This window comes from Pan troglodytes, chromosome 1 (genome assembly GCF_028858775.2).
Source record: "Pan troglodytes isolate AG18354 chromosome 1, NHGRI_mPanTro3-v2.0_pri, whole genome shotgun sequence".
NCBI lineage: Eukaryota > Metazoa > Chordata > Mammalia > Primates > Hominidae > Pan > Pan troglodytes.
The window spans coordinates 27,187,143-27,331,321 of NC_072398.2; the positions used below are offsets into that span (position 1 = coordinate 27,187,143).

The window sequence follows — 144,179 nt, forward strand, 5'->3', positions numbered from 1 at the left end:
GACTCGGTGCTTCACACATGTGATCTCATTTAAATATTTTATAAAGTGATCGGGCAGGTATTATTATTTCCTCTCTCAAGGATGAAGTGATGAAGTCTCAAAGAAGGATTCCAAGGTCATCATTTGGGTAAATGGGGAAGCCATGTCTCAAGCCCAGGTATGTCATCCCTTAAATCCCAGGGTTTTCCCAACATCCCCCACTGTTCAGGAGAGAGAGAGCTGGGTAAAAAACTCACCTTATATGTTTGAAGGCCAGCATCGATTGGAACCCAGGGAGGAGGCAGAAATGTTTTTTCTGAGTTTAAAAAATGTTGACATATGGGGGAGGATGAAAAAGGGCATTTAGGAAATTCAGGTAGTATGATTTGTGTGACAGTGGATTTTCTTCAGCTGCAGACAGAATCTGAGGGTGTGAAATTGCAAAGGTAACCTTCTCATCCTATATAGCCTTTCCCACTAAGGAGTCTGGGCACTTGCAAGCTGTGTGCAAAAGCATCATCTATCCCTGGGGAGATGAAAGGTTGGCCTTAATGGGACAGGAGGAAAATCAATAATGTATCACTTTGGAGCAAGGAGCTGGGTGACCAAGCACAAAATGTCAGCAGCCTGACAAGGCAAAGGCAGCCTTGGCCTGGGGCAACTGATATTGATTGTAATAAGCCCAAAACAATTAGCTTATGAATCTGCCTCCCAACTACTTTGCCTTCCTTCTCAAAATATGTACTTTTAGATCCACAATGAACCATTGCCCCCTGGAAGGCTGGTTCTGCTATTTGGAAGGACATGAAGAGTCATGCCACATGGCTGTTAGCTCCTCATCACACAGGGTTTGGCAAAAGGAAGAAGGGGTTTTAGAATGTCTGAGGCCTACAGGATCACAGGCAGGGTCATACAAATGACAAACAACATCGTACTGGCATTGAACTTAAATTCTAGAGTCCTGAGTGTTAGTTCTAGAGAAGTCATTAATTTGACGTGTAACTTTGAGAAAGTCACTTTACCTCTCTGGGCCTGTTTCCTTGCCTTTAAAATGAAAGGAATAAGCTAAAAATGTTCTTTATATGGCTTGTTTTGGTAGATGCATACTTTTGGGGTGTGTTTGTGTGTCTGTGTGTTTGCATGTGTGTTCTCTCTGAGGGATCACAACTAAGAATCGTTGACTCTACCCTCCTTGGCTCATAGAATGTCCCTTGCACAATTTTGTGCGTAGGAATGTGCTGGATGCCTGAGATACAATATACACGTGATAGTTAATGTTATGTGCCAATTTGGTTGGGTGACAAGTGTGCAGATATTTGGTCAAACATTATTCTAAGTGTGTCTGTGAGGGTGTTTCTGGATGAGATTAGCACTGGAATCAGTAGATTGAGTGAAGTAGATGGGCTCCCTGTGTGGGTGGGCCACATCCAATCACTTTAAGGCCTGATGAGAACATAAAAGTTGACCCCTTTTTGAGTAAAAGGGAACTCCTACTTGACTGCCTTCTGGCTGGGACGTTATTTTTTTTTTCAGCCTTCGTACTGGCACTGCAACATTGAACATTCTAATTCTCAGACCTTCAAACTCAGACTGAAACTATACCATTGGCTTTTCTCCAGCTTGCTAACTGCAGATTTGGGGACTTTTCAGCCTCCAAAATCATGTGAGCCAACTGGTTATAGTAAATCACCTCTCTCTTTCTATGTGTATATAGATACACACACGTATATGTGTGTGTGTGTATGTGTCTGTATGTGCACATGTGTATTTTATTGGTTCTATTCCTCTGGAGAACGCTGTTTAATACAATAAATAAGGCAACATGTCAAGAAGTGTGTTCCCTACTTGCTTCTTGGTCTGCTGCTCTCAGAAACTTCTGTGGAACAGGAGATGGAATTTTGCCATAAACAGTGGTTCCTAAACTTTGTTGCGCATAAGCGTCAGCTGGGGCGTTTAAAAAATCTCAATGCCAAGATTACACCCCAGATCAACGCAGTCAGAACGTCTGGGGTGGGGCCCAGGCATCAGTATAGTTTAAAGATTCCCAGGTCATTCAAATGTTCAACAAAGCTTGGGCACCACTGCCTTGAAATAAAATTTGAAGGTCTGATGCAACTTTTAATGATTTCAGATATACAATTGAACTTTGACTAAAATATCACGGGAAAAGCTTCATCCTTCCATATATTGAAGTGACTTCAAATAATGATAATTACCATGGATTGAGCACCTGTTATATGCCAGGCTTTAATGTAAGACTTTGAACACATTAGGCCCTTAGTACCATTTCATAGATGACTTAACCGGGACTCAAGGAGATTAAATGACTTTTCTGAATCTACAAACATAGGAAGAATTGGGATTGGAACCAGGTCTGTCAGGAGTAAAAGGGTATGACCATAATCACCCACTGTGTCATAGTGTGCTAACCCTCCAGGTCAGGGACCCAGGCTTCACTTCACAGTTTCAGGAATAGAAATGCGGTATTGGGATCAGCTTAGTCCAGTTCCTCCATGAAGCATACCATTACTGCTGTGAAACTTAGATTTCTCCCTTCTCATCTTGAATCTACAAATTAGGTCTGATTCATATGTTTTATAATATTGGGTAATTATGTGATGTTGTCTTTACAGCAAGCTTGGGTCTTCCTTGGGATAGGGGACTGTCTCATTTTTCTCTGATATCCTCCTTTGATTCCTGGAATAGTGACGAATACATAGTAGGTGCTCACTAAATACTTGCGAATTAATTTATATATAAGCATATGGCGGGGAGTCTTCTCAACATTTAGCCATGGAGGGCAGGTAAAGTAGGCTTATGGGATTGGAAAAGGGAGGTGTAATGTGGTTGGGAAGAACAGTAGTATTTGTGGACATGTTACTGCCTATTGCTGAGTTCCACTTTGCCATAGGCCTTCCAAGGTACCATCACTTGGGCTTTTTCCTAGCCCAACAGGGTCTCCATCCTCAGCTCTCCTGCAACTGAGGTATGTGTCCAGTTGTTGCAGTCTCTCTCTCTCTCTCTCTCTCTCTCTCTCTCTCTCTCTCTCTCTCTCTCTCTCGAGATGAGGTCTTGCTCTCTAAACTAGGCTGGAGTGCTATGGCATGATCATATCTCACTGTTCCCCAGTTGTTGCTCTTAAGTATTTAGGGTGAATGACATTTAGGTTTGGCACCATAAAGATTTTCATACTTGGAGAACTGGTGACAGCCAGAAATATGTCATTGGGATGACAGATATTCCACCATTCTTTTTTAAAGGCAAAAATTCAGCATCATCTGATCATGGTTGGGACTCTTGTTTAGATCATTGTTCACCTGTTTTGCTTTTTACTTTTTTGGTAGGTGCATATATGGGGTACATGAAATATTTTGATACAGGCATACAAAGCATAAGAATTTCATCAGGGAAAATGGGGTATCCATACCTTAAGCATTTATCCTTTCCTTATGTTACAGACATACCAGTTATACTCTTTTAGTTATTTTAAAATGTACAACAAATTATTGCTGGGTGTAGTCACCCTGTTGTGCTATCACAATGTAGATAATGTTTATACTATCTATATACTATACTATTTATTTATACTATACTATTTATACTATCTAACTATATACTATATTATATTTACACTACCTAACTATATTTTTGTACCCATTAACCATCCCCACTTTACCACCCTTTCACCCTTCCCAGCCTCTGGTAGCCATCATTCCCCTCTCTAGCTCCATGAGTTCAACTGTTTTAATTTTTAACTCCTACAAATGAGTGAGAACTTGTGAAGTTTGTCTTTCTGTGCCTGGCTTATTTCACTTAACATAATGACCTCCAATTCCAATCATGTTGTTGCAAATGACAGGACCTCATTCTTTTTCATGGCTGAATAGTAAGTACTCTGTTCTGTATATGTACCACATTTTTTAATCCATTCATCAGTTGATGGACACTTAGGTTGCTTCCAAATCTTGGCTACTGTGAATAGTGCTGCAATAAACATGAGACTGCAGATATCTCTTTGGAATACTGATTTCCTTTCTTTTGGGTATATACCTAGCAGTGGATTGTATGGTAGTTTTAGTTTTAGTTTTTTGGGGAACCTCCATACTGTTCTCCATAGTGGCTGTACTAATTTACATTCCCACCAGCAGTGTACAAGAGTTCTCTTTTCTATACATCCTTGCCAGCATTCTTTATTGCCTATCTTTTGGTTAAAAGCCAGTTTAATTGGGGTGAGGTGATATCTTATTATAGTTCTGCTTTGCATTTTTCCAATGATCAATAATGTTGAGCACACCTTTATATACCTGTTTGACATTTATGTCTTCTTTTAAGAGATATCCATTCAGATATTTTGCCCATTTAAAAAATGTTTTCCTATTGAGTTGTTTAAGCTCCTCATATACACTGGTTATTAGTCTTTTGTCAGATGGATAGCTTGCAAATATTTTCTCCTAATTTGTAGGTTGTCTCTTCACTTTATTAATTGTTTTCCTTTGCTGTGCAGAAGCTTTTTAACTTGTGGTGAATCCATTTGTCCGTTTTTGCTTTGTCTGCCTGTGCTTGTGGGGTATTACTCAAGAAATCTTTGCCCAGACTAATATCCTGGAGAATTTCCCTAAGTTTTCTTTTAGTAGTTTTATAGTTCTAGATCTTAGATCTAAGTATTTAATTCATTTTGATTTGATTTTTGTATATGACAAGAGATAGGAATCTAGTTTCATTTTTCTGCATACGGATATCCAGTTTTCCCAAAACCATTTATTAAAGAGGCTTTTTTCCCAGTGTATGTTCTTGACACCTTTGTCAAAAATGAGTTCACTGTGGGTATGTGGATTTGTTTCTGGGTTCTCTATTGTGTTCCAGTGTTCTATGTATCTGTTTTTATGCTAGTACCATGCTGTTTTGGTTAGTATAGCTCTGTAGTATAATTTAAAGCCAGGTAATGTGATTTCTCCAGTATTTATTTATTTATTTATTTATGCTCAGAATGGCTTTGGCTTTTTTTGGGTCTGTTATGGTTTTATATAAATTTTAGGATTATTTTCTGTTTCTGTGGAGAATGTCATTGGTATTTTGAACAGGAATTGCATTGATTCTGTAGGTTGCTTTGGGTGGCACAGATATTTCCATCCATAACCGTGGAATACCTTTCCTTTTTTGTGTGTGTCCTCTCAATTTCTTGCCTCAATGTTTCATAGTTTTTATGTAGAGATCTTTCACTTCTTTGGTTAAGTTTATTTCTAGGTATCTCCTTTTATTTTATTTGTAGCTATTATAAATGGGATTACTTCATTGATTTCTTTTTCAGACTGCTTGCTGTTGCCACATGGAAATACACCGGATTTTTGTATGTTGATTTTGTATCCTGCAATACTACTAAATTTCTTTATCAGTTCTAATATTTTTTGGGTGGAGTCCAAATAAATGAGCATATCATCTGCAAACAAAGATAATTTGACTTCTTCCTTTTAAATTTGGTTGACCTCTATTTCTTTCTCTTGTCTGATAGCTCCAGCTAGGACTTCCAGTACTATGTTGAATAACAGTGTGAAAGCGGACATCCTTGTTGTGTTCCAGATCTTAGAAGAAAGGATTTTAGTTTTACCTATTCAGTATGCTACTAACTGTGGGTCTGTAGTATATGACTTTTATTGTGTTAAGGCATGTTTCTTCTATACTCAGTTTTTGTTTTAGGGTTTTTATCATGTAGGGATGTAGAATTTTATCAGATACTTTTTCAGCATCAATTGAAATGATCATATGGTTTTTGTCTTTCATTCTTTTGGTATAATGCCTCACCTTGATTCACTTGCATAAATTGAATCATCCTTGCATTCCTAGGATAAATCTTACTTGGTCATGATGGAATGATCTTTTTCATGTATTGCTGTATTCAGTTTGATAGTATTTTGTTGAGAATTTTTGCATCAATACTCATCAGAGATATTGACCTGTAGTTTTCTTTTTTTTTATGTTTTTATCTGGTTTTTGTATCAGGGCAATACTGAACTCGTAGAATGAGTTTGGAAGTATTCCCTCCTTCTCTTATTTTCAGAATAGTTCAAGTAGGATTGGTATTAGTTTTTCTTTAAATATTTGGTAAAATTCATCAGGTCCCCAGCTTTTCTTTTACTTATAATTGGCCTATTCAAGTTTTGGATTTCTTCATGGTTCATTCTTGGTAGTTTTACATGTCTAGGAATTTATTCATTTCTTCTACAGGTTTTCCAGAGTCATGGCATATAGTTGTTCACATTAGCCTCTAATGAGCCTTTGAATTTCTGCAGTATCAGTTGTCGTGTCTTCTTTTTCATCTCTGATTTATTTGGGTCTTCTCTCTTTTTTCCTTAGACTTGCTAAAGATTTGTCAATTTTGCTTATCTTCTCAAAAACTAACTTTTCATTTTATTGATCTTTTGTATTTTTTGTTTCAGTCTCATTTCTGCTCTGATTTTTATTATTACCTTTCATCTAGTAATTTTGGATTTGGCTTGCTATTGCTTTTCTAGTTTTTTAAGATGCATCATTAGGTTGTTTACTTTTTTATTGTAAAATATTGTTTTTACTTTTTTATTGTAGGCACTTATTGTTATAAACTTTCCTCTTAGTACTGCTTTTCCTGCATCCTATAGATTTTGGTATTATATATATTATATATTGTGTTTCCATTTCCATTTGATTCAATAAAATTTTCTTTAATTATGAAAATCTATTTTTGAAAATTGTGACTAGAAGGTAAGGTACAATTGGGGATTTAAAAAAATATATTTTACTTTAAGTTCCAGGATACATGTGCCGAATGTGCAGGTTTGTTACGTAAGTATACATGCGCCATGGTGGTTTGCTGTACCTATTGACCTGTCCTCTAAGTTCTGTCCCTTCGACCCCACCCCCCAACAAGCCCTGGTGTGTGTTGTTCCCCTCCCTGTGTCTATGTGTTCTCATTGTTCAACTCCCAATTATGGATGAGAACATGCAGTGTTTGGTTTTATGTTCCTGAGTTAGTTTGCTGAGGATGATGGCTTCCAGTTTCATCCATGTCCCTCAAAGGACATGACCTCATTCCTTTTTATGTCTGCATAGTATTCCATGGTGTATATGTACCACATTTTCTTTATCCAGTCTATCATTGATGGGCATTGTTTCAATAAAATTTTCAATTTCTTTCTTAATGACTTCTTGACCCACTGGTCATTCAGGATCATATTGTGTAATTTCCATGTGTTACTATAGTTTCCAAAGTTTCTCTTGATATTGATTTCTAGTTTTACTTCATTGTGGTCACAGAAAGTATTTAATATAATTAATTTTTTTTTTGTTTTAAGGCTAGTTTTGTGGCCTAACATATGGTTTATCCTTTGCAGTGATTCATGTGCTGAGGAGAAGAATGTGTATTCTGCAGCTCTTGGATGAAATATTCTGTAAATATCTGATAGGTCCATTTGGTCTATAGTACAGATTAAGTCTGATGTTTCTTTGTTGATTTTCTTTTTTTTTTTTTTTTTTTTGGAAACGGAGTTTCACTCTTGTAGCCTAGGCTGGAGTGCAATGGCATGATCTCGGCTCACTGCAACCTCCGCCTCCCGGGTTCAACCTCCACCTCCTGGGTTCAAGCGATTCTCCTGCCTCAGCCTCCCGAATAGCTGGGATTACAGGCTTGCGCCACCATGCCCGGCTAATTTTTGTATTTTTAGTACAGACGGGGTTTCACCATGTTGGCCAGGCTAGCCTCGAACTCCTGACCTCAGGCAATCCACCCGCCTCGGCCTCTCAAAGTGCTGGGATTACAGGCATGAGCCACCGCACCCGGCCTGTTGATTTTCTTTCAGAATGATCTGTCCAATACTGGAAGTAGAGTGTTGAAGTCTCTAGCTATTATTGTATTAGGGTCTATTTCTCTCTTTAGCTCTAATAACATTTGTTTTATATATCTGAGTGCTCCACTGTTGAGTGCATATATATTTACAATTATTATATCCTATTGCTGAATCGACCCTTTTACCACTATAAAATGACCTTTGTCTCTTTTTATGGGTTTTGTCCTGAAATCTGTTTTGTCTGACATAAGCAGAGCTAGTCTTGCTCCTTTTTGGTTTTCCATGGAATATCTTTCTCTATCTTTTTATTTTCACTCTATGTGTGCCTTTATAGTTGAAGTGTGTTTCTTGTAATTAACAGATCATCAATCCATTCTATGTCTTTTTATTGGAGAGTTTAGTCCCTTTACATTCAATGTTATTATTGATAAGTAGGGATTTACTCCTGCCCTTTGTTATTTGTTTTCTCATTGTCTTTCTCTTCCTTCTTTTCTTTCTTCTTGTCTTTTTTTAGTGCAGGTAATTTTATCTGGTGCTAAGTTTTAATTTTTTGCTTTTCGTTTTTTATATATTTGTAACAGGTTTTTTTTAAATTTGAGTTTTCCATGAGGATGGCAAATAACATCTTATCTTGCAAATAACAACATTATTTCAAATTGATGACAAGTTAACACTGATTGCAAAAGTGAAATAATAAGCAAAGGGAAAACTAACACAAACTCTACACTTTACTTTTTTCTCTCTGCTTTTTAACTTTTTGTTATTTCCATCTATATCTCGCTATACTATCTATTCCTTGAAAATTTGTTGTAGTTATTATTTTCAATAGGTTCATCTTTTAGTTTTTCTACTCAAGATATAAGTAGTTTGTACACCACAATTCTGGTGTTATAATAGTCTGTACTTGTCTCTGTACTTACAATTACCAATGAGTTTTGTACCTTCAGATAATTTCTTGTTGGTCATTAATGTCCTTTCCTTTCAGATTGAAGAACTCCCTTTGGCATTTCCTGTAGGACAGGTCTGGTATTGATGAAATTCCTCGGTTTTTGTTTGTCTGGGAAAGTATTTCTCCTTGATGTTTGAAGAATATTTTTGCTGGATATACTATTCTAGGATAAAAGTTTTATTCTTTCAGCACTTTAAATGTGTCACGCCACTCTCTTCTGGCCTGTAAAATTTCCACTGAGAAGTCTGCTGTTAGATGTATTGGAGCTCCATTTTGTGTTGCTTTTTCTCTCTTGCTGCTTTTTCAGATCCTTTCTTTATTCTTGACCTTTGAGAGTTTGATTATTGGATGTCTTGAGGTAGTCCTATTTGGATTAAGTCTGCTTGGTTTTCTATAGCCTTCGTGTAGCTGGATATTGATATCTTTCTCTAGGTTTGGGAAGTTATCTGTTATTATCCCTCCAAATAAAATTTCTACCCTTACTTCTCTCTTTACTTCTTCTTTATTGCCAATAACTCTTAGATTTGCCTTTCTGAGACTGTTTTCTAGATCATGTAAGCATGCTTCATTCTTTGTTTTGCTATTGTCTTCTCTGACTGTATTTTTTAATGGTGTGTCTTCATGTTCATTATTTCTTTTCTTTCATTAATTCTGCTGTTGAGAGACTCTGATGCATTCTCCTCATGTCAATTGAATTTTTCAGCTCCACAATTTCTGATTAATTTTTAAAAATCACTTCAATCTCTTTGTTAAATTTATCTCATAGGATTCTGAATTCCTTCTCTGTGGTATCTTGAATTTCTCTGAGCTTCCTCAAAACAGCTATTTTGAATTCCCTGTCTGAAAGGTCACATATTTCTGTCATTCTGGGATTGGTTGCTAGTGCCTTATTTAGTACATTTTGTGAGGTCATGTTTTCCTGGATGGTCTTGATGCTTGTGGATGTTTGTCCATGTCTAGGCATTGAAGAGTTGGGTTTTTATTGTAGTCTTTACACTTCAGGCTTGTTTGTATCTGTCCTTTTTGGTAAAGCTTCCTAGGTATTCAAGGGGAATTGAGTGTTGTGATCTAAATCTTTGGTCATTGCTGCCCTATCTGCATTATGAGGCACCCCAAGCCTAGCAATGCTGTGACTCTTGCACACTTGTAGAGGTACCACCTTGGTGGTCTTGAGTAAGATCTGGAATAATTCTCTGGATTACTAGGCAAAGACTCTTGTTCTCCTCTTTTACTTTCCCCCAAATCAACAGAGTCTCTGACTCCATACTAAGCTGCCTGGAGATGGCAGGGAGGATAACCAAGCACTTGTGTGGCCATCGCCACTGGGATTGTGCTGTGTCAAACCTGAAGTCAGCACAACACTGAGTCTCACCCAAGGCCTGTGGCAACCACTGCCTGGCTACTGCCAATGTTCATGCAAGGTCCAAGTGCTCTTCAGTCAGCAGGTGGCAAATCCATCCAATGTTGTGTCCTTCCCTTCAGGGTAGTATGCTCCCCTGTGGCCCAGGGCAGGTCCAGAAATGCTGCCCAGGAGCCTGGTCCTGGAGTGGGGAAACATGGGAGTCTATCTGGTGTTCTATTTTACTGTGACTTAGCTGGCACCCAAGACACAAGACAAAGTTGTTCCCACTCTTTCCTCACCTTTCCTCATGCAGAAGGAGTCTTTCCCCCAGGCCACCACCACCTCAGGCCCATGGCAAGTACTGTTTGGCACTGCCAATATTCACTCAATACCCGTGGGCTCTTCAGTCAGCTTGTGGTGAATGCTGTAAGTCTTGGGTCTTTTCCATCAGGGCAATGTGCTCCCTTCTGTCCCAGAGAAGGTCCATAAATGCCATCTAAAATGCACGGCTTGGAATCATGGACTCCAGGAGCCCACTTGGTGCACTACCTCACTGTAGCTGCACTGGCGCCCAAGCTGCAAGACAAAGTCCCCTTTGCTCTTCCCTCTCCTTTTCTCAAGCAAAAGGAGTCTCTCCCTATGGCCACCACAGTGTAAAATGCACTGGATCACACCTGAAGCCTGCATGCCCCTGGGTCTCACCCAAGGCCTGACGCAAGTACTGCCTGGGTACCACTTATTCAAGGTACCCACTTATTCTTTAGTTAGCAGGTGATAAATCCTGCCAAAACTGGGTTCTTCCCTTCAATGCAGTAGGTTCCTTTCTGGCCCAGGGTATGTCTACAGGTGTTGTCTAGTGCCTGGAATAGGGACCCCAGGACTCTGCCTGGTACCCTATTCTGCCGTGGCTGAGCTGACATTCAAATTACAAGACAAAGTCTTCTTTACCCTCTCCTCTCCTCAGCAGAAGGAAGGAGTCTCTCTGGGGCAGAAGCTCTGCTGCCTGGGGTTGGAGAAGGGGTGACAAAAGCACTCGCTTGGCCACTCCAGCTTGTGTTTCACTAGGTCATGTGCACCCCAGGTCCACTGCTTCCAGTCCAGCACAACACCAGGACTTGCCCAGAAATTGTAGCCCATGTGGCCTAGACTGCTTTTTAAGTTTATTTAGGACCCCAGAGTGCTTTAACACCCAGAGGTGGGGCTAGCCAGAACTCAGGTTCTTATCCCTGGGATGGATGATTCCTTTCTGGGTAGGGCTGGTCTAAATGCTCCCTCTTTGAGCACTGGCTAAATTTTGCCCTGTGTTGCTTTCTGCTGTGACAGGAAAGCATGAAGTTCCAAAGCAAAATTCCATAATCACTGCATTCTCTCTCCCCTAAGTACACAGATTATCTCACTGCACTGTGCAGCGGCTGCTGGGGGATGGGAAAGGAGGGGTGTCAGCAATTCAAGACTTTCTTTCCTATATCGTTCAGTGCCTCTTTCAGGGATATAAAGTTAAAACCATGTACTGTGATCACTCACCTGATTTTTGGTTCTTATGAAGGTGCTTCCTTGTGTGGATAGTTGTTCGATTTGGTGTTCCTGCAGTGGGGGATGATCACTGGAGGGTTCTATTTTCCCATCTTGCTTCACCTCCTCTATTGCATTCTCTTTTTTTATTGAGTGGTCCTTGGCTATATTCACAGTACCATTTGGCAAAAGGAGCCCCAGCACCTGGGAGACCAGAGGCCACTGCTCTTCTCTATCATCTGCATATGGCACTTGGCAGGGACCATTTTAGTGTTCACTGTCATAGCATCTGTACCTATAAAAGTCAAACAATCATGCTACATTGTATTAAGAAACCAACCAGTGTGATATCCCTGATTTTTCCAAACACATGTGTTATAGAAATCAAAGATGACATTAATATCTCTGTCAGAACAAGGTTTAGTTGTGCAGGCAAAGAAAGTGATCATCCTGGAGCAAGTGAATGCAAACCTGCTGCCCACCCACCCACTGCTGCAGCCTCCTTGGGGATCTTTTCCATTTTTGTTTCTATGAATCTTTAGGATGGTTGAGAAGATTTGCAGTAGAAAGAAAAAGGCTTTCAGGATTTGCAGTTCCAGCACTGAAACTCTTTCCCCACATTTAGATGTCTTCGATATTTCTTTTGTCAGGTAGGGAGTGTGTGAGGCTGTGTGTATTGGTGTGTATATATGAATTGGTGTGTGAGTGTGTGTGATGTGACGATGTGCATGATTGGGTGTGTGTGTCTATGTCCTGTGTGTGTATGTGTTTATGGATTTAGTTAAACATTCATGCCTCGTAACAAAGTGTCTCTTCCTTCACTTTCCACTTACTTGCTTCAGGCATGATGGGTTATTTAATAGATTAAATGATTTTACTTTGATTCTTATAAATGTATTCGATTATGTTTCAGCCCCCATGGGTTCAGAGTCCTTTCTTCATTCTAGTCATTTGCACCATTCCTGCATTTTTGGCTCACTTTACTGGAAAGAGCAGAGATATAATCACGGTAGTCAAGTTTAACTGCAAATTTGTTTCCCCTTGTACTTTGAGAGGAAAAGAGAGATAAAGATCCCTTGAGAGTGAGGGTCGGATTTACTAATCTTCATCTGTACTCTGCCTGTATCATGGAGAGCATCCATCTTGGCAGTAATAATGCATGCTGTTGTTCTTATTTGTCTAAATGCTGATGGGCCCCAAGGAAACAAGAACTCTGTACCATTGACTGGGCCAAGTTTAGCTGATACACGGTGAATACTCAGTAAATGTTGGCTAAATGAATGGAGTGGAGTGGAAGAGAGAGGGCTCCTTTGAAACAGTTTTATATATAATGTAAAAAATAAGCTCAAGAACCATTGTTTCATTCAACAAAAATGAAGACATTAAAACTAAAATATGGTCATTGTTATTTTTTCTAAAACTCCATTTTCTTTATATATTCCAAACTTCTTTAACAAAGAAGCTATAAAATAGCTTTGTCATGATACCATCATCTCATAAAAATAAAAACATGATTAGGTTAAATGGCATTTTTTTCTTTTTTTTCTTTTATGTTTTAAGCAAAACAAATGGCCTCGGCTCTGAAGGAGGGGGAGCTGCTCAGGGTCCACACTGTGTTGACAAACCTTCCTTCCTGGGCTTTGGAAACAGGAAGAGATGTGCTCTGTGCTCCTTCGGGTGCTGAGACTGGATCTTATACCAGCTTACCTAACCATCAGCTCTCAGTGCTAGAGAAAGGACAGTCAATGAGATTTGAAATAGTAGCAACAAGCACTCTTTTTTTTTTTTTTTTTTCCGAGACAGGGTGACATCCTGTCACTCGGGATGCAATACAGTGGCACAATCAGAGCTCACTGCTACCTCCAACTTCTGGGCTCAAGAGATTCTCCCACCTCAGACTCCTGAGTAGCTAGACTACAGACATGTACCACCATGCCTGGATAATTTTTTAAACTTTTTGTAGAGATGAGGTCTCGCTATGTTGCTTAGGTTGGTCTTGGACTCCTGAACTCAAGCAATCCTTCTGTCTCAGCCTCTCAAAATGCTGGGATTACAGGAATGAGTCGCTTGCCCAGCCAATAACAAGCACTCTTGAGTGGGGCAGATCTATTCGCCCCAACTCAATTCATTGAGTGATTAATTTGTTGAATTAGGTCTTTGAGAGGAAATGAGAGATAAAGATTATTATTATTCATTGACTTACTGATTATGTTGTTTCTATTAACTACTTTATAATTCACAGTAGTTTTTTTGTTTTATCAGCATACAGTATATTTTAGGTTTTCCTGTTCTTTGGGCCTGCTGAGAATAACAATTTCCTGTGCCTTTTGAATTTTGAGCTGAATTCTATCATGAGATATATGATTAGGTGTTTTACAAATGGTAGAGTGGGTTTATTTCTTCTGTTGCATTTTCAACATACCTAACTGCCCTTTTAAATTTCCCTTAATTCACATAACTGCTTTTTTGAATGGGAAAAGAAAGAATGAAGTCACAGAGAATTTGTGGGGAGTTGTGTTTGGTTTGGGCCACATGTAGGTGTCTGTTGCCCATGGTATGTGTTGTGGTTCTCTGCCCACCCCCACCATACCCATGTGTGCACACACACAAACACATATACTCATATCCATGTATGTCAGTCCCTTCTCTATTCACATGTAAGTCCCTTCCAAAAAGCACATGATTTTCTTTGTGAATCCTGGAAATCAAACAATCTCAGCTTCTGGTTGATTTTCATGTGACAACTTAAATTTTTTTAAAAAAAGAAAGCCCATATATCTGCTTATAAGACATGGAACATTCAAAAATGGCTCAGATGTTAAAATTAAAACAAAACATAAGTAAAATTGACCTTCAACTTGGCTAGACTGGCAAAAACATGAATAAAAAAGAAGTGGTAGCAAAGAGCTAACTGGACTGAGAATGGTGAGTGTATTTTGGATTTGGTAGACAAGCCCTGAGATTCTTTATATACGACATTAATACCTCTGAATACTTGCATTTCCATTCTGAGGTTTTGAATGGATTTACCTTGTGCTGTAATTCAGATTTGAGGGGTACATGCCTAGAGCCTCACCATGTGCAAATGGCTAAGGTAGGCTAAGTTTGGAAATTGCTAAGCAAGTAGAAGTAGCAGCTTCTTCCTTCAGGGAGCCAGAAGCCAGTCACCTGCTTAAAGGGTGCAGTGGCTACTCTCATATTCAGAGTAAAAGGTAACGCTGGCTTAGGAAGGTGTGCATGATCCACAGCCTGCACCAATTCCTCGGTCTCTTCCTGTATGACACTCCCTTCTGCCTTGCATTCTCTGGCTGCCTGGCTTTTTCTCATCTCTCCAACAGGCCAGGTTCTTCCTACCTCATGACCTTACACTGGCTATTTCCCCCACTTGGAAAGCACTCACCCCAGATCTCTGCCAGGCTGCTCTTTCTTATCCTTCTGGCCTTAGGTTAACAGTCGCCTCTTCAAAACGAACTTCTTTGACCTCCAGCTCCTCACGAGCCCCTAACACTCTCTTTATTTTCATCATAGTACTCCTCCATGACATTAAAAATGGTTTTTAAGCTCAGTGACATCAGGGACCTCATCTCCCTGCTTAGCTGTATCCTTGCCACGTAGAAGAGTTCCTGACTCAGAGCAGCTCAATAAATGTTTCTTGCATGAATTATTGAAACCACACTTTATTCCTCAGAAGCACGGACATCTCATTTTTCTCAGCACTCTGTCAAAAGAGGCCGTGTTATATGTTTTATTAATTTATTTCTCTTTTAATTTGGGTTATAGTGAGTTTGCCACATAAACGTTTTGAATTCTTATGTATTCAAATTTAGCCTTCATGGTTTCTTGTTTTGGTGGCATGATGAGAAAATATTTCCATTTCAGAATTATAAAAATATCCACTTAAATTTTCTTCTAGTGTTTTCCTGTGCTTGATTTATATTTAAATATTTAATCCATCTGAATTTATTTTAGAATAAGATACATGGTAAGAATCTAAATTACATTTTATTCAAACTGCTAGCCAGTTGACCCAACATGATTTATTGTATAATTTAGCATTTTCCTACTGATTTAAAATCACAACTTAACCATACGCTAAATTCTTCTGTCTGTGTCTGTCTCATGGATCTGCCAGTCTCGTTCTGCCCCAGAACCAGATTTCAGTTATTGTAGCTTCATTATAGCCCAGCTTCTTACGTGATAGAATAAGTGTCTCTTCTTCTAATCTCCACCATTATTGTCTTTTTATATATTTTTCCTGAGATTAACTTTAGAATTATTTTGTCATTTTAAAACAAAGTGTTAGTGAGATTTATCGGGATTGCCTTAATGGAATGTGTTATTATATATTATTATTTTTAGACTTGCTCATCTAAGAATTTGGCATGTTTCTTAATTTTTTTCAAACTTTTTGTGTGTTCATTATTTTTATTTTCTTCTTGTATTTGATGATCTCTGGAGAATAAAACACCTTTAAAATTTTCCACTCAGTCCTAGTTCCATATGTTTTCCATGGTTTGCTTTACAGTGTGTCTCTCTTTCTAACCTACCCATTTTCTTTTGGAGTCAGGTAAAGTGAGAGTCACAGATAATGTTCTGAAGGTGTTGAGAGACTTCCTGTTTGAAAAAAATTACAAGAGTCTTCCATGATTGTCAACGTTGTGGAAAGCAAAGATGAGCTTGCCGTGACCCAGCCCTCAGGTCAACAATAATCCACAGAAGGTCAAGTGTTTATCATCTCCTCTCATTTTATTTAAATTTTTTTTTTTTTATAGAGACAGGGTCTTGCTATGTTGCCTAGGCTGATCTTAAACTCCTGGCATCAAGTGATCCACCTTGGCCTCCCAAAGCATTGGGATTACAAGCTTATGTTAATTTTCTTGAAGCAGGTGATTTCTTTGTCACTCTTGAGTTTGCTAACATAAGAAAAACATTCATTTTGAACTCACCTTTCAGGCCAGGGCACGGTGGCTCATGCCTGTAATCCCAACACTTTGGGAGGCAGAGGCAGGTGGATCACTTGAGGTCAGGAGTTCAAGATCAGCCTGGCCAACATTTCTCTACTAAAAATACAAAACATAAAAAATAAAAATTAGCTGGGCCTGGTGGTATGCACCTATAATCTAAGCTACTCAGGAGGCTGAGGCAGGAGAATCTCCTGAACCTGGGAGATGGAGGTTGCAGTGAGCTGAGATCGTGCCACTGCACTCCAGCCTGGGCTATAGAGTAAGACTCTGTCAAAAAACAAAAAAAAAAAATGAATTCACTTTTCAGATGCACCAAAGGCTTGACTCTGGGGGACATAAATGATGTTGACACCTCATCAGAAAAGAGACATTTCAGTGAAAATATGGCATGGGGATAAACAAAAGCAAATGAGGTTAAGCTCTGTGGGTAAGAGCTCAGGCTCTGGACTTGTGGCCTGTCTTGTTGTTATTTCTGGCTCTGTCACTTACCAGCTTGTCCTGGGCCAGGTGCTTTACCTTTCTATCCCTCAGTGGCTTCACCTGTCAAAGGGGAACAATAATTGTCCTTCCTGCATGGTGTGCTGGGAAGATTACACGGGATATTCCCTGTAGGTGCTTAGAACCATGTCTCATTCCATACATGATGATCAGCATTTGAGTCACTCATTCAGTTGTTATGCTAGCCTGGGAGATCCTTATGATCAAGGAGTATTCTCCTGCGTCTTATCAATGCCAATTTGGTTGGTGAGAAAACAAAATTGGTTCCTAGCCAGGGCCACTGTTTGTGTGGAGTTTGCACATTTTCCTGTGGCTTTGTGAGTTTCTTTGGGTACTCTGATTTCCTCCCACATCTCAGCACTGTGCCTGCTAAGTTCCTTGGGGTATCTCAGTGGTCCCAGTGTGAGTGAGCGTGGTTGCATGTGTGCCTGTGTTCTGTGATGGAATGGTGGCCTGGCCATGGTGGGTTTTTGCCTTGCATCCTGAGTGCTGGGATAGGCTCCAACCACCTGCAACCCTGAGCTGAAATAAGTGCGTAAATGATTATCTTGTTTTCATTAATCTCTCTTTAATGTATGTATAGCTCACATTTATTTCAATGTTTAATATTAGAAGTGTTTTGGCCTTTATTTAGAAGTTTGGTGATGTTTTTGTGACAAGAAATATGCCTTAAGAACTGAACTCTTGTTTATATTAATTCTCCTATGGTAAAATTGGTTGTATTTTATGTTGTTCTATTTAAAGTAGCAGTTTCTAGGAGCCTATCTATGACATTAGTTGAGGATTTATTGTATTTACTCATGCATTGTTTGTCAGTGACAGATCACTTTGTATCTTCTTCCTTTGGTCTTTAGTTTCTGTCTCTGCTGGCTCTTCCTACCTTCCTCCCTTGAATATTCTCCATAGCCATCACCCACTATGGACTGCACATTGTCCAGCTACCACCCTGTCTCGTTACTTCCCAGCTCCATGGACTCATAAACCCACTCCTGTCTGCTGTTATCCCTCTACACCATTGAATTTCCTTTTACTGAAGTCCCTAATAATTAATAAATGGTCAAACCCAATGGATCACTTTCAGTCCTTTCTTATCTTACTTCGTCTGTGTGAATTTACACTAGATCACAAACTCCATGAGGGAAAAGATATTGTCTTATTCACTGTTGAATTGCCAGTGCTTAGAATAGTCTCTGCCTATAATAGATACTCAATAAATATTTGTTGAATGAGTAAGATTATAAATATTATTTACACTCGGTCAGCCATTCCCTTCTTAAAACATTCTTTCTGTCTTCGTCCATAGAAACATCATATTCTTACTTTCTTCTGGAAATTTCTTAGTTTCCTTCCTTTCTTTGTATATCCCTCAAATGTTAGTATTCTTCAGAGTTCAGCTCTTACCCCCCTCTCTTCTCTTAAAAGCTTCTTGGGGGACTTCTTATATCTATGTCTTCAAACATCATATATATACGTGTGTGTGTGTGTGAGTGTGTGTGTGCATTCTGATTACTTCCACATCTTCATCTCTACTCAAATTAATTTTAATATCTTTAGACAATGTAGTCAATTACCTGTAGAATGATTTGATATTTCTCTGGCGTTTAAAAATATATATCCAGGGCTGGGAGCGGTGGCTCACGCCTGTAATCCCAGCACTTGGGGAAGCCAAGGCAGGCAGATCACCTGAGGTCGGGAGTTCGAGACCAGCCTGACCAACATGGAGAAACCCCATCTCTACTAAAAATACAAAATTAGCTGGGCGTGGTGGTGCATGCCTGTAGTCTCAACTGCTCAGGAGGCTGAGGCAGAAGAATCGCTTGAACCCGGGAGGCAGAGGTTGTGGTGAGCCGAGATCACGCCATTGTACTCCAGCCTGGGCAACAAGAGCAAAACTCTGACTCAAAAAAAAAAAAAAAAAAATATATATATATATATATATATATATATATATGTATATATATATATATATATGTATCTCCAAAACGAAACTTTTATTTTTCTCAGAGCTTTATGTAGAAAATGTGAAATGAAAAATAATTAGTTGGAAGCCAAAATATCACCATAATTGCTTAGAAATGCTAAATTGGAGGGCACTATTTTGTGTGAGTGACAGATGAGCCCCAGAATTATACAGACCTACTTCTTCAGTTCTGAACCGAACAAGTTGAGCATGGAATATATTTAGTTGCAGAGAAACCACATTCTCTTTTTTACAGGTGTTATACAATCCTACACCAATATGACTGTGGAGCTGCTGAAGGTTAAGAAGCTGTCTCCACCGTGTGTTCTTAAGTAATCATGAACTAGCTTGAGAACATTTGGTGGTGGCTCATTCTTGAGTTTGAGAGCAAAACAACTAAACCCCAAGATTAGTTATGCCATCATTCTCTTCTTAAGGATATACAATGGAGTTTGGGGCAGCTAATACACTGTTGACAATTTTGACATTAACAATTTACTTCCCTAGTTTTCTGAGATACACGTGGATCTCAACTCTTTTGAAGTTTAAAAACAGCAAATATTGTACCTTCCCTGAAGTCTAAAACAATGGCAGAAAGAAAATTTTATTTTTTCTATAATAGAATCCTTACCACAGCTGTGCTTACTAAGGACTCTGTGGCCTGCCAGCATCTGCTTAGTCTCTGCATGGGTCACACATGTGTACTTAGGCCATTTGCTAATTTAATGTCAAGCTATAGCCACCAGCACCTCAAAAATCCTCTCCTGAGATGCCCATGCCTTTGCAGAGACCCTGTTCTTCTACACCTGTCCCTAGGAGCAGCCTCTGCTAATGCAGACAGAGCTGGAGGCTGAGAATTGTCTTTATGAATGATAAAGAATAATTTGGATAATATGACTTTTGTGTCAAAGGAGCTTGCAGGCACAACCTCAGAACTAGGAGAATTTACCTTGTGGATCAAGGCAGTGCCAGGCCACGGCAGGCCTTCCCACATGAAGGGGGTACCCAAGAGGAGAAGCACAGGTCCCTTGTTTACCACGTCAGGCTGGCTTTTTAAAGGAGAAGGATGGAGTTGCTGAGTTGGACACGCCTGGCTTATTTTCCCAAAACTATCCATAGGAAATTCACTCTACTTTTCTAGGCGAGGAGTAAGGGGTAAAGCAAGAGGCTTGGTATGTTTAGAATAAATCTCTCTGAAGCAAAATTAGGAGAGTGGGGAACAAGCATTTCCCTCTAACGCTGTGCTTCTTCTAAGACGTGGTTAAAGTATGACCATCCACTCAATCACCTGTGACCATCCACCTCAGCACTATAGCTGTGTCACTAAGCACTATAGCCATTAGGCACATGTGGCTACTGAGGTCTTAAAATGTGGCTACTACAAATTTAGCTATGTTATAATTGCAAAATATACCCTGGATTTTTATTACAAAAATGCAATATATCTCATATATATATATATATATATTTTTTTTTAGGTGGAGTCTGGCACTGTTGTCCTGGCTGGAATGCAGTGGTGCAAGCCGACTCGCTGCAACCTCTGCCTCTTGGGTTCAAGTGATTCTCCTGCTTCAGCCTCCTGATTTGCTGGGATTGCAGGTACCCACCACCATGCTCGGCTAATTTTTTGTATTTTTAGTAGAGACTGGGTTTCACTCTGTTGGCTAGGCTGGTCTCGAACTCCTGATCTCACGATCTGGCTGTCTTGGCCTCCCAAAGTGTTGGGATTACAGGCGTGAGTCACTGCACCTGGCCTCATTAATATTTTTATATTGATTGCATGTTGAAATGTGTATTAGCCAGGGTTCTCTAGAGGAACAGAACTGATAGGATACATGTACATATGAAATGGAGTTTATTAAGGGTTATTGACTCACATGGTCACAAGGTGAAGTCCCACAATAGGCTTCTGCAAGCTGAGGAGCAAGGAAGCCAGTCTGAGTCCCAAAACCTCGAAAGTAGGGAAGCCAACAGTGCAGCCTTCAGTCTGCAGCCGAAGGCCTGAGAGCCTCTGGCAAACCACTTGTGTAAGTCCAAGAGTCCAAAAACTGAAGAACTTGGAGTCTGATGTTCAAGGGCAGGAAGCATCCAGCATGTGAGATAGATGAAGGCTGGAAGATTCGGTCAGTCTGGTCTTTCCACGTTCTTCTGCCTGCTTTTATCCTACTGCACTGGCAGCTCATTATATTGTGCCCACCCAGTTGAAGGTGGATCTGCCTCTCCCAGCCCACTGACTCAAATGTTCATCTCCTTTGGCAACACCGTCACAGACACACCCAGGAACAATACTTTGCATCCTTCAATCCAATCAAGTTGACACTCAATATTAACCATCACAAAATGAAAATACTTTGGATATATAAGGTTAAATAAAAAATAATATTAACATAAATGTCACCTATTACATACGTGGCTTGCATTGGACAGCACTGTAGTAAACCAATGGTTCTTCAACTAAAATGAGGAATCTATTGCAGATTGATACTTTCATAAAATTCAAATTAAAATATCTTTCTATAAAACATTGTAAACCTTTACTCTGGATCCTGTACTTATTTTATTGCCCGCTGTTAAAAAAGAGTTTGGTTCTGACTCTCATCTGAAGAGCTTACTAAGAAGTATGAGTAGAAATAGTTCTAGATGTTTCTTCCTTTCATAGGACCCATAAGTAATAAAGTCCTATCAGTTCTTCCTCCTGTGTATCCTATGTGCATCCTCTCCTCTTCATTCCCCTTGCATCTTCCTTGGAGAGACCTTTATTTCCTTCCAGGATTATTGTGAGTGACTACTAAAAAGTCTCATTGCCTGCACTCTCATAATCCCTTTATTTGAAACCCTGCAACTCCTCCTCATGCCTCCTGGTCAAAGTACAAAATTCTCCTGGGACCCTCAAGCCACAGATGAATTGACCCCTGCCTGCTGGTTCAGGCCACCTTTCCCCGATTCCACACTAGAGTAGCAGCCAGCAATTCCTGATCTCAACCATGTCATCCTCTATAGAAAACACGATCTCATGTAATCCTTGGAAGAACCTGAAATGCTGGCAATATTTTTCCTATGTTACCGATTTTTAAAACCAAAGATCAGTCTAGCAGAGTAAATTGTTCAAAAATACTCAGGTAGTAAGGAGCAGCGTTAGAATTTGAACTTGGGTCTGTCTAATTCAAAAGGCTATGTCCCTTCCACATGACGTGGTGCTGCTTGGAGTTCCTCTAGCCCCCTCTTGTTTCTGGCTTTAGCACATGCTATTCTCTCAGTTCTCCATCTTCTACTTCTGATCCATTTAGGCTTTTCTTGTAATACCTGAGCTAATCTTCAACCACCACCTGGTGCGTTTCTTGAGACCTCCTGACCCCCAAAGCCTAGCTTCTTCTGGGACCCTTTCAGCTCCTTCATAACACTAAACACACCACTTGGTAGTTGAAGGTCTTATTTATTTCCCCTTGTGATTCCTCCTGATGCAGAAACCATCCTCTATGCTTAGCACTATGTCTATTACGGGAGATGCTTAATAATTAATTCATTCATCTTTTCATGTATCCAACTAATAATTATTAAGACAAAGGCCCTGTCTTCATGGAGCCTACCTTGTAGTGAAGGGAAATTGAAAGAATAAACTGAAAATTTAAAAATGCGCGTGTGTGTGTGTGTGTGTGTGTGTGTGTGTGTGTTCTGCTTGCTTGTTCTTCCTCTAGGTGTTTTAGTGCACCACTTACCCTAATGATATTCACCAAGGGTGCTCAATTTGTACTGCTCCAGCCAGCTGCTGTGTGCCAGCGCAGCCATCTGCTTTCTCCCGTTGCCATCCCCAGGCGGGCAGCCTGTCAGACAGGGGCATGGTCGTTCCTTCTTTTCCCATTTGTTCAGTGTCTCTGGATTCAATTTTCTCCTTTTCATTTGGGGAATGTCTCAGGCGTGCCCAGGAAATGTCCTTCCAGCTCCTCTCCATCACCCTGTCATATGTCAGATGTGCTCAGCAAAATTGTCTGTGCTCTTGAGGACAGGCTGCTCAGTGGACCATGGAGCCTCAGCCTCATTCTCTGCATCAGCCAGACTTGGCATAAACCATGACCTGTTTCAGCCTCAGTTTTCTTGTCTGTAAAACGAGATTAGACTATTCTAAAGTTGATGCTTGGCATGCTTTTCTCTTCCCAGGAGTCTTGTGTAAAAACTAAACAGATACAACGGATTTACTCATCCGTCAGCAATATTTACTGAACACCACTATGTTCCAGGCATTGTCTTGGGTGCTGATTATGAAGCAATGAACACAGCAGTCTTGATTCTCTTGAGGCTTATGCCCTGGCTGGAGGAAGCAGATGGACAAGTGAATGCATGGTTATGTCTGGTGGTGATGAGAATGTCAGAGTACTATACCCAAGGTAAAGTGGGTGGGGAGTGTCAATGGAGAAGTGGATGGAGGCTATTTCATGTAAAACAGATAAGGTGACCTTTGAGCAGAGACCTGAAGGAAATTAGCACTACTTGGAAATCTACCCCACTAGTCGTATAGAGTCCCCAACCATATGCCCTGCTACTCATGCCATACATCTCTCCCCTGTCAGTCTATTATTTCAAGCTTATGATATACATGGACATTCTTTTTCTCAGGAAGGCTCTCAGAATGACAGAAAAGTCCATCAGTTATGCTCAACACTCTTCAACATCCCCAACTCCACTGCACACCTGCTCTTTCTTTGTTCCTTGTCTTGCACAGAGAGGAGAATGACTGGTAACCAGGAGTAGCCCAAACTCATGTCACAGCCTGCTGGGACCAGGGGAAGGAGGTGCCTTCACACAGAACAACCCTTCTTGTAAACATTCTCCCCCACCATGAAGAACATTTGAGCAGTTGTTTTTAGGAGATAAATATTGACACAGAAGACTGCAGAGAAGATTTGCAACGTGCTTCATGGGGCAAATGGGTATGGTGGGCTGTCTGTCCCCTCAACCCTTCTCAGCTAAGCCCACCTACTCGGGGTGCTGTCTACTTCAGGAAAATCACTAAGTGACTCATGTGTCCTCATACTTACCTTTCAGACCATGTCCCACCCCTGAGGAGTTTTTCAGAGAAGAATGGTAAAGTGAATGGAACTTCTTATCATTGACTGTTTTCACTACTCCTTCTCATTAACCTATATGGAGCTTCACTGACATTCATAATGTTCATGATGATCTTAGCACAGCCTTTCATTTGGTGAGGCTACTAGATATAGTTACCTTTTAATTCCTCAGTAGTTCAATGGCAGAGAGTTAAGCTTTGACAGGTTCCCCATCTGCTTCCTCTGTGTGCCCCCACACTAAGAACCCCAAATAAAACTGAGCAAGATAGAGCCATGTTAGGTAGAAAGAAACAGCCCGGAGTCTTTCATTCTTTTTGACAACTCTTTGACTAAACTAGTACTAGATCAATTTATTAGTTTAGCCACTAGTGGGCTTGGGGCACACAATTTACCTGCATTGAAGAGAAGCCACAGACTTAAGGCATTTTGGTCTCCCATAGGTAAAAAAAAACCATACACACACACACACACACACACACACACACACACACACACAAATATTGAATGAGATTCTTTTGCCCACCCCCAACTCATTTTTCAGAGTAATTGTTTCAGGTCCATTTTATTTTCCTCTGCAGAGCAAACCAGTGAAAAAATGGCCTTCGCACTCCTGAGAGACCTTTCACCCGGCTTTCTACTTTTGAATTCTCTCCATAGCTGGTTTCCTCTTAGGCCCCGATAGAGCAGGTGAATATAAATGATTGTTCAGCTGAGGAGGGAGGGGACATTTCATTTTCCTGTTGTAACTGAGGAGAGGAGAGAAGAGGTGATGTGCAATGTAAAGAATCGGGTTTAAGCTAAGGTCCTTGAAAACAGTGGGAGCTAGAAATCAATTAAAGAAAGAAGCAAATAGTGACATTAGCTAATATTCGTTGGGTCCTTAGTGCATGCTGGGTATGCAGTAAGGATACTACATTTTAAATGTAAAATAGTGCACGTAAACCATGACCCATTCACAGGATACTGTGAACACTGTGCATGCAATATTCAATTTGCCCTCATCACAATTCTCTGAAGTAAAGACAACTGTTACCCCCAGTTTATAGATGAAGAAATGGAGACAGCAAGAGATTAAACACCTTGCACACAGTCATGTGCTTAGCAAGCAGAGCAGCTGGGGAGGAACCTAGCTGGTTCCAGGGCTCCTGTACCTCACCTCTGTATAGTACCTCTTTGCTGAATGATTTGCTATGTTTTGGGGATGCCTGCCAAAAAAGAACAGTTCCTGATGGCTCAATTTTCATTGCAGTCCCTGAATCACACAGGTATGCTGACTACGTCCTTTCCTGGTACAAACCATCATGTGGGAAACACACAGCAAGAAGCATCTTCAGGTCACAAGATAGGTAACACCATCTACCTGAATTTTTTCAAAAGCAGCAGAATATTTAGTTTTCTATTTCAGTGGCTTCTAACAGAGATCATTGTTTGCACAAGATTAAATGTCTGCAGTCGTTGTCTTATCTCAGTGTGTGATATGGGAAGATGGTATATGTGGCAAGCTTTGCTTAGGTCACCCTTGTAGAAAGTGGCCTCAGTATGATACAGAGGTGATTGGAATCTGGGAAGGATCTTAGAGTAGGAGATGGATTTGTCTCCCCAGGTTTTATGGCTACAATGAGGCAATAAGTATATTTTGTTGGGGAGAGAAATAAAACAAGAAAACTTCCGGATTTATACATTAAAGCTGTGGGTTTTCAAAAATTCACTGTAAGCTCTGACATGAGGTTGACAATTTCCTGTTCTCTGTTGTTGGCTTTTTCTGTGATAAAAATTCAGGATTGGAAAAGGTATTACTAAATATTGGAGAGAGATATTAAAGAAATATCTTTAATAAAGATATAATATCTTTAATAAAGAAATAATATCTTTAATAAAGAAACCGATACACGGTTGATACTTTCTGCAAGACTTGAAGAGATATTTTTTAAAAGCACAGATTTAACAAGAAGGTGAGCACCTAAGTACTGGGCATGTGTAGAAATAATGTGTGTCTTGGTTAAAAATCAAAGCCAGAGATTTCTGTAACCGTGATGGGTAAGAACTATAAAACCTACCATTTAAACTTAAAATCTATTTGATATATAATTAAAATTAAAAATGTTAATATTTATTTAGGGAAGATAGTCCCTTTGTTCTAGGACCAGTTGAAATACACCAGTTGGTTACCAATTGTTCCTCAAGTTTTGAGGCAAAGTTCAAGTGTCATTAATCTAAATCAAAATATTTAAGATTGAAAAATAAATGTCCTGCTTGGTAACATAGGTAGTGTAAATTATTGTGCATGGCTGGGTCAAAACTGTATTGATTTTCTTTCATGTTCTAGAATTTTTAAGAGGAAAGGAAATGGGGAGCATACAGTTTTGGGGGACTCTATGTGAGTTTAGAGTACCCTGTGCTGAAAACTATGGTGTGTCCTTACAGAGTCAGTTCTTACAGGTATTTTGGCTCGAGTAGTTACTTACAGGAACTGAGTATTGACACAGAAGACTTTAGAAAGGACTCACCAACATGCTGTTCTCCATTCACTGGTGTAGAGAACTGTCCTGAGTTCATCACAGCTATTCCCAATGGAACGGTTTTTGTCCTAATGGTAGGGTTATATCAGATAGAATGACCAAGCTTTTGGAAAGTGTACTGATGTTGTGATATCATATTCTGATATGATTGTTCTTCTGAGGCCAAAGAATGAGGCCACGCTTCTTGGGGGATTCCCTAGAAGGGTGTGTAGGGGTGGGAGACTCATCATCACTCATCCTGGGTGGAGGCAGATATCAAGGAAATAAGAACTTGAATGATGAAAATTACACAGTGAAGTGGACATTTTTCCTGCCTGGTGTAGGGGGGTCTCAAGAGGTAATGTGAAGCTGAGACACAGATATATTTAGTGGCCCTGTAAAAAGAGGATGATCTAGTCCTGCCATGCACTCATTTATCTTATTTTCAAGAGGTACACATGGAGTGATTACTACATGCCAGGTACAGGAAAACAACACTGAAAAAGTAGACACAGCTTCTATCCTTGGAAAGCTTATTGTCTAGGAGAGGGAGATAAGTATTAAATGGCTTTTTAAAAATCAATTTTATTTGTCTATTTATTATTTCTAATTGTGGTCAAATACACATAAGTTTTTACCATCTTAACCATTTTTACACGTCCAGAGTGGCATTAAGTACATTCACATGGTTGTGCAATCATCACCACCATCCATCTCCAGAGCTCTTTTCAGCTTGCTGAACTGAAACTCCATACCTGTCAAACAAGAACCCCCATCTTCCTGTCTTCACAGCACCTGACAGCCAGCATTCTACTTCCTATCTCTATGAATTTGACTACTCTACATATCTCATACAAGTAGAACTTCTATTTGTCCTGTTGTCATGAGCTTATTTCACTTAGCATAATGTCTTCAAAGTTAATCCAGGCTGTGCATGTGTCAAAATCCCCTTCCTTTCTAAGGCTGAGTAATATTCTGTTGTATGAATCCACCACATGTTATTTATTCATTTATTTGTTGATGGACACTTGGGTTGCTTCCACCTTCTGGCTATTGTGAATCATGCTGCTATGAACATACAGGTGTTCAAAGGTGTTTGAGTCCCTGATTCTACTTCTTTAGGGTGACAAATCGCTTTTTAAACATGAAAAATAAAAGCACAACTATGAAATGTGAAATGAAAGATCACTGAGCAGTGACGGTAACACAGGGTGCCTTGACCTGATTAGGCAGTGAGAGGCTTATTGGGGTACATTCCTGGAGGAAATGACACTTGAGACAAGGCCAAGATTGGTGTCGTGTGAACCAGGGGAAGGGGAAGAAGCAAGAGCCTTCTAGGTTTCTGCAGGAGCAAGCCAGAGACCTAAAAGAGCACATGACTCAGAACCTCGAGGAATTCTATGTGTGGATGGATCAGGAGGAAGGTTAAGACTCCTTAGGACCCGTGTCTGTGGGCTTTAGGAAAAGTAAAGAGTGCGAATATTTGTAAGTCTCAATTTGCCAGTCTATTTTCATTTCTTTATCTTTGACATTCAAAACAAAATCTTTTTTAAAAAGTGGACCTTGTCCCAGGTTTGCTGTGGAGAGCATTAAGGAAAGCACTTGCAGGGAGACAACAGCCTCCAAATGAGCAGAGATGGAGACCAGACCAGTGGCAGTCCCACAGGGACCTTGGTGATGGAGGGGTAATGTGGTGCTTGACCTTGATGAAGGAGCCACTGCAGAAGAATCCTGAGGCCCCTGGGGGCCTCTGGGAATAACTTGAGTAGCCCTGGAAAAGCGCCCTCATTTTCCGTCATGGATTGATAACACTTGGCAAGTTGGTACATATGCACATTGCATCCCTTTCCAGGTTTATTCATTTATTATAGGGTGAGGTACATGCTTTTGTGGCCAACAGAAGGTGGAATTGCTCACATTCCATAATCTATAGCACTTAATACCAAAGGAAAACATATGTAACAGTTTGCTTCTCTTATTACAAATTTCAAGGCTATCAGTCCGTATATTCTAAATAGTGGAAATATTCTCTTGGTTCTTAGCCCCAAGCAATTGACTTTTGGACCAATATGTTTTAAAAATCATTGGTTTGCAGCCTTAAAACACTGCCTCAGTAACAAAGCATGAGCCCCTTTGGCTTTGGCCACTGAGAAACTCAGAATCAAATTCAGTGACCATTTGCGGAAATCAGCCCCTCTCAGTTACAGGGGCTTTCTTTGCTTCTGTTTCCTTTCGGTTTCAGCTCTAACTTACAACTAACTCCTCGGATTTACATACATTGTGGACGTTTCAAGTACTGTGGAAACAGATCAGGCTCACATAGCAAAATAATTCTTATCATCTGTACTAATAGAAAATTTCAGCTACTGACACTCATTGGATAGCCTAATATTTTCCCTAAATGTTTCAATTCTTCTCTTTAATTGGAAGCAGAAAATCTTAGCTGAGCCCTGGATGCCTGCAGGAGGTAAGTAGGACATTTTTAGTAAAATTGGTATGCTAAGATTATAAACATAGAGAGAGAACATTTCTAGATTACCTCAAGAATCACAAAAACCAAGTTAATAGTATACCACCTTATAGATGGGAAAACACGGATCATATTTAAGTTTGGGGCTGTCAGAGGAGTCAACTATAGTGGTAGATCTATGGGTTTAACAGTCATATATGTTCATAGGAACGATGAGCTTAATTTTCTGCTGTTGGTAGTGTGTGTGTGTGTGTGTGTGTTATAGGTGCACAACATGCTCACACCCACATAATCAGTTATCACTTAATTAACTATTGGGGCAAGCTAGTCAAATTTAGTGGTATGCTGGAAGCAGCAGTAGTGGCAGCTGCATTTTGATCTGTGCATCCTCGCCCAAGGAAAGGAATTTACAGCCAATATTGGTGCATTAAAATCATCAGACACTGTAACATTAGTTGGCTTTGTGGTAACCTTATAAAGGAAAGGCAACCAGCACTAAAAAGGTTTTTAAAGTATCTATTTGCAGTCCCCCTCCACTTTCTTAACCATTACCTGGTAAAATCCCTTTTTCTGCTGACACTGTTTATCAGATTATGTATCCTATAAAAGTAAAACACTGCCCTTGCCTGGTGAGAATATATTCTGTTCATAATCCTGGTAAGTTTACATAAGTGGATGCATAAACTATGTTCTGCACACTACAAGTGATTTGAATGCATACGGGATGAGGTAAAGAAAGGCTTCGTTTTCCTACTTAACATACTATTGGGAATCTTGGAGTGGAGAGCAATGAAGCAAATTATTACATCCATGAATCTCAGAGAGGTCATGGGGACTCAAGGGAGTGAATCATCTCATTTATTCAGCAGTGCGGAGTTACAAACATCTCGATATCGCGATTGTTCACGTAACTGAAGGTCGTTTCTGTGAATGCCAAAACTTTCAAATTTCTTACCTTTCTGAAATAATTTCTAAAGGTATGCATTGCAGACCTCCTTATCTTCTTAAGTGTTTGCAGACATTTGTGACATTTTAGAAACTTATGATTATTGTTTGGGGTAAATGCCTACTGATATCACTTTTACGTATAGCAGCTGCTTCAGGGATGGACATGGGCTGCCGTATTTGCCCTGGGGTGCCATTTTCTCCAGTCACAACTGGTGGAACTAGAAATGTGTACCTGAATCAGTCCAATCCAACAAATTTTTTTTTTTTTTTTTTGAGAATTCAGATTTGAGGTACAAAGACACTTAGGTAAGGAGATGCAAGGTGAAAACTGTGTTAACTCTTTCAAGGCTGCAGTCACACCAGGGCCAGACAATGCCATATGCAAGCTGAACAGAAAGCACGGGTAAGCAGAAGAGCAGATTATGTAGACAAGAGATGGTGCACAAACAAAGAGGCCGCCTTCAGGCAGGGTAACAGGGCCACATGACACAAAACTGAAGGACTTCCGTACAAAGAACTGCCTCTAGGGTTTTGTCTTGTTTTGTTTACCATCGAAGAGAATTGATGAAATTGTCAGGCACTTGGGAACTCCCTGACATCCACTTCATCTGCTACTTTATTTCAGGCTCCTTTCCTTCCCTGAAACTATTCACTGGGTTCCTAACACAGTCCCCACGTTCTCTAACTTGGCCTTTGTGTATGCTTGCTATTCCTTCTGCCTGAACATTTCTTTTCTTCCTCTTAGCATGTACCCTGTGTGCAATTCTACTAATGCTTCAAGACCCAGATAAAATAACATTTTCTTCAACAAGTCTTCCTTGGATCATCAAGCCAAGGGAAACTCTCCCTCTCTTGAAACAATAGCATTCTAGGTCAACCTCTGCCATCATTGCTGCCGCCCTCTATCTGGTATTAGAACAATCCACACACATTCATTTCCTCTGTTAATTCATTACTCTCCTCTGTGAACAAGATCTCTTTCTGATTGTCAATGGACTCTCCAATACTAGTGCCTTGCACAGAACACAGCACAAAGTAGCTGTCCATTAAATTATGTATTTTTTTAGGAGACAGGGTCTCACTATATTGCCCACACTAGACTCAAACTCCTGGGCTCTGGGGACCCTCCGGCCTCAGCCTCCAAGGTAGCTGGCACTATGGGCTCCTGCCACTATTTCTATTACAATGAATGAAAGAATGAAGATCTAATCAGCTACAAGAATTCAGGATTGGTGTTTTTGATTTATACTAAATCTTGCCATAATTGGATAAAATCATGTGCTCAGATATTCCTTTCTTTCCCACAGCTACCCATTTTTGAAATAAACTATATGTGTTTGTCAAGCCATAGGGGTAACCATTTTCCCTTTAATCTTATAATAAAAAATGAAAAAATCCTAGCATCATCTGATTTTTGAGCTGGAGCTGTCTTGCTGTTTCCAGGGTAATCAAGTGGGTCCCGAAGGAGCTGAACGCATGGTTTAGAAGCTCCCCAGGGCTGGGGCTGAGTCCAGAGCAGGAACAGGTAATGACGAAAATCTGTGCTGGGTGACTTAGCAGTTATTTCCCATTGATCATTCAGAGCTCTGTTGATGAAAGGAGCCAAATAAAACACTTTTGAAGTGGTAGCATTGCAAAGAGGGGGTGAAGACTGAATAACTTTGATTTGCCCTGTCTCTTATTTGATTAAAAAAGCTGGAAAGGAGGGAACAGGAAAAAAGGAAAAAAAATAATTATCCCAAGCTCCCGAGCCAGTGACGTCCTTGCTCTCCCTGTGCACTAAGTGCAGCAAAGTGCATAGCGAATGCATAAGCAGAAATTTTTAATATGCGTGATATAATTAAGTGGTGTTGGTTCACTGATTTCCTAGCATTATTCTGCACATCTCTCTCAAAGGAGCTATCCCAGTGAAATGAGATTTTAATAAAAAGAATCTGTATGGTATATTGTTGAACATTCAGGACACTTCTGCCTTTCCTGGTGATGCTGGGCTGAGAACACAATCCTATTTGAAAATATGATGTTTACATACAAATATAATATGCCAGAGCAAAATAATATAATTTCTCCCCACAATCAACTGAACACATGTACTTTATTAAGCTGCCCTTTTGGAGGACATTTTTTCCCCTAGATGGGCCCTGTTTATTTGTTTGGGTTATTTTCTCCAGCTGTTGTATCGGAGCTTTGTGTAATTACCTTGTGACCCCAAGGTGAATTGTTCTTGAAAACTTAGCATCAATAATTTAGTTGGTGCTATGGTTTGGATAGAGTTTGTATGGTCCCACCAAGTCTCATGTTGAAATTTATCCCCAGTGTTGGCGATGGGGCCTGGTGGGAGGTGTTGGGATCATGGGGGTAGATCCCTCATGACGGGCTTGGTGCTATCCTCAAGGTAATGAGTGAGTTCTCAGTCTATTCCCATGAGAGTGTTCCCTCAGTTGCTGGCTGTTAAAATGAGCCTGGATCCTTTCCTCTCTCTTGCTTCCTCTCTTGTCATGTGATCTATACACACCAGCTTCTCTTTGCCTTCTGCCATGAATGGAAGCAGCCTGAGGCCCTTACCAGAAGCAGATGCTAGCACCATGGTTCTTGTACAGCCTGCAAGCCTGCAAAACAAATCTCTTTTCTTTTCTTTTTTTTTTTTTTTTTTCTTTTTGAGACAATGTCTTGCCCTGTAACCCAGGTTGGAGTGTAGTGGTGTGATCATGGCTCACTGCAGCCTCAACTTTCCAGCCTCAAGTTATCCTCCCACCCCAGCCAACTGAGTAGGTGGGACCACAGGTTTGTGCCATCACACCTGGCTAATTAAAAAAAATATTTTTTTGTGGAGACAGGGTCTCACTATGTTGCCCAGGATGGTCTTGAGCTTCTGGGCTCAAGCAACCCTCCCACCTTGGTCCCTAAAAGCACTGGGATTACAGGTGCAAGTGACCACGCCCAGCTAAACCTCTTTTTTTGATAAATTACCCATCCTCAAGTAATCTCTTATAGTAACATAAATGGACTAAGACAGCTGGATTCAGGGTAGTTCCCCGCAGCCTGCTCTTTGATGCTTGCAAATCTCCATGGATGCAGTTTTCACAAATTTAACTCACATAGACTGCTATTGAAACCAATCTTATTCATTTGACATTAATATGGATCCTTACAGTGAGGCAGATATCAGAATGATTTTCAATTTCCACTCTCTTCCTTTCCTGACTAAAGGCCAAGGCTAGAAATTCCTTGGCTGTAAGGATGTAAGCTGTTGCTAGTCTCCTTGTTAAGTAACACTGTGCAGTGTAATGCTGGTCTTTGAATAGCTCAGCAGTCTTTATAGATGTTATGTAGATTGATGCTCACCTAGATATTTGAGAGGGGCAAAAAAGCCAAATATCTTTCTGTTAAGCGAAAGTGCACTTGCTCCTCCCTCCAGCAGCCTCACCAAGATATGGAGGCCTTTGATGCATCAACTTCCATATGCCCAGCCCTCCCCATCCTAAACCAAGTCAAGAAACTCTGTGTATCTCTCTCTCTCTCTCTCTCTCTCTCTCTCTGTGTGGGTGTGTATTGAGAGAGAGATCGTAAAGACAAAGAGAGTGAATGACGTTTTTGCTTGAGAGCTCCAAAACAAGGAGGTTAGGTCACTGGTAAATTCTTACAAGCCATAAGCCATGTAGACTACTAAAAAGAGCTCAGAGCCTGGAGATTTGAATTTTAGTTCTTTTCTGTTTTCAATGCATTTAACTGTCAGGATTTTCCTTTACCTCTTTTTTACCTGTCCATGGGAATAAAGAGAGGATTTTTGTTGTTGTTATATATGGATGTGCTGGGTAGTAACAGGGAAAAGCTGGTTTAGGGAGAAAGAATACCTTCAGAGTGTGCTAAGCAGGGAAGTGGAAGCTTGGGAGGTGAGAGGGAGCACATTGGCGAGCACAGAGAGTGGGGCTAGGGGAGACACAGGAGACAAGAAGAATGAGGGTGGACTCTGACGAGGGTGGAAACTGAAGCCAAGCGATGCTGAGTGATGAAAGAACACTGCCCAATATGTGTAGTAGATTTCAAAAGGGAATTGTTGGTCCTACCATGGAATTGTACATCCTTCCCTTGGGTTATGAATCTCCTTCTGAATGACTATTGTATTGGAGATGCTCCCGTCTCAGATCCCTAAAGACTGATAGGATCCAGAACCAGACCAAAGAGGGAGTGGAGCAGGGAGCTGTGATTAGAGCTAGTCAGGCCCCCTGGACTTGATAGTAGCTGTCTCTACTCACAGTGCAGGGAACAGCTAATGGGAGAGGATGATGGACATCCCAGCACAATTCCCAACATGTCTCATTGAGTGCATGGGTGAGGGATTTCACGTAACGAGATTCAGGGTAGGGCTCCAGCTGTCAGAAGTGGCTGAGGGTGATGGTGGCCAAAACACCAAGGCAGGCTCAGTGTTTGGAGGTGAGTGGTGAATATTAGAAATCAAGACCCGGGCAGAAATATAGTCTAGAAACTAGAGCCCCAGAGAGGCATGAAGGTGTGATTTGGAGAAATATAGTAGGTGAGTTTATTTAAATATTTTAGTATTATTATTATTGTGTTTATCATCTAAATCTCCCCACTAGAATATAAGTGCCACAAAGGCAGGGTTTTTTTGTGTGTTGTTAATTGCTATATTCCCAGTGACGGTGGCGGTGGGCCGTTTGGAGTGGCCACTGCCATTGCACCAGCTGCAGCAGGGAGGTGTGGGTGGTGGTGGCAGGAGTGACTGCAGGGGCAGCAATGACAGCAGTGGGTCCCCTGTGCCCTGCATCCCTGAGGCAGCCAACTGTGCCACCTGCTAGCAGGGGAGCACTGTGATTGGGCATGAAGGGGTGGGCAGAAAAGGGCCCAGTAAGGACCTAGAGCCCCCACTCCAGGCTATGAGGAAGTGTGGCCGGAGTGCACACTCCACAGAGCAGGTGGGACCCCTGCCCTCTCAGGTGCAGGACCCAGGCGTTCACTGCCCTCTGCACCCTCAGGGACTGAGGAAGGCCCCCTTACTTGCCCAACAGACTCAGGGGTGTCTGCTTCCACTTCTTGGCCTCTCCCAGCTCCCAGCACCTGCTCTGATCTTGGAGCAGGGTTGGAGTTGAGCCTGGGTGCTGTCACAGCCTGGCCAGATATGCGCACACGTGGGGCAGCACTGACACACCAGCCCCCTGTCGCCTTGGTCCCCTCCAGACTTTGGGTGCTAACAAGCTCAGTGGGGAAGCTGAGGGGGTGCTGACGGCAGCTCATCACTGGGCTGCAGGTGCCCCTTGGTACAAACAGCCTGGGCACCATGGGTGGTGGCAGGAGGCAGAGAGGCTCCTGGGCAGAAGGGGGAGGGTCCTCAGTGAGTCTCCACCTTCAGGCCACGGAGGGCCTGAAGGTTGGGGGCTGGGCTGCCAGTCCCATGGACCAGAGTGGGAACTTGTGGTGCCTTTTCTGGGCCCACCCATGGCTGCCTATTGACCAATCGGCACTCACTTCCTCCCAACTGAGGCCCATAAAAGCCCCAGGTTGAGCCAGAACTCGACAGAGGACAGGAAGACCAGCTGCAGAGAGGAGCCACCTTCTCTGCTAGGAGCTGAACACCTGATGGGACATCCTGGCTGCAGAAAGGAGCTGCCCCATGTGGGTCTTCTCTGAGCTGTTCTATCACTCAATAAAGCTCCTTTTCATCATGCTCACCCTCCTCTGTCTGTGTGCCTCATTCTTCTTGGTCATAAGACAAGAATTTGGGACCTGCAGAATGGTGAGGCTAAAAGAGCTGTAACCGAAACAGGGCTGAAACATGCTCCTTGCTCACCACATTGAAGGTGAGGAGAAGGGGAGATGAGCTGTGGCCCTTCAGGAAGCCCAGACCTGGGAGCTCCCCGAGCCAGGGCTGTGACTCCCTCATTGGGGCCCTGTGGTTCCTGGCATCTCCAAGCTTCCAGGTGTCACTGCATTCCCCAGAGTCAGCCAAGGAAGCTGCTTGCAGTGCACCTGGTATAGCCACAGCCTCACAGAGAGCCGGTGCTCATGCCGGCACCTGGAGCTGCCTGCCCCCAGCAGCAGCCAGCATGTCTGACTGTGCAGTGGCCAGACCCCACAGTTGCTCATACACCCCTCACTGCTCCATGCCTGACTTGCAGTCTCCCTTGGAGGCATGGGATCCAGGCTGGTAGCATGAGCTGAGCACAGCCTGCCAGGCCAAGTAGGTGGAATGAGCCCAGTGGGCCCAAGCAAAACTTGGGCAAAGGTACCATTGACCACAGGTTTCCGGCCAGAAAAGCAGCACCCCAAAGATCCCATAATACCAATACATGGAATGTGCCTGGCACCTAGGAGGTCCTCTATAAATATTTGTTGAATAACTGAATCCAGATTGTCCTGGGAGATGGGCATGGGTGTGTGGTATGTGGCAGGGGGGTGTCTGAGTGTTTTCATGAAGAACCATGGGCCTCTGTGGTGTGGGGTCCCTCAGTGGCTGGCACGCCATGTTGGGGTCATTCACACAACATTTTCAGCCATGGCATTACCCTTCATTAAATCAGTATCATTGGCCAGACGGAGGGTTGATGCATGGTCACTGTGGCTTACAGACAGGCCTTTGAATCAGTAACTGCTAAGCAAAAGCAGCCAAAATTCAAGTTAGAGGTCAAAGGAGTAATTTAGGGCCAAAAAGTTTTCATTTTAGTTTGCTTCCAGTTTTCTATCAGTGAGTAACATGGTAGCTTAATGTCAATAACCAGGAGGGAGAAGGGAGAGATGTAACTACAGCCTGGTGGTTTCCCACTCTGGATAATCTGCTTCTTAAATAGACCAGGAGATGAATGTGACGTACCCAGTTCCATTTTGTCTGTCTCCTCTTTAAGAGTGGGTGAAGGGTACTCATAGGGACAGCTTTGGGGCTAAGCTAATTAATTTTCTAGGTTTCAAAATCTTAAGACTCAAAAAGACCTTAGCAGACACTTAAGAGGAGGGTGGTTGCAGGAACCCTGGACCTAGACCCTGTCCTGACTCTTATTCCTAATCTACCCTGGGAGAGATCAGCTAAACTTGCCAGTCCTCCATTTTGTTGTCTTTAGAGTGGGGATAACCAGTTTCTCTTACAGTTTGTTGTGAGGATCAGAGGGGACAACTCCTGTGGAATTCTTATGGGATTGTGAAGGATTATCAATACTTATACATCCCAAGTTGAATTAATCAGCAGCAAATGTATTTAAATCAATATTTTTCTGGCTTTAGTATTGGGACTATGTATGCATGTGATGTAGATGAAGTAAACCCCCAAACTCTTTCACCTGAAACATTCAGATAATTGCATTATTAGCATTATGACTTGGTAGTGGGGTGAGGAAGGGGGAGGCGGTTTCGTGGACTGTATGTAGCCCCAGTGTGAGTACTGTATTCTGAGGCAGTGTCATGGATTCCTGAGGGAGGTCAGGGAGTTGTTCCTGGCCATCTCTTAAAGTTAGAATAACAGTGACTGTCACCTTCACAATATCAGTAATTGTTATTTCTATTTACTATTGAAGGCACTTTATGACTTTATTTTTAGTTTTGAGACAGGGTCTTGCTGTGTCAGCCAGGCTGGAGTACTGTGGTACAATCATGGCTCACTGCAGCCTCAGCCTCCCAGGCTCAAGCCATCCTCCTCTCTTGGCCTCCTGGCCTGCCTTGACCTACCAATGAGTGCCACCACACCTGGCTAGTTTTTAACTTTTTTGTAGAGATGAGGTCTCACTGTGTTGCCCAGGTGGGTCTCAAACTTCTGGTCTCAACTCATCTTCCTGCCTCAGCCTCCCAAAGTGCTGGGATTGGGTATGAGCCACTGTGCTTGGCCCAGCACTTTATTATTTATTTATTTATTTGAGATGGAGTTTCACTCTTGTTGCCCAGGCTGGAGTGCAATGGCTTGATCTAGGCTCACCACAACCTCCACCTCCTTGGTTCAAGCGATTCTCCTGCCTCAGCCTCCCGAGTAGCTGGGATTACAGGCGTGCACCACCATACCCAGCTAATTTTGTATTTTTAGTAGAGACGGGGTTTCTCCATGTTGGTCAGGCTGGTCTCAAACTCCTGACCTCAAGTGATCCACCTGCCTCGGCCTCCCAAAGTGCTGGGATTACAGGTGTGAACCACCGTGCCCGGCCCAACACTTTATTTTTTAAAGCAAAACTTACACCCTGAAGTTACTCTGGTAGATTCCCCAGAGAGAGATTTTCTCCTTACTGTGCAGTGAGACTCCCAAGGGGCCATGGAGCTCCCGCTTAAAAGAAATCCACTTAATAGAGGCCCACAGTGATCAATTTATGAATGATCACCAACTCACCCTCCTCACACAAGAGGTTGGGCATGTCTCTGCTCCCAGCTGTTCTGCTGTGGCTATGAGCTGGAGTTCCCCACTCCTCCTGTGTCACACTATTTTTAAAGTTGTTACTATTTTGGGTAAGACTGTTGATATTTTCTTAGAAAAGTTACCATTTTTTTTTCTTTCCTTAAGTAAGGAAATACAGTACTCACAGTAGGGGTACACACTGTCCACAAAACCACCTCCCCTTTCCTCACTCCACTATCAAGTAATAATGCTAATAATGCAACTATCTGAATGTTTCAGGTGAAAGAGTTTGGCAGCATAATTTCTTTCCTTAAATAAGTGCCATTTAATTACAGTCAGGGTCCAGAACTTTCCCCAGGGTAACCTCTCCCTGAGAGTCACAAAGGAAATCAGTGGATAAACAAGATTTGTTTCTGTACTGTCCAAATGCCCCGAAGATGGATTCTTGCATCTTTTCTAATCTCTGTCCTGTGGCACATATTTAAAACCTAAATTTCTCCCTCTGCTTTCCTGTCACACACAAACATGTATGATCTCATGACAAGTTTTAGAGACAGGACAGGTATAGTCATAACCACTGGACACATGAGGGAACTGAGTCTCTAAGTGTCGAATGAACTTTTCCAAGTTACACAGCTAGTAAGCAAAGTGGGGGATTGAACTTCAGGTGTTACGGTTTGGTGGTGGTCATTGCGGCCTTTGCAGTGTGTATTTTGACTGCACCACATGATATCAGGAGGCGGCATAGCTAAGAAGTTACAACTGCAGGAATCTGGAGATGGCCTAGTTGTGACTTAGGGCATGTAATCAATCTCTCTGCCTCAGTTTCCTCACCTGTATGTGAGGATAATAATAGTCTAAAACAGGACACAACATGTAAAATGCCTAAAACAGGGTAGAACACATTTAAAGCATGCAGCAATTATTAGTATTTCAATGTTTTCTCAATCTTTTCTCCCATTTAAATGTCTTTACTTTTAAATTAAATTTTTTATTTTATTTCATTTATATCTATTAAAGTTTTGATTTTGATTTTCTAAATTGTAATGGATTCATATGGATTGAAAATCCAAATTACCAAAATGTATACTCTGCAAATTTCCTCTTTTACTCCTGTTTTCTATCCTCCTAGCCTCAAAGCAGCAGCGACTGTTACTAATTTCTTTTTGTGTGTCCACCCAGGGATTTTCTTTGTATATACGCAGGGAAATATGAATTCTTATTCTCCGGACCCACAAACTTTTACATGAACTGTAGCATACTCTACATGTGGTTTTTTGTCTTTATTTTCTTTCTTAATACTAATCTTGAAGTTGTTTACATAGCCATATATGTAGAACTTTCTCATTCTTTTAATTTTGCAACTACATTGTGTTCCATTGTATGAATGGAGTATAATTTAACCAGTGCCTTCCTGATGGACAGGTACGCTATGCCAAATCTTTTACTATAACATACTGTGATGTAATTAATGAATTTGCATGTGTCATGTTGCATGAGTGTATCTGTAAGACAAATTGAGTGTCATTTTATTCAATGGCTGTGTTTACTTCTAATTTTGTTAGAAACCATTAACCAAATTGCCTTCTATAAGATTATATTAATTTATACTCCTGCCCACAATTAATAGAAGTACAAGAGTGGCTGTTCCCCATAGCTTCATCCACGCAGGGACAATTATGTATATTAGAATTTTAAATTAAATTAGGAAAACATATCTTGAATGGTGAGTTTTCTTAAAAACAAGGTTGAATACTCATTTTCATCTGTTTTTCTGTCACTAGGGAATGTTTTAAATGCCTTACATATACTTTACGTATGCTTTACATATACAAAGTGCTTACATGTTCCTTATATTTATTCCTAGAAACTTTACGACTTTTTGTTGCTAATGTAAATGGAATCTTCCATTATTTTCTCTAATTTGTTGGTGTTTGCATATACGAAAGCCATTGATTTCTACATATTAATTTTGTCCTCTGTAACCTCACTGACTTCTCTCATGTGTATAATGCTTTTTCAGTTGAATCTCTTAGAATTTTTAGATATAGAGTTACGCCTGAAAATAGTGATAATTTTACTTTCATCTTTCTATGTTTTACCCTTGACTTGTGTACTTTCATTGACTAGTAATTTATTTTTATTCCTGCATTAAAGGAAATATTCTAGTATTTTCCATTAAGCATGATGCTGGCCATTGGGCTCCCGCTCTGCCTCCTGCTCTATATAAATACACACACACACACACACACACTCATGTACATACATGTATACACACACACACATTTTTCTGACACACGTGTATATGTATATGTCTTTTTCTGTTCCTATCTTGGTGACTTTTATCAATTCAATTTTTTGTGTAGTGTTGAATATCTTTTCTGCATCTGAGATGATCATTTGGCTGTTCTCTTTAAATCTATGCTTATGGTAACTTTTATTAAAATATTTCCTAATTTTAAACTATCCTGGAACAAATTCCACTTGGTCATAGTATATGATCCTTTAATGTGGCACTTATTTCAGTTGGTGGTATTGTTAATATTGATGATTTTTGTATCAAATTAATAGTTATCACTTTTTGTGTACTGTTGGTTTTTGTTGTCAATGTTATGCTCAATTCTTTTAACGAATTTGGAAAGTTTAAAATTTATGTCAAATTTATTTACATAGAATTGAACAGGTAACTCTTTTGTGATTCCTTCATTTTCATCAGTTTCTGCAATTATTTCCCACATACTAATTTTGTATTCTGTTTTTATGAGCTGATTTTTTTCTTGATTAAGCAATCTATTGATAACTAGTTTTTGATTTTTGCTTTTTTTGGTATGTTTATTTTTTTCTAAGATCCAGCTTTTGGATTTATTTCTTGGTTCTGCTTTCTATCTCATTAATTTCTGCTTTTATCTTTATTAATTCCTCCCTTCTGTTTCCCTTCAGGGTATTTGTTTGTTCTTTTTCTAACTTCTTACGTTGAAGATGACATTTATTTTCATTCTTGCTTGCTTTCTTATATATTTAAAGGTAACATTTTATAATTTAAGGGTATACATTACATTTTACACAATTTAAGGATAAGAACATCCTCACTTTGAAGGCATAGCATGTTACACCAAACGTCTGTTCCCTGACCCTTTTCTCCTTAGCATCTTCTGCAGTGCCTGTCATGGTAACAGGCACACGTACATTCTCAATAATTATATGAATTGATAAACACACAGTAAACAGATCCATGACAGAGGTGCTCCCTCTCCTTGCCCTTCTGCCCTGCAGTACAAGTGTTGTTGCATCATATTTATTAGTATGCCCATGGGCTTTTGCGTTAGCAGAGGCATGAGAGTGCTTTAGCCAAAACGATTCCCTCCTCGGCCAAGAGTCCTGAAGATTTGCTGCTTGATTTTGCAAGGGAAATATATTTTGATAAATGATTTGAGTTGGCACCAGTGATTCCAGAGTCGTTGCTTAAGGCTACAGGGTTTAGATCCATCTGCAGATATGTGCAATCAAAACCACAGTGTGTGTTTACACAGGATCTATTTTGGTCCTTAGACAGACTATGTCTTTTGCTCTCTTATTCCAGAGAGGCAGTAGGAATAACATCAGGGACACAGGAAAAACCTGAAATTCAAAATTTCTTGCCAAAAGTTTTTTATCTTCTGTCAGTGATGGAAAGGACCAAGTTGTGTGTAATCTGTAATCTTTTCCACATTGAATGCTTTCATTTTAAATAATGTGTGTATCTATGCATGTGTATGTATGTATGTGTGTGTAAAATCACCTCTGAGCATAATTTACATAAAATTCACCAATTTTCAGTGTACAATTCAATGAGATTTGACAACTACATACAGTTATGTCAGTGCCATGAGTATCATGGTGCAAAACATTTCCATCACCCCAAAGAGATCTGTTATGACCTTTGGAATCATACAATTCCCCATACCCTGGCAACCATTGAAACATCTTCCTTCTATCACTAAGGTTTGACTTTTGCAAAGAATCCCATATAAATGGAATCATATAGTATGGAACATTTTGTGGCTCTCTTCTTTCACTTAGCATAATTTTTTCGAGACTCATCCATGTTGTTGTATCTATCAGTAGTTTATTTTCATTTTTATTGCTAAGAAGTATTCCATTCTATGGAGATACCAGTTTATATAAACATTCACCAGTTGATGCATATTTGGAATCTTTATAGTTCTTGGAATTAAAAATAAAGCTACTATATAAATTCACATTAGAATCTTTTTGTGGACATATGTTTTAATTACTCTTGGGTAAATGTCTAGAAGTAGAGCTGTGGATCATATGTGTATATTAACGTCACAAAAAATTATTTTCTAAAGTGGCTGTACCATTTTATGTTACCACTGGCAAACAAAGGGTGTTCCAGTTCTTCTACATCCTCAACAATACTTAATATTTGCCTTTCTAGTGGGAATAAAATGGTATCTCCTTGTGGATTTAATTTGCCTTTCTTTAATAAATAATGGTGATGGGGATCTTTTTACATGCTTGCCGTTTGTATATCTTCCTTGGTGTAGTATGTCTTCAAATCTTTTGCCAATTTTTAAATTGGGTTGTTTGCCATATTATTATTGAATTGTAGGAATCCTTTTACATTCTGGGTATAAGCTTTTAATTAGATACATGTTTTGCAAATGTTTTCTCAATCTGTACCTTGCCTTTTCATTTCATTTTGTGTCTTTTAAAAAGCAAAAGATTTTGATTTTGACACAGTTTGATCTATGAATGTTTTATAGTGTACACTTTATGTATTTTATTTATGAAGTCTTTGACCAACCTAAGTACATGAAAATTTTCTCCTCTATTTTCTTCTAGAGGTTATATAGTTTCAACTTTATATTTAGGTTGTGATCCATTTTGAGTTAATTTTTGTATATTTTTGAGGTAAGGGTTAAGGTTCATCACTTCCATGTGTGGATATTTTAATTGTTCCAGCATCATTTGTTATAAAGAATATCCATTTGCACCCCTGTTGAAAATCAATAATTATATGTGTTGAATTTGTTTTGATTGCATAAATAATTATGTTGTCTACAATAGAGATACATTTTCTTCTTTATTTATAATCTTTATGTTTTTATTTATTTTTCTTGCCATATTAAACTGGCCGGGACTTCCAATACAAAGTTGCTTTTTGTTGACATCAGACGTTCTTGGCTTATTCCTAAATGTAAGGGGGAAACCTTCTTAACAAAGAATGAATTTGTTGTAAAACAATCACTACAGTGAAGCTAACTAACATATTAATTACCTTATCTAGATACTTTGTGTGTGTGTGTGTGTAGAACACTTGAGATCTACTCTCTCAGAAAATTTCGAGAGCGCAATACATTATTCTTAACCATAGTCACTCATGTCTTTTCTTATAAGTGTGCTAATCCCATCATGAGGGCTACTTCCTCATGGCCTAATCACCTCGCAAAGGCCCCCATCTTCTAATACCATCATATTTGAGATTAGCGTTTCAACATATGAATTTTGGGGAAACACAACTGGTCCATAGCCCTTCCTGCCAATGTGGTGAGAGGTAGCTTCAAAGCTAAAATAGCTTTTCCCAAACATGCTTCAGCCTTGGTTTTCCTTTTACTTTATATTTTTCTTTAAATAATTTCAACTTTCATTTTAGATTCAGAGTCTACATGTGCAGGTTTATTACATGAGTAAATTGCATGATGCAGAGGTTTGGGGTACCATTGATCACATCACCCAGGTAGTGAGCATAGTACCCAATAGTAATTCAGGCCCTGCTCCATTCCCTCCCTTCTCTCTCTAATAGTCCCCAGAGTCTGTTGTTGACATCTTTATGTCCATGAGTTTCCATTGTTCGGCTCCCGCTTATAAACGAGAACATGTGGTATTTGGTTTTCTGTTCCTGCATTCGTTTGCTTAGGATAATGGCCTCCACCTGTACCCATGCTGCTGCAAAGGACATGATTTGCTTCTTTTTATGGCTGCACAGTATTTCATGGTGTATATGTACCACATTTTCTTTATGCAGTCCACCACTGATGGACACCTAGATTGATTCTATGTCTTTGCTATGGTGAATAGTGCTTGCAATGTACACATAAGTGCATATGTGTTTTTGGTAGAATGATTTTTTTTTTTCTCTTGGATATATAGCCAGTAATGTGATTGCTGGGTTGAATGGTAGCTCTGTTTTAAGTTCTTTCAGAAATCTCCAAGTTGCTTTCCACGGTAGCTAAACTAGTTCATATTCTACCAACAGTGTACAAGCATTCTCTTTTCTTCTTAGTCCTGCCAGCATCTGTTGTTTTTGACTTTTTAATCATAGCCATTCTGACTGATATGAGATGAAATCTCATTGTGGATTTAATTTGTATTTCTCTGGTAAGTGATGTTGAACATGTTTTCATATGCTTCTTGGCCACTTGTGTGTTTTCTTTTGAAAAATGTCTGTTCATGTCTTTTGCCCACTTTTAAATTTTTTTTTTGCTTGTAGAATTGTTTAAGTTCTTTATAGATTCTGAATATTAGGTCTTTGTTGGATGCATAGTTTGTGAATACTTTCTCCCATTCCGTAGGTTGTCTGTTTACTCTGTTACTTCCTTTTGCTGTGCAGAATCTCCTTAATGTAATTAGTTCTCAGTTGTCAATTTTTGTTTTTGCTACAATTGCTTTTGAGGACTTAGCCATACATTATTTCCCAAGATTAATGTCCAGAATGGTGTTTTCTAGGTTTTCTTCTGGATGCTTATAGTTTGAGGTCTTATATTTAAGTCTTTAATCCATCTGGAGTTAATTTTTATATATGATGAAAGGTAGGGGTCGAGTTTTATTCTTCTGCCTATGGCTAGCCAGCTGTCATAGAACCATTTATTGAATAGGGGAGTCCTTTCCTCATTGCTTATTTTTGTTGATGTCATCAAAGATCAGGCAAAGGTGTGCTGCAGGTGTGCAACTTTATTTCTGGGTTCTCTATTCTGTTCCATTGGTCTATGTGTTTTTTGTTTGTTTGTTTTGTTGTTTTTGCTTTTTTGAGATGGAGTCTCACTCTGTTGCCCAGGCTGGAGTGCAGCGGCACCATCTCGGCTCACTGTAAGCTCCATCCCCTGGGTTCAAGCGATTCTCCTGCCTCAGCCTCCCCAATAGCTGGGATTACAAGTGCCCACCATAACGCCTGGCTAATTTTTGTGTTTTTAGTGGAGATGGGGTTTCATCACATGGGCGGGGCTGGTCTCGAACTCCTGACCTCAAGCGATCTGCCCACCTTGGCCTCCCAAAGTACGGGGATTAAAGGTGTGAGCCACCGCACCCAGCCTATAAGTTTGTTTTTGTACCAGTACCATGCTGTTTGGGTTATTATAGTCTTATAGGTTGAAATCAGATAATGTGATGCCTCCGGCTTTGTGTTTGTATAGGATTGCTTTGGCTATTTGGGCTCTTTTTCGGTCCCATATGAATTTTAGAATAGTTTTTTTTTTTCTAATTCTGTGGAAAATGCCATTGGTAGTTTGACAGGAATAGCATTGAATCTGTAGATTGCTTTAGACAGTATAGCCATTTAATGATACTGATTCTTCCAATCCATGAGCATGGAATATTTTTCCATTTGTTCATGTCACGTATGATTTCTTTCATCAGTGTTTCGTAGTTCTCCTTGTGGAGATCTTTCACCTCCTTGGTTAGATGTATTCCTAGGTGTTTTAATTTTTTGTGGGTATTGTAAATGGGATTGTGTCCTTGATTTGGCTCTCAACTTGGACATTATTGGTGTATAGAAATGCTACTGATTTTTGTACATTGATGTGTATCCTGAAACCTTCCTAAAGTTTATCAGTTCTAGGAGCCTTTTGGTGGTGTCTTTGGGGTTTTCTAGGTATAGAATCATATCAGCTGTGAAGAGAGAGAGTTTGACTCCCTGAAGAGGCATCCCTATTTGGATGCCTTTTATTTCTTTCTCTTGCCTGATTGCCCTGGCTAGCACTTCTAAATACTATGTTGAATAGGAGTGGTGAGAGTGGGCATCTGTGTCTTGCTTCAGTTCTCAAGAGAAATACTTTCAGCTTTTCCCATTCAGTATAATGTTGGCTGTAGGTTTGCCATAGACAGCTCTGATTATTTTGAGGTATGCTCCTTCAATGCCTAGTTTGTTGAGGGGATTTCCTTTTAGAAAACTCAGAAACAGGTCCTGAGGCTGAAATCTTTGTCCCAGAGGTTCCCCCCACCCCACCCCACCCCTTCCTAATATCTTGTGACCCAAAGCTTCCTCACAGCTGGAACTAATGCTGCTATAAATGCCTAACTTCTGAGGCAGTTTAGATATAAAGAAATAATTTCACAGAAGTTACTAATGTGGAGGTTGTCACACTCAAGCTGAGAAGTCTCACACAACTGGAAATGTGTAGCTGATTCCCAGAGGCTTTGATACTGTTTGGGGCAGTCTCTAAGGCTAACCAGACCATTTGGATGTGCAGGATAAAATACCTCCTAGCTTAATAGAATGGACAGAACCTTGTTAGACTTCAGCAGGAATTTGGTCCTTCAACATGAGGAGCTTTCTCAGTTGGGCAGTGTGATGGTTAATTAGGAAGGCAGAGGTAATTACGGAGCTGACTTATTGGAATAGCAGCTGCTAAATGACAGATTTCTTGTTCATCAAGCATCCTGAAGGTGGTGTCTTGGTATTTAGCTTCTTCTTATGTGGATAAACAGAGACTAATATCTGGGGACACTACCCTGCCCACAATCTTGTTCCATCCTTTTTGGGATCTTATTTAATGTACAATGTTCAGTGGTTTAAGGTGAGAGCAGATCCATTCACTGGGCCTCATATACTTGAAGTTGTATGATTGTCAAACTTTCTGTCTGCTGGCAAGGCAGAGAGGGATAAGAGAAAGCTGATGAAAATATCATAATTCTGATTCAATTAGTCAGTCAGCCTGGTCAACAGAAAGATGCCTACAGATTTTAATTGGCCTCGGGGGAGGAGAACAGAATGTTCTAAGATGTCCTTGTTCACCCTGATATTGCATTATCTGGGCCACAGGGCAGCTGCAATCTTTCCCCCAGGGCTCAGGATGTCTGCCTAGAAATAAACTTCAAATTTAGTGTTAACCTTTTTACCACCATGTTGCTTCAAAACAGATATTCTTCAGTGGAGTTAGCTTTAGAGATGTAAAATCTGTCCCATTTCTAAGTAGGTCAATATTATTCCTAGAATACTAACCCCAGAGGACACTGATGTTGGGGGATGAGCAGTTCTATCTAAGCAGGGGGGTCAGAAATTTGGGTCTGTGTTCTCCTGCTAATTTCACCCATAATTCCAGAAACCAGTGCTTTCACTTCTCCATGCCTTGGAATCTCTGTCAATAAAACAGGACTGGCTGTGCTCTCTTGAAAAAATAATCTGCTTTGAAGTCATAACATCCAAAGTACCAACCCTCACTTGTTCTAGGGGATGAAGGTGAAAAGGTTTCGTGATCAAATGACACTGTCATATTTTAAGAGCTTCTTTTCTACATACATTTTCAAATCATGAAATTCATATGCTGTGTTAGGGTAAGCTAAATTTTGTTGTGGCAATAAACTCCCAAATCCCAAAGGCTATTCCTCACTTTCCAAACAGTCTGATGCAGGTCAGGCTGCTCTCCTTGGTGGCTACCCTTCAACAGTGATGAGACATTTAGGCTGTTTCCATCTTGCACCTTTGCTGTTTCAGAGTTCTTTGTTTCCAGGCATAGTGGCAAGAGAGAGGGCATGTATGGAACTCACCACTCTTCTTTCCTACCTCAGACAGAAAGTGCCAAGCATTACTTTACTCACACACCTGCCTATGAACCAGAGTTAGTCACATAACCCCATCATAAATACAAGGGAGGCTGAGAAGCATGAGAGAGCTTGTGGAATATTTGGGGAGTGCTGGTGTTTGTGCTACATATTCTAGGAGTGTTATTATTGTTTTATGCCCAACCCAGGCAAGGATTCAAAATGAAGAAACATTTATTCAACAAACTTACCAAGTACTACCAACTAGAGATATAAAGATAAATGAGACCCAGGTCCAGCCCAAATAATTCATAGCTGGGAGATGGGCATGGGGAAAGATGCAAACAAGGAAATTATTGGGAAATTCATAATTGCTTAGAGGTAAAAATGAAATGTGTGGGAAGACAGAGTAGGTAAGGCTCTACAAAAGAACTGACTTGAAAGATGGTCCTTAGGTTCTGGAAGGAGGACTAGGAGTTTACCAGGTGGTGATGTTGGGGTGGATGGATTCCATAAGAAGGAAAAAGGAGCTTAGGGTCAGACTTCCTTTGTTTTCAAAGTCAACATGGGAGGCCCCTGCAGTCCACTGCACTAGGCCTGTGCTTCTTAAAAAAAAGTAAAAGTGAGTAGATGCTGAAGCCTCAATTTTATAGTTTCCAAATGAATAGTAAGAATAAAAAGGCTTGAAAAAGAAAGTAGATAAAATAAAGACTTTGGAAACAGTAAAAGAAAGGCCCACAAATCATTCCCTGCCAGGCTGGCTCAATAAAATTTTGGTGGCACAAGTGGCCCTATCTGCTATCAAATTCAATTATTTTGCCAGCAAAGCTCTAAGAATGGTGATAGCTGCTTTTGCTGGAGGGTTTCTCTTATTCATTATTTACAACCCCATCATCCTGGAAAACTGATATTTTGGCCTAAAAAATTAGGATCCAAGGCCAAAAACATTATTTCCAGAAAATGACAGGACATATAGTAAAAACTTCTGGATGGTACAAGCTCCCCAAGGGCTTGGATGTCCACTTTTTGATATGGGGCCTTCTAGAAAAGGTTATTGGCCATAATACCTTACATTTGCATGGTATTTGAAAGATTGCAAAGCATTTTTAAGTATCCGTTAAGTGAGTTAATTAAAAAAAAAAGAGAGAGACCAGTATTGAGAAGGGCATGGGAAATTGGTAGTTTTTTGCATTATTAGGAGAATTGCTGCCCCCTTTTTGGAGAACATTTTGGCAATGCCTACTTTTTAACCTAGCAATCACACTTCTAGGATTTATCCTTGAACTATGCACTAAATCAAAAGCCCAACATGAGTTCATTTGCAGTATTTGAAATTTAAAAAGGTAGGGAGAAAACTTAATACCTATGAAGTGGAAATATCCAAATAATTCATTATGTACTAGAACTATAAAATGCTATGCATCTTGAAAAATGAGAAAAATCTGATGTCTTGACATGGAAAGATGTCCATGAGGGTGCTTAATAAAAGTTCCAAGCACGTGTGTGTGTGTGCTTGGCTTGCCCAAGCCCTGCACCTCCTAAATGACAGCACCGGATTCAAATCTAAATAATCTCAATTTAGGTCCTAGATGCTTTGCACTTTATTTCACTTCCAGCACCCATGGGGTAGGATCTGGACATGAATGAGACTTCCTACCAACCAGCTCCAGGAAGTTGGGAAAAAATAGAAAAATCCCGTGGAAATAACTCTTGGTTAAGAAGAACAAGATTTGGGCTTCAAGCTCTGCTCTTTCACTGTCAGCTGTGTGACATGCCACAATCTCTTTGCCTCTCTGGAAACCACCTTTCTTCACCTTCCTCATCCCTACCTCCTCCACTTCCCTCTGTGCTGTTCTATATGGGGGAGCTGGAGCCACAGGTGGTTCCTGAACCCTTGAAATGTGTCCAGGGTGACTGAAAATCTGAAAGTTTAATCTGATTTTCATTTGAATGAATTTAAAGTTTATTTAGCCACATAGGGCTATTGGGATGGTCCTGGGTAGTACAGGGCAGAGTGATTCTTAGGGGACACCCCAGCAACCCGAGAATCATTACGTAACAGGGAAGAGTTATTTGATCACACTGTGTGAAGGCAGATTTTTTAAACGTTGGTTGAGAAGCACTATGTGCAACATAAAGTTAAAACTATTCAGTGTGGCAATCACCAAGATGCCACATTTCTAGACCGGTTCCAGCCATACCAACATATTCATCAGGCTTCTAAGCCCATCCTCCTTCTCACACTGTTCCCTCTGCATTAAATGCTGGCTCCCATCCTCCTTACCTGGATCCTACCCATCCTTCCAGGCACAGGTGAAGGTACCTTGTTGGTGAAACCCTCTTTGACCTCCACATTCACTCTTCAACTCGCCAGTGAGGTGAATCACTCTCTCCTAGCATGGGTTACATTCACCTCATTACAGCACGGTTGTGGATCCAGGTCTAACATGGAGACAGACAGTGTAACGCGGCATGCGGAATTCTCTGATGGAGACAGATCCAGGGTGCTCTGGAGACCCAGAGAAGGGGCTCGTCAAGCTAGGTTCGAGGGAGTGGGTTCTCAGAAAAACAGATGTGAAGACAGAATGTGTGCAAGAACATTTTGTTAGGGGAAACACCTGTGAGATAAAATAGCCCAGGAGCGTGGAGAGGCTGAAAGGGCCATCAGACCACATCACAAACGCATGATGGATTTTAGAGCCCCGTCTGCGCTGAGTTAATTATGGTCCCTGATGTTGCTCCCCGATGTCGGAGATCTGAGAAGTGCAATTATAGCCGCCACAGAGGGTGATGCTCTAAGTAGAAATACCTGTGAAATCACTTTGTGTGTGATCAAGCCTCTACAAATAACCGTTGTTTTTATCGTAGACCTCTAGGAACAATTATAATAGTAACATCAGGGGAATGCCTCAGAGTTAGCTAGAAGGCCAGCAGATGGAAATTAACCAGTTAAACTATAGATGTTGTTGGTGAAATGGTGTAAAATATGGTAACTTTAATTTTGCTATCAAAAACTCGATCTTGCTGAATTTAGTTCTTGGATTTGATGACTGGTGAGGTTGTGGAAATGCCTTTTCTTCCAGGTATTTAAGATTGAGAACAATCAAGTAACAAGTGTTAAGTATCCACATGTGCTTCTCAGAGAGTGCCATGAGGAATTAGAACTATAAGGGAAGCGAGTGCTTTTGAGGAATGTATTATGCTCTTGGAGAGATGAGACCAGTGTTTATAAACAACAGAAACATCAACAAACAATACTAGGTAGGTACAGCTTTGTAATCTGAAGAGATTATCCTGTTCAGGACAAAGGAAATAGAATCTTATTCTTGATGAGGAATCAGCCAGAACCCACCCTAAGACTCTGCTATATCACATCTCTATTCAGGGTTAAGTAATTGACCCACTCCAGAAATGATGAAAACAAAATAAAGGTGAGAGTGAAGTCAGTGAGATGAAATGAATGGAAATCTGAAATGAAAATGTGATCATTAGGTGGCTGAGTAGGATCTTCCTTGGGGTTCTGGAAGCAAAGCTCCACCTGTCACTCGAGCTTCTCAAATAAACTTATGTTTCACGCTGAGTTCCTGAGCCACTGATCTGAGCATTACTCACTCTGTCCCTCATGTTTCCCAGGTGAGAGGTGGTTTCTATGCTCTCCCAACCATAGATGCGGCTAATCAACAGGCCCCATCTCCAGCCCCAGCCTCAGATTCCCTTTTTGGGCAGAGGGAGGCTTGGGCTGAGTCATCCCAGGGATAAACGCTGTAGTCACTCTAGGGAGGTGTCCCCGGCTGCCCCTGCTGGAGGGCAACCAAGTGAGTAACCCAGCCAGTGTCACATGGTCCTGGAATGGGGCTGGCTTGTGCCTCTGCCAGGTCCATGGCAATGAAGGAGTTTGCTCACAACACACACACACACCCTGACCCCTCTCTTGAGCGGGAGTGAAAGTCTGTGTGGGGGCGAGAGGTGTTGTAGATTTAACAACTGAACGTGCATAAGGAAAGCTTATGACCTAGTGGACAGGCAATGGATGCTGATCTAAGAGAATTCCTAGAGAAGAAAGTTCCTAGAGGAACGCTGCCTAGGAATCTCTCCCCAACCTACCCCTTCCCACACATTTCCTGGCCCTTGTCAACACAGCTCCTGTGGCCGACAGGAGATGCCAGCAGCTTGCTCACCCAGGACAGAGAAGGAGAGACAGACAAAGCAATCCTTAAGATGCAGGATGATGCAAAGGCTAAAAGCCACAGTCAGAATCCAAGTCAGGAACTCAGGTGGCCAAAATTCTTCCCCTTGGGATGAGTCAGAGTGGCTAAAGTTTTGGGTTGCTGCACAGCAGATGTAGCCTCCTGTGTGCAATCTTACCCCATGGGAATTTTATTTCGGGCCCCTTGTACTAACAATGGTGAGATTTGGATATTTGTCGTGGGCTTTAGAATATTCCTTCAACTTGACCTTCCATGTCACTACTTTGAGTCTCAAATATGTATGTGAATCTCCTAAATTCTCATATTCTTTTTATTCCTCCCTCCTTCCCTCTCTTTCACACCCCCTTCTCCCCCTTTTTCTCTCCCCCTCTCTTTCCTTACCCCTTTTCCAAATTGACATCAGTCCCATTCATTCAGGCACTCCATTTCTTTAGGGTCATCATTTTAGGTGGTCTGCTTGTTCTTTCTCCCTCTGTCTACTCCACCTTCAGTGCACTGCTATTCTTCTTGGTCTGTTTAGGAGCTTGGGTCCAGGATGTGGGGTTGTCTAAGCAACAGCCCATCAGCAGTTGGTAGAAGGTGTGGAGGTTGCCTGTCTCAGTGGTCTGTGTGTAGAAGCATGCAGGTTGCCAGCTCCAATAGTAAGCCATTCTGTTGCCTAATGTTAGCTATAAAGGCTAATGCTCTCCCAATCTTGGAGGTAGGGAGAACACTACCAGTAGCTTCTGAATCTGAGAATGGTGATCAGTTCTAATAACTTGTGTATGTGTGAACTTTGACTTTCTGAACTCTCTCTTTCTTTCCTTTCTTTAGCCAATTTTTTTCAGCATTTTTTGTGTGCAAGACACTCCTATCTATTCTTGTAACAGCCTAGCAACATAGACCAACACAGGGAATACTCTGCTCATTTTATAGTTGGGCAGACTGAGCTCTAGGCAGTTAATTACCTAGATTCTTGGTAATGGAATATAATTTACAGATTTGATCTTTTGGTCCATCACCACCAGAGACTCTTCTAGAACAGGTAAGATATACAAAAGTTTATATATAACAAGGTGCATATATATATACATATGCATATACATGAAGATATATGCATATATATACATATGCATATATATGAAGATATATGCATATATATACATGCATATATATGAAGATATATGCATATATATATGCATATATATGAAGATATATGCATATATATATATGCATATATATGAAGATATATGCATATATATGCATATGTATATATATGTATATAAACTAGCACAGGGAATTCTGGTTTAGGTGCTAGAAAACCTGGGTTTCAAATTCAACTCAGCCCTAACTAATTCTAGGGCCTAACAATCATCTCATTTATGTGAGCATCAGCTTTGCAAAAAATAATGTGATCAACTTAGATAATTCCCAGAGTGTCTCTAAACTCCATCTTTTCAAAAGTTAAAATTCCTAGAACTAAGAAAGTGGTTTCAGAATGAAGGTTCTGGGCCTCTCCATCTGGCCTGACTGTGGTATGACTTGGAGCACTCTCCTGCACAGCTGCTGGCTGGTAGTCCTGGTAAAGTAGCAGGACTATTTTTCCAGGTTGATCTCTCCAGGTAGATACAACAGAAACATCCTGAAGTGTCCTAAATTGAGCATGACCATGGGTCCCCAAATTTCCCACAAAACCTCTTCCCTGGCCTACAGAAGATCTTCTAGAGTGAAGAGGTCTTTTGTCATTGTGCTTGATGTTTTTACTACCTGGGATGTTGAGTTACTAGTGTTCCATGACTTGATGTTCACCTACCTGAGCAGGTCACTCATTAGCACTCATTAGAACATTGACACAAATCAATTAATGAAACTGGTGCAATGTCACCTATTTAAGTGAATACTTTTTCAGAGGAAATTGGACTCAAATAGTGGAGTGAAGAGGAAAAAGGCTAGAGGGGTGTGTGTAAAGAGACTCCGGCAAGCTACGTGGAGTGGGGTGGCTAAAGATAATGTGGGCCAGCAGAAAGGCTTCACTGCACTCATGCAGCCTGCAGGAGTTTGGATTGTGTCCAAGCAGATCAGTTTCAGTAGTGGCTAAAATCTTGGGCCTGGAGGAGATTCTTGGAAATTTCTTAGCTCAGTGCTCTTGTCCTAGACAAGAAGTTGCCTGTGTCATCTAGAAGAGAAAATTATGTTATCTGTCACTTATTGAGTGTCCGCTATGTGCCAGATATTATTTCTAAACCTCACAAGTATCCTGAAAAATAGGTATAATGTATTTGTTTTGTGTGAGAACCACAGGATCAGGGGGTGATACTTTCCCAAAGCCACTCAGCAGGGGTGAAGGTTTCTCAGACCTTGAAGTTGGTGTCTTTTCTGCTCTGCCAGAAGCCCATGGGTAGCCATGTTAGCCTTACAGACCTCCAAGGAATGGTGGTAATGTTTCCCACTGACTCTTCAGACAGCCAGTAATACTGATATCAAGGAAGAAACTTGCACTAGATTGAAAGCTCCTTCCTACCCCACGTAAGTTATTCCTTTTTCCTTTTTTTAAATTACATCCACAGTAAAGATAAAGCCCAACTGATTAGCATTCTTTCTGTGATTCCACTTCAAAAACATATTCTTCTAGGTCCTCGTTTTGTGGACATAGACCTTTGGCTTTAATTGATGGTAATTATGTTTCTGGTGCTGTTGTTGAACTGTGGGTTCTTGGGTGAATCTGGACAATGACAGTGAGTGGTCTCTCTTGGTGAAAGTCCAGCCCACCCATGGAGGCTCACCAGCGCCTCTACATTGTCTCCCCAATCTCTTCTGTCTCACATGCTGTTTCATACATATTTATTATAAGGCTTGCAATACTTTACTTTGTACCATAATGTGATGATTTATTTTGTGTCAATTTAAGTGGGCCATGAAGTACTCAGATTAAGCATTGTCTCTTGGTGCGTCTGTGAGGATGTGTCTAGATGAGATTTGCATTTCAATGAAAACATTTAGTAAAGTAGATGGATTTCCCAATGTGGTTGGGCATCGTGCAATTTGTTATGGACTTAAGTAGAACAAAAGGTAGATGGAAGAGGAATTCACCCCTTTTATTCCTGCCTCTGTGTTTGAGCTGGGACATTTCATATCCTCTTCTTTCACCGTGGGACTGTGATTTACATCATTGGCTCTCCTGGTCCTCAGGCCTTCTAAGACTGAATTACATCACCAGCTTTCCTGGGTCTCCAGCTTGCAGATGGCACACTGTGGGACTTCTTAGCCTGCAGAATCATGTAAGCCAATTCCCTAGTGCGTGTGTGTGTGTGTGTGTGTGTGTGTGTGTGTGTGTGTGTGTCCTGTTGGTTCTGTTCCTCTGGAGAATCCTAATACATATAGTAATTTATCTACTAGACTAATTGCCATTATTAGGTAGAGAATGAGTCTTCCTAATGTAACAAGGTAATTTGCAGCAAGATTAATGGTCTGTGTTGTTCTTGCTGATGTATGTTTTCCCCGCTTTACATTCTAAGAAGAGACCCAAACCTTTGTATGCATTGTCTTGACTGAGTAGTTATTAGTGGCTTTTGTGGTAGAAGGCCCAAAGCAGATGTTGCCAGACTCCCAGAAGATGACCTCTAAGGAGTTTTCTGACAGCAAATCTCATCTGTACAAATTAGAGGAAAATTTTTCAGAGCACAGGGGATCTAACATTTGAAATGAATAGAATATTCTTGCATGAGAAGGGAAGTGCTTTTCTTGAGAAGAGGTAGGGTTCTATAGTTTCTGTTAAGTAGTGGGACCTAGCACCTGGCTTCCATGAGAGATCCTGAAGGGAGGTCAGGCTCTCAGATGGAAATGGTTTCTTGGTCACTTTGGGAGGTTGGTCACTATCTGAGCAGACATTCCTGTTCCCTAATTTGGCAGATGACAGCAGAGCTATTCACCTTCAAAGGACAATAAACAGGTCATCAATAACCAGTGTGGACTAAAGGCCAAAGGCCCTTTCTAGAAACCTGGACTAGGTAAGGCCTCCAAGATTCTTACATGGCTCTAAAAGAAAAAACAGCCTTCCTAAACATGTCATGGTAAACATTATGCTTTTGCAGCTACCTTGACCAGTGAGAGTTTAAAAGCAGATGGAATTTTTCTTAAAACAAATAAGAGTTTTACTCTACCTTAGATGAGAGTAATAAAGTACAGTGTCATATCTAACACCCTCATCTTCCCTTATCCTACCTTGACCACCATACTGACTCTCTGGTTCATAATGGCTGCTTAATATATCTTTTGGGTTACTGTTTCAGGGATCCCAAGACCAACTTGAGTTCCATGATTCACTAGAAGGACTCATTATATTCACAGCTAAGGTTTATTATAGGAGCAGGAGAAGGATATGCATTGGGTAGAGTCTACAGAGGTCAGACATAGGCTTCTGAATCCTTGACCATGTGGGGCTACACAAAACATGCTTTTTCTCTAGAAATAAATTACAGGTGCATGTGCAGAGTGTCTCTGTCTAGGGAAGTCCATTCTAGTTTCAGGGACTGAGGCTTTTAGTGGGGGCTGGTCATGTAGGCACATACTTGTGTGTGACCAGTCATAGTAATCAAAACTCAGGACCCAAGGTGAAACCAGGTCCATCATAAAGCTTGGTAAACAACAATGACAAATCTTGACATGTACAGCATGCCCCCTTCTCCAGGCATACACAATATGAAAACGTTAGGGGCTAGCCAAGTGTGAATCATGGTTTTAGGCCCTCTAGGGACATGCAATGACTGAGCACCCAGTTCTTCTATGTTAATTCTTTCCTCATAGTTTCATAGTAAACATGTGAAATTTATAAAGATATATAAAGAGAATTATAAAATCACCAAATATTTAAATACCACAATCTTACTAGCTGTCTTTCTGTTCAAGGTCATTTTACATGCACAAACACATACACACATATACAATTTTTAAAATTACTTCATTGCATACCTATTAACCTTAGAGAACAACAGAGTTTCATTGAGATGTGTTGCTGACATCAAACATGCCACCTCAGTCCCTAGGGGACCCTCACAGCTGTATTTATTACCCTCCCAAGTGTGTTCTTGGAACTTTATACTTTTATCCTACATCTTAGCACTTTGCATAATCAGTGCCCACATATTGATGCTTCCCCTTATCCAGAAGGGGAGCTTCTTGACTACCTAGACTACATATTACTCGTAGATATAATCTCAGTGCCTGGCCTATGACCTGAGAGCTACTGGAAAGTCAACAAATGATTTTCAAATGAATGAATGAGTGAATGAATAAATTTTTGTCTGCCAACTTCCAACCTCCAATTAAGATTCCTTCCTCAGTAAAATGTCTTCTACCTATTATGCTACCTTTGCTTTTCAACCAGAACTGAATATTACATATAAAATCTCCAGGCTTTACTGCACTGTTATGTTGAAGCCTTCTCCCAGGCATTTTACAGTTGGTAGGAGAGATACTAGATCTTTGCATAGCATTAGGTCGGGAAGATTTAGTCTCAGCCACCTTTTCACATGCCTGGAATGTGATAAGTCTGCATAAAATTCAGCCCCCAATTTCAAGCATAGTTCCCCACCACCCTATCTCCCCCACATTTTATCCTCACTTCAGTGGGCAGATGATGGCAAGGGTTTTGATACTTCCCTTCTCCCCACCCCATTTTTTATTTTTTTTGACTTTGGCTTTTTAAAACTTTGACTGTTTTCTAACATTCCTTTTTCCTGTTTCCTGTTTCATGTTTTTCCTGTTTCCTATAATGTAAATATTTTTTATTTTTCAGTGAAGCACCCATTGATTGCCCCTTACTCTAGGGATTTACAGCTTTGTGCTTGTCGTGGCCACTGCTCCCAAAGCGACTGTAATCCGGAGGATCCCCACGACCCTTCAGAGCAGGCAAGACACCAGCACCAGAAACTCTGAAAACCTAAAAGTCAAGAACAATGCTTTTGCATTTTCCTGTCCCTTCTAAAATTTCATTTTTAAGTGGTGAGATCTGTTTAAGAAGAGGTTTCAAAAATAATGTAAAAAGTATTGCTTGCAAGATTTGAAAATAAGCCAATTCAACAAATCCAAAATAAAAAGCTAAAAAAAGAACAAGTTTCTTTTCTGTTCATTTGGCATGAGGGGGAGATAAGGCAATATACTTTTAGTCTCAGAGTATCATGAACTTGGCCCTATTTCATAGGCCCTGACTAAAATATATTCAAAGTATGCTTACAATTTGCCCCTAAAGTTCAAGGCAGAATAGAACAGTCTGTGGGTCTGTTTTCATTTTTTTAAATTTTTTTTGGAAAAAAAAGAAGAAAGGACAACAGATAATGGAATCCATATTAACTTAAGAAGTTTATTTTGTAAATATATCTTCCCACCATCACCATCTCACCACACCCAAACCCCTAATATATTCCAACACATTGCATTCAAATCTCAGCCTTTCTAAGCCAACACCAGTTTTAATTGGGTAAACATATTTCTTTTTATTTTATCCAACATATAACCTTTCCTAAATGAAGATTCTTTACACATAATGATCTCATATTTTTTTCTGTCTAAATCTTGGACTTCCAAGAAATAGAATCACAAAGACTCCTCTTGCCTATTTTAACCTGCTCAATATACAGATATCCAGTGGAGTGGATCATAGTAGCCTTTCTTGCCAGAAAACTGCCTGAGTCATTATCATTTTATTATTTACGAAAAATTTACTTTGTGTCCAGCACGGACTGGAGGCAGCATAATGGAGTAGGTGGATGGCCATTTGAATCCCACAGATCTGGGTTTGTGTTCCAGTTTTGCAATTTACTAGTATTTTTAAAGTTGGCCAAGATACTTAGTTTCTATGAGCTCCAGCCTCTTTCTTTGTAAAATGGATACAATAATAATTATTTTACCGATTGAGGTAAGAATTAAAATAAGAAAATGTATGTAAACCTCTTAGCCCAGTTCCTGGCTCCACTAAGATTTAGTCAATAATTGTTATTACTATGATAAGGATGAAATGAATTTCAAGGGATGATGTATGATTCCCACTTTGAAAACACTATTCTCATCTCATTCAGGAGTTGAGACCAACATTCACAAGGCATGAAGAACACTAAAGGATAATACTGAAACAAATGCTAAGTTATTTGATTTGGTCTGTATGGATTAAAAGGTTTGTTAATAGGATTGGGGACTCAAGCATACCAATACTGAAGATTTTTGTGGACATGAAATACACAATTAGGCTAATTACATTAATTAAAAATAAACTTATTATAAACTACAAATTAAATACAAAAAGCTTTCATGTATTTTTTATTCTAGTTTGTGTATTTCTGAATTCTTGGACAGCTAACAAAAGGATGATAGCTTTATAGGGGGATGTTATTGTAAACAATCAGGGTGTTTCCCTGACTGGTGAATGTTCACTGCATATTTTGAGGTTACGTGTTGGTTAGTGCTGAGGGCATTGGCAGGTTGATGGACTAAAAAGTTGCTTTTTTGAACAGTTTTCTTGCTGGTCTAAGTCAGTGTTAACGCTGTTGGTCATAGCTTCCAAGGAAGGATCACAGAGAAGAGGCAAAAGTGCAAGCCAGCATGCAACCCGTAATCAAGACACATTCCTAAATTCAGGCTCTCTTTTCAAAGTGAATTTTTGTTGGGTGAGGATTCAGGGAACATATTCATCAAATGTTCCAAGCACAATGTCACCCTCCCCATAATTTTAGAGTAAACAAAACCTCAGTGAGTGGCAGGTATGAAATATTGTGGACAGGGTCAAGACCATTTCAGAGGCTGTCGCAGCCCCTCATGTACTCACCACGATAAGAGGAGTTGTGGCTGGCCCCTGCCTGACAGGCAGGTCACTGCCTTGAGACATGGGACCAAAGTTCAGGACAAGACTTAGTGATTGCAGCATGGTCAGGCACACAAGCTCTGCTCCCCTATCAGGCTTCGACTTGGACTTCAGTGGAGAGCTAAGCTGCTCTCCATCCCCCTACCCTATTATCTGACTATGAATTGGAACATAGATATTCACTGTCTCTGGGAAGAAATTTAGAGTTAGAGACTTTTGGGTTAGGAGACATCTTAAAGATGATCCAATCCAAGAAACTTTCTGAAGCTTGAGTTCCTTCTGTTCCATCTTCCCAAGCAGTTGATCAGCCTTTGTGTGAGAACAGCTGCTCATGGGAAACGGACCCTTCTCCAGAGGCAGACATTTCTTTTCAGGATTATTCTTGTAGATATTGATTCACTTTCAGATTAAAAAGTTCTTGGAGAGTGACTGTGCCCTATTTACCTTTGTCAGCCCAACATCTAGTATAGAATCTGGCATATAGTAAGTGCTTATTGAATGATAATAGCTAACAGTTATTGTGTGCTTAGTATATGCCAAACCCTATACCAATAGCCATCCCTGCATTGACTCATTTAATTCTCAAAATAGCCCTTTGTGATAAGTATTATTATTATCTCTATTTTAACAGAATTGAACAAAAAGAGACTCAGAGACTAAGCAAATTGCCTAAGATCACATGCTAGCTAATGAAAATGTAGGGATTTAATGCAAGTATGTAGCTTTGAGCTTGCCTGCTTAATTGGTATTTTAGATAGATGAAAAAAATAAATTAATAAATGAGAAAAATCAGCACACTTGTAATTTCTGCCATTGATCTTTAGTTTCTCTTTGTGGCTAGCTGAGTCAAATTCTTCTTCCATATGACATGAGTCATGTTTAAAGACAGCCTCTGGTTATCTTTCCCTTCTTCCCTTTTTCAGGCTACACATCATTGTTCATATGTTCCTCATATGAATGGTTTCAGGTACCTTCATCCTCCAAATACCTTATATGGACTCAATAAATCAATTTCCTTAAAATTATTTTTTGGCTATTAATATTGCATCTTTTACTGGGGTAATAAAGTTCTGCCCTGATTACCTCCAGCACAAATGCCTGGCTTCTCTGCAGATGCTGTAGTAATGAGCCCCACTGCCCTCCCTCACCTCATGGCCCTGGACCCAGAGTTCTGTCTGGTCAGCATGGATTCTCATAGACAATTACATCTCTAATAACTCTCATATACTTTGTATACTCTCCACAGTGCATTTATATGTAGGTATGTGTATTTATATGTATTAGATGCTAATAAGATATAGATAGATAGATATATCAGTGTATAATTGATATATCTCTCTCTCTATATATATATATAGCCCAACATCTCTCTGTCTCTCTCTCTCTATATATACATATATATATATAGATAACTCTAATAAGATAACTATATATATACTTATTTTATATTATAATATATCTTATTAGAGTTATCTTATTACAGCCTCTCCTAAGGTAGGTGGATATAAACATCCTAACTCAAGCTACATGACTTACATGGAGACACAACCAATCCATGACAGATCAGGAGCCTGAATGAGGACCGGCTCCCAGTTTCTGGCCCCTTGTTTAGGGCTCTTTCTGTTGCACCACACAGCTTTGTAATCTAGATGTCTAGAAAGCTACTTTCCACTCTTAGCCCTGCAGGCTACTCAGTTACTGATTTAACATGAAGGGACTCAGAGCTAAGTTATAAATAAGACTCATGTTGGCCCCAGAAAGGAAGGAAGGAGATAAAGTGGTCTGCCAAACTGCCATTCCTCACGAGACCCCAGCCGGCACACCGCATCTTAACAGCCCCTGGTTTCTCAGGGTAGAGCTCTTCTTTCCCTTGCCCTCCTCTCTTCTTTCCTAATGGGTGCTGCAGTCAGGTACTTTTATATTTATATGGATGCATTTCTATTACTTTTATATTTACATTGATGCGTCTATACTGCCACATCTTTCTCATGCCGCCTAAATCTCCTATGAAGCTAAAAGGAGAAAGATGTCTGGAGAAAGCATGCTCTGCATATCCACAGCAGAGGCAAACATTTCAGTGAGCATTCACCAGTCAGGGAAACACCCTGATTGTTTACAATAACATCCCCCTATAAAGCTATCATCCATACAGCAGGCCCTGCGAGCTTCCATGCCGACAGAGTGGGTTAATGAATGGAGCAGTCCGGGTGTAAGCAATGGATGGAGGAAGGTGGAGACTGTGCCACATTGAAAGATTCATGTCCCATCCCAGAGGCAGCTGTTCACTCCAGCTAGGTGTTGCTGCCAGACCTTCTGACTTGTCAAAAGCAGCCAGAAATCTAGGTTTCATAGAAAATTTCCCAAATGTTAAATGTCTGTCATGAATTCAATTAAACACAATAAATGCACCATGTGAGACGTGTGAGTCTCCCAGCTCTCAGTCTGTAGCCTCTGCAATACAAAGAGACTCTTACTGACACAACAGAGGCTGCTATTCCATTGTACAGATGAAGAACTAAAGCCACAAGAGTTTAAGTGTGTTGCCCACTGGCACAATTGGTACGTAGCAGCACCAGCTTTTGTCTCACTGGAGATCCCAGCTCTTTCCACCAGGTTGTATTGATTCCCTCACAAAGAAGGGCATCAGAGGCCGGGCGCGGTGGCTCACACCTGTAATCCCAGCACTTTGAGAGGTCGAGGTGGGTGGATTGCAAGGTTAGGAGATTGAGACCATCCTGGCCAACATGGTGAACCCCCATCTGTACTACAAATACAAAAATTAGCTGGGCATGCTAGTGCGTGCCTGTAATCCCAGGTACTCAGGAGGCTGAGGCAGGAGAATCCCTTGAACCAGGGAGTCGGAGGTTGCAGTGAGTCGATGTCACGCCACTGCACTCCAGCCTGGTGACAGAGGCTTCAGTCTCAAAAAAAAAAAAAAAAAAAAAAAAAAGGAGGGCATTGGAACAAGACACTCAACAAACCAAATGAGGTCTTGACACACGAGTCCTAAAAATAAGCGACATGTCCACAAGTAACTGCCTCCCAGAAATGCCTTGTTTTGGTTGGGCCTTGGTGTCCTCATTTGCTAAGCAAGGCAGCAGGACTATAGAATGGCAAAGACTTTTAGAACCAGATAGCAAGTCTTGGAGCAGAGGCTTTGCCTACTTTGTGAGGTACAGTGTCCCTGGAACCCAGCACAGTGTGTGGTATATAAAAGACCCTCAGAAAATACTTCCTGTCTGAATGACAATTTTATAAAATACATTATAAAGTACCCCCATTCCTTCATTTAAATCACAGGGAGGTATTGAGTACCTTATATGGATGTAGTAATGTTCTGTTGGCTCCATGAAACTGCTTAAAAGAATCATACCTATGTAAAGAGGAGAATAATAATAAGAGCTAAGCTTTGCGATGCTTATTTTGCATAACCCAGTACTATTCCAAGCAGGTTGCATACAGTAATTTAGTTAATCCTTATAATACCCTATTGAAGTAGGTGTGATTCTTTTCCCCATTTTATAGAGGAGAAGGCTGAGGTGAACAGAAGAAATGAATGTGAGGCCACATAGCTATAGCAGTTTAGCAGAGCTGGATTTTAACCTAGACTGTCTCACTCCAGAGTCCACACTCCTAACCACAGTGCTACACACTAGTCAAGAAAGAAATGGTATTTATTAAATCCTCTGTGCACCAGGTACTGACCTAGCTAGGCTCATCTGTAAAACAGTAGCTATTTATTCCTTATAATAATCCAGTAGGCTAATACTTTTATCCTCATCTTCTTATCAAACAATATAAGCAACTTACTCAGAGTCACCGAGCTAGCAAACTGTAATAAGAGCTGGAAATGATGGCAGAGCATTTCCAGAAAAAAAAAAAAAAAAAAAAAAGCTGGGGGCAGGGAGGGGGACAGCAGAGCAGAGGGGCAAGGGCAGGGAGAGTTTCAGGAGGGAGATGGTGCTTCCAGATGGGAGAAAGAAAAGCCCGTTCTCTGCTCCCATTGTCACCTTCAGCTTCCTGTGGCCTCGGCCCATGGGCAGGGTCATTGTTGAAGGCTCGACCCTCTCTCTGTGGCCCAGAGGGCAGCAGTGGCCAGTTCTGTGTCCTGCACCTCAAGCCCCTTACTTGTTTGTGCTTCTAGTAGATTATCTGGGTCAGATTCAACATGGCTTATCAAAGGCTCATTTCAGAATTATCTGGCATTTCAGTGACAACACTGATGAGCTTGAATTCCTAACACAAGGGTGGATTTTCTGTGAGACACACTTCCATAGAACTTGAGGACTGCTGCTTCCTCAAGGGGGAGGAAGCGCCACAGGAGTCTGGTCTTTGAAGTCCTGCTGACTGCAGGTTTGGGGCAGAGAGGAAATGGAGTTCACCATCTTTGTGGCAGAGGAGTACATGGCCCAGGAGCCTGGCCTGGGCTTGTGCAGTCTTCGGTGTGGATGGTAAGTGGCAGTGGCAGGGCTGTCTCTCAGAATTAAGCTGTGTGAGTGCCCCAGAGGCTGTGGCTTGGGATGGGATGGCCCTTGGTCAGTAAATGAAACAGAAAGCATTGCTCTCTGTGTCCCTCTGACACTGTGACTTGGTTGATTTGTCCAGAAACAAATCCAAACTACTACCAAAACCTACATGCAAATGGTTATCTCAATCCTAATACTAAATGCAAAAGTCATTTTGTCTAAATACTGACCAGATGTGTGACAAACTTATTTTAATGAAGGGCCTTGTGACTCACAAAGCAATAATGCATGGGTTCTGCTGTTTTAAATTACCTTTTGATGGTTTGAAAAATCCATGTGTTGTTCTAGTGGGAAGCCCACAGTGGAACATTGGAATCTCAGTTCATGGTGTGATTTTTCAGACAGAGCTCTTCTGCCCTTAGAGACCACCACTCAGGGGCTTAGCAAGGCGACACTCTGCCCTACATTCTGTCCTTTTTTGTTTTCTTTTTCTTTTCTTTTTTTTTTTGCAGTCCTCCTCATGTCCTATGCTTTCTGTCCACTCTTCCTACCACGAAACTGGTCCAGGCCTTGTCCTCGTGTACCTGCACCCTCAGGTTAACCTCCTAACGAGATTCCCTGCTCTCCATTTCACTGTCACTCCAAGAACTGCTGCCACGCAGCTCCTCCCTGCCTGCCTTCCTACCCTGCCTATGTCCTTCCATTCTGCCTTCCTGTTTCTTGTTTTTATTTTTATTTCTTCCTGATGGATGCCCCAAATTCTGTGCCAGATATTCTGTTGGGGTTTTCAAAATGAAGAAGAGTGAGTTTCTGCATCCAAAAGGCTTACAGAGAAAAGGGGAAGAAGGGCATGTAAACCACTAAGTGTGATGTAAACGCTGAAAATTCTGCTATATGCCAGAAATGTATGCAAGGTTAAGGTGGCAAACTCAAAGAAGAGAGTGGCTAGTTATATTTAGGGCAGATGGTCATGAGAGACTTTATGGTGGAGGTAGTATTTGAGTTGAGTCTTTACAAAGCTATATGGGTAAGAGAGAAGGCAGAAAAGGACATTCCATGCAGAGGAGGGCCTGAGATTTATAGGGACTTTTCACCTAACAGGACTTGAGGATAAGATGGTGAGAGATAGGACCAGAGAGTTAGAACAGGGCTAGATGATGTAGGATCTTATATGACATACTAAAGGCCTTTAGGCTTAGGCCTCGGGGTGCCAGAAAAGGATTTTATGAGGGGAAAGTATATGTCAGTTTTTATTTTGATAGATTACTACACCTATAGGTTGGAAGGTACCTGAAAAGAAAAAGGCAGACAGTGGATTTAAGACTATTAGTCCTGTACCCCAGTGGTCCATGTGAGAAATGACCAAGTCCTGAGTCAAGAACGTAGCTGTGGATTTCGAGAGAAGGGACTGGATAAGGGAGGTGAAGAAAAGCAGAATCAGGCCGGGCGTGGTGGCTCATGCCTATAATCCCAGCATTTTGGGAGGTCGAGGTGGGCGGATCACCTGAGGTCAGGAGTTCAAGACCAGCCTGGTCAACATGGGGAAACCCCGTCTCTACTAAAAATACAAAAATTAGCCAGGCATGGTGGTGCAAGCCTGTAGTCCCAGCTACTCGGGAGGCTGAGGCAGGAAAATTGCTTGACCCCAGGAGGTGGAGGTTGCAGTGAGCCAAGATCACGCCACTGCACTCCTGCCTGGGTGACAGAGCAAGACTCTGTCTCCAAAAAAAAAAAAAACACCAGAATCAACAGAACCCAGGCTGTGATTGGCATTAATACATAAAACAAAGAAAAGAGAGGAACTGAGGTCAACTTCAAGGTTTCTGGTTTAATAAATGCCACCAGCATCCACTCAGCCATGGGAGGTAAACAAACAAGAGAGGAAAAACAGATTGAAGGAAAGAGAGTCATGGATGGATAGAACCCGAGGGCCTCAGCAGACACTGAGGCAGACATGTCCAGCAGGCAATTAGCAAAACAGAAAAGATGCTCTGGTGAGCTCTGACCTCTAGCCATAGATTGAGAATCCTGGTCCAAAAGTTGTGTTGAAACAAGGAGAGTGATTGAGATCCCCAATGAAGAGCATAAAGAAAAGGTGAAAAGGGCCAAAGAAAACCTAAGGAATGCCACCCTTTGAAGAGGTAGTAGAGAAAGAGAAATCTGCAAATAAGACTGGGAGGAAAACCCAGAATGAACTCTGGCATGCAAGCAAACAGAGAGTTTTAATAATAATTGATGAAATGATCAAAAAATGTCACAAAACTGAGAAATCATGGAAAATGAAGGCAGATTTTTTTACACCCTCTGCTCTTACCATTTTCAAAGTTCTTAGAACACTTAGAACATCAGTCAAGGTCAATTATGATTGATACCGATTATATTGCCCAAAAGTATTCTTCAGTTTTTTCTTAGGCTGTTTTTCACAATGGTGCCTGACTCTTGGGGTCCTTACTCACCCTCCTCTCTTCTGATGAAATCCCAATCTTCTCTCAAAGTCCACTCAAAAATTATCTTTCTTGAAGTCACCCATGACTGAGACGTCTCCCCATCAGATCTTCAGTGACTCTTTTCAGAAATTGCCATTAGGCAAAGAACTGCCAGGATCTTTACTAGCAATGGTAGTTCTTCCTCCCAAAAATGTGGAAAGTCTTTGAGATAAAAGCACTTATCTTTACACCTGCAATGACTAGGACAAGAAAATGTCACTGCCAGCAGTTAATGCTTCACCAGCGTGTTGTAATATATGATGTGCGTTTTACATGTGGACTCTCATTTAAATTCTTAAAACATATCTGTTAGGTCAGATAACATCATCTCACTTTGCACTGGAGGAAACCAAGTTCAGATAGGACATATACCATTGAATGACAAGAGGTTAATAAATATTGATGATGATAAAGAAAAATTATTTCTCAGCAGCAAGTACTAAAACTTTTTAACTGAGAAGATGTATTCCTTTTCTATTGCTGCTATAAAAAAATTTTTGGGCTGGGTGTGGTGGCTCACGCCTGTAATCCCAGCACTTTAGGAGGCTGAGGTGGGTGGATCACGTGAGGTCAGGAGATCAAGACCAGCCTGGCCAACATGTGAAACCCCATCTCCACTAAAAATACAAAAAATTGGCCAGGAATGGTGGTGTGTGCCTGTAGTCCCAGCTACTCCAGAGGCTGAGGCAGGAGAATTGCTTGAACCCTGGAGGTGGAGGTTGCAGTGAGCCGAGTTCACACCACTGCACTCCAGCCTGGGCAACAAGAGCGAAACTCCAGCTCAAAAAAAAAAAAAAAAAAAAAAAAAAAAAAAATATATATATATATATATATATATATATATATATATATATTAGTGCAGACGCGGTGGTTTAAAACATGTATGGTAGATACACCTGACAGCAATCAGTTAACTTAGGCATCTACTGTATGGCAGGCACACCTGGTGGATGACAGACACACCTGATAGCAATAACTTAAGAAATGAGGGTTGCCACGTGGAGGTGGCCAGGGTAGGGTGCTAACTGAATGTGCTATATAAACCGCATTCTTTTTTGTAAGCAGCTTTGGTTCTACCATTCAGTTTGCCACCACTGGACTGTCCCTGTATGTAGGTTCCCCTAAATAAAACCCTATGTCTCGTTTGCTGGCTCCAGGTCTCTTCCTCAGCCTCTTGAAACTGTTGCCATCTCTATTAAAGTTAATAGGGATCTGGCCTGACAAACAACACAAATTTATCTTACAGTTGTTAGGTTAGAGGCCCGACACAGGTCTAGGTGGCAAACATCAAGTTGTCACAGGGCTGTGCCCCTTTCTGGAGGCTCTAGTGAAGAATCTGTCTCCTTACCTTTTCTGGCTCCTAGAGGCCACCTATATTCCTTGGCTCATGACTTTCTTCCTTCATCTTCAAGGCCAGCATTGTCACTGTTCTTTGAGCATTCCTCTGTAGTCATATCTGCCTGTGACCACAGCTGGGAAAGATTCTTTTTTTTTTTTTTTTTTTTTTTTTTGAGACAGAGTCTCACTCTGTTGCCAGGCTGGAGTGCAGTGGCGAGATCTGGGCTTACTGCAACCTCCGCCTCCCGGGTTCAAGCGTTTCTCCTGCCTCAGCCTCCCAAGTAGCTGGGACTATAGGCACGCACCACCATGCCCAGCTAATTTTTGTATTTGTAGTAGAGATGGGGTTTCACCATGTTGGCCAGGATGGTCTCGATCTCCTGACCTCGTGATCCACCCACCTCGGCCTCCGTAAGTACTGGGAATACAGGCTTGAGCCACTGCACCTGGCCGTTTCTCTTCTTTTAAGGACCAGTGTGATTAGATCGTGCCGACCCAGGTAATCAAGTATAATCTCCTCATCTCCAGGTCTTTAACTCAATCACAATTCTAAAGTCCCTTTTCCTATGTAAGGAAATGTATTCACTGGTTCCAGAGATGAGGATATGGACATCTTTGGGAGGCTGTTATTCTGCCTACCACAGAAGACTTTTCCTGGGCTTTATTTAATTCTTAAGATTGAAAAAAAATGCAGGACAAAATAATGTCACTTTTTCCAGATCTCAGGTACCTTATATTAAGAAGTGAAATATTTTTATATTTTATATAGTTGTTTAGATACTTTTTAATGAAAGCTGGGAACCAGTGAGGACATTGTAACATTGTGCTCAAATGTCTCCCAAGTCTACAGGCCAGCTGTGACATATGGCTTGAGTGCCAGACTCATATTTCCAAATGTCTTCATCTGACTATGAGCTTGCGAATCCAAACTATGTTTAAAGAGCTGCACGTAAATCTCAAACACAGCAGGTCTAAAACCGAATGCATCATTCCCCGGTCCTATTCTCTTTCCCCATTTCCAAATCCCAGTTAGCAGTGTCATCATTCCCTCAGTCCTCTAAACATTATGATTAACCTTAGCTCCTATTCATCTCACACAGCTCATGGACCAATAAACCCTACCATTTCTACTTTAGGTCTGTATCTGGAATTTGGTGTTTCTCCCATTCCCAGTTATTATTAAAGATCTTCATTTTATACCTGAATTTTTTCAGTAGGATCCTAACTTATTTCTCTTCTCCAGTTTATTCTTTTTAGCCATGCCTTCCCTGTGCTACCAGCATTAACTTTCCAGAAAGATAAATCTTATCATATCTCCTGTCTTCTGAAGAACCTTCTGCAAGTCCTCATAACTTACACAAAAGTATATACAGAAAACAATTAAAAAGCATACTCCAAAGAAAATAGGGGAGGGGGAGAAAATGCCGCTCTTCTTTTCAACCCATGTATCTGTCACAAGTGCAGTGTGACTATAATCCCTGCAGATCTTTATGTCCTTGCCCAGAAAAAGACAAACTGTCTCATAATGGTAAGTCTGAAACTCGGACAAATGTGTCATTTTCTACTAGCTCTTCTACAGGCACAGAGCCACACAGAATTGCAGACCCATAAACACCCCAGATTTTTGGATTACAAAAACAGCAAATATATGTATATCAGCAGTACCAAATTTCTACAGAGGGAATAACTCTCCCCTAGCCCTTACTTATGAGCCCACACAAGAAAAAGGAGGGCATCCCAGGGCTTGTTTATCCTGGCTCCCACATGCAAAGGAAGTATGCAAAGCCAATAATGACTAATGTCCTCAAATATTACTTATTACTCATATAGCATAATCACAATAAATACTCAGAGGCCCACACACTATTTGTTTGTTTTGCTGTTTGAACCACAATTTAATGTCTACTCAGTGTGGCATCTCCATAAAAGAACTATTAGCTTACTGAGCTAAACTATATTTAAAGAGCAGTCAATTCTATGGATTCTCTGCTCTTAATTTGCAGCTAAGTTCCAATTAAACCTGTGTTGTATTTAATCAAGTTAAATTGCAGAGACTGTTGAGTTAGAAATAAATTTAAAATGACTGTCTGGAAGCAGTTAGACGGTGACTTCACCGATCCTGATTAGAGAAGGATGTAGAGATACTTGTAATTATAGGGCATAAATCGATACTCTTTCCATGAGAAGGTACCACTATGTATGTCTAGACAACATGTATTTATTGAAGGCTCACTGCCTGGGCATTGTGGAAATCTCTAAAAATATATACGACACAGTTGATGCCAATAAGAATTGAGACTGAAGAGAGTACCCTTGCTGAGGGATATACCAATGATGCCAGAGACAGCTTAGGTAATTCCCATTGCCATAATGATCAGTTGCCTAAGAGTAAACCAGGTTGCTTGCTAATTGATCTTATTTCCATCATGTAAGAGATAACAACACTTGCCCCTTTTCACCTTTATAAGTCAGTTATACAATGGCTAACACCCATAGAATGCCAAATGTGTTCCAGCACTGTTTGAAAGACTATATACATATAAATGTATTTAGTCTTCACAACATCCCTCAAAAGTAGCTATTGTTATTCTCATTTTGCAGATGAAGAAACCAAGGTACAGATAGTTTAAGTTATATGTTTAAGGTCACACAGCACTTCCATTGGTGGAGATAGCTTTATGAACTGCCCATATCTTGTTATACAATGCTGATTATTAGAGAATTCTTCCTATGTTGAGTTCAAGTCTCCCTTTAACTTCTACCCAGCTGGTCATGGTTCTGTCCTCTAGATACAAACAAAATAGATGTAACTGTTTCTCTCTATGTCAGCCCTTCTATATTTGAAGACGGTGGTTGTATCTCCTCTCTAGTCTTCTTTATTCTAGACTAAGAAACCCCAATTCTTGAAACCATTTCAAATCTATCTAGTTTGGAGAGATCATCACTCTGCTATTATCTGAGTGATGGACACTTGGCTCTCGTTGTGCAAACAACCAGAAAGTAGCCCTAGTTAGCATTAAACAGACCATTCCCCACCTATAAAATGGAGGGCAAAAGGGTCATTTTTATAGATAACATTTCTTTCCCTACTTACCCCATTAGTTGAATTAGCGAGACCCATAAACACATTATCATATTTAATAAAAATAGTTAGTGTATATTATGGCTTATTACCTACCAGTCACTACTCTATGACTTATGTTTGAATTTACCTAATTATCACAACAAATATACGAATTAGATACTATTTTTATTTCTGTTCTGATGAAGAAACAGGGCATGGAGAAGTTATGATTTGATACTATATTCTACCCCATATGACCACAATGAATAGCTATTCATAAGGGATAATACCGGAGAATTACCATAGTGACTTGAATAAGGACATATTTAAGGAACTAATAGAGTATGGTCTTTAATAGGCTCTTAAACTTTGCCTTCTGTGTCAAAGTGACATCTTGCTTCATGAATATCTCACAATTCTCGGATTTTAAGTTGTGCATAGCAAGAATGAAGCACCTCCTCAGACTCAGATGAGACCAACCACTCATGAGCCACTAGTCAATTTCCACCATCCTGGCTGATCAGAATCTGCCCCAGTGATGGGCCATGGTTCAGCTAGAGAATGAGCCCTAGGTCAGTGGGGAACAAGCTGTCAGCCAGGAACAGTATTGTAATGTGGGTATGAAATGTTTGCCTTTGCCTCTAGGCTTCCTCAAGTCTGTCTCACGATAGCAACAGTGGCATTTTGTTGCTGCAAGACATTCAATATCCTGGAAACAGTATGTATATATGTGTGTGCGTGTGTGTATAAAAGTCTGGCCTTTGTAGTTACAGTGTCTATTTCACCCACAATGATAGGCTTTTAAAGTGAAAACATTCCTGTAGGTTGGCACAATTCTGACCTCATAACATGATAGTGCAGGGAGAAAGAGGGAGACTAGAATTCTAAAGACAAGTCCTTGGAATAAAAAGTGAGCAAGGACAGTTTTGGAGGTGATTAAGAAAATGAAGTTAAGGGTAGGAGGAGTATGGAGAGAGAAGAGAAGGAGACGAAATTGAACAATCCTAGAACCATAGAAAAGGGTGGTTAAATAAAACCCAGTTCCTAAAAACACAAAATGTCAGGGTCCTAAACACACAGCAAAACTCCAGTGCCCACAAGGCATATGGCATGATCATGGGGTGGGTTAGATAAAAACTACAGATGACGGCAAACATACAACGTGGCTGAAAGAGGATGCAGAGATGACTCCCATGCCAGTAGAATGGTAAGCCCAGGATTCCAGCCTATTATCTCTATTGGTTTTAGGTGAAAGCCTGCTATTTAAACTAGTGGGGAAAGAAGTTTTCACATGGTATCAAGGAAGTGCCTGCCAGGTGACATGATGGGTTTTTTCAGGCAAGGTAGAACAGTAGTAACCATGTGTCCCAATGATTCCACTCCAATATGGCCTTTACCCCCAGGTGCATGCATCTTCCCATTTTCCTTTTTCTGTGGCTCTCATTGTTCTCTTCCCTGTCACCCAAGAAGAGATGCTCCTCGTGGGGATGTCACATCATAGACATTTTCATTGTCTACCAAAAATGGGAAAGCCACCCTTTCCTCCTGAACTGTGCCTCTTAGCATTATCTCCGTTGCTTATTCTAGATGGATGCCATTGGTGTTGGGTGACTCCAAATGCCATGGCAATACATTTCCAGGCAAGACAAGCATATCCCACTTTGCCTGGAGGCATCTGATCTTTCCATGCATCGAGCGCTCAGCAGAGCCTCACTATGCAAGAGGGAATTGCATCTGTTTCTTTTCATGGCCACACAAAGCCAGGCAATCATTCCATCTCAGGGCCCAAGCTGGCCAGCTGATAGGAGAATTGAGAATGAGCTGGGATCTGCTCCCTGAATCATCCTTCAGCTGTCTGCACAACCTCAGAGGCAGACCTGACCTGTTTTCATGACAAACCATGATGTTAGAAGGGAAATCCAGCTGGGTGAGTCAGTCCCAGGTGGGCTCCTTAGCAGCATCTGGAGGCTTCATCCTCTGGGCTGCACATGGAGCATGCTTGGTCTGGAAGTCATTAGGAGAACATAAGCCCAGAAAACTCTGGTGTCATCTTTAAAAGTGCGAAAAGCTGACCCTAACACAACTCTCCCAAACTATACGCTTCTGGTTGACCCAAATTTTCCAGCCTATGCACTAATCTTTTCACCATGGCCGTATTTGGAATCGTCTGTGTGGCACCAAAACACACTAATGAGATGCTGCTAAGCTCAACTCCAGCCATATCCAGCTGTTTGTTGTAGCCTCCAGGTAACCTTTACCAGCTTATTTCTATGTAAGCTGGGGTTACAGGGCCAGCTCTTTTCTACATCCTTGACACAAAATGGATGCTAACTATGGGCATCAAGAGAGGCCTCTGGGATGTGGTCAGCAGGTCCCCTCTATGTGTGGGCAGGAGCTACCGAGCATGTGCCCACACCTGAGTTCAGACTTGCTGCATGTTCCATCCATCTGCTGGCTCTTCCTTTTGGCAGGAGACTCACTGGAGCCTCAGCACTCTCCATGGGAGGCCCACTGGCCCATATGCCTTGGTGACATTGACCTTGCTGTATTGACCATCCCAGGGCTGAGGGACAAATAGAACCTGGCAATCATCCTTTCAAAGTTGGCAATTTGAAGTTACTGAGTAAATTCAAAGCAATGCTAGCAAGTTTGCTGCAAAGGGAAAGGGAAATCTGCTTTTTCTTTTCTTTTCTTCCTTCCTTTTGTTTAATACAGATTTTCAGGCTCTGTCTTTGCCCTACTGATTTAGTTTTAATAAATTCTTAACTATTTAGTTTTAATAAACAGATTAGTAACCACTGGTCTGAAATGGTCTGAAATGTTTTTCTTAGTTTTGATCTAGTTGTAAGCTTATGAATATGATTGCAGGTACAAACTCGGGTCTGTAATTCTCTGATTGCTTTATTCCCTTGGCTGGGTTGAAATTCTTCTTTCCGTTTGCCTCTTTGTAATGATTCAGGCATGAGAAAAAGTTGTGCTTTCATTGCTGTTGCACTTTTGCAGGCTAAGCATGCATAGAGGAGGTGACCAGGTGTCTGCACTTGTGCTTTCTCATTTGTAAAAGCAAGCTCCTAGAGCTCACCTCAGACCATGATGTATCCACAGAAGTTTTCACTGAAACAGTGTAAGAGAAAATATTGGTGATCAGTAAGTTCCAGAAATTGAGAATTTATTAAGAATATTATGGCACATCCCTCAATGCAATAATTTGCAGCTTTAAAATTATATTTGTAAATTTTGCATACATAAGCTCTTTGCATGGTAAACATCTATAGTAGAATATTAGCTGAAAAATGGTGTACAACATTTTATGCATTGTATCTAAACTACTTAAAATATGCATGAAAATATATTGAAAATAGACTCACTAAAATATTAACAGTGGTTTTCTGTGAGCGGAAGGGATTTTTTTATATTTTAATATAATTTTTTAGATTAAAAAATTCTATAATGACTGTATTAGTAACTGATATTAAAGTGTCAAAGGCTATTCAACAAGTTTTACATGGATATTATGGGAATAAAATGAGATAAATGGAAAGCAGCTCAAAATATGTGGGTGAGCATTGTGGTTTTTGTGGCAATTCAACTTTAGGGAAAACAGTAAGGAAGTTTTAATTGAAAAGTTATCCAACAACAGATTACACTTTCTTCATTGATGGGTGATAGTTGCATGCCAAGTTTGCACATCACCCAGCTCTTCTTCAAACAATGATGTCAGTTCTTAGAGCACTTTAATATAGAATAATAATCTGTACCTCAGAGGTGAGGTATGCTATATCTCAAGGCCCTGACATCCATCGGTTTATTTCACATTGTCCAAAATCACTCCTAGGTAAGTGCACAGGTATTTTGCCCCATGAATGTGTACCATGGCCTGACTCACTCTCCCTCCTAGGTGCAGCCCTGACTTTGGTTATCACCCCTCAGCTCTTTGGGCAGTAGAGAAACTGGGTGTTGGATTAGCTGTGAGTGTCGCACAGTCCTCAGAGCTCTCCTCAGCACTGGTGTGAACCTGTCATGGGCACGGCCACTTTAGGAGATGACATTTGCCCAGGCCAGATGCTCAGGTCTAATCTCGCTTCCTCTTCTTTCATGTCTCTCAAGGAGTGTAATCCCACTCGCTAAATATAAACTGTATCATCTTAAAATACATATCCTCTTTAGCCAGCATTTTTATTTTTCTCCCAGATGATATTACCAAAGTTTCTATTAATAAAGATAAGGCCAAGTGGCTGAAGAAGGCTCTCTACCTCTCTACCAAAGGAGGCACCAGGCCTCAATGTGGGTAGATGTGAGCTGCCCCTTTACTTTTCTCTGGGAATGGCCCACGAGACTCTGTCAGGTGGCCCTAGCCATCTAAGACCACACATGCCTGCTTCTTCTTTTTCTTGTATTGCAACCAGCCTTGACCCTCAGCACTGCCCCTGGAGAGAAGAATTCTTGAAAGACGTACTGAGCAAGGTGGGATGAGTAGGAACACCACAAACTTGGCTAGACCCCAGCTATCTAGCATAGCTGTTGGCTACAATTTCTGGTCTTTACCATCAAATGTCACACTAACCCTTCCTAACACCAAAAAATGCTGGAGCAACCTAATGGCCCATACTATCCTGTGTCCTCACTCTGGCAGTGGCCTAGGGAACACCAGGAAGAACTTGATACTCATCCTCACTGATCTCTGCCGACACCATCCAAGAACGTCTAATAAACCCTACTTACTCCAATCCTAATAATAGCCACATCACATTGAGAGCTTACTATGGGCCAGGCACTTCCAACACATATGACTAATTTTTCACAACAACCCATTAAGGTAGCCATTATTCTTTTTAACAGATTCAGAGACCAAGGCTCAGAGAGATGAAGTAACTAGCCCAAGTCTGTCGCTCAACAGGGTAGAATATGGATTCAAACACAAACCCACTAGAATCTAATTTTCCTAAGCCATTTCACTTTTTCCAAATTCCAGTGTACTGTTTGCAAGCATTTTAAAGACAATTTGATAACTTTCCATGTTCCAAGGGCAGAGGAGGCAGATCAAGGATGTGCTACACTTACTCAACCCAGGCTCACTCTACACGACCTTAGTGAGCAGGACTCAATTTGCAGTCATCCCTTATGAAATTGAGATGGAGCACAATGTTACCTGAGCTTCCCCAGTAAGGATTATCCTTTTTGGGACTTAGAATATTAAGCATATTTCTTATAAGGGGAATTGAGGCTGTCTAGTATCATTCTATACCAAGGTTTATGAAGTTTGAAGGAATTTGGTTCTAATATTAACGGCTCAAGGTACCTCTGGCCAGAAAGGATGACAAATATACAAATATCTTTCCTAAGACAACACATGGCCAAAGCATGTAAGTCTATAGAAAGAAAAGCCTCTACCAAAAGACTGAATAGTTGATGGCTCACAAAAACTGCACAAGAAATGGTAGAGCTGATTGTTATTCCAGGACTCGGGCCGCGGTTTGTCACTGCACTTCCGTTGCCCAAAAATGAAGTTTAATGGATGTGGAATTATCTTAGTCTAGTTACATAAAGTATGGGGGTTGGGGAAGCAATTGAGGTGACTTTGAGGGTATCAGTGTTGCGCTGAGCTCCCTCAGGACTCCGCCTGGTATCCTAACTGGTACTGCCATTTAGATTCAAATGGAAAGGCTGGAGTAGGAGGATCAAGTTAAGTGTGACGGGAGGGCTAGGAAGGGCTCAGGGTCACAGGTTCTCCTGGGTCCCTGTTTGTTCAGGACAATCTGATAAAGGCAGGTCTCTCTAGAAGCCCAAAGATGGTACTCCAAGCTGTTCTGCAGATCAGCAGCCAAGGAACTCAACTAGCAGCCTTGACTCTGCTTTCAGGAAAAGCATTTTTTACAACACCTGTCTTTCCCTTCCTCTATCCTTGTATGTTTTGATGTATGTTGTCCGAATACAACTCAAACAACATACTGTGAGTTGAGGCCTAAATATCAGGATAAAAATAAGAGGATTCAAAAGGATATAGTCCCTAAGCCCTGGAAAAGGTTACAATCTCAGGGCATAAGACAATTTTTTAGAGAAATAAAACAAAGTATGTGATGCGGCAAGGTTTCAAAAGAGGAAGAAGTAATATTCTTGCAGAAGTCTGATTCTTATAGATAATAACTCAATGTATGGTTAAAAAAAATTACAGTTCAATGGAAAAATGTGAGATTCTCCACTCTCCATATACAGTAGCATAAAAACTATAAGCATTTTGGAAAAAAAATAGTACAGACCTACAAAAAGTAAATTAGAACTGGAAAAAAGTGAATTAACTATTAAAAAGAAAACCACAGAAAAATGAGAAGATAATAGTAGAAATAAGTCATCTAAAACCTCGAGAGGTAAGAACTTTTTCAGAATAGAAGCAATGAAAGAAGTCTCAAAGCAATCTGGTCAATCACAGATTTGAGTCCTTTAACATTGAAAATTACTGTGTGCTTAAAATCTCCACTAAAACATAACCCAAATGAAAAGGGTTTCTCCAACTTCTTCAGAAAAAAACTGCAGCAAGGCAGACTGGCGAAGATTAATATCTTCATTCATCTACACAGCAATTTTACAGTCAAACCCTTTGAGGAGGGCTGGAATCACCGCAAATAAGGAATTTGGCATAGAGTAGCAAAGTAACTCACCAAGGAGAGAAAAGAGTTCGTGGGAGGGTAGGGGCCAGACTCACGGACTCCTTGCTCAGGCACTGGACTTTTCCTGCTTTTTCTACTTTTAGTCATCTACCAGTAGCCCCACATGAGTTTCTTTCAGCTGGGAATGATAAACTATTCACCTTCTCCATATAAGAAGGAAGAACCATAGCTCAGGCGGAATTAAGTCTGAGAAAAACGTGAACATATTTTTAGAAAAGACTCGAATTTTAAAGAAGTGGTTATTTGTCCCGAAGAAAGTAGATCTCATTTATCAAGAAGAATTGAAAGAAGAAGCATAGACTGAAAAAATCCACATACAGCTATTCTTTTCCATGTGGGTATTCTAAAATACAATGCTTAAAAACAGGTAAATAAATGACTGATTAAAATCAGAGTGCTAATAATTGTAAAGCAGGAACTTTTATTTAAATCCTCAAAATGTGTTAGCATTTAGTTTGGATAATAAGAAAATGATTATAAAATTATTTATTTATTTATTTATTTATTCATTCATTCATTCATTTTTGAGACAGAGTCTTGCCCTGTCGCCCAGGCTGGAGTCCCCTGGCATGATCTTGGCTCACTGCAACCTCCGCCTCCCAGGTGCAAGCAATTCTCCTGTCTCAGCCTCCCGAGTAGCTGGGACTACAAGTTCCCGCCACCACGCCCAGATAATTTTTGTATTTTTAGTAGAGACAGGTTTTCACTGTATCAGTCAGGCTGGTCTCAAACTCCTGACCTCAGGTGATCCAGCTACCTCGGCCTCCCAAAGTGCAGGGATTACAGGAGTGAGCCACTGCAACTGGCCTATGGAAATATTTTGAAGTATTTCGAAGAAAGATACAATATATTCAAGGCATTATTATTTTTGTACATACACACATCTATATATAAATTTTGAGATAGAGTCTAGCTTTGTCACCCAAGCTGTAGTGCAGTGGCACAATCTCGGCTCACTGCAGCCTCCACCTCCCGGGTTCAAGTGACTCTCCTTCCTCAGCCTCCTGAATAGCTGGGACTACAGGCACGTGCCACTGCACCTAGCTAATTTTTGTATTTTTTGTAGAGATGGGGTTTTGCCATGTTGCCCTGGCTGGTCTATGAACTCCTGACCTCAGGTGAGCCACACCCCCTCAGCCTCCCGAAGTGCTGGGATTATAGGCGTGAGCCACTGCGGCGGGCCTACATACATATATGTGTGTGTGTGTGTGTGTGTGTATGTATATATATGTATATGTATCTATAAGTGTGTGTGTATGTATGTGTGTGTGTGTGTGTATATATATATATATATGTAACCTTAGTGCTAATGTTTTCCTATTCTGTGATTACTTTCAAGTTCCTAAATTTTGGACTGAGGTTATTTGTGTTTTTAATGCCTGGGCTACATGTAGACACACGTAGGTCATAATAGTCTGTGATGTATGCATTATCCTGGGGGAAGAGTGCAGGGTAACGAGATGAGTTATACAATTCACAGTCTGGTAGATAATGACTGTCAGACAGAGAAAAAAATGTAGCATTCAAAATCAATAATTAGATCATTTCATATTTTTAGAGGGGTCATCTTTTACAGAAAAACAATATAAATTGTTTTCCAACTAACAAAGGACAAAAAAATGAGACCCTTGGGAAATGAATTCTTCACAATGCAGCTCTCTAATTGATCTGTTTGGAATTCTTTCTTGTACCATGTTGATGCATGCTAATTGGAAGGTGTTTTTAAGTAGAATCAGCTTGGATCACAATTGATTGGATGCGGTATAGCTGGCCTGCCAGATCTGGGAGGAAAGTGTGTATGAAAGCTCTAGCTTTACAAGTCCCACTAAGAGAGCATTCATTTGGATGAGGCAGAACACAAATCTAGAGCTCCAGGGATGACACAGCCCTTGGCAACCTTTCAGAAGTGACACACTATGTCTTCATTTACTCCCTCCTTACATCCTTACAGAATGGGGCAATGGATAGTGGTAGAACTTTGCCCACAAGCACTGCCCATCAGGAAGTGGCTTTTCTCAGCCCTATTTTCCATGTTCAAAATAGAAAGGTGGACTGAATAACCACTGATTTAACACACTAACTCCAGACAGCTGATGGTACACCTGCACCATTCTAGCTTTGTCCTGCTGGGCCATGATTTCTTTTTTCTTTTCTTCTCTTCCTTCTTTCCTTCCTTCCTTTTTAAAATTTGTAAAATTTTATTGATTTATGTATTTATTTTTTATAGAGACAGGGTCTTGCCATGTTGCCCAGGCTACTCTCAAACTCCTGGGCTCAAGCAATCTGCCTGCCTCAGCTTCCCAAAGTGCTGAGCTAACAGGCATGCACCACCATGCCCAGCCCCTTCTTTCTTTCCTTCTTCTTCCTCCCTCTCTTTTCGCTGCCTACCTCCCTCCCTCCCTCCCTTCCTTCCTTTTCTCCCTTCTCTCTTTCTTTCTTTCCCGTTTTAAGAAGTATGTAAAATTCAAAATGTTTCAGGAGGAGGGATTAGATGTACTGCACTTAAATTTATTTTATACCTTACAACAGTATTGCTAATTTGTAAGTACAAACATCCAGTTAAAAAAAAAGAATGTTTCTCAGGCCAGGCACCTGAAAATAGGGACTAAGAAGATCATCATAAAGGAGAAAAAGGAAAAAAGAGGAAAATGACCAGCCAGGCCACATTTTATAGGTCTTGTCTTTTTTCTTGGATAAAACAGAGGGCCAACCCCTGATTTGGAGGTACTAAGTGCTTTCTCTATTAGACTAACTATGCACCATTGTTGTCTACCATCTATATTTATTAACTGCAAAATAGATGTGCCATGAGGATAATTTTGTGTCCCCAGAAATTTAACTGCTGAATTTGGTAGCATCGTAGCCTCATATTAAACAGGCAGTATAGTGCACACCCTCTGCCCCCACCCCAACTCCCTTCTTTATCTGGTATTTTCTTCCAAAAACTATTATTTGGTAATATCCAAAGGACATGTCTTGATATTAAATGTAAATAAGTACTTTCAGAAGCATATAGTGTATTTAATGACATTTAATAAGTTCTGGAATAGAACATTTCTTTGGCATTGTGGCATCATTGAAATGAATGAATGGTGACAAACCATGACTCTGTGTATAACTGGGTAATTCAGTGTAGAATTGTCTATTTTTTTCCCCAGAGGAATGTGTCGCTTTTGAATCTAAAATTGACTTTAAATTTCCAGTTACTGAGAGTTTTGCTGAGAGACTAGGGTTATGCAGATATTGTGCAAAACAAGTTTACTATATAAAAAAGATAATTACCTGTTTACCAAGACCCAATTTTGGATTATTTTCATGGGAATTCACTGATTCTTGGGTAGGAGAAGGTGAGATTGTTATAGTTTTAATTAAACTACACATTTACTTTTTCAACAGTTGTTTTTAACTGAACACCTACTATGTGCTGTACAAAGCACTGGAATTGTAGCATAAGTAGCAGAGGAATTTTCCCTCAAAGAACTTGCAAACTAGCAGGTGGCAGACAGTAATAAAAGCTGATACAGAGAAACAAGCAAAGCAGAAGGAGCAATTGCGTAAAGCTGAGTCCTGGAAGGCTGCCTGTAGGGGGCAGTATGTGGTCTGGCCTTAAGGACAAATGGAATTTTCACCGGAGAAGACTGTGGTGGGGGCTTTTCAGGAGGAATGAATAGGAAGAGTACAGGAGGCTGTATAGCAGCAGGTGGCTTTGTTTGGTTGGAAAACACTCCAAGTGAAAAGGCATTGTGAAGAATGGAAGAGCTACTGAGGAACCAGCCTATGGAGTTTGGCTGTCTCTCCTAGTCACAAATAAGGAGCTGTTATTGGTTTTTGTCAAAAGAACAGGATGATCACATCTGTGCCTTAGGACACTTTAGATGGGGCAGAACAGGTACAGGGGATGTGGTGGGGGAAGAAATGACTCGATTTCAAATAAATCAAATAAATTACTTTGATGTTTATAGGGTGTCTTAGTTCATTTTTTGCTACTTGATACCTGATACTAGGTAACTTATAATGAAAAGAAATATATGGTCTCACAATTCTGGAGGCTGGGAAGTCCAGGTTTAAGGGGTCATCTTCTTGCTGTGTCATCCCATGATTGAAATTGTCATCCCATGATGGAAGGCAAATGGGCAAGAGGGAGCAGGATGGGGTGAAACTTGCCCTTTCATACAGCACCAGTCCCACCTCTGAAAGTGCAGCTCTCAGGGCTTAATCACCTTTTAAAGGTCCCACCTCTTAATACTGGTGCAATAGCAACTAAATTTCCACATGAGTTTTGGAGGAGACAAACATTCAAACCATAGCAGATGGATTCAATTCCAGCTTATTGAAGAGTACTGTATGGTGAAGAAATGCAAAAAAAAAAAAAAAAAAATTAAGAGGTCTGAGGTCTACCCCTAGCTTTGCTACTAATTCATTTTGTGTCAGGATGAGTCACTTTACGTCACTGATCCTTAATGTTCTCATCTGTTTAGGAGAGGGAGGTGTGTGGGTTACTCTATTACTAAGGTGATTTGAATGATCGTGTATCATAACTACATCCATCATTTCCTTCTTTGGTATTTTTATCTCAAAATTTCCAAACTGATTTAAACAGGATATTTAGGGTTATTTATTTTTTTTTGGCCACATTCAAAAACAATCTGTCTTTCTTGAGATGGCTACAGAGCATTTACCTGGCAGATTTCTTCTCATTCCATCTTAAAATTTGTCACTTAAATATTTTATCAAGGAAAAAGAGAAGGCAATGATCTACTGCCATCATGTCTCTATAATTTATACTCTCTAAACTTTATAGTCTACATAAATCTATGTGCTGGGAAAGTGTTCTTAAGAATAACTAGTAGCTTTAGAAAGTGGAGAGGTGTGGCATGAGGGACACCTGGTCAAAAGTAGAAGAGTGAGATAACTTGTTTTTTTGTCCATGCCTTGCTTGGATAAGCCTCTGCCTACAATTTGATTTAATCATGGCTGTACTGTTAAAGGGCAATGCGCATTTTCTAAAAGAAGCCTTCAAGGACGCCTTTGATTGCTTTTTCAAGATGGAGAAATGTTACCATGATGAAAATTATGCAGGGCAAATATACATGAATAAAAGTGTTATAATGGAAGTGACTTCTATAAAATACTCAGTGCTTAGAAAGAAAGAAATGAGAGTTCTGTCAATCAACCAAGTGACTACATATTTGGAAATGTCTGTAGGAGATTCCATGTTTGTTTTTTTTTAAAACTTTTTGTCCAGATGTTTATGTATGGTTTCTACATTTTATTATTTGATCTTCATTTTATGTTTATTTTATATAGAGGTCTTTTTTCACCAACTCATATAGTCTACTAAGAAAAGCAATCCTTTCTGGACTAGCGGGAATTTGACACAAAGACAGAACCATTGAATGCAGTGATTCTCAACTTTTTATACTCTACCATCTTAACCAAGAGCTTGTCAGTGCAGTCTGTAACCATGCTTTTTCACAGTCAGATGTTTTCAATTTATCTTCCAATATGATGTTGACTCAAACATTTGGCAGATTTATAATTTCTCCATTCTCCCCTGCCACTCATTCTCAAGATTTAGATTTTCTCATTTAGCAGTTGTAAGAGCGCTTCACCCTTTCTATAAATCTTCATGAAGTTTCCAAACCCAGTGCCATGCAAATTGAGAATTACTACCTAACATTATCTTTTGAAGAACTGAGCATTACATTTTATAGTTCTGTGTTAATTAAGCCTCTGCCTGAGAGAATGAGCAGGTATGTTTCCACTTTTTTAACTTACAATGCACACAGACTAATTCTCCCACTGAGGAACTTAGTTGGGACAAGCAAGGTCTCCTCATCCCAAGTCTTGCCTGGGATCCCTGACTTTGGCCTGAAGGCAGGAGCAATAGCTCCCGGACATTCCACTTTTGCCTTCTTCCCATTCCTGTGGCTGTGGTATGGGTAGAACCCATTTCTGCCTCTGCCTCTGTGAGGGTAGAAGCTTCCTGGCTTGTCATCCTTACCCCTTCCATGACTTCTTCTCCATCCCCATTCAGCCACTGGGAACCTCACCTACCTCTGAGCTCCTCTAGCACAGATCAGTTCCTGTGCCCAGCATTTAATCATACTCTGCATTGTCCCTGCTTCATGAATGTTGGGTCTGATGTTGACTATTAAACTATCAAACTCCCAAAGATGGAGAGTATGTCCATATTATATTAGAGTTATTCCATTACGTATCTCAGCACTTTTTACAATGATGGTCACAGATAGATAAACCCTAAATACATGAATGTAGAATTGCTCAACAAATTAAAAAAAAAAACCAGGAATAACTTCACTATTCACACACCTGCTACCAAATCCACCCTCTCTGGAACCGTTCCTAACACACCCAAATGGAGGGGTTTGGAGCTGTGTTCAAGTTCCTTGGAAGAGGCTCTTAATGTATGTGCGTGTGTCTGTGTGTATGTGTGTGCGCACGCGTGTGTGTCTGTGTGTGTGTGTGCATGTTTGAGGTTAGTCTTAGGGGTGTCTTTGCATAAGGTACATGCTTAGAAAAATGATCTGTGATTATCTGGCACATTATGTCTATATTAAGGGGATGTAGACTCCTTATGAGTCTTTTTGTAAAGAGAGGCCTGACAACCCTACAGCATCTCTCAAAGCAAAAGCATCCCTGTGGTTGGTCACCAACTATTATGTGACCTTGAGCACATTTCTGTCTCTTCAACTATGAAGAGACAAGTTCTCATCTGAAAGTTTAAAAAGTGGACCGAGTGACTCCATGTTTCCTTCTAAATTTGGGTCCTGAGTACTAGGTTGTTGCTACTGTTGTCTCCACCCTTCTTCAGAAATTTAGCAAAATGCACATGTCATGTTGGCAGCATTGCCCAAGTTCCACTCTGATGTCCAAGGGCAGAGTAGAGCAGCACACCCTGGAGCTGCCTAGGTGTTCTTGGCTGCCGCTTCCCCCTTTTTCCCTCCTTCTTCCTGCAGATAGAAGATGATAGTGCCGTTCTCTGTGTTCACACATTGCTTGTTGACCCCTGCTCCTCCTGTGTCATAAACATAAGCTTCAAAGCTGAACAGCCCTTACCCCATCTTGTCTCCTCGGGAACATGTACTGTCCAAGGAGGTGATGCAGGAGAGGCTTGTGTGTCCTGGTGGAATGGCAGGACCAGCTATGATCCTGAACCACAAGCACCTGGATGGGACCTTGGGTCTTGTTTCTGCCTTTCCTAAGCAGAAATTCAACTAACATTTAATGACGATCCTCAAATGTCGAAAGTTATACTTGGCAAGCACAGGAATATATGAGAAGCAAATCTATCTTACAGAAACCCACAACATGGTTACAGAGTGAGACAAGGCAATGTGAAAATGTGGGGTACATGGAGGTCTACACCGGACACTCACCTCTGGAGAACTGGCATCATGTTTGACAGACTCTGTGGGAGACCACAACATAGACTTTGAGACCAAAAATCAGGCCTATGAAAATGGGACTCAGATCCTTGAAAGAAGAAGATAGAAGATGACACTAATCTCAGATAATCACTAGGTAAGACAACTCACCTTGAAGCTGTCTCTGTGTAGGACCTGACATGGCTTTCAGCAAACAGACTGAAAGACTGGTTTTGGTTGGGACCCTGGTTGGTGCCATATGAATTATGAATTTAACCCATTTAACCCAGTCTAGAAAGCTTGTCCTGAGATCCCGAAGACAGATTTCTAAGAAGATGAGAGTGTGGCCACACTCTGGTGAACGTTTACCTGAATTATAACCTAGTCGGGAAATAGCCCTCTCCTGCATCAGCTATAATTTTGCAGGAGTGGAACTCAAGCAGAAGTCATTAATGCAGCTCATGATCACTGAGATAGGCAGTGGAGCAGAAATGGGTTTCACCAGTGAAAACTTCCCATGGTGTGGCAGAAACTCCAGTGCCCCAGGCGACATCCCTTACCCTTCCCACTTTCCCATTTTAGTGAATAAGGGACACTTTCCAACCATCAACCCTTGCCTGAGAGCTTTGTTTGTTTGTTTGTTTGTTTGTTTTGAGACAGAGTCTCATTCTGTCACCCAGGCTAGAATGCAGTGGTACAGTCTCAGCTCACTGCAACCTACGCCTCCCAGGTTCAAGCAATTCTTGTGCCTCAGCCTCCGGAGTGGCTGGGATTACAGGCATGTGCCACCACACCCAGCTAATTTTTGTATTTTCAGTAGAGACAGGATTTCACCACGTTGACCAAGCTGGTCATGAATTCCTGACCTCAGGTGATCTGCCTGCCTCAGCCTCCCAAAGTTCTGGGGTTACAGGCATAAGCCACCATGCCCAGCCTGTTTGAGAGCTTTTGACTGGTTTGTCCACTGGTGCAGCAGGCCAGAAATGCCAGGGAATTAATTTCTAGTTCACAAGAGCTCTCAACCCATACTGATGGGGTTAGGGTGTCAATACCCTCCTTTCCCACCTCTCTGGTTGTGTCCTCTGAAATGTACGTTTCATGGAGTTCTCCTAGATTTCCCCAGAAGGACTAAACTTCAGTTGCACACAATGGTAATTTGCTTCTTGGTAATATATCTTTACTGACTGCCTTAGTTTCCTTGTCTCACATTCCATGTCCCCCACACCAGCATTTCCTGTGATTGTCTCCCAAATAAACTACTTGTACCCTAATCTTTGTCTCAGCATCCCCTGCAGCGAGTGGAAGAAACTCAAGACAAATCCTCAGTAAAAAGTTGTGAGATACCTGGAAGCAGGTGGGCACAAGAACGGATCATACCTTAAAGCCATGGGATGCCCAGTGATTGTGGGTTGGAGACTCCGCGCTGTAAATGACTTCTGTTACCGCCATGATTTTCACCTTTGTCACTGCTTCCCCTTCCATTGGAAGGCGTGACCTGGAGAAGCAAGGGTGCCAGAAAGTGTACACAGGTTATTATGGAACTGTCAGAGGGGATGAGGTAGGACAGGAAGAAGCAGCTATCTTGGTTGTATGCCTGCTGCATGCTTGGCTGGACTGGCTGGGGAGAGAAAGTGAGGTGGATTCTTAGTACAGTAGCATTTTTCTACTAGTATGTCCCTGTCACAGCTGTGATTATTTTTTTTTTTTTTACCAGTATGGCAAACCTGTTTACAGGACAGGGTTGGCAGTTTCTTCCACCCCAGACTTTCCTAAAGCTTCCACATCCCTTTAGCTTTGAGGCTTCTGTCTGGGGATGTGGGTCCTCAGAGCCATGAACCCCCCTAGATAAAAATCTCAGCATTTGGCTTTCTCAGCTCTTCCTCTCCCAGTGTTCTCCTCTTGGGACTTTCAGTTCTGTACTTGGCTTGGATGTTTCTTATATGAGTTATGCTATAAAAATAAACTGGTGATGAAAACAATAAGAAACGCAGACTAAAAACATGGCAAAATCAAATTGGTCCACTTTTTCTGTTTAGAATTCTCCTAAATCTTAGGTAAGGAAAATTGTTAATAACCTTCTCTTCAGTAGCTTCCATGATGCCACGCCCCCAGGTCTCCTCACTAGCTGTGGGTAATCTCTCCTTCAGTTGGTTACTCTTTCATTCCTATAGGTCTTTGCTTTTCTTTCTAAGGCAGAAAACCCTGACAAGTGTGTTTGGGCAACTCCCCCCTGCCCCAGCCTGCTGGGGCTCTCGATTCCGCATGGCCTGCATGCCGCTCCTAAACCTGGTTGATTGTAGGCAGGATGTCTGAGTTCCAGTCATCACTCTGTGCTACCACCCTGGAAGGTTGGGCCTCATGTTCCATGTCAAATTACTGCCCTCACTGCCTGGCTACTGAGGACACAGCTTTCATATTCTGGTTAATTAGGGTTGAACGGAATTCATAAAACAGCAGGTATGGGGGCTGAAATACAAGAAGAGCAAGGGAGGTCAGTCAAAATTGATGTATTAACACTGCTGCTTCCAAACAAAATAGGTTTCATCAGTACTACTTCCCAGATCTGCAGCCTTCAACAACAACTTGAGGTGGAAGGGTTAGCTGGCATTCTGCACCTGGCTTACCAACTGAAAATTGAACATAACTTTGTTTTAAAAAAAATAGAGGGAAAAAATGTTTATTTTTGAGCATTATCATTATCCTTAAAGATGTCAGAAATGTGGGCTTATCTAGCTCTTTTGTCTGCGACACCCTAGGATCATAACAACAGATAAGATCTCATGTTTTCTCATTCTGTCCTAAGGGAGGCAAAGAACTGTCTGATTAGGGTATTTTACAGGTGTGTTGCCAGTGGTGCAGAACAACCAAGCCACTCACCAATGTCACATAGCCAAGTTAGTAGTTCCACTGAGGGAAAATATAAACAAAGAATATTGTGAGACTTTTACATTTCCATGACTTAGATTCTTTGAGTACCATGCTTTTAGGGTCATTGAATTGGATTCTTCAGATGTGAATAACAATTATTTTCTAGAGCAATGATAACCAATTAGAAATTTATATAGAGATTTAAAAATATTTTTACTGTCAATATTAATCCATTATTTTAAATAATATGTTATTTCTGGATTATGGTTATTAGTAAATTGCTGTTGTTTGAATGTTTGTGTCCCGCCTCCAGATTCATATGTTAAAATACTAACTTCTAAGGTGATGATATCAGGAAGTGGAGCCTTAGGAAGTAATTAGCTCATGAGGGGAGAGCCCTTGTGAATGGGATTGTGCTCTTACAAAAAAAAGACCCCAGAGAGACCCTTGTTATTTCCACCATGTGCAGACATAGCAAGATGACGTTATCTCTGAGGAATCAGGGCTCACCAGGCATTGACTCTGCCAGCATCTTGAATTTGGACTTCCAGCCTTTAGCACTGAGTGAAATAATTTTCTGTTGTTTATAAGCCACCCAATTTATGGTATTTTGTTATAGCAGCCCAAATGGACTAAGACAGTAATTATAAATATGTAAGAACATATTTGAACTTTTACAAGTGTATGTGAATTTCACTGACCTGGAATTGTATACCAAGGACCTAGGGCATTAATATAACAGTATCTTATGACTGTAGAATTTTTTCAAATGACAAAGTGCTTTTGCATACATTTCACATTCAAATACAATGTATTATTTTAATTGTGTAAAGACAAATAGTAAAGGATAGAGTGATAAATCCAACCTGTTGGTAACAGGTAAAACCAGGTCTCTTTCTGTATCCCTCCTTCTGTATCTCATCACCCACTCTAGTACTTGACGTGAAGAAATTTCTCATTCAACCAACCTGAGGATTCTTCACACTCATAGAAACTGGATTCCTGTTATTTGCAATTGTTTCTAGGACCAGAAATGAGTACATATTTTAGTTGTTAAAGTTGGTCCAAATGTCTACCACTTATGCCTGGTTTACTTGTCTTCATACTAGTAAGGCTCATACAGAACTTGATAACTGTTAACAGCACTGTCTCCCAGCTTGGCAGTACTCTCTGAAATAATAAGGAAAAGAAATGTATTAAGGCTTTAGTTATCAAGCACCTGAAATCAGGCCCCAAACCAAACCAGCTGGTTTTTCAGTCAAAACATCACCACACCTGTCAGCAATTTTCAACACTTCATATTTTCAAGGGTAAGAAAAATATATTTTCAACTCTCAGTCCAATAGTCACAGAGGTAGGCTGATGGAAGTATAGCAACATAATTAAACACTTGTGGTAGATGAGGTTAAAAATAGTCATTCATAATTTTTAGACCCTGACTCAAAATTCACACCCATTTATGACATCCTTCCGGATTAACTGTGTACATTCAGAACACATGTGTTTAGCCCTCTACTCTTGACTGGTGCTTTAATCCACATTATATTCCTTTGCCCTGGCTCATGATCTACTTCCAATTGTTCCAGAGTTATTTCACTCTCAGTCATCTCTTGGAAGGCTAGAATCACATCTTTAAATTTTTTTCAATCTTCCCTCCTCCCAGAAAAAGGAAATACTGAAAACAGATAAGCAGAAACTGCAGTTAGAAAATGTGGGTTAAAGTCCCAAGTTGACCATTCACTAGCACAGAGAAGGTGGGCTCTTGTTATTTAGCTTTTCTTTAAAGAGCCTTGTCTTTAAAATAAAAATAATAATAATACATTCCTCCCTTACAGCCTAGTTGTAAAGATTAAATGAGATGGTGTATGTAAAACACTCAATCTCATGCCCAGAACCTTACAGATCTCGTGTAAGGGTCATTTGTTTGTTGCAAGACTACTCATGTACCCTGCACTTGGTAGACACTTGGCACATAAATGTTCACCCCACATGTGCACCCTGGGCTTAGGCATCTGCAGACATGGTTTCTTGGTCACTTATGGCCTTTCTCTTAACTAAGGAAGAACTGCTTTGAACCACTTCAGAATAAGAGCCATCTTCCTTCTTGTAATTCAGTTGCTTTACAAGTGGGTCATCTGTCTACTGGCTTCTGAAGGCATTTCTTCTTCTCAAGAGAATGTGATCATGTCAATGAAGTAAGAAAGAAGCCACTGCTGCCCAAATGGCAGCCCACCCAAGACTCCATCTTTTTAATTACTAGGTGGTTTGCTGGTATAATTGCCCAGTAATTGCCTGAACTTATTTAGCAACAAAGTGTGTTTATAAGTTATCAGCCATGCAATAAATGCCCCACTCATTCACATTGGCCAGGGTTGTGAAGGTTTGAATGCCACTTGCCTTGATACAGGGCTAAAAGTGCTTGATACATTTATCTTCAGTGCCTCCTTGAAATATGTTTCTTCTTGTATTCTTTCTGTGGGCATTCTAATCATGGCCTAAAGTCATTTACTTGCTTCTCTGTTCTATAAATCCCAAGTAAGCTTTACTTCAGCAAGTATGTAAAACAGTTCGCTAACATACTGAGGTTTATTCATCTATTTCTTAATAGTGTATTCATTAGAATAGACCAAAGCTAAACAGAAAGAAGAGTAGACAGTGCTGAGTAGGCAATGCCTGCTTGTGTTTCTGTGACTTTAACATGACTGTATGTTAGAGACATTGTCGGGATGTATCATTAGGGCTAGACATAAGAAAGTTGTTAAGTAAAGACTAGTCAGAATGAAACATGTCAGAATTTTTCACTCTTTATGCACTTAAGTATGGTTGTTAGAATGACTTATTTCTGATAATAAATTGTTTTTCGCCAGTAGAAGCCATTGACGTTGGGGGCATCAAAATGTGTGTTTGAAATTGAACATTAACAGCACCTAGTCCTTATGATCAAGTTAAACTTTTGGGGATGTGAAATGTATAATGTAGTAGAAAGTTTGGAGAAATATTTTGAGTCTAGGCTCTCCCATTTGCAATTTCTGTGACAATTTACTTCAATTAATTATGTCCTAGCTTCTTCATCTAGGAAATGATGAGTTTGGAAAAGATTGGTGATTTCCATAGAAAAATATCTGTGAAGCCCTGGAGCTCACATTGGGCAAAGTTCTGGTCCCTCCCTATGGGTCTCAATAAGTAGAAAGGGACCTACTTTTATCTGTCTGGCATACTGGCTTTCAAATTCATTTTTTGTAAAGTATCTGCTAAGTTGTATTGAAGTACCACTGGACTAGATGATCACATTGTCACTCTTGAGTTCTCACCTTCTTCAGAACTAAACTTTCACTCTAGAATGTTTAAGATTGTGAGACTCTTGGTTTGCTCCCTATATGCACCCTGAGAGAAGGCAGATTCATCCTTCCCTGGGTGCAGCTCCATCAAGGTCAGCTTGGGCATACTGGATGGTCTGGTTGCTGGAAGCCTTGAAGCTTAGCTTTCTGGTTGCTACCCTTGGTTCCTATATATCATGGTCAGGACCTAAAAACAGTCCTCAGGGGCTGAGTAACTTCAGCCTAATGCATGTGCACAAATGGCAGCAGAGTGGGCAACCACTGAGTTGTCTAGGAACCAAAGAAGCTGGAGGACCCATAGCCCTCCCCTCTGCCACAAGGTAGCATCATTTACTTAGATACCAGTTCTAACGATACCACCTCCCTCCCTGGAAGGGAGGAAGAAGGCAGAGCTATCTGAAAGCCCAGCATTTGCCCTCGGCTAAACATTCATTAAAGAGGCTGTATAAATGATTAGATGCAACTAGGCTTGAAATTGGTGGGGCTCTAAATTATTCCCCCACTCCAATCAGTCAGTGAACCCTCAGGAAAGAACCCATCATTTTTACAGACAAAACAAAGAGTGTGTTTCACGTGTGTGCACATTTGAGTCATGTTGAGAATTAAATTTGTGAGCTCACTGTATTTAGAAACTGTTAGAGCATTTTGCTGACGACCATCTATTCTCTGGAGTTTGAAGGACTCCTTTGAGTTGTTCAGGCCTATGCTTCCTGTGTGTCTTCACCTCCATAGCAGAAAGCACTTTCTCTTGCTTTTTCCCACTCTAGGAGTGAGATTGATTTTCAGCATGTATGTTTTATTTGGGTCCCTAAAGGGTAACATTACCCAAGAGGCTCCTTTTGCATGGATGTCGTTGTGCCTCCCTTATGCATGTGTATTGGCTGCATGGGGGATTTGCTCACTCTGGCCTGTGAACAAGACAGCAATGGGTCATTCTCCTCCAAGCAACAGCACAAACTAGACTGAGCATGACGGGTCATTCTCCTTCTTTGGGAACTGGATGTCCTGCCAAGAGCGGAAGAGAGCTCCCCACACACAGGTATCCCACCACACTGTGCCTGGCTCCCTGCCCCCTCCCCTCTCCTCTTCCCAAGAACATGTCCACACTTACCTTGGTGCCAGCAGGGGCCTTGTTCTTCGACACAGCCATGGCGTTCCTCACCGGTTAATGTGATTGTAAACACTGAGTCACTGCCAGAGAGCTTAAATGCTGAAGGAACAGCAAGTGGTGAAAAGATGACCTCACAGCCTGTGGCTGCCAAGTGGAGGCATCAGACATTGCTTCTGGCAGGCAACACGGCAGAGAGACAAACGGTATAGAGGGGCTTTTGAACAATGATCTCCCCAAGAAAGAGCCACCCTCTCCTGTGTGCCCCAAATGGTTAGGCTGCAGGTGGTGGTCATGATGAAAGCCACAAGGGCCAGATCTCCACCCCAGGCAGGATGACTGCAGGGAGAACTGAATCCCCTCCTTGTCCTCTCTGACTGTTTATACTTGGAGAGAAATTGCATTTGCTAAGTTGTGTTGCATTGGTGGGTGAGGGTGGGCAGGGAGCAAACTTTTGTAAAATGTACTCAGGGATTTCTTTGAAGTATCCTAAAGGACTGCCTTTAAAAAGATGCATGTAGTAAAACTAAATAAATAAATAAATAAAAAGGTAGTAAAAGATCTTGTCATGGAGTTTGCCTACTATCAGAGGAAGATAAAGCTTAGTGGTGATGTCTCTATTATTGTCTGTACAATTACAAAGCGATTACATTACACACTAGGTGCTCAACCTGTGTCATGATTAGTAGAGGGCAGTAGACAGAAAGGCGAGACAGGGAGTACAAAGGGATTTTTGCCTTCAAGGTGCTCAGAATCTATAATAGTTCCAGAGAAGTAACTAGCTCATAAACAACCAAGTCACATGGTACGGTTCTCATTATCACACAGGCTGAAAACGCAGGAAGTGTTCAAAAAGGATGTGGAGGGATAAGAGCCGGATTTCAAAGAACGGCTGGATATATGTGTGTGTACATATGTACATGTGTGTATGTGTGTGTGTGTGTCTGTGTATGCATAGTGTGTAATGCTTTCAGTGTGAACATGGTTAGCTATTTAGGATTGCTGGGGACACTGGCTCTGACCGGCTACAATCTAGCATAAGTGGAAGAAAGTATAATAAGCCAAATGTCATAAACAAAGTATAATTTAAAAGCTCTGTTTTTCAAATAAACAAAGTTCTCCAATCAAAGTTTTGAAAGCAGAAATACTTTCTTCCCATAACCTCTAAGTGCTTTGTTTTTATTATTATACTTACCTGGTTTATGATGAAGGGAAGATTTCTGCATTTGGGTCATGTCTTACATATTAGTAACTATAGCTTGGGCTTTTTTTTCCTGCAACCGGACTTAGAAAAAAATAAACAGGGGGAAAATATATACATCTGCTGGTTGGGAGGTTTTTCTCTTTCTTCTCCTTCTTCCTGAGCCCCAGGCTTCTCTCTCTACTCTCTCTTCCTCTGGAGGAGTTAGTGTGCAATTTAAAAAATCATCTAAACTACCTTCCTTTCTTCATTGGCTGGCTTTTCTTCCAGTGTCTCTGATCGTCCTGCCTCTCAGGCCCCAGGCCCCTCCAAGCTGCATGGCTGGGGGTTCCTGGAGTGCTCTACAGCCCAGGATCTATGCACAGTCTTTGTACTTACGCAGAAAAAAAGAAAAACAATTGAGACCCACTGTCTTATGAGGTAGATGTGGTTAGGGATGGAGATGGGCAGAATCAAGGACCGTGCTTTGTGTGTGTGTGTGTGTGTGTGTGTGCGTGTGTGTGTGTAAATCTCCATTTCCTTTTCTCCCTCATCTCAAATCCAGAATTATTTCTTGCCCTTACTGAACCATATAATCCTAATTTTACAATAAAACTATTTGCCTTAAATAGTTGTCTCTTACTCTAGACTTAATCCCATCCCCAAAGTAGGGGAAAGTAGGGAAAATTGCTTTTCCTGCATAATTTGTAACTAGGAGCACACACACACACACACACACACACACATTTTTTCAGATGTTTTAATACAGTGAATGCCACTGCCTATTGAGAATTCAGGGAATTTTTTTTATAATATCAGTCTAAAAGTAAAGTATTTTATTGGGTGATGAACTTCATTCTTAGGTCCAGCTTCCTTTATTCTCATTTCCCTGTTCGCTATCTCTTTCTCACTTTTTCCAGAATCATTGACATTGCAAGGAAGTAATGATATGTGGAACCCCCCAAAGAGCATACTCTTTTTTTTTTTTTTTTAGACAGAGTCTTGCTCTGTCACCCAGGCTGGAGTGCAGTGGTGTGATCTCGGCTCACTGCAAGCTCCACCTCCCAGGTTCACGCCATTCTCCTGCCTCAGCCTCCCGAGTAGCAAGGACTACAGGCGCCTGCCACCACACACAGCTAATTTTTTTTGTATTTGTAGTAGAGATGGAGTTTCACCATGTTAGCCAGCATGGTCTTGATTTCCTGACCTCGTGATCTGCCTGCCTCTGCCTCCCAAAGTGCTGGGATTACAGGCGTGAGCCACTGCACCTGGCCGAGTACACTCTTATGACTTCAGAAACCCCTTACTTTTTATCTAACATAGAGTAAAATTAACAGAGGCATGAAACTAAGACTTGAAAGTAAAGAGTATTCTAAAAATCAATGTCTAATTTACTTTATGGATTGGTTTGTCTTTTATGCTCCTCAGTTTTTTTCCTCTTATAGTTGGATTGTGCATGTCAACTTGTCTCTCCAATACTATCACTTCAGTCATTGCCTAGAGTCTTTTATCGATTGTTGGTGTTGCTATGGGTATTGGTGTTGCTATGGGTATTGGTGTTGCTATTGTTATTAGTGTTGCTATTATTACTATTGTTATTATTATCCATTTAAAGATGGGAAGAACCAAGACTCAAACTTTAATTATTTTCTTACAACTTTTCTCACCTCAAATGGTGTTAAGAGGAAAAATGCCAGTGTAAGATAGAGAAAGAGAAAAAGACTAGATTAAGTCTAAAAAATATGGCAAGTAAATATATCCAGAATTATAGTACAAATACCAGGAATTCTGCTGTTGTGATTTTGCAGTTTGCAAAGTGTGCTGTAGCCCAGGAGCTTCTTGCCAGTGATGTTTAGCAGTGACCTTCTCTGCTTGGGGGAAAGAGACAGGGGTCTCCTAGAATTTTACCTGCTGTTAATCCTGGGAAGCATTAACTTGTCTCTAAAAATATTTTATTTTCTATGAAAACTGTTTTGCAATGTTTGCACACACTTTTTATTTAAATTTTTTCTTATGCAGACACACTGGTAACTGATACCAAGTATGGGTAATCTACGGCAAAGAAAGGAGAGACAGGTAACACCAGGAAAGGCACACTGTCTGGAGGGGGCTGGGGCAAACTTTATTTGCTAAAAAGATTTAAAAATGTTTTACATTAGTTTTCAAGCTATCAGAAAATTAAATGCAAATATAGATTTCAATGCATGCTTAATTGTTATATACAAACTTTTTTGCGATAAAATGTTTTTCTTCTGAATTAGTTCTGGCAGGATTTGGAGAGCACAGGTTTCTAGCTTGACTTATAGTGAGGGATGTGTAAAAGACAGCTGAGGAGGTAAGGATGTAGGGACAAGAGGCGCCAGATGCAGGGAGCACTTCAGTGCCTGAGTAAAGAGATGGGACCTATGGGCTGCCTTTATGGAACATATAACTAAACGGCAGCAGGTCAAGTGTCATCAACAGAGATCCCTATATCAGGGTCCTGTCTATACCACCAAGTCATTTCTGCAGAGTCAGACATCAATGGAACTTTTAGAGATGAAATATTTTAAGTACAAGAACACAATTCACTATTGAAAAGATTCCCTTGATAGAGAAAAGAATCCTTACTAAAACGATACTATCTCATTCAATGTACTGGCCCAAGAGGCTCAGATTTGTGAGTGTATCAGTGGAAGGCCCTTGTAGTCTTGAATAGACTTTCTAGAAACCATAAAACTGAGCTTGTGGGCTGGTGATTGACCATCATAGTCAATCCATCAATCTTCGTGGTGCCAGCACTGTGCTCTGGGTGCTGAAGTTTCCTCAAATATGCCAGGCGTCTGCCGGCCTTAGGCCTTGACTCTGACTTTCCTTTCTGCCTGGAACACTCTGCTTCTGGGTATTCACTCCTCACTCCCTTGACCCCCAACTTAAATCTTTTCCCTAGTCTGGTTGACTTGGATTAACTTATTTTAAATTGCAACCACCCTGTGGCCTGCAATCCAGATCCTTCTTACTCTGCTCTACTCCTTCCTCTTCCCAAAGCACTTAACACCCTCTAAAATACAACACACTTTACTCACTTACTATGCTTATTGTTTACTGTTGTCTCTTAGGAATCCGGGCTTTGTTTAGTTGGTTCATTGACATATTCTCAGCATTGGGATCAGTGCCCAGCACATTGTAGATCCTCAATAAATATTTCTGGAGTGGAGGAATCAATGCCTGGTTTCTAGAGTTTCTGCAGTTAACACAAAATCTTTATAATGTTTCCTTTTTGAGCTCATCCTTTGGGTGCCACACCCATGATGCTGCATGATGGATGTGTGTCCATGACTTGCAGCTGCTCCCTCATGGGGTAGCATAAAGATGCATAGGACTTAGGGTCCAGTTCCAGCCTTGCCGACTGTGTGGTCTTGGGCCTCAGTTTCCTCATCACTACAATAAATTCCTTAGAGGGTTTCTGAGAGGAAGAATGAGGTGACATAAGTGAAAGTGTTTGTACACCATAAAATAGGATACAGCTGTTTTCCTGTCAAGAAATATACAGAACTTTGGGCTGCAGTTTTCACTGTTCATAAAATTTTCTGGCCTGGCTTGCTCATTCACTTCTCAGCTAGTTGTCAGTCATCATTGGAGTGGACCTCCACTGATGATCTGCTATGTGACTAGAACTCTCCTAGGCAATTACACATATTATCTCCTCACTTAACAAATCTACCTTTGTTACCACACTTTACAGGTGAAAGAGAGAAGACTCATGAATTGTCAAAGCCACCTGGGTAGTGAATGTCAGGGCTGAGACCCAGATCCTCGACTGTCTGACATGATCGTATTCTTTCGTACTGCCTGTTTCACTGCTCTCTCTCCATAGCAACGTGTCCCATCCCTCTCCCTACTCCAGTCTCCCACCCAGTCCCCCACTCTCTCACACTCACACACATATGTACATATACACCCTGCCCCATGACCTGGAGCAATGTGTATCTTGAAGAATCAGCAACCCTCAGCACTCAGATCACTGCCCAGCCTCAGCATCTCAGCTCATCTTGTCTTTTGTTTGTTTGTTTGTTTTGTTTTTTCACTTTAACCTCATTAAGGGTCGGCAAAGGATCACTTAAATTTTGAGTTATGCTCTGTCACATATTATGGGGTAAAGGTTGCATCATAATAATATTTTGGAGCATCTTAAAGACCTCTGGACTATCCCATGTGAATTATGAGGTCATAGTACATATCCTGCAGGCTTTCAACCTTGACCGGAGGTTTTCATAATGAATGCAGCATCCCTGGGGAGTGATCTGAAGCTGGCGAGGCAATGAGGACACCCTGGCAGGGCAGCTGAGCTGGGTGGATCCTTGTTCTGTCACCAAGCCTTTAAGTCATATGCTGACATGTTACGGTCCTGCCTGGGACCCTGCCCACAAATACTTAAGATACACAGTGAGCTCACAGTCTGCTTGTCTGAGGTGGGAGAAATCATCTGTTCCATTCTTAAATTCCTCCTTTCTCTTTCTTTCCCCAGACTTTGGGAATCACCCGACTGATGGAAAGAACCAGGAAAGGGGTCAGGATCTGCACCTTGGCAAACTTTGAAGAACACCCAATTTGATGAATGGAAACTCCTCACTTGTGCTCTGGTGGTGTTTTAGGACAATGGGCCCCTCCTGGGTGATAGTTATTGATGCAGTCTCTATGAGTAACCACCCCAAGTTTGAGATCCTTTACAAGGGAAGGTCATATTTCCAAAACTGAAACCTTGACCAAGTATCCCAGAGAGATAGGACGGAGATACCACTCAAGTGTGTCATGGGCCTGTCCCAGGGCCTGGGAGTCAGCAGTTGGTGGCCTGGGATCCAAGGGTTAACAGCATGACCTGTTCTGGCTGGCACCAGTCACATGGTGTGCCCAACCTCACTGTTATTATCTGTTTCGGGTGAGTCACTGAGAACACAGACAGGAAAGACCCATGAACTTAGCTAGTTTCGTCCCAGGGTGTGAGACTCCACACAACTGAGTCTGGGCCGCTGGCAGTGACTCATGGCGGGCCTCATGGGATTGCTGACGCAAGGTTGGAAGGGCACGTGGTTCTTCCCCCCACCGCTGGGTAGAATCCCCGCCAAAACATCCAGGCTGGAAATCCATCTTGGTCCCTGGGGAGAGAGAAAATAAAAAAGAATCATTTCTGATACTATAGCAAAGTATACAGGTGGATTTGGCAGGTCCGACTGACGAGTCTTCCACATTCTGAAAGAATTGGCTTTCTCACAATGTTAGAGTCTCTAGGAGTACTGGGGAGTGCAAATTCAACTGTTATAACTGGCATATGCAGAGAAAACGGCCCTCCTATCTCTGTTCTATGACTTGTGAGGTCTTCCTCCTACTCCTGACCATCCTCTTTGGGCCCCTGGGGGTTCCTGGCTGATTTAGCCTCACCTGAGCTCTTGGTGTCACTAGAGACAATCAGTGTGGCTGTGAGTCCCATTCATTCACTTCCTGACCAGGCTATCACTCTGCCCTGTTCTACCCTTGCTGTTGGAGTTCAGGACAGGCTGCTCCAAAATATGGCCCCTTGGCATTTTAGAAAACAGCAGAAGCAGTAAGGACACTCTCTGACCTCCTCTTGCCCTTCTCCCCTAAAGCAGACTATAAAACCTAGACAGAATTTTCTGACCACCTGAAAGAGGCCATAAGATCCTCATTCAAGAGGTGCCTTCAGGCCGGGTGCAGTGGCTCATGCCTGTAATCCCAGCGCTTTGGGAAGCCGAGGTGGGCAGATCATGAGGTCAGGAGATCGAGACCATCCTGGCTAACAAGGTGAAACCCCTGTCTCTACTAAAAACATAAAAAATTAGCCAGGCATGGTGGCACACACCTGTAGTCCCAGCTACTTGGGAGGCTGAGGCAGGAGAATCACTTGAACCCGGGAGGCAGAGGTTGAAGTGAGCTGAGATCACACCACTGCACTCCAGCCTGGGTGACAGAAAGAGACTCAGTCTCAAAAAAAAAAAAAAAAAAAAAAGGTGCCATCTCTATACCTAGAGGAAAGGAACATCCTTATCCTCAAAGACACAGAGGCCAGGAAGAATCTGAACAAGGAGGTCTTGCTAAGTTCCCCCAAGGTTGTTACCATCAGATCACACCTTTTTGTCCTCCAATCATATTTCTCCATGACTATCCACTCTTCATCAACCCAAGCATAAAAATAAACAAGCTTCTCTCTTTCTTTGGGTCTTCATTTCCAAAGGCTTCCATCCACATAAAACTTATATTAATACATTTGTATACCTTTCTCTTGTAAATCTGTCTTTTGTAAGGGGCACCTTACCCATGAACCTAGTGATGGAAGTGCAAAGAAAAGGAACCTTTCCTCCCCTCCACTGGTGAGCTGGACTCTCAGCCACATTTGGGTCCTGACTCAGGCACACAGGGACCCAGGGCACCTCACAAGAGTTAAATCTCAAGAACTCCCATTCTGCTGCCCACCTGCTATACACAAATGGGGTCTCAAAATGGGGAACAAAGTCAAGAGCCACTATCTGCCCTTGGTGTTTCTTTTATTTATCATCATTTTCTCTTCTTGATGAATTTCTATTGCCATTCATTCAAAAGACCTATTAAGTACCTGCTATTTGACAGGCTTAACTGTGACCTCATCCAGGAAGTTTTCCAAAAACTTCCTGAAATGTCTCTTCCTGCTCTGTCTTTCCAGGGCACTTTATTCCTACCTCCTATTCTGCCTCTCACATATATTGCAGGGATTTGTCACTCCCCTGTTCTGTAGACCTCCCATGTTCCTGCTCGAAAGGAGAACCAGTCTTATTCAGCTTCTCACCACCAGCGCTTGACACTCTGAATGTCTGTTGATAAAAAATGAATAACGAAAGGAAACAGAGGCTCAAACTTAAGTATAGAAACTCTTCATACTCAGAGAGGCAGCATGGTTTTGTGGTTCAGGGCACAGGCTCTGAAGTCAGACCGCCTTGGTTTTAATCCTGGCTGTAAGATTTAGCAGGAGTATGAGCCTAGGCAAGTTATTTAACTGCCGTGTGCCTCACCTTCCACATTTGAAAAGTGGCAATAATAAGTACCTGCCTCATAGTGTGCTTGTGAGGATTAAATAAAATAATCTATAGTAAGCATTCAGAATACTGACAGGTATGTAGTAAATGCTCAGTAAATGTAAACTATTACTGTTTGTTCTTCCCCAGTGGATTTGAATCCTCATGGTGAAATGCGTATGCACTTAGAGGAACAAATGGATGGATTTAGGGTGTGATTTGAATTCCATTTTCAGTTAAAAACAGAGAGGAAAAGTCAGTGGATTTTATGCTTTGCCGTCAGACTTCCCCAGGTAGATGGGAGATACATCTAATTTTTATTCTCTTTGCTTTACAAGGAATCTGATGCAACAGGAAGGATGCAGGGGCATAGCAAAGTGTAGCTGTGTGTAACAAAGAAAATGTAGTTGGAGGGCAAAATTTGTCATCAAAGAAGGAAAAAAGTATGCATTTTTCTTACTGAAAAAAATGCATAGTTTTTTCGTTGTTTGCTTCAGCAGTACATATGCTAAAATGGGAACGATACAGAGAAGATTAGCATTGGCCCCTGTGCAAGGATGACATGCAAATTAGTGAAGTGTTCCATATTTAAAAAAAATCATGAAGGTAGGATTTGGGACCAGTTCCACAATATGAACTGCTAAAAACCCATAAGATAAATGGTTACTTTTAGGGAGCTGGTGGCAATCCCTGGTCTGAAAACATATAATTTGAGACAATTTAGTTAATCTTCAATTTGAACAAGCTCCTCAATAAACTCTTTAAAAAATGTCAAATGAGCTTTCTCTAAGGATTCCCCCAACACTCACCTTTGGTCTGGTAGCTCTCACTGGTGTCTCACCTCTCTGTTCAATGTCACAGCTTTGCTAGAAAGTATAGTGGTCCCCCCTTATCCATGGGGAATATATTCTAAGACACCCCAGTGGATGCCTAAAACTGCTGAAAGTACCAAACTCTTTATGTGTTATGTGTTTTCCTATACATGTATATATATGATAAAGTTTAATTTATAAATTAGGTGTACTAAGAGATTAACAACAATAAACTAGAATAGTTGTAACAATATACTGCAATAAAAGCTATGTAAATGTGGTCTTTCTCTCTCTCTCTTTCAAAATATCTTGTTGTACTATTCTGCAGGGTAGTTAAAACTGCAGAAAGCAAAACTGTGAATAAGGGAGGACTACTGTAGTCACAGACTCTTCCAGAAACAGTCAGATGAAGTCTTGAAAAAGTGCCCATGAACATGGGAACCACTTGTAGCAGATCATGAAGACCACAGAAAGAGTTAAAATACACAAAATGCTGCCTCCAGTTCCCAGAGCACTGAAAAGAAGAGTCTCATGCTAGGTTGGGGAGTTAGGGAAAACGTGCTAAGCAAAAGGAGGCAGGAAAACACACACACACACAAACACACACACACGGGAAGGTGACCAAAAGTGCAGGGCAGCATGAGGGGAATTTGGAGCACACCAGGGAAGTGAAGTACAGACTTGCTCACACTCCTGCAACTCCCTCACCCTCTTTTCCTGGATCTCTGGCTTTCCCTGGATTTCCCGTAATAGGATCTTCCATTTTCACCTCTTCTTTTACTCCCCTTCACCCTCTGTCTCATTTACTTATGAACTGAAACTGGCCTTAACCGGCTGGGGACAAGAAAAATGTTTAGCCCAGTGGTTCTCAAGGTTTGCTGTGGGTGAGTCAGAGGCTGGCCAGTCTCCATTTGTCCCGCAGAGCCACTCACTGTCCTTCTCACCGTGCCCCATGCCCTAGGGGGCTGCCTCCTGTGTAGCAAAACAACAGGCTCTCTTGCCTCTGGCTTCTGGTTTGCAGAAGATTGGCAAAGTGAGGTTGGTGTGCTTATACCCCTATTGGGCCATCAAGCACTGGCTGAGTCCCTCCATGGCAAAATTCCAAGCACATCCTATCTTATGGCCCTTCCCACAGTCCCTCTGCTCCAGATTCCAGTAACCCATCTGCTGCGCGTGCCCCTGCATAGCTGCACCTAGGCTCTTAACAGCACACAGCACTTGTGACTTCTCCTTACCCCGACTACCTCTCTGAAATGGTCCCTTTATTAAACCCTCCTAAAATTATCCTAATTTGAGTGTGTCATCAGTTTCCTTCAGGGGCACTGACACAACAGGGAGCTTGTCTAAAATTCAGATTCCTGGGTATTGACTGCAGAAATTCTGAATAAATAGGAGGTCCTGAGGGGATCTACATTTTTAGCAAGTGCCTAATTCTGATGCTGGTGGTCCAGGGATGATTTTGAGAGAGATTTGCCTACACCTTAACTGTTACAGTGGACACAGTTCAGATTGAGTCAAATAGTGAGAATAACACAGCCCTCATAGTTCCCATTGTTCCATTGTCTCTCCTGAGAAGTCCAAATTTTTGGGTGGGATCATTGTGAGCCAAGTTGGGAAAGGCAGGGAGATTTCTGAACCAAGCCCTGGAATCTGTGGGAGGGCTCTGGTAGCCAGAAAAATAGAATTACAGAGCATCAGAGTATGTGACATAGAGTTTCTCAACACCTCATCGATTTATGCTGGCACAGTTTACCTATAGCCGAGGGCCCCTGAAGTTTATTTGTATTGATTGCAACATCACTCACAGGATGGGGAGATGTAATAGATGGCATATGCTCAAACATGAAGTTGAAGAGTGGGATCTATGCAAGCCAGCCATGCATGCCACTGGTCTCCCCAATGGTTGTTACTAATACAGTGTGAAAAGGAGGCACTTGGCCAAAGAGAAAAGAATCAGAAAATGAACTGGTGTTAGGGAAACAACAAGCACCAATCAGGCATGCAGAGAAAACCCAAAACCTCCTTGCATCTTGAAGTCCTATGGACAGAAGCCTGTCCTGTTTTGCAAGTATCAGGTGTATTCCTGGAAGATGACTATTTCAGGTATTTGGAGTAATACTTGTTTAGGTAACAGGGCAGACAGCAGAGGTGGTTGAAGAAGAACAATGCCTCTTCTGGGAACTGCAACCTCCTGCTGTTTGTCTGTTTCCCTTCTTAGCATAGTAACTCAGAAGGTAGAAGGGCCAGCTCAGATTCTCCTTCACAAGGACATGCTGCAGATGTCAGGCCCCACCACTAGTGCCTGCCTTGAAGGTCTTCAAGCAAGAATCTGGTCTAATTTAAATCCTCTGCTATTGCTAAATGATGTGCCAGAAGAGATTACCCAAATAAACTAATTTGCAATGACATGAATGAAGTACACGTTCCCCTGGCATTCTGCTTCCCACCATAGCACGCCTAGGTGTGATATGCTATTAATCCCTTGGTAGCTCTAGAAAAAGAAGATGGGCTGTAGTATCTAAACCCTGGATTCAAATCTTGGCTCTGTCAGAAGAGTTATTTAACGATTCTGATTATTCGTTTCTTAACAAAACTGAAAAAGTCTGGGAACCTCATAAGAAGATGAAATATTTAATCGTATTGATGTATCTAATCACAACACAGCAGCTGTTATAGAGGTGTCAAATGAGAGTGGTCATTCTTCTTATTCTTCTAGATGCTCTAGTGAAGCCCCATATCACCTTTTTCCTTCCTGTTTCCCATAGCTCCAGGTAAGAGACACTGTAGTCAAAATGACAATTTTGATTTCAATCTTGAAATGTGCAGCCTAAATATAAAGCTCATCTATTTGGTTTGAGGTTCAGAGACCCGAGCAATTCATTCTGAGAGATCCAAGTTCTAAAGTAACTTGATCCCTGCACAGGAAACAGTCTCAACAATGACCTTGTCATCTCCCATTCATTCTAATTTCCTGGGCACCAAAGACTTCTACTACCTCAGTGGAGAGTCAGATCAGAAGCTATAGACTCCATCCACTAAAACTCAATGGCCCTCTCCCAGCCTGCCCCCTGTCTCAGGTGAATCCAGGCAGCCTGTGAGAAGATGAAACTCCTCTGCATGAATTTTTTTGGTGAGAAGTTTTAAAATCACTAATTCAATCTATTTACTTGGGTGTTGTGCCATGTGTAACACTTAGAATCATCCCTGGTGCTCTCCTCTTATGTATTTCCTGCATGAATATGAAAACATCCTGAATCTACTGAACTTAATCCCTCAAACCTGCCATTTTACCAATTACCTACCCTAAATCACTAGCTGGGCCCATTCGACACTCATGAGCCTAGATTATTTTTCACCTAACTATACTAGCAAAGAACTTGTGTCCTGTGACTAGCTATTGGCATTGACATTCCTCCATCCATCCACAGTAATATACATATTATTGGGTTCACTAACACTACATGTTAGTGCCCTCTTAAATCTGGAAGTACTTGGGTGAGTATGAGGAAATTTGGTCTATTGAAAGAAGCATTGAAGTGTTGGATTGAGGATTAAGCACTTGACCTTGGTAGTCTATATCTGTCCCCAAATAGCCAGTGTCCCTGTGGAAGGTAGACTCCATCCAACTCCAAACCAAGCCCCTGGAAATGCATCCCTTGTTCTTATTGGTGGTAACAGGCACCTCCTTGAACCTCTCCCCAGCCTGGCCTCTCAAAGCACCAAACAAACCTGAAATTGTCTCAGGGGAGCCCCTGTCTCTCTGACACCAGGGTATTAAGAAATTGGACAGAAGCCCCACTAAGCAGAGTCAAATGTAACTCTCAGCCTAAACCTGATAGTTTCTTTCTCCCCACCCAGATACAAGGTACCTTGACAACACTCCTTTAAAAATCAAATAAAGTCCCCCTTGTTCTGTGTTGATTTTTAAATTTTCATAGATTTCTCCTTTTGCTAAAGCCAAATGTAGCTGCACAACTGCTTTTACGTTCTTTGCAAAAAAGCTATTATATTCAAAAGAAAATGAGAACTCTAGGCTGTGCTGCCCAGTGGCTCCTAATGTCTGCATTACACAGACAGAAAACTGGGATTGGATCCTGCCCATTTTTCCTAAGGGGATGATGGTATAGAATCTGTTTAGTCAAGAGCAGAGGGTAAGAGAGGATAACATTTTTCTCCAAACAAAGGAAGGGCATGTATCCCCCAAAGGTTCCTGCAGCCAGGCCTAGGAATATCACCAGTGACCTGGCTTGCTTCCAGTGGGCCTGTGTGGTTTTGTCCTAGCATAGAACATAAACAGCATCCCATAGTCTAGGACAGCCAGAGGCTAAAGTGCCTGAGAGATTCTCAACCCTTTCTGTAACTATACATTTATTTTAAGTTCACTCCATGGACCTCCTCTAAACCCATAATTTTAACCTGAGTATCTTTTCTACTCGTTCTGTAGGTTTATATGTCACTGCTGTTTTATGCTACAAAGTTAATTTTCCTTTAACTCTCTTTATGTCATGATGAATTACTTACATTTAGGATCACTGTGTTTTTCTTTCTTTAGACAGAGACAGAACACCTTAAGCAGTTATTCATAACATTGGGACCTAACTTTGGTAGTTTTCCTTTCTGACATCACAACTTGGTTCAGATTAACAAAGCAGTGGTCCCTGCCTCAGAAAGATGATTAAATTCCCAATGACAGCGAAGTTCACACAAAGCAGGTCTAACAAGAAGCCACAGTGTCTAGCAGCAGCCTGCAGAGTTATATGTGACAGGAAGCAAGGAGAGGGCTGGAAACTCCAACTGGAGCAGTGCCTGACATGCCTTTACAGCCAGAAGTCTTTCATGTTTATTGATGCTAAGGAAACAATTATAATTAGTTATGGCTAACTAGGCAGCATGAAATACCTTTCCATTTATTCTTAATTCTGTTTCTGCTCTTACTACCACCACCACTACCATTGATAGAAACTCTATGGAAAGAGGAAGAAGGGAGAGTCTGTGGGTAGAGGGAGGGATGGAGGATATCGGGCAGGTTGGAGCTAATGAAGGTAGTCTGAGGAACATCACACTATCAACAGTCTGTTCAGAAGGGAAAGTGATGACAACAGTGAGGACCTTTGTGTAGTGCTTGCTCTATGCTGGGCACTGTTGTAGGTTCATTACCTGTATTATTTCACTGAATCTTCACTACAACACTATCAGGTAGGAACTATTATGATCCCTTAGAGTAAATGGATTGCTGCCACATTGCATGTAAAAGGGTGATGTTACATATACAAAGTAATATTGCATATAGATTGAAATCACATGTAAATTAAGATTGATATTGCATGTATGCAGATCATAGGTAGAAGGATGCATTGGAATCAAGGCTGTTTGTCAAGATGGCAGCACTCATTGGAAACTGTTCTTTCCTAGGGGTTACTATTTAAACCAGTGGCCTAGTTTAGAAAGTAACTTTGTGCCTCTTGGAAAAGGAGTTGGGAACAAAAGAAACTAGTTGCTCATAGGAAAAAAGCAAACACAGAGAGGTTCTGAGATCTGCTCAGAAGGGGATCTGAAATCAAGACTAAGTGTGTGGTCCTTCACGAAGCAGCAGGCAAGGCTCATCTTAGAGGGAAGAAGAGGAAGCCATCATCTATGTGTCACAGGTGCTGAGGTGTAGGAGACCCCAACCCTCCAATCATCTTCCCTATTTAATTTGCTAATAATGCGTCAACATAGTAGACCCTGGCACACATTAGGAACTCAATAAATGTTACTTTTCTTATTTATTTGGTAAGATCCAAGTGCTTTATCAGTGAAGTACACCTTTCTGTAAATTTAGTTATACTGTCCATTCTCAAGAATTGATTTTAGGGCTGGGCACGGTGGCTCATGCCTCTAATAACAGCATTTTGGGAAGCCAAGGCTAGGAGTTTGGGACCAGCCTGGGCAACATAGTGAGACCTCATCTCTAAAAATGTTTAAAAAGTAGCTGGGCGTGGTGGTGGGTGCCCATAGTCCTAGCTACTAGGGAGGCTGAGATGGGAGGATCCCTTGAGCCCAAGAGCTTGAGGCTGCAGTGAGTTATAATTGCAAAACTGCACTGCAGCCTGAGTGACAGACCAAGACTCCAACTCACACACACACAACAAAGTTTTTGCTAAACGGAAGAGAGATTTTGGGGATATCTGGCAATAAAAGGAGAAAATACTCCAGGGGAGATGGATATGGGAAGGACAGAGTGGGACACCTAAGAGAAGCCCTGCATGATTTTCCCAATATTGTCTGGGCAGCCCTAGGAGCTGAGGGATGGGACAAGGAGATACCAGCAGCCTGCAGAAAGCTGCAGAGCTGAACTTGCACACACACCATCCACGGACTCCTGAATGCAGCCCATGTTTATGCCATAGCATGTGCTCTCTCTTATAAGCCTCATGCACCCGCTATGTTCCTTTAGCAGGAAAGCCATAGATTATTTTTCCAATGAGTGGCCATTTGGAGGGAGATGTGCAGGTATTCAGTTTACAACCTCTCCCTGCTTGTTGCACAGCATAGGAAGGTGTGTAATGTATGATGGCACAAATAGTAGAAACTCCTCAAAATACTCTGAAACCTTCATCCTTTGCAAACCCAGAGGCTCCTTCCATCCTCCATTATCCTCTTTCAGAAGTCAATCATTTTAATCATAGCAAAGCTTTCTTGACCCCATATGTGTCCCAACAACCAAAGGACAGTCTCAACAACATTTACCTGTTAGCTATGGATTCTAGTCTAAAAGGACTCATGTTGCTTTCATCTTCCTAGATCCAGTGCCTGGCACAGTGAAATAATTCAAAAATGTTTATTGAACCCTTAGGTGATTTTACTATGTGCAGAAATGTATATCAAAATATTAATTGAAACATCTCAGACCTGGATCTAAGAGTGGGTTAGGTGTAGGAAGAAAGGGTAGTGTACCAAAAAAAAAAAAAAAAAGTAATATATGGTTTCTGTCTTCTAGAAGTTAAAAGCACATATTCAAAAGACAGGTAAGTAGCAACAGGCATGGTATGGTTAAACACTAAAATTAGTCATTTACATATAATCTGTTTTTCTCATACCCTCGCTGTGCATTAGAAGCTTTGTAAAACTACAGATGCCTGCAGTTCACACACAGAGATTCTGATTAGGTCTGTCTAGTCAGAGTCTACATTTTTAAACAGTCCACAGGCGATTCACATGCGTATCCAGGATATGAATCACTGTAACAAGTGCTAGAGAACAGAATTAAAACAGCTACCAGCAAGAACCAGAGTGGGGGGAGGAGTCTCACGGCACGATTGGAACCTCTTTTGAACCCTGAATCATACAGAGAATTTGGATGGTAGGGATGGAGAGGGGAGAGCCTTCTGGTTGGGAGGAAGAATTGAAGACATTGTGAACAAAGGAGGTTGAAAATTAGGGAGAATTAGGGAGCTATTGTTTAAAGGATACTGAATTCCAGATAGGAGGAATAAGTTTAAGAGATCTATTGTACAACGTGGTGGCTAACCACAATGTATTGTGTACTTGAAAATTACTGAGTAGGTTTTAAGTGTTTTCGCCACAGGAAATGATGTGTGTGAGGTAAAATGTGTGTTAATTAGCTTCATTTCCCCGTTCTATAATGTATATATGTTGTACCCCATACATGTATATTGTTTTTTACTTGTCAATGAAAAAAGCAAATTAAAAATGCCAATGTTAATTTAAAAAAAAGAGCTGAAAGTCAAATGGATACCTATTTGCTTAGTGGCAACCACATCTCAGAGTAAGGTGCAGAAGTGCCCATGTGAAGATGGGCACTGGTTGAGGTAGCACCTGCCTACCTGATGGCAGAAAGAATATCCTTAATGACCAAAGGAAGGCCACAGAGGGAAGATAGGCTTTGGCCATGTAAAACCAAAGAAAATGGCTGAGGTGACTCAATCAATCTAGAGATTTATTCTGCCAAGGTTGAGGACGCGCCCAGGAAAAAGGAACACCTGTGATTTGTGCTTTTTCCAAAGAGGGTTTGGGGTCTTCAGTGTTTAAAGGGGAAAGAGTAAGCAGTTGGGGAAACAGGAAAGAAAAAATAAAAAGGGAAGATTAGATAAAAGAGGCAAGCAATGGCATTCTTTTGAAGCTAGATCGGTGTTCACTGAATCCACATTTTAAATGTGAAAAGAGGGGACAGAGGAATAGTCAACTATGCATTCGCTCCAGCTCAATGAATCTGCATTTTTAGGTAAAATAAAGTAAACATAGTGTAAAGGAAGCATTCAGATATGTATTTGTCTCAGGTGAGCAGAGGGATGACTTCTAATCCTGTCTTTGTTCTGTACCTATGAAGATAAGCTGTTGATTTACATTATCAGGGTGAAATTCAACAGAACTCTGTTTTAGGGTAAAGATCTTTGGGTGCACAGAGAATTTTCTTGTGAGTGAATTGTGAGGGAGGTCCCCTGGGGAGGCCTGTAACCTTCTACCTTTGTAGCTATCTATTTAGGAACAAAATGAAAGGCAGTTTTGAGTGACTCAAGCTTTTTTTTCCCCCTTTGGCATAGTGAGTTTGGGGTCCTGAAATTTCATCTTCTTTTCACAGCCATAGCCTGGGAAGTAGGGCCCCTTTCTTTGTACCTGCAAAACAGCTGTGGATGGCTACAAAAATGGTCTTGAAAAAATGTTGAGATAGACAAAGAAACACATGCATTCCCAATCCCAGATTTCATTATTAAGACTCTATCTCAAGAAAGGTGCTTGAGTTTGAGGTCCCACATTCTTGGAATGGTGACTACTGGGAGCTTCACCTTAAGGGTTGAGGATGTGTTTCCTCGGCTTCCCTCAATTCCCAGATTATCAAGTTTCTTTCTTTCAGTGACTCAGTGGCAAAAGTCTTTTGCCTTTCTACTTCCTTTCTAGGGAGTAATAAAGAAGAGGGGTATGAGTGGGACTCAGGGATAAATGGAGGTAGAGAGGAGGTTCAAGAGATGAACCAAAAATATCTTAAATAAAAAATGCTCCCAGCAGAGGGTCAGGGTTGGATGTGCCTGATTCTGAATGCAAGTCAAATATGCATTTGTCTCAGGTGAGCAGAGGGATGACTTCTAGTTCTGTCTTTGTTCTGCACCTATGAAGATAAACTGTTGAATACAAGATGTTCCTACCTGTTCTAGGGCAAGACAAGATAGTTAAAAAAAAAAAGAGGTAATGGTAGATGCTACCCCAAATGGAAAGGTGAGGGGTTACTGATGGCACACACCAAATTTAGTAAGCTCACTTATGACACCCAGTAAGGACTGTTTCATTGCATGAAGCACTTTTTGTGCAGGTGTAGGGACAGATCAGAAGATTCTGGAAAAGGCAGATCACCAAAGAACTCAAGATGTACTGATATTTTGCCAATTTCCTTCATCAACAGCTTGTCTTCTTTACCAACTAAGGGCAAACAAAGAGAACAAACTAAAAAAAAAAAAAAAAAGAAAAAGAAAAGAATTAAATAATTAAACAAAGAACTTAAATAAGAAGGTAAGACCCCCCCAAATCTCCCAAGATAGTGAGAAATGTATTTGCGTCATGTCTGCCTAACAATGAGCTATTATTAGGATGGTAGAAAATAGCAGCAAGTAAGGACTACAGATTTCACCCAGAGGCAGAGCAGACAAAAGACACAACAGTTTCCTGGGAAAGGAAGATGATTCCAGTTTAATTCATCCAACAAAACTCTTCCAAGAATGAGACCAGAAACCCTAACTGCATCTTGGAGGGAGCTGGAGGCTTTCCCATCACAATGAGGCCAACTGCTACCATGGGTGCCAGTGCCAGAGCCACTGTCTGCAGGCACTATCATGTCTGCGTGGGCCAAGGAGCAATCTAAATTAAGATGATCGTCTGGGTCCTCAGGCCCTCAGGGTGAGTACATATTGCAGCAGTTTCAGCCTGTTTCATGCCCTCCATCTGCAGATCTACAATGTCTATAGCCAGATTCACTGACCCCCAACCCCTCAACTTCAGATCTCAATCCCCAGAACAATGTGGGCTTAAGACAGGGAATATTGAAGCGGGTTTAGCATTTCCTCCTCCTCCCCCAACAGCAGTGGCATCCTGGTGTTGAGTCATTCTCCAGATTAGGTTGAACCAGCTGACCACTGGGCTCCCTGTGTGTCACCTGAGTCACCCTCACTCTTGATTTGGCCTAGGGGTCCTAAGTGGGCTTCCGCCCTCACCCCTGGGTTGCAACTCTCTAGTCGAATAACATTCCCACTGTAATTACAAAACTCCTATACCCAAACTTCTTCCTAGGAAACAGTGAAGAGTGTTGCACTTTTCCTTCTTTCTTTCTCTCTTTCTTCCTTCTTCCCTCCCTCCCTCTCTTTTCTTTCTTTCTTTCTTTCTTTCTTTCTTTCTTTCTTTCTTTCTTTCTCTTTCTTTCTTTCCTTCTTTCTCTTTCTTTCTTTCTCTCTCTCTCTTTCTTTCTTTCTTTTCCTTTTTCCTTCCTTTCTTTCTTTCTTTCTTTCTTTCTTTCTTTCTTTCTTTCTTTCTTTCTTTCTTCTTTCTTTCCTTCAAAATGGAGTTTCACTCTGTCACCCAGGCTTGAGTGCAATGGCGCCATCTCGGCTCACTGCAACCTCTGCCTCCCAGGTTGAAGCGATTCTCCTGCCTCAGCCTCCTGAGTAGCTGGGATTACAGGCATGCGCCACCATGCCCAGCTAATTTTTGTATTTTTAGTAGAGACAGGGTTTCACCATGTTGGTCAGTCTGGTCTCGAACTCTTGACCTTGTGATCCACCCGCCTCGGCCTCCCAAAGAGCTGGGATTACAGGCATGAGCCACCGCACCCAGCCATGTGTTGCACTTTTCGACCTTGGTTCTCATCTCATCCTTGGTTCAACCATCTTGTCTTGCTCTTGATTGTCCTGAAATGGGAGAGTTCCCTGACCCCCCTCACAGAACATGCAACAGGGGTGTGGCTTGTCTGTTCAGCTGCCTTACCTCCCTTATAGGAGTGGGAGCATGCAGATGGGCAGGTGCAAGAGCCAGGACAAGCACTTTTGGGCTCAGGCTCCATGGTAGCATCTAGGGGTGGGTGCCTGCAACTCCCAAAGCCCAAGTGGGTGTGTTACAGTGCTCTTTTAGCTCTGCTGTCTGCAGATGGCTTAAGTGTTAACCAGCTCAGTGCCCTCTTGGTACCTGAGTCCTTGTTCAGTATCCAGGAAGAATTAGGTCACATGGACGAATTGAAGGATGGCAAATGCAGGGGACTTTGTTGTCAGATGGAGATGGCTCTCAGCTGGAGGGATGGGGAGCTGAAGAGGGGATGAAGTAGGAAGAATGATCTTCACCTGGAGTTTGGCTGTCCTGCAGCCAATCTCCTCTCCAACCATCCCCAGATGAACTCCTCTTGATGTTCAGATATTCCTTATTTTCTCTCCTTCTCTGCCAGGCCCACTTTTCTGCCTCTGCTCATCTACTTGTGGAGCATGGGATTTGGGGTTTATATGGGTATGAGATAGTGGGGCATGGTGGGCCAGAAGGCAACATTTGGGCGCAAAAAGAGAAATGCCTGTTTCAATTTAGGGCCATGGGTTTCCAGGCTTGAGGGTGGGGCCTTTGCCAGGGAACTGCCTTCTTCTACCCAGTATTTCCCTGTCTCTTGTCCATATCAGTACCTCTCTCCTTATCTGAGGTTAAGATCAGGGGAGTCTTTAGCTCTGTATCTTAGTTTAATGTTGGTTCTGGATTTCTGGGGACAAATCTGCCAGAGGCTGGCAACCTGCCCTGAATTCCAAAAATTACCTGCCCCCAATTTTCAGTGGGCCCTGCTCATGTTTTGGCATAATTTGCAATTCCACTTGGAGCACCTGGTGCCAGCTACTTAGCTGAATCGCTATGTGGAAGGCTGAACGCCTTGCACCTGTGCCTTCTCCAACCTCTCCTGTTAGCTTGGCCTGTCCCACTCTGAAGGGCATGTCTAGTGCCAAGTCTCAGTCCCTTTCCTGCCTACACTGTCCTGCTCCCAACAAACCTCCACACCTCCTGATAAATCCTGGCACAAGAGAAGCATGTATGGGAAAGTGTCAGCCTCAGAACTTCTTGGGAATTGAGAGTGAGGGAGTTGCTGGGGAGGAGGGCTGGTCCCAGATCCTAACGCCCACCTTGCTTCTCCTTGAGGATTCTGGTTGATAAAAGATACACATATTGTTAAATGAGGATTGCAACATCAGTTCTGTTTGACTTTCTGTAACAATTAGAAGACTAGAGAATATAACTGGGTTTCTGACCTCCCACTCAGAATTATAGAGAGCCAAGTCTTCCCTACAAGGTGGACTTATCCACCCAGTCCAAGGCTGAGAAGCTGGAGATCAGTCCTCCCTGCTCTGAGGTGGTCCCACCAAGGGGTTGACCCACAGAGACTGACCCATTGCTCTGAAATGCTAGTTCAAGAAGAATCAGGAAATGGGGGAGCATGTAGGAGAAGTGAGTGACCTTGAGTTTTTACCCTGCCCAGTAGAGGAATAGCCAGTGATTATCAAGCTCTCATCAATGTGTCTGATAACCAAAGTCATTCTTCCCTCTTTGGAGTGGGAAAGGTATAGGAATGAGGTAGGTCCTGAAAATTCCCACTCCATCCCTTCCCGCAAATGAAGAAGGTGTTGATGGAAGCACCTTCCTTTCTGAGTTGTGGAGGAGATGATTCAGCTGAGCCAAATGACATGTAAACAACAGAAACAGTTCTACCTCCCATGAACTGTTGGCTTGCTGTCTTCCTCATGAGTCAGTTTTAGCAGAGCGTGGCCAAGAAAATCCCCATGATGGAGACTGGGTAAACAGTCAACCTCTGTGGGTCACCTCCCTTCCATCCTCTACTCAGTGCAAGTCAAAGCTGCCCATCACTGGGCACTGGGCAGTCAGGGGACTCCTGATGACTGACTCAGAGCAGAGTGACGTAGTGACAATCAGGCACAGAATATCAAGTTCCACAGAAGCCTGACAAATGAGCGCTTTTTTCTGCTCTCAAATCCTTTTCAGTGAGGAAGATTTCTCCAGCATTCAGGTGTCACCTAATGCTCCATCCTGAGACCACAGAGATAACTAAGATGTGCCAAAGTTTTTGAGGAGAAGGTGACATCGATGCTCTGTATCTCAGTTCAGAGGCTAACTGTATGTGTCACAAGTAGCATCTGTGGATAAGTGGTGGAGACCTTGGGAAAAGACAAACATCTTGGGAAAAGAAAACCCTTCCCTTGCAGCCACACACCAGAGACTATTCACAAGAGTCATCTTCAGTAGTGGGCAATTTCTCACACATCTGCACAGTTTATGGCTAACCTTGGAAATAAGCAACCAGGCTGGCTGAGTTCCAGTTCAAGAGCAATCGGGTAGGGCATACAGTCTCAAAGACAATTCCCTTTATGATCCTTGTCTTTATTCTTGATGAAATGGGAACTTTAAAAAAGCTACTATAGGTGTAAGGAGATCTGACTTCATTTTTTACCTTTGAGAAGTTATTTCCTGTAATCATCCAAAGCTTGCCTGGTATCTCTCATTCCTGGATGCCAGTTTCAGCTTTATGCAGTGGAGTGCTTCTTTCTACTTTCTGCCTCCTTCCTATGGTGTAGTCTTCAAAATGAATCTCTACTCTTCAGTGGTTTCTCTCGTCCCGTGGTTCTCACTCAAAGCGTGGTCCCTGGACCAGCAGCATCAGCATCACCTGAAAGTTTGCTAGAAATGCAAATTCTCAAGCCAACCCAAGACCTACTGAATCAGAAACTCTCGGGGTAGAGTTCAATAATCTGTGTTAACAAGCCCTCCAGGGGGATTCCAATGCATGCTAAATTTGAAAGCCACTCTTCTGGGGCAAATGATCCTTTTGATTAACTCCTACCACTGATATGCTGGGCCAGAGACCAAATGATGATCCAATTCTGTTAAATATTTAATCAATAAACAATTAATATTTTAGTTATTTTTGGAGGCTGCTCTGATCACTGGAATCCATGGCTAAAGCCAAGTTGTCTGAAAACTTATTTGTCACAAGCCCTCACAGTTACATTTTATCTTCTTCATGTACTCTAGATTCTATAAAGTAATTTGGTATCCTTGGCATAGTTTTCTTTGTCAAATAACTCTCTACTGCTATAATAAGATCTATTGAGAGACGCATCAAATGCTTTGTTAACGATCTATTCCATTCACACTAATGAAACCTCCATTGTCCACCAAAATTGGAATGGTGTCAAAGAGTCATCAAGTTTTCCTGAAAGGTTTTTTTGTTCCCCTTACGTGCTACCCAGGGCTTACCTATTTATACCCTATGAGCTCAGTTTGATTAGCTTTCAATGCATTGTCTCACAAGTGATATTAGATGAATGAAAGGGTTGTTTCCTTTAGGCTCCATCATCAATGAGTTTCTTCCTGTGTTAGAGACCTCAAGTAACTTTAATGTGTCTTCAGGCAAAAGATGTCAGGAAAAACCTGGCAGGAAGGGGAAAACTGTGCCTTGTCCCACACTTTTGTGTATCTTCCTACCTATACCTTCTGGTTCCTGACTTGGCTTGACTTGGAATTGCACTCCTTTTCCAAATGAAAACTGGTTATTAAAGCCCTTTTGCATGAATTTCTGTTAGCAGCCCACTTCCCAGGGTTGTCTCTCTCTCTCTGCCTCCAAATCTCAGATAAAATCTGATACCGTACTCACCTCATGATTCTATTTCAGCAAAATTTGATTATTCTGGCTTAGCTTTCTCAAACTTCAGTGTATATCTGAATCAACTGGAGGCCTTGCTACTACACAGATTGCTGGGCTCCACTCCCAGAGTTTCTAATTCAGTAGATGTTAGATGGGCCCAAGAATTTGCATTTCTAAAAAGTTCACAGGTCAGGCTAATGCTGCTGGTCCAAGGACCACAATTTGAGAACCCCTGCTGTACACTGGCACACGGCAATACCTGCATTCTTTCTGATTATTGCAGTCCTGATGCCCTTCCTTTCTCATTGCAGTGTTTCATGTCTTCCTCTGTTTCATTCATTCCCTTTACAGCATCGTATTTCTTGCAGGTTGCCAGGCAACTGTGATCTATTGCTTGGGCAAGAAAAGGTAATACAAACCTCACCATTTTCCCATAACTTTTATTTGGTACAGTGGAGTGACCTGGCTCCAGGAAAACAACTTACTTCTTTGCTAAAAGTAAAGTCCTTGGAGGGTGTTAAAGCCACACAGTATCTTTTAGAAACTTAATGCAACCCATGGTATTTACTGATAGACACCCAGACACATGTAATAGGATTATAGATCAGCCTCATTTAAGATAAAGTTTGCTGGGGGAGATCAAAATTACTCCCTGTGGGACCTAAATTAGGTACAAAGCAATTAACTTTAAGCAACCAAAAAATTGGTTCTATAAAAATTCCATTTCAAATCAGCTCTAAACTACAAGCTCATTACCAGGTACCTTCACTACATAAGAGACAAACAAGTCTCTGGAGATGGAAAATGCGAACTAAATTTTGAGACACCTCATTGAATATAAAAATTGATGAAGTCTTAGATCTAATCTCTTATAAGGGTGAGCTATTTCTACAGACTTTCTGACCTTTCAAATCACTTCCACACCCAGAAAGACAAATCTTCACATTCCTGAAAACAAATACGTTTATGTTTCAATTCTATTGATGGTTCAGTTGGTGCAATATTAAATACACTTGATTTCATTCCATTTCTTTTTGAGTGTGAGAATTTTAAACAACTTTTATTGAGAGCCAACACATCAGCTCAATAGACCTTTATTTTCACAGTGTGTTTCTTTGCTTGGCATATGGTAAGAACTTTATAAGTGTTTGTCAATTAAACATTAATAGATAATTAATTGTTGAATGAATAAATTAATGAAAGTTGTTGACTTAATATATGATTATGAAATTAATGTGTTTTAAAAATTGGAAAATACAGAAAAATAAAAAGAAATAAAATAATCATCCATAATTTCACAACCTGAAGCTAACTACTATTAATTTTTGAAACATTTTTCCCATCACATGTGCCTATGTGTGTATGTAGGTATATATAATTATTACCATATTGTATATAAAATGTCACATTTTGTGAAATTTACTTTTATACTAGAAATTTGTAGCAACATAGATGGAGCTGGAGGCCATTACTCTAAGAGACTTAATACAAGAACAGAAAACCAAATACTGCATGTTCTCACTTATAAGTGAAAGCTAAACATTGAGTGCACATGAACATAAAGAAGGGAACAACAGACACTGGGAATGGGACAGTTAGTTGGGGGAGGGAGGAAGGGGGTCATAGGCTGGAGAACCACCTGTGGGTACTATGCTTACTACCAGGGTAATGGGATCGTCGAGACCCCAAGCCTCACCATCATGCTATTTATCCATGTAACAAACCTGCATGGATATCCTTTAATCTACAATAAAAATGGAAAAAAATTTTAAGTCACATTTTGTTAATTTACTTTTTTTTTTTTTTTTGAGGCAGAGATTTGCTCTTGTTGCCCAGACTGGAGTGCAATGGCACGATCTCGGGTCACTGCAACCTTTGCCTCCTGGGTTCAAGCAATTCTCCTCCCTCAGCCTCCCAAGTAGCTGGGATTACAGGTGCCCACTACCATGCCCAGCTAATTTTTGTATTTTTAGTAGAGATGGGGCTTCACCATGATGACCAGGCTTGTCTCAAACTCTTGACCTCAGGCGATCCACCCACCTCGGCCTCCCAAAGTGCTGGGATTACAGGCATGAGCCACCATGCCCAGCCTTGTTAATTTACTTCGATAATGAAAATTTCCTGAAATCATTAGCAATTCACTGAAAACATCATTTTGATGGTCATGTAATATTCCAGTGAGTGAATATTCTCAATTTAATACTTCTACTATTACTGGATATTAGGGTATATCTAATATTATTTCTATGTGCCTAGATAAATATGTTTCTAGAAAAATATTTTATGATTAGAATTTATTTCTTAAAATAAAATAATTGGATGAAAAGATAGAAATTTTTTAAAGCTCTTGATACGTATTGCCAAATTGTTTTTCAGAAAGGTTGTACCTGCCTACAAGATTATCAACACCATGTGAGAACATCCACTTTGCTGAACTCTTTCTCACATATCACCTTTAGAGATGTCACCTGGTATGTTTTTAATTATCATTTAATCCTTTGCTAGTTAGATTAAACATGGCAAGTTTCACTAACAATTAGTACTTCCTTTTTATGTGAAATGTCTGTTCATGTTCTTTGTCCATTTTTCAATAGCATCTTAGAATATTTATTGTTCACTTGCATATGCTCTTTGTACATTAAAGATATCAACCCATCATATATCATCTCCTATTCTGTCAATTGACTTTTAACGTTGTTAATGATTTTTTAAATATATAAATAAAATTTGTTCTATATGTTTTTCCCATAGCTTTTAAACCTAGAATGTATTCCCTCAGCCATAGACTAGATAATGAAACTCTATTTTTAAATAAAGATTTCTAAATTGGTTTACATGTTAAAATTAGCATTTTAATTTTTCTAAGAAAATATTTGGCATAAGAAGTAAAAACTTTGCTTTCCCAAAGAGACTAAATAAAACAAACCACACTTCTCCATTTATGATTAATATATATTAAGTGTATATATTTATGTAATTTATATACAGATATATATAAATATGTGTGAATATGTGTACATATATACATGCATATATTCATATAATTGTACATCTATACACAACGTATGTATATATACACACATACGTACATACATATGTGTATATATTTATACACACACACATACTTCTAGTACGATGTTATCCCTTTTCACTGAATTATTTATCACCTTCTGCAATTGCATTACAGTTTTAATTATTATAGCTTTACAGTATGTTTTAATAACTAAAGCAAACACCCTCATTATGTCACTTTCTAAAGTATTCTTGGCTATACTTATCTATTCATGTTTTCTCAGCTATTTTCAGACTGATTTAGTTGTTTTTCCTCAAAAATTTCAATAGAATTCCATTAAAATATGTTTTAAATATTCACATTTCATACTGGGGTATACAATAAATCTATCCATTTATTTAGAACTTCTTTTATATTTCTCAGTAAAGTTTCACAGCTTTTTAATATATATCTTATCTATTTCAGGAAATATGTATCCCTTGTTGCCTTATATTTTTATCCTTATTGAGAATAACATCTTTTCTCCTTGTAACCATTTAGTTGATTTTCAATGGCATAACAAAAAAACCATATTAATATTAATGTATTTACTTGGTATTCAGTGACTCCACTGAAGTTCTTTCTTAATTACACTTTTATCCAGTGATTTTCTTGCATTTTCTTTGCAAACATAGAAAAAAAGATATAATTAACACCATTATGCTCACCAGCAAACTTTAGCAAGTCTTAACTTTTTTCCGTATTTGCCTCTAATGCTTTTTTTAATAAAACCATAGATGAAACATTATTGACATATTTGAAAACTCTGCATACCCCTCCCTAACAGTAGTCCCTTCTCCTTTTTTCTCAGAGATGTCTATGAGCCCAAAGTTACTTTCTAGGCTCATACCCCTCCCTTTTATGGGTTTGTACTTATTACTTACATGTTAGTAAAAACTATCTGATTATTATGTTTTAAAATATTATGAAATTATATTATAGCATATATATTATTTGCAGTTTTTCTCAATAAAATACTGTAATATTTATTCATGTTGATATAGTGGTTCTCTTTTAGTGATTTTCATATTTGTATTGCATTTGATTGTGTGAATATGCAACAATGTGTTTATCCATTTTTCTTCTGATAGGCCTTTGCTATTGACAGTGCTTCCATTCCCACATGTGTGGCCTTATGCAAATGTGCAAGAGTTTCTTTAAGACGTATGTGGGTATGCTCACCTTCCACATTATTAAATATTGCCAACTTGCTCTCTGCAGTCTTTGTACCAATGCAAGCACCCTCCAGATAGCTATCTGAGCAAGCTCTCCTTCCATATCAAACCCTGCATGAGGTACAATAAGACTTTTATTTGTCAATCTGAAGGGTGTGGAGTGATATCTTATTTTGTTTTAATATGCTTTTACAACAGGCTTTTTTTGTTAAGGGCCAGGTTTGTTCTTTGAGTTTCTTTGGGTTTGTTGTTGTGTGTTTTTCAACCAACCATTCAAGAATGTAAAAACACGTTCCTTGCTCTCTGGCTCTGCCAAAACAACTTGTGGGTTAGATTTGGCCTGCAGGCCATAGTTTGCACACCCCTTTCTTTGTGAAAACCAGTGAAGATGAGCATCTTTTCAGAGGATTATTGACCATTTTCCTCTTTTTAATTGAAACACAAATTTTGCCCATTTTTGTATTAGGTGATTTGTCTTTTCTTATGGATTTGTGGGAGGTCTTTGCAAATTCTGAATATGAGTCTTTTCTCAGTTATATGTATTGTCAATATCTCTTCCATCCTTTGGCTTGGTTTTTCAATTACAGCACAATCTTCACTAGAAGTCATTTCTTGGGGTTTCTAAGTAGAATTTTGGCGCTCTACAAATAATATATCCTCTCCTTTTACATACACAGTCATTCCTCTTATTTTTATTTCAAGCCTCATTACATTGGCCACAATGTTCACAGCAATTTAAAATAGTGATGATTATCTATGGTTACCATGTTTTATTTTTGATATTTTAAAATATATGTTGATCATGTGAGTTAATATAGTTGTTTCTGAGTAAGAACAGAATCAGGCTTTTTGTGCCTTCCATTACAGTAGTCCTCAATCCTTTCAAGCCATGGACTCTCTCTCCATAGCAAAAGGCATTTTTGCATTTTCTGCTAAGCCAATGGGCATTTGTCATTATGTAAATAAAGTCCCTGTGCTTTATACTGGATGGTTAGCTCATCTTCAAGCTCAGTGGTGACGAGTCACTAGTAGAAAATGCAGTTTCTAAAGAAACACATTCTTGTAGGTCATGAGTGAATGAGTGAATGCATTAACACGTGAAATGAATAACAAGAAGACCTCAAACAGAGAACAGAGCACAGGCATACCTGGGAGATATTGCAGGCTCAGTTCCAGGACACAGCAATAAACTGAATCACAGAGATTTGGTTTCCCAGTGCATATAAAAGTTATGTTTACGCTATAGTGTAGTCTGTTAAGTGTGCAAAAGCATTATGTCTAAAAACAACTCACATAATATAACTAAAAATACTTATTGCTGAACAATACTAACAATTGTCTCAGCCTTCAGCCAGTCATAACCTTTTTGCTGGTGGAGAGTATTGCCTCAATGTTGATGGATAGTGACAGATCAAAATGGTAGTTACTAAAAGTTGAAGTGGCTGTGGCAAATTATTAAAATACAGCAACAATGAAGTTTGGTACATTGATTGACTCTTCCTTTCAGGAAAAAACTTTCTGTAGCAGGTGATGCTGTTTGATAGCATTTTACTTACAGTGGAACTTCATTCAAAATTGAAGTCAATCCTCTCACACCCTGCTGCTGCTGCTTTAATAACCAAGTTAATTTAATATTCTAAATCCTTTATTGTCATTTTAACAATGTTCACAATGTCTTCTCTAGAAGTAGATTCCATATCAGGAGACCACTTTCTTTTGCTCATCCATAAGAAGCAACTCCTCGTCTGTTCAAGTGTGAGTTGAGATTGCAGCAATTCAATCTCCTCTTCAGGCTCTAGTTCTTCTAACTCTAGTTCTCTTGGTATTTCTACCATACCTATAGTCATTTTTCCATTAAAATCTTGGACTCCTTAAAGTCGTTCATGAAGATTGGAATCAAATTTTTCCAAACTCCTGTTAATCTATATATTTTTACCTCTTCCCATGAATTATGAATGTTCTTAATGGCATGTAGAATGGTGAATTCTTTCCAGAAGATTTTCAACTTACATTACCAGAGCCATCAGAGAAATCACTATCTATGGCAGCTATAGCCTTACAAAAATGTATTTCTTAAATAATAAGACTTGAAAGTCAGAATTACCCCTTGATCCATTGGCTGCAGATAGATGTTGTGTTAGCAGGCACGAAAACATTAATCTCCTTGTATATTTCCATCAGAACTCTTGCATGACTAGGTGTTTGTTAGTGAACAGTAATATTTTGAAAGGAATCTTTTTTTGTTCTGAGCAGTAGGTCTCAACAATAGGCTTAAATATTGAGTAAGCCATGCTATAAATACATATGCTGTCATCCAGCCTTTGTTGTTCCACTTATAAAGCACAGGCAGAGTAGACTTACCATAATACTCAGGGCCCTACAATTTTTGGAGTGGTAAGTGAGCATTGGTTTCAAATTAAAATCATCAGCTGCATTAGCCTCTAATAAGAGAGCCAGCCTGTCCTTTGAAGCCAGGCATTGACTTTTCCTCTCTAGCTATGAAAGTCCTTGATGTCATCTTCTTCCAAAATAAGGCTGTTTTGTCCACACTGAAAATCTATTCTTTGGTGTAGCCACCTTCATCAATGATCTTAGCTGGATCTGAATAACTTGCTGCAGCTTCTCCATCAGCACTTGCTGCTTCACCTTGCACTTTTTTTGTTTTGTTTTGTTTTTGAGATGGAATCTTGCTCAGTCTCCCAGGCTGGCGTGTGATGGCATGACACCTTGCACTTTATGTTATGGAGATGGCTTCTTTCCTTAAACCTCAGGAAGCAAACTCTGCTGGCTTCCAACTTCTCTTTTCCAACCTTCCTCACCTCTCTCATAGAATTAAAGAGAGTTAGGGCTCATAGAATTGAAGGGAGTTAGGACTTTGCTCTGGAATAGGCTTTGGCTTAAGGAAATGTAGTAGCTGGTTTGCTCTATTCAGATTGCTTAAACTTTCTCCATAACAGCAATAAGGCTGTTTTGCTTTCTTATTTTCTTTGTGTGTTCACTGAAATAACACTTTTCATTTCCTTCAAGAACTTTTCTTTGCATTCACAACTTGGCTAACTGGCAAGGGCCTACCTTCAGGACTCTCTCAGCTTTTGACATGCCTTTCTCACTAAGCTTAATCATTTGTAGCTTTTCATTTAAAGTGAGGGACATGCCACTCTTCCTTCCACTTATTTCCCTTTGCTTCCTTTCACTCTTCCTTTCACCTAGAGACCATTGTAGGGTTATTAATTACCCTAATTTCAATATTGTTGTCTGTGGGAATGGAAAGGCCAGAGGAGAAGGAATGACCAGTCAGTGGATAAGCAAGTATACATACAACATTTATGGATTAAGTTTGCCATTTTGTATGGACTCACTTCATGGTGTCCTGAAACAGTCAATAGTAACATGAAAGATCACTGATTACAGATCACTATAACAACAGATATAATAATGAAAAAGCTTGAAATATTGTAAGAATTACCAATATGTAACACATAGACACAAAGTGAGCATATACTGTTCGAAAAATGGCACGAATAGATGTGCTTAACTCAGGATTGCTACTAGCCTTCAATCTGTAAAAAAAAAAAAAAAAAGCAATATCTACAAAGCACAATAAAGCAAAGCACAATGAATCAAAGCACAAACAAGGTACTACATTTAGAAGGAGGCTTATAGGGCTGAGGTTCATAAAACATGAAAGAATATTTTATAAAACTAAGTAAGTGATATACAATGATAAGTTATTATTTAAGTTAGCAGCAACCATGATCACCATACTGTCAATATCTCCATGGGAAACTTCTAGCTGCCAGGTATTTTAAAGCTCTCTTGAACTTCTCCATGGGTACAACTGTGAGAAAAATTGGGATCAGGTTGTTTATTGTTTTGCATGTGGCAGGTTTTCCAAAACTACTTGAGTCTGAGAACCATGTTATTCATCTTTATGTTTTTCATGTGAATTACATAAGAATGACCTGTGGTACTAGCTTGACAAATGTTTAGAAATTGAAATCATTGAAGTGGGAGAATTTCTAAAGAATCCTGGGCTCAAAAATGATTCACTCAGACAGGGAAATACAAAGGGAATCATGTTACTTCTTCAAACAGATAAGAGAGGCTCTACCAACAGATGCACTGTGCTACCTGTGTTTCCAGAATCTGTTGGTAAAGCCTCTCTTATCTGGGACCTAGAAAGAGTGAAGAAGGGGATAGTAGAACTCAAGTTGCAATTCCCAGAAACATACTTTGCAAATCACAAACTGAAGAAGCAGACACCACTACTTACCGTATGGGGGCAGGTGGGGAAAAGTGTCCTTGTTTTTGAAAGGTGACTTCATTCCAGCTTTATTACTTCTTGTAACTCTACTGTTTAATAAGAAATAATACAATGAATTATGATAGCTCTCTCTGGAGACTATCTTCAGCCTAAATATATTGCTACATTCTAATGACAGTCACTTGAGATCCATTCTGGAAAGACAAGACACACATCCAGTGCTCCTGTTCCTGCTCCTGCTCCCACCCCCACCCTCACCCCCATCACCTCATGAACACCTTTCCTGGAATCTACACAGAGACCTCGTCAAGATTTAACCACCTCATACACCTTTCCCCCGGACATTTTTTACCCCCTAAATGTTCCCAGAATGCTCTTTGAGTAGGCTTTCTCTGTCCTTTGTCTCTGCTTCTACCCTGATATTGATGAAAGGGACCACCTCGTAAGATGCATGTTGGCTGGACAGCTCCAGCTCCCTGGGAACCTCACAATGAAGAGAGGGTTTGACTCCATAATATTATTACAACTGTTATTCACCTGCAGGACACAGAAGCCAGGGAGGTGTGCTGGGACCTCAGGAGCTGGTGACAAGTAGGTAATCATGTCATTAGTTTAAGTTTCAAAAGCCTGAAGACACAAATATACTGCCTATCTGGTGGCTCAGGCCATCAGTGTCATAGCAGGCCTGTTACAGATAAAAGAAACTCGTGACACCATGTCTGTCAAGCTGGAGAAAATGGGTATAGAGGGACAGCTACACCAGATAAGGAAGCATGTGGAGGGGGGCACATAGCAATTTTTCTCCAGGGGGAGACTTTCCTAAGAAATACCGCCATAAGAGGAGAGAATATTGGAAAAGTGTGACATACAAAGCACCTGAAATGATTCCCAAAATATGGGACAAATGATAATGAAAAAAGAACAGAGTCATTATTCTCTGACCCTGGGACATAAAGCCCTGTGATTTTCCAACTCTGTCTGATTTGGGAACCAGAAACTGGAGAGGCAATGGATTATACTGCGACATTCACCTCTTTCAAATATTCAAAACAAAATCCCCGCTTTTTCTTTCAGAGAACAGGCTGGGTCAGGGCATCTGTATTTGATTGTGTCCACCCTCTTCTCTGTTTAGGTGACCAATTGTCATTAACTTTAGATGTTTTTCCTGGAGAAGGAGAGTGTTCAGGAATGAGAAGAAAATACCATCAGAATCATGTGGACCCACATTCATCCCTTACTTCACCCCTTCTGGGAAGGAACCCAGCAGGCTCAAAGATATGGAAAAAGCCACCAGAAAAACAGTACCTGGGACAGAGGGTAGAGATTCCTATGGCAGGAATGAGACTACTTTTAATCTTTCTTCCGTCATCTCAGCTTTTAAATTTCTCCCTAGAGAACATTTGGGTAGTAAGATTCAGAGGTGCATGTTAGGGTGTCAGCTGCACCCTGTGTCCCGGAAGTAGATGGTACAGGCTCCTTTGTCTGGAGGCAAAGCGGGGCCAGAGTGGGCAGGGTCAGTTTCAAGGCTTTGGGAAAGCAGTGGTCTGGCAGTACTCTTCTGGCTCTTGGAAGCAGGAATGCAAACTTGATTCAGGCTGGGAGCAAACACCTGTTTCATCTTTCAGGAATATCAGGAGTGTAGCAGCAGGTGACAGGGTACTTTGCAGAACCAGCAGAGGGGTGTGCACCTCAGGGCACACCTCAGGGAGCCATAGTGTCCCAGTGTGGAGGCAGAAAGGTAGAAAGGGGTCATTGGAGTAGCTTAGAGTAACCTTGTGAGCTTTAGGCTTAAATCAGCTGACTGAGCAGGGTCTTCTCTTCCACTGTTCAGGATGAGGCTATGCCTGGGGTCAAAAAGAAAAAGCCTCCAACTATTTAACATTGGCAGCTATGAGGATGGAAAAAATAGTAGTGATGGTGTTTGTTTTTTCATTAACAGGTTAACCTGACCATTTTGGGAATGTCATTAAATATTTTTCTAAGATATAATTTTTACTGACTAATGCTTGTGCCATTACTTAAACCATTACCTTAAATTGTTTTCTAATATAAATAATTCTGAGATGAGCACCTATGAATACATATTTTCTCCCATCACTGAAGTGAGATTGCTGAATCAAACGATGGAAGGTTTTGAAGACTCTGGATAAAGTTTTCTAAGTTCCTTTCTAGAAAATTGTGTTAACAAACGCTCCCAAGAGCAAGGCAGAAGACTGATAAATTTGTTCTTGTGACTTTCTCAGGATGTGGACTTTGGAGAAGTAATACCTCCTGATCCTGGACTTCAGAGAATGGGTGTTTATGGGATAAGATGGGAAGGTTTTCCAGCCTCCTTTAGGGAGGTCATTACCTTCAAATGAAAAATTGAGGTCACACTAGATGTACATACACATAGAAAGTACAATGAGGAAATGAACTTCAAGTAGGAATCAAGCAGGAAATAAGTCAATGATGGACTAATCTCTCAAAGTAAGTTGTTCTGGGAGCTCTGAGAGAAGGCATAAGGGGTGTGTATCCAGCACCTGATGCCAAGACAAGCTTTGCTCAGATGAAGACAGCACACAGCCTTTCCACTCCTTTTGGGTTGATTGTGTCCCATTTCTTCATTATTCTTTTCTTCATTTAACATTAATTGAGCACATGGTGTCAAGCACTGTAAAACAAAAGGGGGTGCAAAAGTGAGGAGTTCTCAGTTCAGTGTGTCTTTGAGTAAAGACGGGACTAGGAGTAGATCCCAGATGTGCTAACAACAGTTCCAGTATGATACCGTATCTCTGGAGATCAAAGCAATTATCCCAGCATAAATTTAGGAAAGACTTCTGAGATGAGGACACTTGAAAGCAGTGGAGGCCAAATCATCTTTGATCACAAGGAGAAAAAGAGAGAGGGCATTCCAGAATAGCACGTGCTAAAGCATGGAGAAGTCGATGAGTCCCACATGTTTGGGATTGTTGCAGCATAGATCATGGTAAAGGTGGGGGCAAGAGGACAAAAAAGGTCAGAGGCACAGTGACAAGAAGTGAGGCTGTAAAATGAGTCAGTTTCTATTGCAAAGTCTTTGTATTCCTTTCAAAGGGCTTCAGCCTGTCCTACAGGAATGAGGAAGCCAGGGAATGTCTTAATAGATGCCATTTATATAAACCCATATTTCTGGTATAACTGGTGGCAGAGGAAATGGGCTGGAAAAGATGAGAGCCTGGAATGGGAAATGACTAAAGTCATGACATAAAGACATCGACATGCATAGATTTTGTGGTTAAACACACTTTTTAAACAGAGGCAGAAAGAAGAAAGTGTATGGCAGAAATGACCAGAGACCGCAGATGAGCTCATGGTGGACAGTGATGAAGTTTGAAACCAGGGTAGCTGTCATTGCAGAGAATGAAACATGGCCAAGAACTTCCTAAATATTAGACTAATGTCATTATTGTTTCCTTACCTATGACAGCTGATGAGCCAGTGTGATCTATGATCTTTCTGGGTATTTTATTAAGTTTTCATCACTGTGCTGCCTTTGCAATCCACTTGCCTCAGGGAACATTTGAGACTTGAATTTGAAAATGACATTCACAAAATTAGATATTCTTCATGTGTGTGTGGTGTGTGTGTGTGTGTGTGTGTGCGCGCGTATGTCCTTTTTTTTTCTTTTCCTAGCTCCAAACTGTCTTCAAAGGGTTATAAAGAATGGGGTCTTTGAGTCCTTTAACCTTTAGCTATGAGATAGCTAATTTTTGTTCCCCAAGCAAACATGTCAGAAATGACTCCCTGTTTCTTTATTATTTGCAAATATATGTTCTTTTATTCCACCCCCTTTCCCCTTGGGAATGAAGAGCCTCCTTGGATGGGCCTTAGGCCCAGGCTCTCAGAAAGTTAAGAAGGCTTTGGAGGGTGTTCTGAGGGCAGATAAATGGACAAAATAATGGTGCAAGGAGACCGTGTTGGAGAAAATTCAGTTAGGCAAGAAGCACCGAGGAGTTCGACCCGGGAGGAAACCCAGTGAGAGCTCTGGCAATGCGAAACCAGAAAGTGACCTTTAGTTAATCAAGTACCGAAGATGAGAGGGCAGACATAAGACTCAGACAAAAAAAAGTGATAAAAATCATTCTGAAAAGGGAAATTCTAGTTCTTTGTTCTCTCTTCTTATCATATGACTTCTCAGGCTATTCCTCTGTATCGCCGGAGGAACATGAAAAATTTAATTAATGACTTGAACATTTTCATGTAGGCAGAGGTTTGGTTTCCTGTAGATAAGACATCTGGTTAATTAAGTGAACTTTCTCCTTTTCATCCATGTTATGACACTTGTATATTATGTGGCCACATGGTATTTACTAGCTCACTTCCATCTCTATAATTTGCTTTGCTCCATGTTATTTGATCTGGACCAGCAACTTTAAGACATCATGTCTACCTCATCAGCTATGTCTGCTCCCAACCAAAACCAACTGTGGGCCTCTGACACCTTCATATTGTTCATAGCTTGAGACTCTAGCCCCTCCCTCTACCCAGCCTTATGCTTTCTTCCTGCTTTAAATTCCTGCTTTCAACCTTGTCCACAATTGGGATTTTGCTTTAGGTCACACTAAGACCACAACTCATGATGTGCTGTTCAATGAGCAGAGTTTCCTGTGGTCTCCCAGATGACACTTGAGCGTGTCTCACCATGCCATGGATGATTTCCCAAATCCAAGTTGGGGACATTTCTAGAACCTCATGACAGGCAGACCCCCTACTGCTGGCTCTTCCAATTGTAAACATGTAAGTCATGCCACAACCCACTTAGCAAATATCTCAGTGGCCTCAGGGCTGTGCCCTTGAATGGATTACACTGCTCTTGGATGTTCCATAGGATAAAAAAATCACAAGAGAAAAAGAAAAAGTCTGGAGACTTGGAGAACAAAATGCCATAGAAACAAGAGTCTGTTCACATCAGGAGCTCTATAGCTGAAATCTGCTTCCTTCAACTCCCAACCCAATGCCCTATCCTCAGCTGCCAATCCAGCAAGAGGCTCACTCCTTGGGTGGAACTTGCTAGAAATCTCAAGCAGTGAACAGTTTCTGAAAGCTTAAGAATACCCATTTTAACTTTACCTCAAAAAGGTTAAATGATAGAGTAACACGGACAGAGAACAGCCTCTAGGAAATGTGCAAGAAGTAAGCTCTCTTTCTGTTTTATTCAGATATGAGTTTTCATTTCACCAGCCCCCAGTGGATCTGATCCAATGACCTAGAGATTCATGAGGCTGAAATTACCTTGGTGAACAACATGATCTTTCTAGGATTCCAGGCATTCCTGGTACTAAAAAGCCTCCTAAGCTATTGACAATTTTTTTTAATTGTGGGTAAAATACACACAATATACAACTCAACAATTTAACTATTTTTAAGTGTACAGTTCTGTGGCATTAAGTAATTTCACACTGTTGTGTGACCATCACTGTCATTCATTTCCAGAACTTTTCTATCTTCCCTCTAATTCTCCATTTCCTTCTCACCTCTCAGCCCCTGCCCACCATCCTGCTTTCTGTCTCTATCAGTTTGACTACTCTGGGTACCTCACAGAAATGGAATCATATTGAATTTGTCCTTTTGTGACTGGTTGATTTCACTGATAATTCTTAACTATTATAACATTTTCCTCAGTCAACTTGTTTTTATGTCACATAGATCCAGATATACTCTTGGTGTTACTGAGGGTCCAAACATCCCTTTTCAACAATGTAGTACATCAGTAAATAATCAAGTATTTATTGAATTCCTACTATATGTTTAGCCATAAAAAAAATAAGAATTTTGAAGAATAGTCATTATCCCTCCCCTTAAGAAAATTCTAATTTTGTGGATGTGGAGGCAAAGTGAATGCAATAAAATAGTAGTAAACAGCATATATGCACATGTATGCAGACAAACACACACCTATTCACATGTAGACATCTGACCTCATTACTTTTATGTGGTAATGATGATGATACAGAATTATCTCTGTACAGGCGATACAGAGATAATTCTAAAAAATCTAATCTATCTTGGGTAAGTCCAAGAGCATCTTGGGACACAATACTTAGCAAATTGGCTTTTAGGAATTCTTTACTTGGGTCAGTGGTTTGGGGGAAACCTTTCACTTATTTTGTAGGAGGTTAGTGGTCTCGCTGTATTATCCAAGTTGGTCTTAAACTCCTGGCCTCAAGCAATCCTCCCACCTCAGCCTCCCAAAGCACTGGGATTACAGGCATGAACCATCATGCCTGGAAAATTTTCATTAAAAAAAAAATCTAAATAAATATTAACTATCCATGGATTTTTTTTGAAAGAAATGGGAAGTAGGAACTTAGCTCACACATCTCTCTCTCGATGGGCCTATTCACTTTAGATATTTCACTGAATCCTGCTAAAAAGCAGTCAGCTATTTGCCATCTGTACAGAACAGCTGCAATTTCCTTCCTATCCAAGCACAACATTTTATTATAGAGAAATTGGCATATTGTTTTTGCCATGTGCTTTTTGCATATTCCTCCCCATGGCTAGACTAATCAGGGAAGAAGTATCTTCATGTCCCAGCTCCTAGCTAGGTCAGGTGAATACAAGTGACATCATGTGTATCCTCTTCACCAAGTTAGCATTAAGTTGCCTTGCCAAACCCTTGAAGCTTCTTATGTGAGACATCTGTGCCCAATGTTATTTATGAATAGGAGCAAAATGTATAAATATCCATGGGACTTCCTGTTAAATGTACCACATTGAATGCAAATATTTATCTCTGCTGCTTCTGAAATTTTATTAAAATGAGAGTAGAAAAAATAGAAGGATACAAATCAACAAGGAGGAAGAGAACAAGAAAGATGATCCCACCAAATAAGAAATGCCAACAAAATTTTGGAATCTGGAAATAGACGAATGACTGGTAATTATTTATCAGAGCCCAGAAAGAATATTGAGGAGAGAGGCACAAGAAATGAGTTAATGTGAATTTCAGAAGCCTGTAAACATTTAGAAATTTGGAGGCAGTAGGTACTCTGAAGTTAGAGGAAGTATGGGACTTAAAATAGGAGGATTCGTTAAAAAATCTGTGTAAAGAAGAGTTAGATTTCCAATCCTCTTTCTATCTCTGACCACCAGTCAATTAACCCTTCTTCACCTAGGCAGGAGAGTGGAGGCTCTTCTTCAGGGAAATTTAACCTGGAAGGCTCTACTTGAACACCTAGTCACGGAAGATAGTGGGGGAAATGCCAGGCTGGAAATAGGGACAATTAAGTGACAATTATGGTGAGCCCCCTGGTTCCCAGAATACTCGCTGCCAATCTTATACTCCCCCAGAAAATGATTAGAAGATTGCTCGTTGTAGAAAGAGATACATGGGCCCAGCATGCTTGCAGATACTGGTATGTGTGGTTCTCTCATAAAATGACTGTATCTATCTTGTCACTCTATGATAAAGCCAGCTGAACCAAAAATCCCCAACTCCCACCCTATAAACATTCTTAGAGATCTTAAATGCATTTTTACTCTCTGTCTTTCCTCAGAATTTGTTTTATTATACACACAGTATTATGTTTATTTTAAGTAATCTGAAAATTATATAAAATCATGAAGAAGAAAATATCAACTGTATTTCCATCTTTTATAAACAATAATGGTTACATATATCATCTAGGTGTTTTCTATATATGTATATTCCATAAATATTTTCAATAGATCTCTATTTTGATACAATCTTCTATCACATTTTTTGACTTAATAATGTATCATTAACATCTTTACTTGTCACTAAATATATTGCAATAATATTTTTCCCTATAGCTGAAGAGTATTTCTTAGGTGGGTATAACTATAATTTATCCTGTTAGTCCCTTGATGTTAGACATTTGTATTGTGTCCATTCTTCAGTATCCTAAACAACACTGAAATAAACATAGATCTCTGCAAACATGATTATTTCTTTAAGATTATTAGAAGTAGAATTGCTGGCTCCAAGGGTACACTATTTTTCAAAGCTTCACTGAATTTAGCTTAATTGTTCTCCTGAACATCTTTCTCAATTTATAGTTCTATCAGCAATGTATGAGAGTATCCTTTTCCCACCCTTGCCAATATTTGGAATCATCACTAAAGAACACCCCCAAAAAACAGACAAACAAAAATCCTTAACAATTTGATGCTAAATATGACATCCTATTGTTTACATGTATATTTTATCACTATTTTAACATTTTGAAATGTTGCTAACTACTGATATTTTGAAAATTGGTTATCTATAGCATTTATTTATTTTTATTGGGACAGTTGTCCTTTCTTATTGATGTCTTCATGACTTTTAGATATGTAAACATGGACCATTACTGTATCATATATAAGAAATATTTTCTCTGGTAATTTTTCTTTTTAACTTTGTTTCTGGTTCTAATCTTATTTTTAGTGACTCACTCTTGAATATAAAGAGAGAACCAAGAATCATCAGACATGTGGAGAAATGATGTAACATGAAAAGTAATATCAAAACAAAGAAACAAAAAAAGGAAGAAATTGAGAAATGCAACGGACTGAATGTTTATCTCTCCCCAAATTCATATGTCAAAATCCTAACCCCAATATGATGGTGTTAGGAGGCGGGGCCTTTGGGAAGTAATTAGATCATGAGGGTAGATCCTTCATAAGTGGAATTAGTGCCCTTATAAAAGAAACCCCAGAGAGCTCTCTCCTCCTTTTTCTGCTGTGTGAGAATACAAGAAGATGGCATTCTCCAACCCAGAAGAGGGTTCTTGCCAGAACCCGGCCATGCTGACAGATTGATCTAGGACTTTCACCTCCAGAACTATGAGAAATTAATTTCTGTTGTTTGTAAGCCACTTAGTGTATGCTACTTTGCTATAGCAGCCTGAACAAAGACAGAAAGAAACTAAGAAGATGAAAGACAGGAATAAAATCTCATGAAATTATGAAATTATGGGTCTCAGAGTGAAAAGATAGTGTATTAATGAAGAAAGAGATGCTATAAAAAACAGAGAATATGATATAGAGAAGATAAGAACATGAAAAATTCTATACCGTACATTCAAGAGAGCAGTTGAAAGATTATGCTAATAAAAGCATACCAGAAAGTGGAAGAAAAAGAAAAATAGAAGAGAAAAAGCAGAAAATTTAACTAATAGGAGTTCCAGAAAGAGAGAACAGAGAAGGCAGAGGGGAGTTAATTATCAAAGAAACACACACACACAGAAATTTCATGAGATTGAAAGGCTTTGCCAAGAACTCTGACATAAGAAGCACATCTGTTTTTTGATTAAGTACATATTATCAGCTTTAAGACAACAGTCAGTAGATAAGTAATTGCTTTGCAATGGAAAAAATATCACTTTAGGCTAACGCCTGTTGAACCAACTACACTACTCCAGAGGCTGAGACAAGACGATTGCTTGAGTCCAGGAGTTCGAGGCTACAGTTAGCCATGAAAGTGCCACTGCACTCTAGCTGGGTGACACAGTAAGACCCTATCTCTAAATAAATAAAAATAAATCACTTGGTTTTTCTTAACTAGATTATGAAATTCTGTGTCTGGAAGCTGTGGAGTTAGGGGCTCAGAAGATAGGACAATGTTCTTCATTCATTGCCTTCATCTATATCAAACATTTCCTATTCTCTCTTTCTTCTCACATTGAGTCCCACCTTCATCCTAACTAATCCAATCATTGTATCTGAAGAACTATGTTTCTTACCAGTCGTGATAAAAAACAATGCTCCACAAGTTTAAAACAAAGACAACATGTGATTGGAAAAAATGATGAATTTCTTTTTCTTCCTCTTTGTTTTGTTTTCATAGATTACTATTAATATAGAAAGCAAGGCTGGGCACCATGGTTTATGCCTATAATCCCAACACTTTGAGAGGCCAAGGCAGGCAGATCGCTTGAGCCTAAGAGTTCGAGACCAGCCTGAGCAACATGGTGAAACTCAGTGTCTACAAAAAATTAGCTGGGCATGGTGGCACGCACCAGTAGTCCCAGCTACTTGGGAGATTGAGGTGGGAGGATCACCTGAGCCTAGGAGGTTGAGGCTTCAATGAACCATGATCTCACAGAGTGCACTCCAGCCTGGGTGACAAAGCAGGACTTTGTCTCAAAAAAAAAATATATATATATATATATATATATATATATATATATATAAACTATATTTTAATGTTACGAGCAAATAATGTGCATTCTTTTTACCCTAGGGATATAAAAAAAGTGTAAAATAAGAGAAGCAAGTGATTAGCCAAGGGGAGTAGGTTTGTGTACATTTTTCAAGATAAATGGAATGCTGGTACACTAAATAGTATCTACAAACTATTGTAAACTGAAATGTTTATAGTATAATTTGTAAGATTAAGCAAACATTAGTTGAATACAAAAATAGCAAACAACAATTAGAACTGCTTTGAGAAATCTACTGCCAATAAACCTTTTTTTTTAAGTCTGTGGAATGGCAGATTGATAATGGGTTTATTTAGTGAGGACATATCAACCATGCTATGCTATTTTCCTTAGAAAAACCCATATCTGCTGAAGCTTATTAACTCATTCAATCATTGTGTATCACCTAATAATAGACAAACTGATTTGAAAGAAACTTGATGTAATTATGGCAATTTTTCTAGATCAAGAAATAGAAAAAATCAGCGGGGCACGGTGTCTCACACCTGTAATCACAGCACTTTGGGAGACTGAGGCAGGAGGATCGCTTGAGGCCAGGAGTTCGTGACCAGCCTGGCTGACATGGTGAAACCCCGTCTCTACTAAAAATACAAAAATTAGCCAGATGTGGTGGCACGTGCCTGTAATCTCAGCTACTCTGGAGGCTGAGGTAGGAAAATCACTTGAACACGGGAGGCGGAGGCTGCAGTGAGCTGAGATTGTGCCACTGTATTCCAGCCTGTCAAAAAAAAAAAAAAAAAACCCAAAAGAAATAGTCACTTAATGACACTTTACATGTCTAATAAACAATAAGACTTAGCTAATATTGCAGACACATTTCTTTAAATCTAAAGCACTAAATGGAATCACCACTGTATTGTTTGAGTATATCAATAGATCATTAAAAAACTGCTGGTATGCACATTTGGCCTTTATCATTGAAGATCAATAAAACCGCTGAAATGGCTTTCTTTCTTCTTTTTTTTTTTTTGACCTTTTTAGCCAGACTGTAATTGGGCTTGTCACCTGACTCTCAGGTGAAAATAATCATAAATCAGATTCATCAAATAATGTTAAAGAATAGCTCACACCAACAGAGCTAGGAAAACCAGTCCCTGCCAGTCACCATCCAGCTCCTTGGGAATTTGAGGGCTGGTTATCTCAGAGATGTTATATCAACTATTCTTTGCTTTTGTCCCCCATGGAGCCAGACCCGATAATGCTTTGAAAGAAGTGCAGAGAACACAGAAAAGAGTCAGTAGAAAGGAGATTACAGGGTGAGGGGAAAAGAATACAAGCAGCTTGTGTCTGTTAAAACAAATCACCCAAGTGAGTCATCTCTCCTGAATCACCTCTCCCTTCTGGGATGAGGCTCTGTGAGTACCTGGCTCCAGAACCCAGAGAGGATTTACAGCCAGGCAAATACTAACTGAGGCTATGTTGGAACCTGTGTCACCCAATCTCCTAATTACAGGTGTCTGTGGTTAAAATTTGGAGCTCACCAATTTGGAAGATGTTATGAGTCTAAGTTCTGTAATAGCTGAGTCAGGTTTGATACCAGGCAGCCCTACCACCTAAACACATTATATTCTGAATTCAAATGGACCCCGTTTACTTTCCCCATGCCAACACCTTTTCCCCAGCCCCACCCTACTGCTACCTCCTGATGACTTCTGTCTTCTGTTCCTGCCCTCTATTTGGCCTAGTGAAGGGAGCATAGGTCTGTATACATTGTTAGCATTCCTTTAAGAAGCAAATCCCGAAAACAAGAAGAAATAAAGGGGTATGTCTATTTTCTTTAAACATTTGGATTGAGTAAAAGGGAAGCAAAGTTCTTAAGTTATTATAAACTTAAAATATTTGAACTCTGTGCTGGATGTTTTACTTTTACAATATATTTAATTAAAACAACCATGCTTCATAGCACGAATGCTAGCCCGGAAAACTGAGACTAAGGTAGGTTGAGCTGTGGCCCAAAGTCACAAAGCCCACTTGTGACTGAGAAGGAAATTGTGAATCCAGGTCTGCCTGCCTGAAAAGCTGGCCCACACAATCCCAGACTCTGAGGTTTAACAAACATGTGGCTGATGGGAGCCATGAGGACAAATTGCGGGGCTATTATTATGCGTCGTACACAATAAATGAGGTAATGCATTTGAAAGGGCTGTGTAACTATAAAGTACTCTACAAATGTTATTACCATTATTGTGGTTATATTTATTACCTTCTTTGCTGGGGGTGAGACTGCACACATTATAGAATAGATGACTATTCTGAATCACCAGTCCCCAGTGAAGCACAGTTAAGGTTGTGGTGAGCCACCTCTCAGCAGAACAGAGATACACTCCACAGTGCACAGTACAATTTCTTGAAGGTAAGTGTGAGCTTTGTGTAAATCAGCGGTCCTCAACCTTTTTTGCACCAGGAACCAGTTTTGTGGCAGACAATTTTTCCCTGGTGGGGCTGGTGAGGGATGGTTTTGGATGAAACTGTTTTCACCTCAGATCATCAGTCACTAGTTAGACTCTCTTAAGGAGTGTGCGACCTAGATCCCTCACGTGTGCAGTTCATAATAGGGTCCATGCTCCTATGAGAATCTAATGCCTCTGCTGATCTGACAAGAGGCAGAGCTCAGGCAGTAATGCTCTTGCTAGCCCGCAGTTCACCTCCTGGTGTGCAGCTGGGTTCCTAACTGACCACAGACAGATACTAGTCCACTAGCCTGGTGGTTGGGAACCCTGATGTAAACCACAATACTTATCTTTATCTCTTGCATCTTTGATTTTCTCTTCTGTCTCTTAGTTACAGGAGGGCCAGTGAATTTGATTCATAGTCTAGAGTAATTCATCAGCTTGAGGGCTGAGTGCCATCAAAGTATATGATAGTTTATGGTAAAATATTATTTTAAAAGTTTAATATTTTTACTCTAAAAGCAGCTTTTAAGTATCATTAAGAAAAATGAAACCATCTTAATAGATATATGATTTGGTAAATCAGTGTGGTGCTGTATACTATGAAATGCATATGTGCAGACACCAAAAATTATTCAGGATTTATTGACAAGTGGAAAAAATCTAATTGCAAAATTAAAAGTGTAGTATGATTTTATTATCATACTTTACAAATGTGAGTCTACAAATATGTTAAAAAAGGTGACTGGAAAGATGCACAGCACATTTTTAGGTATGGTTACCTTAGGAAGGGAGTAGAAATATAGGGAGAGAAAAGAAATACAACCTTTTCACTATATTTCTGTATGTTTGAATCATGCACAAGATCAATAAGTGTATTATTTGTAAAATAAAATATCAGCAGTGAATTAAGTCATACTGTGATTAGTTTTCAAAAATCTAATTAAAATAGATGCTGTTTTATTGTGAAAATTGGCAAAACATTTGCAAACAGAAGGAACTATATTATAAAAGAAACAATTTTGTTTAAAAAGTCCATAACTGGATGTGAGATTTTATAATAAAAATTTCCAAGCACCTAGCTTGAATGAATAAACAAATAAATAAATAAAATGCTTGAAGGCAGATCATAATGAAATTTCAAATTAACACCACCAATAAAGGGAAAATTCTAAAGCTTTCAGAGAGAGAAAAAGAAAAGGATAACACATCTGAGACCTGGAATTAAAATGGCATTGAACTACTTAAAGCAACACTAGAAGTTAAAAGACAGTGCAGCAATATCTTCAAAGTTCTAAAGGATTTCAACCTAAAATATTTTGCCCAGCCAAACTATACATCAACTGTGATGGTGATGGAAAAATAAAGACATTTTTAAGACGTGCCAAGCCTCAAAATTCTACTTGTCATTCTCCTTTCTTCATGAAGCTTTTGAAGAATGTGCTTCATTTAATGGAAGAGTGAACCAAAAGAGAGCAGGGCATGACAACTGGAAAAATAGGGGACACAGAACACAAGAGAGGTGAGGAGACTATCCAAGATTATTGCAATCATAAGTATCTGGACAATAGACGTAACCTGGTCCAGAAAGCAACCGGTGAAACTAGAACAGGATAATAAAAGGGCTCCAAGAAGGATGTCTTTATTAAAGTAAAATGTTGCATATGCAAAAAATTAAATTTAATCATAGCATACTACTTGTCTCAGCAGTAAAGAATATTTTTATAATAATGGTGCCAGTGTTGATTTTACCAAAAATTATAATTTTATTCTGGTGAGAGAATTATGAGAGGGTATATGGAAGTTGTTGGGATAGGCATGCTAAATCCTCATCCCCCATCATATGAAGTCACTAACATTGGTGACAAAACTGACAAAAATGAGAGTAAGTATATAAGCACATAATTTTGAAATATGGAAGAAAAGAGATAAACAAAGAGTTAAAAAATATCTGTCATTAGAAGTTGGGCCCTGAAGAAAAGAAGGAAGGGCAAGTATCTCCTGTCTTATCTCAAGAGATTTGTAGCTATCTTTTAACTTTTAAAATATGTACTAGCATTAGTTTGGTAAAAATAAATGTTTAAAATCAACTAGAATTGCAAGCAAACAAAGGTGTCTAACAATGAACTTTATCTCTTTGAATACAATAGGATATTAAATCATCTTTTAAAAAATCAGTGTTTAAATCATTTTTAATGACAAAAAATCCTCATGAGAATATAAATTTTTAAAAATTAGGGTACAAAATATATTTGGCACGTAATCCTATGCTAAAAAAACTAGAAATGCATATATAAGCTGTTATTAGCTCTTGGGGTGGAATTATAAGTGGTTATTATTTTATTTTCTCTACTTTTCTATATTTCTAAGTTTTTACACAGTAAATATATATTACTTTTATGAAAGAAAAAGAGTTAACTATTTGTTTTAAGCACATGGTGTTTCATCATCAAGAAAATGCCTCTTCTTCTATAATTCTGCCAAGGACCAAACTAAAGAAATTAGTTTAAAGTGCAGGAGGGGAGATTCCAATTAAGTACATGTATACAAGTGTGTTATTAAATTGTGAAACTGACTACCTGGGGAAGTCACAGAAAATATTTTAAATCAAGATTAACCACCATCTTGGAATATTAGTACTTGAAGGAAACACCAAGATGACCAATTCCAAGGCAATTCTCCGCAGATGAGAAAATTGAACCTTGAAGAGTTTAGATAGCTGGCCTAAGGTCATAAAGCTATTAAGAGGAAAAGGCATGGTTGGAATGCCAGTCTCTTAATAGCTTTGTGACCAGTGCCATGTTTTTCCCACTCTTATGATGTGTCTGAACTCCATAAAGTGCTCAATATAATTTAAAGGTCTGGGATGGATTTACATAAACCCCAGTTCCTCAGGTCTGTTTCTTCTCTTGTTTCTACCCTAGTTCTTTTTATTCTTTCTCTTATGGCCTCTCTACAGAATATTATAAAGTAAAAACATAAGATATCATCTAAGGTGTGCATATTTGCCTTATTGTATACCTATGTTTTGCAGAAATATATCTTCTCTGGTTAACATCTTTCCCAAACAACCACTGCAAGCCTCTGCAAGCAGATGGTCCTCAGCAAATACAGTTGACCAAGTTTCTCTTTATATGTACATCTCATGCTTCTTTGAAAAATCAAATTCAACTAAGCCAGTTTTAATTTTGTTTTGCTTTATTCTGTTTAGATAACTACATTTAGGCAAAATTTATACTGAGGTGTTTTCTATGTAAACTGTTATTTTGGTGGAACACAATCAGGTTTTTAGGTTTGGACACTGGCTTGGGTTTGGAAAAGAATGTTAAAACTGGTGACTGATAAAATGACATTTGATCCAACCAATGGTTGGGAGAATTCATGAACAAAGTGCCACATAAATGAATTTTCTTGATTTCAATCCATTAGTTTGATCTCTGGGAGTCCTACTCAAAGATTTGGACTGGTGTGGAAGTAGAAGAAGCAAGAGTTTCCTTAATGGTGGCAGAGTAACATCACATTAAAAGATAAATGCATTGGTTCCTGAAAAGCACACACCAAAAACTGCATGGCCCTTCCTCTTTCTCCCACTCCATCCTCCCTGTCTTCATCCATTAGTAAACAGCCATTTAGTTAATGTCTGCTATGCCAGACACAGTGATGGATTTTGGCAACAACAAAGCAAACACTGTGTATGCAGGAGGATGACTCCCTTGTTCTCAAGGTACCTACATTTCTTTAGTTCATGCCTACCTATAGTTGGTGCACAACAATGGTAAATTGTGATAATGGTTTCCTGCTTTTTAAATATATATGTATCTCTATATGAACAAGGGATCTTCAAAATGTTCATGGGAAATGTGTATTATGAAGAAACTATGCATGGATTTTAAGATTTTTTGTACCAAAGTGAACCTGTACAAACTTGTTATAACATGTCTGAATAGAATCCAATTTGAGGCACTAACAAGAATAAAACCTCAATTTGAAAAGAGCCCCTAACAGAGCAGCATGAATTCTGCTAAAATTTAAGCAAGAAAAAAAGATCAAATTGATATTAAAACTTGGGTGGAAAAATAGTAAAATCACTGATGCTTTACAAAAAGCTTACAGAGGCATAAGTAGTTTACAAATAAATAACTTGTTTTAATAAAGGATGAGACAATGTTGAAGATAAAGCCCATAGCAGCAGACCATCCACATTGATTTGTGAGAAAAACATTAATCTTATTTGTGCCCTAATTGAAAAGGACCAATGATTAATAGCACAAATAGTCAACACCATAGATATCTCAATTGGTTCAGCTCACAGAATTTTGACTTAAAAATTAAAGCTGAGCAATCATTTTACTTGATGGGTGCCAAAGCTGTTGCACCAAGATCAGCTGCAGACAAGAGCAGAGCTTTGGATGCAAATTTTAAACAAGTGGGATCGAGATCCTGAAGCATTTCTTTGAAGAATTGTAACTGGAGATAGAACATGGCTTTATCAGTACGAGCCAGATGAGAAAGCACAATGAAAGCAATGGCTACCAAGCGGTGGAAGTGATCCAGTCAAAAGCTGACCAGTCAAGAGCAAAGCTTATAGCAAAAGTTTTGGGGGATGCTCGAGGCATTTTGCTTGTTGACTTTCTGGTGGGACAAAGAATGACAACATCTGCTTATTATGAGAGTGTTTTAAGAAGCCAGCCAAAGCTTTAGCAGAAAAATGCCCAGGAAAGTTTACTAGAGAGTCCTTCTTCACCACAACAATATTCCTGCTTGTTTCTCTCATCAAACAAGGACAATTTTGTGAAAGTTTCAACGGAAAATCATTAGGCATCCCACTTTCAGTTCTGATTTGGTTCCTTCTGACTTCTTTTTGTTTCCTAACCTTAGAAAATCTTTAAAGGGCACCCATTTTTCTCCAGTTAATAATGTAAAAAATACTGCATTGATGTGATTACATTCCCAGGGCCCTCAGTTCTCTAGGGGTGGACTAAATGGCTGGTATCATCACTTACAATTATGTCTTGAATTTGATAGAATTTATGTTGAGAAATAAAGATCGTATATTTTATATTTATCTTTTAATTCCATTTTCCATGAACTTTTTCAAGTTCTCTCATATGTATATATATACATGTGTATATGTGACTACACATATATATAACTTTATATATATGTATGTATGTATAACTATTCTATTAAAACACAAGCAAAAAGCCATACATATAAGAATAAAGTCATAACAATCAGGTGAACAGAGTGCAGTTGACAAGGCTTTTGGGAAGAGGGTTGGGGTCACAGAGTTAGTGGCAGGGAAGGGAGCAAGGGGGAGAGAGGGGTGTTTAAAGTGTCTCAATAATATTTTGACAAGGCAAAGGTGACTTAATAAAACATAATTTTTTTTCCGGGAAGTACAAAGAACCAAAATACAGTTTGTATAACTTTATTCTAAAAATGAATTTCTTTCTACTTTAACTTCTATAACAATGACAGTAGTTTTGATACGACAGACATCTTACATCAGGGACAATATGTTAGGGGAAGGATAGTACTGTGCCGTGCAGAGAATATGGGCATGGGGTCTGGGAGCTTGGGTTTGGGTCCTGACTCTGCCTTTCCAGCTGTGTGGCCCTAGGCAGGTTCCTCACATGTAACACGGGGTGGTTGTGAGGATTGAATGAGAGATGTGTGGTAAGGCAGCCAGCACACCACTTAGCACAGAAAAGTTCCCACTTGGTCACAATCTTCCTCTGGTCTCAAAGACTTCGCCCACACTGTCTCTATACCCTTTTGCTTCCATCCATAAGCTTCTAACAACTTCTTGGCATTGGTTTAGTCTCACAATGGACTGTCAGATTGGTTGTATATGTAATTTATACATTTTTTTCTGTCCTTGTGTTTTATTTCCTTGACATCCATTTCAACTTACGAGCCCCATTGTATTTAAACTTGTTCAATAGATAAAAATCATTTATTTATTCAGTTTTTACTCTGTGTAAGGCACTGTGGGAGATAAAAGATGGATTAAATATAAACTAACTCTGCCTTCAATGAGCTATTAGTACAGACCATTGTGTCCTCATTGGACCACTTTACAGGGATAAAACCTATCTGAATGCTCTAAAGATTCAGGGGAGGGAGACATCATTTCTGAACCATTAATCATAAAGAGGCTTCAGAGTCCAGACCGTAGATGAGTGGGTCTGGAAGATTAGGTAAACAGGAGTATCAGATATTGCAGCTGAATTTTTTTAAAGTTTCAATGATAATTAACATGAGACATGTTTACAGAATATTCAAGGTCCACCATGGCCAGAATCTAGGATCCATATACAAGGATAGTGGGAGATGTGCTAGGAGCCACAAATGTGGCAAGAGAATGAGCTGTTTTCTATAGGTGAGTGGAAAGCTTATATGATGAGATTTTTCTTTACAACAATCAATTTACCCTTAGCAGGCAATTTGGGTTGAAAAGGGAAGCTCCAGGAGGGGTGGAAAGTATTTGGAAGACTACGCTAATAGTCTGGGATTACAGCAACAGGAGCTGAACTGGGGCACTAGCGGTGAAATGGAAAGGA

The 144,179-nt window shown here is 40.5% G+C and overlaps 2 long non-coding RNA genes and 1 other non-coding gene across 4 annotated transcripts; 2 read left to right on the forward strand and 1 right to left on the reverse strand.

Annotated features, from left to right (window-relative positions):
* Window positions 1–20,860: 20,860 nt before the first annotated feature.
* LOC104004735 (uncharacterized) lies at window positions 20,861–92,919 on the reverse strand. Its single transcript, XR_001712717.4, has 3 exons — window positions 92,846–92,919; window positions 86,906–87,023; window positions 20,861–23,327 (listed from the first exon to the last, which is right to left on the reverse strand). It is a non-coding gene; the product is annotated as an uncharacterized LOC104004735 (long non-coding RNA).
* An 8,632-nt stretch (window positions 92,920–101,551) lies between these two features.
* Window positions 101,552–101,657, forward strand: LOC112206979 (U6 spliceosomal RNA). Its single transcript, XR_002941457.1, has one exon. It is a non-coding gene; the product is annotated as a U6 spliceosomal RNA (small nuclear RNA).
* A 9,839-nt stretch (window positions 101,658–111,496) lies between these two features.
* LOC104004734 (uncharacterized) lies at window positions 111,497–134,561 on the forward strand. Of its 2 annotated transcripts, XR_677761.3 has the most exons (4): window positions 111,497–111,765; window positions 116,911–116,950; window positions 118,919–119,013; window positions 133,447–134,561. It is a non-coding gene; the product is annotated as an uncharacterized LOC104004734 (long non-coding RNA). The 2 variants fall into 2 exon arrangements; XR_001712714.2 differs by lacking the exon at window positions 116,911–116,950.
* Window positions 134,562–144,179: the final 9,618 nt, after the last annotated feature.